Source organism: Ambystoma mexicanum, chromosome 13 (assembly GCF_040938575.1).
Source record: "Ambystoma mexicanum isolate Mex_15411 chromosome 13, UKY_AmexF1_1, whole genome shotgun sequence".
Lineage (NCBI taxonomy): Eukaryota > Metazoa > Chordata > Amphibia > Caudata > Ambystomatidae > Ambystoma > Ambystoma mexicanum.
In genome coordinates this window covers 58,043,542-58,187,720 of record NC_090938.1, presented here as the reverse complement: position 1 = coordinate 58,187,720, position 144,179 = coordinate 58,043,542, and the positions used below count along the sequence as shown (strand labels likewise).

The 144,179-nt window shown below is 48.0% G+C and overlaps 1 protein-coding gene across 1 annotated transcript; it reads right to left on the bottom strand.

The window, feature by feature from the left end:
• Positions 1–74,231: 74,231 nt before the first annotated feature.
• On the bottom strand, positions 74,232–130,671 carry LOC138520080 (C4b-binding protein-like). Its single transcript, XM_069632605.1, has 11 exons — positions 130,552–130,671; positions 126,511–126,610; positions 119,350–119,541; positions 118,044–118,140; positions 115,675–115,754; positions 94,086–94,265; positions 92,400–92,582; positions 89,873–90,079; positions 77,498–77,707; positions 75,984–76,138; positions 74,232–74,730 (listed from the first exon to the last, which is right to left on the bottom strand). Exons 2-11 carry the CDS (start codon positions 126,599–126,601, stop codon positions 74,506–74,508), a joined length of 1,620 nt encoding a protein of 539 aa, XP_069488706.1. The 5' UTR covers positions 126,602–126,610; positions 130,552–130,671; the 3' UTR covers positions 74,232–74,505.
• Between the last annotated feature and the right edge of the window lie 13,508 nt (positions 130,672–144,179).

The following is a 144,179-nucleotide window of genomic DNA, read 5'->3' as shown; positions in this document are numbered from 1 at the left end:
CACAAGTATCCACATCGTTAGAGATGCCATAACGACATAGCCAACTGCCAAGAACACACGTGCCACCATGCACACTGGTAGCTCACACACCAACCTACACGAAGAACATATTCAGTGCTATGATGTAGGTGACTGACACACCCACTGACGTGCATTGTTGTTATTTTTCACATAGGCCTTCTTATAGTAGTGCAGAAACGCAAGACGCTTGAAGAACTAGGATATACGCTTGCTGATGCTTCTCCCACCACTCGCCCTGTAATGATGCCATCATGTATACCTAACACTGCTTGTGACGCCATGTCAAACCGCAACCTCCGTACAATGGATTATGCATCGCCACCCATGAACTAGGCCCGAGTAGGCAGCAAGCAAGAGCCTCATCATGAAAACCCTCTCAGAGCAAGAGTACAAGAGCTGATCATGCAGAACGAGCACCAGCGAGAGATCATAGCCAAGGCCACGATGTTACAACTCACATGCTACCAGCCAGCGCCAAGGTTACACCTGTAAAAAAAGCCAAGCCCACAGAAACGAAATACAAATCTAATGTGCAGAATTCTGCTCCAGTTATGGCCTCTCCACACGTGACCAAGCCGATCTGACAAGGTGCCAAACCCACGAGACAGAAAGTCACCTGGGACCCAGGTCTGGGACACAGGTTGCAACAGCGAAGCGGCAAGATGGACACCTACGGCGATGGGAACGGCCCGCTCACAATTCTATGAGAAGACCTGTACTTTGTCTGCACAAACACATAGTTGCACATTGTTGCTAATGACAGGTACACCGCGAGCTGGGAACGACGATGGTCCCAGGCTTGGGGGCTCGCGAGAGGACCAATCAGAATGCAGGGGGACTCATCACTGACACCACTAACATTAGCCAATCATCAGGGGTCCTCTTCTAACGATTTTCAAGTATTTAATAGTAGGGACAGCCCAAGTATACCACCTGACTCATCCTTAACCACTAATATCCTTCTCTATATGTTTCCTATACTAACCCTACCACTCGGGGAACCAATCTGAAGTGGCAATAGGTTTTTTGCTAACTTTCCCAGATGACGCAAGTAGCGCGTCATACTGCTGTAAAAAGGGCCTGCGAGCCCCACTAAGATTGAGCGTCTGGACGGACGCGTACGATCCAAGACCCATCCCTGCCGTTGTTATAATAAACAGCAGAACCACCTTGCTCCTTGTGTGTGTCTCATACTCATTCAGGGAAGCACGGGAGGAGTTGGGGTCTCCCAGCCCGGAGGTCCGCGGACGGCTCAGCCGACCCCGGGATAATCACCCCGATAAGTTGGAGGCACTGCTGAGATCTGTTTAAGGTCTACCCTTTTGAGTTTTTTTTTTTCATTTTCCAAGGCCTCTCGTTGCGAGGAGGTCCAGTGGCACGGCCCCCTCTGCCGCTGCCCCCTTTTGAGGACTACAGGACCATCGCGGAACTGCGAGAAGACTGGACAGCGCAATCCGGATATTGGCCCTCGGAGCCGGTTGAGAAGTATCCCGCCCGCGGTTGGCGAGTGTCCAGACGTGGGCCAGACGAGGGGAGGTGGACAGCCGCTTGGAGGGGTGCACGCAGTCGAGCGGCCCCACATCAAGAGAACTTGGTGAGTATGACACACCCAACAAGCAATGTGAGATTGTGAGGGAGGGGGGAGGAGTTGTAATAAGGGCGGTGGGAGGTGTTATTACAGTGTGTGGCGAAGATTTGATTAATAAGTGTTGATAGACGAGTGAGCGGTAACGGGACAGGCACGAGGGCCGTCCTCTACCACGTCACGGAAGCAGGGTGGGTGGAGCCAGAAGGCACCACGTGCGGTTGCTCGTAGACACTGATTGGTCTAGATTGTGGGCACCTGTAGAGGGGGTGTATGTGGCTTTCCTACGAATTGGCGTTTTCGATCAATGAGTGGATGAGGATCCCTATTGATCGAGCAGTGAAACTCGATAGATAGATGACGTTTTCCTGAAGGTGGTAGCTAGATTGTTGCCAAGTACGGACGATAATTGGCTTGTTAAGCCCTCCCGGTGAGGGGCGTGTCACACGCGAGGCGACGCAGCGTGCGCAGTCCGATTATAAGAGTGTATTGTTGGTTACCTTTTTCCGGGCGTAACAAGAGGACAGCTGTGGGGTTAACGGGGACAAGAAGTTAAAACTTATTGCGCGCTCTCTTGAAGTGTAAAGATCTTACCGGTAGCAGTTGAAAGAGGTTGGTGATGTCACCCGTAGGGCCTTCATAGGACACCTTGACCACATTGTGTTGTTGAAGGGTGGTAGGGGAGTAAGCAGAGGACAAGGGCAGTAAAACCGAGGTGGGGAGGGTGCGCACGGAGACCGCCGGCCACCCCAAATATGGGAAGGGTGGAAAGGGCGAAGTGACCATGCACGGAGAACGTCGGCCACGCTGACTAAGGTGGAAGAAGGAGGGGAGTGGAAAAGGTGGGGCGGCTTTACAAGTACGTCACACGGCACGCAGCCGCAGGGAGCTTCGTGCGCCAATGGCTGCAGGGGGCCGTACCAACGGTATCAAGGAAGAAAACAAACAGAGGAAAAGGACTGTATACTTGTAATTGTTATACTTGGTTTTTTTACTTTTAGCGGACGGTCGAAAGTCCCCAATCTACAGGGCCAGGTAACGACGGCTGTGCTGAGGGGAGTTAAAAGCACAGTGTAACCATGTCATATGGGTCGGGATCGGGAGGGTGGGGGAACACTCTGACTACCCCCCTCCAACATATTTGTAAAACGCTGTCACCCCATAGGGAAAAACTCATCATATATAGCATAGAATGGACACAAGGAACAGACAACAAAATGACGACACCATGTCCGCCTAACGGCAGTTTTGACCCGTACGTCCAACACTCACTGCTGACACACATACACAACACGTACAAAGGGAAGAAGTTGGCACATCACGTGGAGGTGTTTAAGTTGTGGAGGATGTTCCAGGGATCTCGGCCAGGGCCAACCGGAATGTTCACCTTGGAAGGGACAACAGAAGGGAAGGGGAGCGAAGAAACAAAGGAGGGGAAGGAGATTAAGGAGGAAGAAGGAAACGGGGAAAAGGCGGCCAGTAGCGCACAGTGGCGGGAAGAGACAGAAAGGGGGATGAAAGGCCTGGTACTGTACATGAAGTAGAAGTAAAGAAGGAAGGGACAGAAGACATGCCCCTAGCGAAGGTAGTGAAGAAGGAGGAAGGTGGGTTATATCTGTGACGGAGCTATGAGAAGCAGCAAGGCAACAACTGATGGCAGCTGAGAGGTACTCAAACCCCGCGTACAGCCCTCCACCATATACCGCTACAGGTAGCTACCGGGGGTGGGGGTGACAAGCACGGTAGATCCGACTTGCATGCAGGCGCACAAAAAGGGAGGGAGGAACAGCGAGGAGCACATTTCAAACATAGGACAAGACAAATGGGTAGCTGGGCAGGTGCTCTTAAAGCTGCGAGGGACATTAACACTAGAAGAAAAAGAGGTGGTGAGGAGAATGAATAAGGACGATGCGGGTAGCACTGGAATAGGGGGTGAGGAGAACAACACAAGGGAAGGAGAGCTGTCACAAGAAGAAGAGGAGATGTTGGAGGAACGATTGGCTGAATTAAGAGATGAGGGGAGTGCACTGATTAAGCAGCTCGAGAAAGAGGCACGAGGAAGGAGGAGGGAAAGGAAAGAAAGTAGGGATGAGTTAGAGAGAATGAAGGAGCGTACTGAAGAAAGGAAAAGGGAAGTGGAGAGGATGAAGGCAATAGCGGAAAGGGTATCCCGAGCAGCACAGCGTGACATGAAGAGGGAGGAGGAAGAGAAGGAAAAGGAAATGGAACTATGGAAGAAGAAAATACTGTCTGAGAGCACCAGGAAATACAAAGAAGGTAAAGTAATAGAAAGCATATTAGAAAGGGAGAAACAGAAATGGGAAAGGAGGAGAGAGGAAGAAAGGATATTAGCGAAGGTAAGTAGTGAGGTGATGGAGGAATTGAAAACGAAAAGAGAGGAAATAGGTCGTGAAATAGTGGAAAAGAAGGAAGAGGAGAGAAGAGAGAGGAAAGAGGGGAATGGGGTAAGAACATATGTGCGTCTGGATGCAGAAGTAGCTACAACATCAGCGCAAAGGGGAGTAACTGGTAGAGGAGAACAGGAAGGAACAGATTTAATAGACTTAAAAACGGTGACAATAAGGGGGAAAAGGACAGACTGGGGGTTGTCGCTCCTGGATGAGTTTTGCAGCGAAGAAGAAGAGGGAGCGGGGAGAGAAGGAAAAAGTGGTGGTAGGGAGAGCTTAGATAAATTGTATATCACACGCACTAACGGGGAATCACCATGGGCATGTAAGACGAAGGAAGAAGTGAAAGGAAGTGAGGAGCAGGTAAGAGAAGTGGCAGGAGGACCAACACACGCAGTTACATCCACATCATCACGCCCAACACGCCCACCCACACCCGCGCCTGAACACACACCATACATCGGTAGGCTGAGAGACCTCCCAGGACGCAGGCAGGAAGAACGACCATGCACAACTGCAGTAAACCAAGAGAGCAATAGGAGAGTGTGGAGAAATGAAGGAGAAGATACGACAAGCAGCGGTAATATAGATATGGCAGCAGATTTACTTGACACAGAGGAAGAGGAGGAGTACACGGATTCCACCCCGCGACAACTAGGGGGACAGATGGGGTACAATTTAATGCCACTATTGGAGAGGGGAGGGGTTAGACCACACTATGTCCCTTGGAAGCATGCTGATAAGGAGAATATAATGTGCAGGCTCCCATCACTAAGCGGAGGAGCGGGGAAATGGATATACGAGATGGAAAAACACACCGCAGGACAGAAACTAGCACTGGGAGACGTGAAGGGTCTATTAATATCAATATAAGGGGACGCGGCAGATGACATTTGGAAGAGGGCAAGATTCCCCAGAGTCACAATAACAAACACGTCACATGACGGGGCGCCATTTGCCAACTGCAGGCATGCATTGTGGCAAGCACTGAGGGTGCAGTACCCAGACACATCAGATATAGGAGCAATTACGTCACGCAAGATGCGTGAGAATGAAGATCCTGTTGATTATATCCAGGAGATTCAGCAGAAGTGGCGCTTGGAAACTAGAGAGCAATGGGATAAGACACCAGCATTTTTTTACCACATACTAGTACAAGGGCTTCCGGAGGCAGTACAAAGACAACTGAAGAAGATAGTGGGAATGGAAGCTAAGGCCTGGCCTGAAATACAACTAACAATAATACACCACTGTAGGATGTGGCAAGAAAAGATGAAACAAAAGGAAGAAGATAGGAAAGCAGAAGAGGCAAATTTAGTGCAGAAAAAACTAAGTATACCATGGAAGGAGCACTAATAACTACACCGACAACAATGACACCAAACCCCACGCAAGTAGTGGCTGCACAAGATCCCACACAGCAACAAATAGCACCATTACCACAACCACCACAACTTATAACACAACAGATGCCACCACCCCCACCATACACGGCTCCCACAGGAGGAGGGTACATGCTACCGAGAAATGGATATTATAACAACACAAGGGGAAGGGGCGGAATGATGAGAGGGAGAGGATATGGCCAACCTGCACAACAGCAAGGGGGAGGATTTCGGAGTTACTACCCCAATGGGCAACAAGGGTACCAAGACAATGCGGGGAGTTTCCCATGGCAGGCCAGGGAACCACCTGTATGTTGGGTTTGTGGAATGTTGGGACACATGTCACGCACATGTAGAATGAGACCCTCCACGCCAGCATGGGGGGAACAGGGACCACAAGGGCCTATGAGGGAGCAGCAGGGTTACCAGCAACTGCAAGGAACACAACAGAGCAACACACAACAGCAAGTATCACCACAACAACAGTTGCAGACATACACACCACCGCAGCAGCAGCAGGTGACAATAACACAACAACACCAAGTGCAACCAGTACAACAGCTCACTCAACTACAGGACCATAAATTGACACCCATTGATACACCGCTACAACAAACACAGTTAGGGGGGGGGTGACTATCTTGGGACACAACCCTTACACAGGAAGCGGTCAGTCACTGTACCCACAATAGGACAGCCCACAGATGTCCTTGGTGTGTCCCATCCTATCGATAACACCCAATAGTGCGAAGGAACCACGCATTGAGGTAGCGATAGGTGACAAAAAATTCTCCTTCCTTGTTGACACTGGGGCAACCCGGTCTTGCATAAGGGAGGGTAAATTAAAAATGTCAGGCGATGCCATGCACACGCAAGGATTCTCTGGGGCTAGAGGGTTGGTTCCCTTTACTGATAACATCTCCTTATTTATAGGAGATTATGACATGTCTGTCCCACTCCTGTATTCAAAGGAGTCGCCAGTGAACATACTTGGAAGGGACATAATGAGCAGATTAAATATGACAATATCCTTCACGGAGAACGGCATAATTTGCTCCACACCAGGAATAAACATGCTTACTGCACAACAAATACTGCAAGCCTACTGTGGCCAGACAGTAGCTCGAGCTGAGCCTGTGGATTGCGAGCTGTTCCAATATGGAACAGACATGGCATTTGCATGGATGCCAGGAATAGAAGGCAAGATTTGGAGGAGGCCAGCAGCATATTTGTTCAGGCCTGAGACACCAGCTAGTGAACCAGAGGGGAAGGTGATTTCGGTGAGCATCAAGAGCATTATAGCGACTGCAGATTACATTGCAGTAAATGCCCAAGACAGGGAAGGGAGAGCATGGAGAGCAGTGATAGCCCTGGCTGAGGGATGCACGCTCACGCAGGTGTCTGATGAAGAGCTCTTTTCAGAAAACAAGGGAGAAGGAGAGATGGTATTTATGATGAGTGTCGACATCTGGTTAAGAGTAACATACAAGCAAGTAGCACTGAAAATGGCTATGGACCTCGAGGCACCTGCATCTACCCCAGTACCATTTTACGAGGAAGACATGGCTAAGGTTCCAGCATCACTGTGGACCACCAGTTCCTATGATGTGGGCTGCATAAAGAGCATTGGAGGAGTAAAAATAAAGTTGAAAAAGGGCGCAATACTACCTAGAGTGAAGCAATACCCACTATCAAAAGAGGCAGATGAGGGCATATACGAAACCATAACAGCCCTGATAAATAATGGCATATTGGTACCATCAGAGTCAGCATGTAACACGGATGTGTACCCAGTGCGCAAGGCTAAAGGAGGGTCTTGGCATTTCATCCAGGACCTCAGGCCCTTGAATTACCTTGTAGAGGCAGAATACCCCATAACAGCAAACCCAGCCACGATACTATGTGGAATACCAGCAGACGCATCACGGTTCACCGTGATTGACCTCAAAAATGCCTTTTTCTCAATACCTCTGCACCCAGATTCACAAGATTTGACAAGCTTCACATACAGGAATACAAAATGGAAACACACAAGATTACCACAAGGTTACTGCGAGTCACCCTAAATTTTCAACAGAGTAATACAGATGGATTTGGGAAAAATTTAAATGGAAAGCACAGTGCTGCAATATGTTGATGATATAATAATTTGCAGCATAACTGAAGAGAGGTGCAGGGAAGACTCAGTAAAAATGCTGACAGTGTTGGCTGAAAAGGGGTACAAGGTAGACAAGGAAAAGTTACAGTACTGTCAGGAACAGGTACTACACATTGGTCAACTAATATCCCAGCACGGAAGAAACATTGCACTACAAAGAGCACAAGCCATAACCAACACGCCACAACCACAAACTGTGAGGGAACTGCAGCAGTTCCTGGGCCTGTGCAACTACTGTAGGACATGGGTGTTCGACTACAGCTCATATATAGGACCCCTGCTCGAGGCATTGAGAGAGGCGCAAAAAGGGGACAAGAGGTTGGGGTGACAAGAGAAATGAAGGAGGCGTTTGATGAGTTGAAACACGCCATATCCACAGCTCCCGTACTAGCCACTCCAAATTAGGAACATCAATTTTTAATTTTTTCACATTGCGACTCAGCAGTAATGAAAGCAGTATTGACTCAGAAAACTAGCATGGGACACAAGCCAATAGCAATCTACAGCGGTCACTTGGACCCTATCATGTTAGGACATTTCCCTTGCGAACACGGTCTCGCCACAGCTGCATTTGCGGTGGAGAAATCATCATCGATAACGATGGGGTGCCCCACCACATTATTTGTGGAGCATGCACTGTTTGCAATTTTGAACAAACCTAAGTCCACGCTGACCACAGCCAGCTGAGAGGGCGTCAGGTTAAGAGATCATCTTATCTAGACCCGAATTGACAATTGTCAGATGCAGTACCGTAAACCCAGCCAGATTCATAGCGGAAGTTGTTGAGGAGGGTGATTATGCTCACGATTGCACACAGACTATTGAAATGTACTCCAGCACAAGGAAAGTGGAGGAGGAAGCCCTTAAAGGGGGTGAGATATTGTACATTGATGGTTTGTCAACAATTGAACAAAGAGATAGGATAAGGAGAACTGGGGCAGCAGTAGTAAAAATGACAGAAGATTTGATGTATATCCCAGTAAAATGCGTGCAATTACGGCAGCATTATTCGGCTCAGGCAGCAGAATTGGTTGCGCTGATTTTGGCACTAAAGGAAAGTGTTGACAAAAGAGTTACTATATATTCTGGCAGCGCATATGTCACACCAACGATGCACTCCGGGTTGATAAAATGGCAGAGAAGGGGGTTTAGAAGAGCTGACGGCAACCCAGTGCAACATGTCCTCTTGCTAGCAGAATTAATTGAAGTGATTAACGACCCCCAAGAGATAGCTTTGGTTAAATGCCCAGCACACACTAATGGAGAAGACTATATCTCGAAAGGAAACAGCAGACGCACATGCCAAGCATGCTGCATATTTTGGTGAATTATGGACCCCCCCAGAATCAGAGAGAGGGAGGGGGAGGTCAAAGGTAAGACAGATGATGATGAAGGAAGGGTACACTCATCTCCCTGTAACACAGATAATGGAATTGCAGGCAGCCGCACCAATGGCAGAAAAGGAACTGTGGGTAAAAAGAGGATGTACGATGTCCCCAACAGATGTGCTGTGGCGTCAAAATAATACTGGAAAAGTGGTCATGCCATTGGCACTGTTGAATACCGCCCTGGCCCAGCTTCATCATCCAGCACATGGTTCTGCCCCGAGTTAAATTCTCATGTTACCAATTTCATCAGCAACTGCCTCACATGCAAACAGTTTACGGCCGGTCACACGCTGCAAGTGATAAAAGGTATTATACCCCGGCCCGAAGGACCCTTACTACACCTTCATATTGACTACTTTGATATGATCAATATATGTCAAGGACATAGGTACATGATTGTAGTGGTATGTCCATTCTCCAGGTGGATCGAGGCCGGACCCTGCTCACACGCGGATGCGTTCAGAGCAGCTAAATTTCTAGTGAGAGAGGTCTTCCCCAGGCGGGGTGTTTGGGAAGTGCTGCGGTCAGAAAATGGCCCACACTTTGCTAATTAAATGTTTCAGCACATCACATCTCTGCTGGGTATTAAACATAAATTTGCATGTGCATACCATCCGCAGGCCAACAGCGTCTGTGAACACCTGAATGGCCTATTGAAGGAGGAAATTGCAAAAATTCAGCAGACAACTAAAAAGAGCTGGTTGTACTGCCTTCCGCTGGCTCTATTTGAGCTGAGGAGCAGGCCAGGGTCTGATCACCACCTCACTCCCCACGAGGTGGTGACAGGACGACAAATGCGCCTTCCTTTAACGCCAACATCAAGAGCATTTACTGACCATGAAAACACTGCAACTGTTATTGTCTTGGTGACGAAATGTATCAATATGTGTTTTCCTTGATTACTAGTGTCGCCTTTGTATCTCAAGAGCTCTAGCGCACGCGGGGCGGGTCGAAGAGGTCTCAACAAGAAGACACCAACGAGGAACAAGAAAAGGAAGGATTATACACTATTGCGGAGGGCGATCATGTACTTCTCCGCAACTTCAATAGAAAGTTGAACAGCCCACGCTTTACCGGACCCCACTTGGTGGAGAAAGTGGCTCCCAGAGCAGTGAAACTGCACAATAGGCACGCCTGGAATCACCTACACGACGTAAAGCCCTACAAACATCAGACCCGCCCTAGCGTTGACGATGGGGCCATTGCACGACCAACAACATCAACAACGTCGGCTACAGAGAAGGATACAGCAACCACCGCTGAGGACAATTATGTCACTACACTTGACCACTCCCCAGTCACAACCACTGCCATAGACGTTGGACACTTGCCCATAGCCCACCCCATGGTCACAAGATCACAAAGTAAACAAACCTCTGCCCAACCCAGCCCAGGTCCCCCCTCGAAGGCCACCACCGATTGAAGGACATTGTATAACAAACTTGGATGTTACACACACACATATAAAACACTTGTATGTTTTCTCTATTGTCTCTCGCACATGCAGATACCGCATATAATTGTATTGTTTAGAAAGTGAAGTAACTAACAGTGTGCTCTGCCCAGGAGTAGATGCTGCCCGTGGATGATAACACCCCTGAGGCCCGATCACACCAATTTGTATATCATATAAGAAGGCCGAAGTACCTAAAAAGAAGAAGGGTACGCGTATATTACACCGCATTTGTTTTGGCCATAGAACAATCATTTCCCAATCTTCACGAGCACTTACTGGCTCTAAGAGATAGGTCACTAAGATTAGCGTGGAAACAGCTCTTCGCCTGGGCACTGAACGATTACTTGATAGGGAGAGCTTAACTAACAAATACTAACAATAATAACGAGCACATTAAGGATTTTCAGGCGGGCACCTTTAACGTTGCAAGAATAAGCTGCCGGACTGCAGCGAGGTAAGAAAAAAATGCCAGTGAGACTAGCTCTTGTAATAAAATTGATAGGATTGTTGGTCATCACTGGTCTGTTGGCTGCCTCTGTATGGCAGAAAAGCTATGCTACCAATTTTGTGGCCGCACTCAGAACTAACATACCCCCTCGACAGCTGCAACAGGTATGATATCAGGTGGTACTAGCAACCCTAAAGGTAAGGGAGTTAAACGCAGCACATACACTGACAATAAAGGTATTGATAATTACATAACAGATTCAGCACACGTCTCAAACAACATGTGGTACCAGCATATGACCCAAAATGGTAAGCAGACAACGGAGGATAACTGCTATGTGTGCTCATTGATCCCATACGCCATGAGTGCATCAAGAACATTTGTTGCCACTGAAATACAGGAAAAGACAGCGCAATGTATAATATATCTGGCACTATTCCAAACGAGGGGACGATTCCAAGGAACGGTGGTGAGAATGCAGTGGGAAACAAGGGACACATACCCATATGAAAACAACTTCCTCAAGACATACTTGAGCTACCATAAAAGCAGCTTACATGCTGAGGCATTCAGATACATGACGAATGGCCCCGATAAAGGAGAAACGAAGAAAGTAACACTAGAATACCTACCGTGCGATTGGTACACCACAGAAGTTCCTGGTGTGCAAGGATGCTAGGAGAGGCCTCTGATAACAATAACTGGGAAAATATACATGAACAATGAATGGGAAATAGGAGTGGTTGGGAGAAACATGATAACAAGAGAAAATATTACCACCATACAGGAGCACAACGACAGATGCTGGACGACGTGGGGTAAATATGTACCCATGCTGACATGGATGGAGAAGGATGAAGACCCAATAAGCATACTACCACTGACCGCACCCAAGCTATGCTACCAAAACAAAGGAGATGTGGATGTGGGATACAACACCAACTGCAGAAGCGTATTAGAACTACCAGAGGGGGTGCTGTGTCACGCCCCCATCCACGCTCCCCTCAGACACACCCCCAACACTACCCCCGGCCCTCACCACTGTCACACGGCAGGCACATCAGGCACACCAGGTACCCACACGAGTCAGGTCCCGTTCTCACCTGCAGGCCTGCCGCCGAGGGGTTGGGCAGGGGCAACGTCGGCATCTGCCTTGTTTCCCATTTCTACGTTGGCAATTGCCATGGAGACGCGCCACAGGCATCCTACAACGTCTCTGGTGCTGACGCCAGGGGGGCTCCTCGACCTCAGCATGTTCGGTCCGTCACGCAACAGTAACCTGTTTACCATCTCGGTCACGTGTTCCGGAGACCGTTCACTTGACGGGAATCACGGTCACGTGATTGCTGTTTCAACATTCAAAAGTGACGCGCTGACAGCCATCCAGCGCTTCACAGCTGATCCTGTTTGGCGTACTACGGACTACTATTGAACTCTGCTGCTACGACCTTGGATTGTTTTTGGATTCTGATCTGGTTCCCCCCTTTGGTACCTTTGCTTTGAACTTACTCTCTCCTGGATACGACCTCAGCTTTTCCCTCGGACTGCTTTTGGATTACCCTTTCTGCTACAGTCTTCGACTCTGTTTTTTGGACCTCGTACTGTTCAGGACTCCTCTGCCTTGTTTGGCTCATCGCTTCAAGTGTTCTACATCAGGTGGTGACTACACCTTCTCAAGTGCCTTGCCAGGTTACCAACCCGTCGTCAACCTCTGCCGGCTGCCTCAGACTCCATTCCCCACACCTACATTGGGTTTCCGGCCATCTATTCAGGGTAAGCTTCCTTGTGATACATTGAGTATTCAGGTGTGGGTTTGTATTGATTATCTAACCCACTTGTTTGCCTTGCAGTGGTCAGGGGGGCATCTTCCGACATTCCTGGTTCCGACCGACGACATTCACAAGCTGTGGCCTCAAGGATCGCTCGGGCAGTAACTCATTGTTTGCTCGAGTGGTACTTGGGGACAGAGGTATCATCGTCAACACGACCATCAAGTCTTGACATGCTGGAATGGCAGTAATAATGGACCACTATTGGGCCTGCGGGGATATGGCATACCACACCTTGCCTCCGTTGTGGAATGGAATATGCACCATGGTACACATCAATGTACCATCACTAGTAGTGCCCCAAAAACATGTTAACATGGCCAATTTCCCCAATATGGACGAAGGGAACAAGAGGAGGAAAAGGTCTGTACAATCACAAGAAGGAGAGAACAACAACAATAACATCCTACCGAGAATGAAAAGACAAGGAGAACCCCTGACAGGAAACTACCTGTGGGGAAGATCGGAAACAGCACTCACCTCTATTCCACCAGAACACAGGTTATTTAGCAGGGCTGCAATGTTCTTCTCATCAATAATACACCCAGGACTACAAGCATATGCAAACGCAAAATGGCTTCAGATCACCCGGTGGGAACTGATGATGACGATTCATTCGACAGTAAATGGATTCAACGCCATAAAAGAAGAGCTGCGAGCGGTAAGAATGGTAGCACTACAAAACAGATATGCACTGGATCTTCTCACGGCTATGGAAGGAGGGGTTTGTGCGAAAATTGGACAATCATGCTGCACATTTATCCCTGCTAACGATGCAGATAATGGGACACTTACTGAAGCAGTATCACAACTGGCCAGATGCACTCCAAAATGATGGAAGAAAGCAAAGGGGTGAAGAAGGATAATAGTTGGTTTTCATTTTTATGGTCATGGATGCCATCATGGCTGTCAGATGGACTGAAGATCATAGTTGGATGCATAATATTAGCTGCAGCGGTGTTGATTGTAATAAGGTTCTGGAAAGCCAGGAGAGCCCGCACTACAGACGAAATGATAGAAATGGTTGGCATGCACCCCTTGATGCCAACTGATGATGACCAGCACACCGACGTGATAATAAAGGAAAGAGAGAGACTGCGTAAACAGATCATTACTAACCACTTGGATCCGTCATCTGTACAATTGGAGAACCCAAGAAACCTGAGGAGCTATATTGGAAGATGGGTACACTGCAAACCAGGAGGTAGCTGTGTTTATATGTACTGGTCGTTCGAAGATCATGTCAACCACTAAGGACACTTGGCTGGAATAACTAAAGTATGGAGAGTAAGAGGAGATAAGGAAAAGGATATGCTTGTGGTCGACAAGTCGACCAGGGGGGGACTGAAGTGGGAGAATGGGAGAACAAGCTCCCCCCAATCTCATCACGACCATAGCCTAGAGGATCACGGCCCGGCACCCCCCACGGGACGAGTTTGTCTATCTACCAGATGACAAAATACCCTGATTCAGGAAGATAAGGGTATGCCCACCAGCCTGTCTGACTCAAGCCGACACCTGCGGCATGGATGAACTTGACTAAGACAACGGCCACAAGTATCCACATCGTTAGAGATGCCATAACGACCTAGCCAACTGCCAAGAACACACGTGCCACCATGCACACTGGTCGCTCACACACCAACCTACACGAAGAACATATTCAGTGCTATGATGTAGGTGACTGACACACCCACTGACGTGCAACGTTGTTATTTTTCACATAGGCCTTCTTATAGTAGTGCAGAAACGCAAGACTCTTGAAGAACTCGTATATATGCTTGCTGATGCTTCTCCCACCACTCGCCCTGTGATGACGCCATCATGTATACCTAACACTGCTTGTGACGCCATGTCAAACCTCAACCTCCGTACAATGGATTATGCATCGCCACCCATGAACTAGGCCCGAGTAGGCAGCAAGCAAGAGCCTCATCATGAAAACCCTCTCAGAGCAAGAGTACAAGTGCTGATCATGCAGAACGAGCACCAGCGAGAGCTCATAGCCAAGGCCACGATGTTACAACTCGCATGCTACCAGCCAGCGCCAAGGTTACACCTGTAAAAAAAGCCAAGCCCACAGAAACAAAATACAATTCTAATGTGCAGAATTCTGCTCCAGTTATGGCCTCTCCACACGTGACCAAGCAGATCTGACAAGGTGCCAAACCCACAAGACAGAAAGTCCCCTGGGTCCCACGTCTGGGAGTAGGTTGCAACAGCGAAGCGGCAAGATGGACACCTACGGCGATGGGAACGGCCCGCTCACAAGTCTATGAGCAGACCTGTACGTTGTCTGCACGAACACATACCTGCACATTGTTGCTAATGACAGGTACACCGCGAGCTGGGAACGACGATGGTCCCAGGCTTGGGGGCTCGCGAGTGGACCAATCAGAATGCAGGGGGACTCATCACTGACGCCACTAACATTAGCCAATCAACAGAGGTCCTCTTGTAACGATTTTCAAGTATCTAATAGTAGGGACAGCCCAAGTATACCACCTGACTCATCCTTAACCACTAATATCCTTCTCTATATGTATCCTATACTAACCCTACCACTCAGGGAACCAATCCGAAGTGGCAATAGGTTTTTTGCTAACTTTCCCAGGTGACCCAAGTAGCGCGTCATACTGCTGTAAAAAGGGCCTGCGAGCCCCACTAAGGTTGAGAGTCTGGACGGACACGTACAGTCCAAGACCCATCCCTGCCGTTATTATAATAAACAGCAGAACCACCTTGCTCCTTGTGTGTGTCTCATACTCATTCAGGGAAGCACGGGAGGAGTTGGGGTCTCCCAGCCCGGAGGTCCGCGGACAGCTCAGCCGACCCCGAGATATTCACCACGACAGTTTGCTCTCTCTTTAGCAAATCCCTTCTGCACCTGATACTTGTAGAGCAGATCCCCTTGCCCTACAGTGTGCATCTGCATTTTCTACAAAAGAATAATGTTCTGACAAAAGTATCGACAACCACAGTTCTACTGCTGCTACTGCGACTTAAAGTTTTAGGCAACTTCAACAGGACTTCTCTGACCTCAACAGGTTTGCAAAGCACTCTTTTCTCTTGTATGGCAAGAAAGTGGAGCCTCTGTGCCTTTCTTTTCTCTCTTGCTGATACCACGAAATCTGTCTTTACTTCTGGCAACTTCAAAAAGGCCCTTCGACCTCTACAGGTTGGCAAGGCACAATTCCTTCTTGTATGACAAGAAAGGGCAGCCTATTTCCTTTACTTTTGATCATGCAGCTACAAGACAGTCTGTCTTTAGCTCCCAGACTGCTTCCTCTTAGCTTGAACAGTCTCAGGTCTACAGATTTAGAATGAGTTCCTTTAACAAGTACCCAGCTCCATATACACTTTCTTGCCTCTGATAGTTACCCCTAAAGCTGTATTGCCACTTTTCCAGCCTTGGATATCCTTGTTATCCTTGTATCAGAGTACTCTGGTTGTTCAACAGTTTCTACAACTTGAGAACAGTGATGTGCAGTTTCTAATTGAGCTGGTTTCACTTTAAAAGGGTCTGGTTTACTGGCTTGGGTAATACTCGTTCTTCTTTGGACTCCAGCAACATCTACAACAGCTATATAATTGTTCAGTATGTTATAAGCAATAACTTCTCAGTAGAAACTGAATTAGGCACACACAATTCCATTTGGATAGTAAACTACCACTTTAAAGATGGGAGTTGCCTTTTCCCGTTGAGCGTTATGCATCCAAAGAACTTGGGCAACAAAGTTTCATGTATGCGACCACTCCTTGATGTTATATGAGTTTGTAACATTGCGGGCAAGTTAGCTTCTACTTCATGAGACTTACCGGCACCCTTCTGCTCCTTAATAGGAGACACTCGAGCATTCAGCAACAGTTTATTTCTAATAATGGGGAAAAGAGAAGCTTTCTTCACACGCAGGAACTTCAGCTTTGTTGGTATAAGTGCGGTATACAATTCCCTTGTTAGAATTACTTCCCACTTCCACAAACAACTTTTACCCGCTTTATTATGCTTGTTACATTTACCGGCAAGGTATTTTGGATGATTGGGTTTAGGGAGCTTCACAATCACAATGACTGCGAGCTGCTTCTGCTTCCCGGCTTGATTGCTTCTACTGCTGCTGCTACAGGCGCTCTTGGGACCCACACCCCTGAGCTGCACGGGTGTCTCTGATCTGGCATCATTAATCGAAAATCTTCCCTTCTCTGGCTTCCCTCATCTTGCTTCTGCACACGGGTCTCGGATGAATGCTCGACTTCAGCTCTGCATTCACAGCAACTAGGCAAATCTGGAAAGACTGCCTGTCTCTCTCAGCCTATTCCAATGCTGCCACGGCCAAACAGGGCCTGCGAGCACAGGACCAACTCAGAGCTTGCAGGCATATTCTGCTCTTTGTCAGCTCCGGCGTCCCTTCTGTGGTAACCCTTCCTAGTGAACTGCCAGCCGCGTGCTCTGCTTCTTCTGCTTCTGCTGACCTTCCAGCTACAGCTTCTTTCTACTGAGTCTTCCTGCTGCAGCCTTTTATGCCCCTCGGGTGTGTTAATTGGCCTCAGGCATAGGCCCTAAGGACTAATTGCCTGGCCTTGCCAAAAGCTATTAGGGCTGCCTGCCTGTCCTTGGTTCCTCCATGCCTCCTAAGTCCTCTTCTTCTTCACAGTCCATGATGGATTCTGGGAAATGCAGTCCACTTTAGAAAATTTCAGTTTCTTTGCTTCTTGAAACGGTTTGAGAATTATATTATTAAATGAGGAGTAATAAGGTTTAACCTTTTAAGAAACAGATGGGGCAGGAAAAGTCTCATGTTTATTGTTCCTTTTGGCATACTTCTGGCATTGTGAAGGATAGGGATTTAGGAGTATAAAAGATTTGTTCTTTGGGTTCAACACTAGATTGGACCACGCCTACCTTTCCATCCTTAGTGGGAGACTGGGATATATCAAAATAGCAGTAAGCTAATTCCTCCTGTAAGCCTGTGGTAAGAGTATTCCTCTTCAAGGAGAAATACTGTGTCTCACCCTGTGCAGCCTCCCCACTACCGTGGGCCTTGTCTCCGTCCAGGTGATCCTCCCGCAGTACACCACCTCCAGGATTGGGACCAGGAAGCGTCTGCCCTCTCCGGGCCCCCTCGGAGGAGACTTTAAGAAGGGTTTTCATGGGGGGTCTGCAGGATTCTCCACAGTACCAGTTAATCTGGAGGACAAGGAGAATACAGACTTCTCCATCCCTATTGGACTATTTCAATTCAAGTTGTTACCTTTTGGACTTCACGGGGCACCAGCCATATTTCAGACGCTAATGGACCAAGTCCTTTGGCCTTACTCTTCTTTGTAGCTTATATCTATGATATAATCATTCATAGTAGAACATGGAAAGAACACATGTACATTCAGCCATCAGAGCCTTGAAAAAGGCCGGCCTTACTGCAAACCCCCCAAAAATATCACGTGTCACAATCAGCCGTCAAGTATCTTGGGTCTTTTGTGGGAAAAGGGCTTGTCCAACCCCAAAGTGAAATGGTAAAAGCTGTTCAAGAAACCCTGGTACTCAAAACCAAAAAAGATCTCTGAGCTTTTTAGGGTTAGTGGGGTATTCTAGACAATTCATCCCCAGTTAGTCTTCTATCATCTCTTGCCTCGCTGATAAGCTTAAAATGCAGAACCCCAAAAGATAATATGGAGCCTGGAAGACTTTTTAAACCCCCCCAAAGAAAGATATAACCAAATAAAGTTTCAATTGCCTAATTAATGCTGGTACAGGAAACAGGTTGTGTACCAATTTTTTAGTGGCGATGGATGAATGTCAGTTGCGGGTTCATCAAGGTCAGAATATTTGAGAAATAAAACGGCACTTCCGATTAGCCACTCTGGGTGGAAGTTAGTCACGTACACCAAGAAAGTTGTCAGTGCCAAGAAGAGGTGAAAATGGTGATCGCAACAGTTTACACATCAACCTAACTTAGGATGCCATCTTGAATATGTCAACGTTCCAGAAAGAGCTTCCGGTATGTGACGTTTCAGTAGCCGCGTTCTCATCATGGGTTGTTTGAGCGGAGGCTTGGCAACTCTTGTGGTTAACTTATGAGTAGTATGAAGTTGTACAAGAGGAGGTGCTTTGTTCTCAGGCAATATGTGGCTTCACCCTTTCCCCGCCTGTCTCCCCTGTTGCAAGCCAGGTGCAGTGGAAACTGCATTGCTGCATGGGGCCTTTTCAGAATGCTGACTGCATTAATGCACAAGTTTGTAATACCCAAACGTTTCCATTGGTTTTTTTGTTGTACATTGCCGCCCTTGCAACAAAGGTAGACATGCAGAAACGGTAATGGTAGTGATGGGAACTTTATACTGGTGTAGAGGAGCAGGTGATGTCATCTTTAGTGCCCGCCCCTCACCTCCGGCATACTGGAAGAACGTCAAGAGAGCGCTGTGTGTGTGTCACCAAGTATCATCCCAATATAGCACTGAAGATATGAGAGACGTTATGCACTCAGACAGCCTCATTGAATGTACCCTCGTACACAGTGGTGAAAGGATTTCGACATACACCATGTCAGTGCAAACTGACATGAGTAAAGTGAAGTCATAAATGGAAGACACAAGGACGCACAGAAGATATATGCAGATACTTAAAGAATCAAGGTGCAATTAAAGTTACAAAGTAATCAAGTGTAAAGAAGTGAAGAAATCGTCTGTGTTGGAAAGATGAGTGAGATGAAGCTCAATGAATGTACATATGCAGAAACGCAAGGTAGATATGACATATAGAAGCTTGTTGCAATAGAAACGATAACGTAAACAGAGTGGCCATGATGAAAAGATGGACGTTGGATCGCATTGAAACTACCTCAGAGACAAACCGAGGCTGCAGAACTAGGAGACGCTGCAGAAACAGCTTTGTGCGAAGAACAAAGAATATCTGTTTTACTAAAACTAAGGATGATCCAGCAGGATGTAATTGGAAAGTGCAAAAGGAGTTAACCAGGAGAAGCTATGAACGACAGGCACATTTCTCTTAGATTAAGCAGAAGCGAAAACATCTGAAAGTGCCAAATATTAGACAAGTAAAGATGCAAAAAGCATATATAAGGTGGAACGACCAAGTCGCCAGAGGCCAAGAGGAGTAATAGCACCCAGCACAATTAAATCAAATAGCAGTAAATAAAAGGACAAAATGGACACATTTGTGGTCTACTAACACGTGGTGCAAGAACAGAAGACAAGGTCTATTCATGAGGCCTCAGACGAAGATAGTGGTGTACCCTGATTCCTTTAAAGGTCACAGAGAAGAAAACAGTCAGCAAGATCAACTATAAAGGAGAAGCCTTGGCTTGTGGCCTAACTGATGACAGATGGCAGACTAATTGACCAAAGTGGTCAGTCGACTGGCGTTGTTCTCTGCACCTGGGTTTTGTTATGTTCACGTGCTGCTAGGAGCCGAATATCCAAGTTTGGGATGCTATGCCAACCAATCATGAGCAGCATGCTATATAGTTTTGCTATATAGTGTTGCAAAAGCCACTCCATTGTTAGTATTTTGCTATAAACAGTATTACACATATTTAAGGGTAGTTAGAGGCATGCCTACTAGATAAGGTGCAGCCGATGATGTTATTACCAATTGCACATACTATAAGTGTATATGTTGCCCTAACCAATCCCTCCCCTCGATAGATGTTGCTGTTTGCCGAGCAGGATGACTTCACAGCTGACGTACATTGAAGTATAAAGTATTTGTGTAATCAAACATTACACGAGAGTGAGTGAGCTGCATTTTATATGATCACCAGATGTCCCTACTTTATTTGAGCTGACAATAAAGTAGTACTTGCAATATTCTTTGAGCCTGTCCGGTTATTGGGTCTGAGATCATTTATTATGGTAATTTGATTCTGCGCGTAAGATTCTCTTCAGGTGCTAGTGTACATTGATGCCAACTTTTCACAGTGGACTTGAGGATCACCTATGCATTGCCCACACTATAAAAATGTGCATCATTTGGATAGCTCCACCCACCTCACTAAAAGGGCAAGACATCTGGTGAACCGATGTGAGATGAACTGGGCTCTGACTAATTAATGGAAAGTCTTTTGATGTAAAGTATTACGGAAATTGTGTAAATGTTTTTGCTAGGATGGACTTTGATGGCCTGTTGGCCGAAGAAAGTTGTTTGATGATGATGTATGCATAGCAGCGCTGTTTGGGGGTGGCGTGCCCATGCATTCAGTCCCTCCTCTATAAGTAGGGATTTAAATACAAGGGGGCAAAATGCAGTTGGAGGATGCAAAGCACAATGTGTAAAGCGAAATGTGTGCATCAGATTCTAAGACCGACTAATAGTTTAGAACTAACCCACGGATTGAAACACAACCAAGTCCTCACCTTCCGCTACACTTCTAGCAGCTCAGGCAAGAGCCATTTTTACCTACAAATGCAGCATCCTGCATAGGAAAGTGATGGCCCACAGGGCAATTAACTTGTGCCAAAGTCAAGTACCACTCTTTAATGACCTATGGAATACAGCACTATTGCATATTAGTACCCGTTGAGGGTCAATGAGCTTGTTACAAGTCCGGGCCTTACCTCGCCGACAAGGCTCTGAAGTCTCTGCTTCTCCGCCACTGCATTTTGGAGTGGCCGCCATGGAAAGGGAGAATGGCCTACATGTAGTCCCTTTGCCCTTTTCATGGCGGCCATTTTTTTTGTTTACTTTTTTTTCATTGGTTTTAATGTCCGCCATGGAAAGGGAGAAGGCACTACGTGTAGCCTCTTCACCCCGATCCCTGGTGGCAATTTTATTTTGCTTTTTTTTTCTCGAGTTGAGTAACAGCGCAGCGCCGTTTCTCAACTCGAGAAAAATTGCTATTAGTACCCCGGTACGAAGTGCCGGGGTACTAATGGCAATATGACCATCGGCATAGCCGGTCGGGTAATGCCCCTGGGGCTCTGTTAACTATGGCCCCCGGGGTATTACCCGACTGGTAATGCCCCTCCTCCTTGGGTCATATTGACCGTGTGGCCATAGCCAGAGCTGATACACTAAGGGATTGGGTGAGGGGGGGGAGCCTTGCCCAACAGGCACCGATAGACCATTTCTTTTAGCACAGTGACCGTACCAATACACAACCTGCACATATTGAATAAAGATCACTAGTACACAATCGTCAATGTCATATTGCCTAAATAAATGTCTTGATTCCAAGCATTCTGATGAGACAACCAGTGAAGTCCCATGTTCACGTTTGTTAGTACCCATGGGGGCAATGACCAAGCGTATTACCCTGGACCCTAAGTTAACACTTCTCGAGTTAACACTCCCAAGCAAAGTGATGGCCATTAACAAGGACATTAATCAGTCATTGATATGGCTGCTAAAATGGCTCAGCGAGTTAAACGCTTGTTGCTGTGATCTGCGTTTGATCTGAAAGTCCCCGTTCAAAACCCGGCCAGTACCAATTTAGATTGGGTAATAATAGTAATGTTTGTAAATATATCCAATATAAAGCTCTTTAGATTAAAGCACTATATAAAAATAAATTATAATCCAGACATTGAAATCCATCACCTATCATTTTAATGGTGTGCGTTTTGAACTGGATGTTTAGCTTAATGGCGTTAAAACCAACAATCTGGTTAAGTAAGGGTTTGTATGACGACATCCATCACTTCGTTTTATATTTCATTGTAAATGAACAGGAAAGTGCTGCAAATCTGTGCAGTAACTGCACCACAAAAGGGGAAGGAATATGCTGTGTTTGGGCTGCACTGCTGGCGCTAGCAAGTGTCAGAGTAAGCATGTCCTAGTGCAGGCACTATACAAATAACATGATGGAAAATGGCGAGAGGATGCAGCTGGCGTGGTTCGCAGACGACTCTCACCCGGTGTCGCGTCATCGTACATTACAACATGGCACGTGGGCGTGGGCTAATTGGATGAATGGGATGTGGGGGACATCACGTGATTGCGGGAGCGAGATCTCGCGAGACGGGATCTCGCGAGCCCACGCACCGCGGGAAAACGTTCCCGCTTCAGAGTTGGCGCCCGGCCAGCTGAAGCGGTCACAGAGGCGTGCTGCTCGAGCGGGCCAACCGCTTCATCAAGGGGGCGCTACAACTGGCTCACGCCTCGGGCCTAGACCCATACAAGACGGTCAAAGAAGCCGTAGCGGCCCACCGTCTCACCCCCAACGCCGTCACAGGTGTTTCACCTTTCCATCTGCTGAGGGGGAGAAGGGCAGCATCCTCACTGGTACCACCATGGCTCCAGCAAGTGAGGGCCGACGAAGACGTTGACATGGATGACGTAACGTGCCGCATGCAGCGCAACAAAGAAGCAATGAAAGCACAGGGGGATTTGCGCCGAGCCGCTAGATACACACAAGTCAACAAAGGGGATCTGGTGAAGATACGACTTCCCCACAAGGACACCTCCACTGGTTCCAGATACAGCACTCCCATAGAATTTATGGAGAGAGGGACAAACCACATCTGCACCAGCGATGGCAGGAGATGGAATCTAGAGAGGGTAGCCATGTACCGCAGGAAAGAAGACACCATACACTTGCAAGGAGACACTGGAGGAGATCAAGTCTGCCAAGAGTCATACGAGAACCATCACCTCCCAAGCGGAGACACCATAGAGCCGAACCATCACAACGACTTCGCAAGCTCCATCCCCCCAACAACACCCAGGGAATCACAGCAAAGAGCTGGACAAAGAGAACCTGAATCACCAGCGCGCCCCCAAGGACACTTCATCGATCCTGCTCCATACCCTGATCCTGGCAGGCCCCAGAGAGAGAGAAGGAAACCCAGGAAATATGCGGACTTCATCATGGAGTGAGCACCCATTCTTTTTCCCAGCAAAGGAGGTGTGTGGGGACATCACGTGATCGCAGGAGCGTGTTCTCGCGAGATCTCGCGAGACGGGATCTTGCGAGCCCACGCTCTGCGGGAAAACGTTCCCGCTTCAGAGTTGGCGCCCGGCCAGCTGAAGCGGTCACAGAGGCGCGCTGCTCCTGATTTACATGACGAGGAGAAGTGAGTGACAGAACTCACACCACAGCTTCTAGGGCGTAACACCACAGCCACAGGAGGCTTCATGGGGGCCCTAGGAGTTTACAGCGTGCCACCGGTGAGCACAACCTTTCCACAGTGAATCAACTGGGGAAGCACAGGACTTGATCGCAGTGAACTGTGAGTAAGCACCCCGCGCCACCAGGCCGCCTTAGAGCCTCTCTCCCTGTTGTCAGTCAATAAAGACTGTTAGAAACCCTACAGCGTCCTGTCATCTATTTAGGCCACAAAATAACTGGCAACGAGGATACCAGAAGTCCCACGGACCCACCATGCAAGGCGCCACACCACCCCCTGCGTTTCTCCCCTTGCCAGGGACACCGGCAATTCCTTGGATGCAATGGGAACCCCTTTTTTCCACCTACTTGGAAGCAGTGGGCGGCACGCGATATGCCCCCATCAGGAAGAGGGCGATGCTGCTAAATGGGCTAGGGGTTGAAGGTCAGCGCATCTTTGCCGGCCTTAAAGAAATACCTGCGGCCGACGATGACATCGAAGACGAAGATGTTTACAAAGAAGCGACTCGTCGCATCATGAAGAGGTTCACCAATAAGGAGAACATTGTACTGCACAGGCTGAGATTCTACACTCGCAAACAGGAAGGGAGCGAACCCGTGGATGACTACATCACCAGGATGAGGGAACTCGCTTCTCTTTGCGCCTTTGGAGACAATGCAGAACAGGTCATCTGCGACATGCTCGTTGTCCACACCAACTCTAGGAAAGTACAGGACAAACTCATCCAAGAAAAGGAGGTCACCCTCGATAAAGCCATCCAGATTGCCAGGGCGGAGGAAGAAACCTCCAGCAGACGCAAGGAGGCGGGAAGTCACCTGCCTGTGCCCGAAATGGCGGCGCTACAATGGAGAGGTCGCAGAGACAAGCATTCCCGCGACGGCCCCAAAGACAAAAGTCCCAGGAAAAAGGAGGCACCGAAATGTTACAGATGCGCCATTCCCAAGAACATGGCGAACGACCGCAACTGTCCCGCCAGGAATAAGGAGTGCTCCAAGTGCGGACGCATTGGCCACGTGGCTCCGGCATGCATTTGGCGGGAGAAAACTGTTTCCCGTGTTGACGGTGAATGCACCTCAACTGATGATGATGAACTGCAGGACAGACCCTTGGTTGTCATGGTCAATGCCCCCCATGCCAGAAGAGAAAAGCCCCACTGCACCATTAAAGTGGACGGAATGGAAACGCGCGTCATGGCTGATTCGGGATCCGACCTCACCATTCTGCCCATCAACATGTACAAGGAGATGATGGGACAAGAAAAAGTGGAGATTAGATCAACCAGGCAAAAACCGACCGTGTTTGGAGGGGCAACGGTTGACCTGTTGGGCTACATCAAGGCCCGGATCGATTTTAAAGGGAGGTCTACCACCACCAAAGTGTATTTTTCACCCAAAGGTCCAGCCGTGCTGGGGTGGGATGACCAACACAAACTCAGCATGAAACTAGATCCCAGAACTCCGGAACAGGTGCTCATGATCTCGTCAGGAGCAGCGCAAAACTACAAGGAGATCTTTCCAAACCTGTTCTCCGAGAAACCGGGAAAAGTGAAAAACTTCGTCCACAAAATTCGGCTGAAACCCAACGCTACCCCAGTCAAGCACAAAGTAAGGGCAGTACCTGCCACCGCTAGACCAGCTTTGGACGCCCACCTGAGGAAGATGGTCGAAGAAGGAACCATTGAAACCGTAGAATCCTCAGAGTGGCTGAGTCTGGTAGTAGTAGTAAAGAAAAAGTCCAGCAACGACCTCAGGATCTGCATCGACCTGAGAAGCCTGAACTTGGAGGTGATCACGGATAGCTTCCCACTCCCCAGCATCAATGAGATTGTCCTCATGATGAAGGAGGCGGCCATTTTCTCGAAGCTGGACATGCGTGATGCCTATCACCAGATTCCTCTATACAAGTCCTCCCGCCCCCTGACGGCGTTCATCACTCCTTTTGGCACCTTCCAATACACCCGCATGCCTTTCGGGCTATCGTCCGCAGCATCTGCATTCCAGAGGATGATGAACTCCCTACCGAAAGGCCTCACCAATGTCTCATTCTTCCAAGACGACATTCTGTATACGCCAAGGACAACGAGACCCATGACAAGGCACTCAAGTCGGTCCTGAGCAGACTTCAGGAGGAAGGCATTCACCTACGCCATGAAAAGTGCGTCTTCGGGGTGAACAAGGTAGAATATCTTGGGTACTGCATCTCGAGTGATGGGGTAAGCCCCAAGAAGAACCTCATGGAGGCCATTACAGAAGCGCCGGTGCCGATGTCCAAAGAGGAACTACGCTCATTCTTAGGCCTAGCCGAGTACTATGCCAAATTCGTCCCCAGGTTCTCTGAGACCACGTCTCCCATGAGGGAGCTTCTGAAGAAGGGGGCAGCGTACTCTTGGGGCCCAGAACAAGATGAGGCCTTCGGCGAAATCAAGAAAAGGATTCTACACATGCCGTGTCTTAAACCATACAACCCTGAATGGGACACCTACATCACCACTGACGCCAGCGCATACGGCCTAGGGGCCACCTTGACCCAGAAGAAGGGTGACACTGAGAACATTGTGGCGTTTGCATCCAAGGTATTATCCTCATCCGAGAAGAATTACTCTACGGTAGAGAAAGAGATGTTGGCATGCGCCTGGGCCGTCGACTATTTCAGATCTTACGTACGGGGGACAAGATTCAAGTTGATCACCGATCACAAACCCCTAATTCACATGCTGAGCCCGGGCGGCACCAAGACGGCCACCCCCAGACTGGCCAGGATCGCCGCAAAGCTCCAAGAGTATACCTATGAGATACAACACATTGCGGGCTGGAAAAACACACAAGCGGACTGCATGTCCAGGCTCCTTAACCAAAGCGCCCCCGGAACCACATTCCTGGAAGACGAATGTGTCGTTGCGTCCATTGGCGACTTGAGGAACGTCGAGTACATGGAAATGAGCGAGCGCCACTGGCAGGAAGAGTTCGAGCAGGACTACGCCCTAAGGCACGTAAGCACCTGGGTTCGAAATGGATGGCCCAACGAGAGAGCGATCCCCGAAGGCCTTCGTCCCTACTGGAAGGTGAACGAGGAAATCACCGCCATGAACGGTCTCATTCTCAGAGGTGATCAAATCATCCCACCCAGCGGAATCCGCAAAGTCATACTGTGCAGAGCGCACTCGGGCCATTTAGGGTGCAACATGACCAGACGAAGGATACGCGACGCATACTGGTGGCCAGGTATGGACCAGGACGTTCGGCAGATGGTCGATAGGTGCCACGAATGCTCAAACAGGGACAAGCGCCTAGCCGTGAGGCAAGCCCCCATGCTGCCCACCGAAGTCCCCAAAGGGGTGTGGCGAAAACTGGGGCTGGATTTCATAGGGCCGCTGGACAACATGCCCCCAGAACACAGGTACGGGATAGTCTTGGTCGACTATTTTTCCAAATGGGTGGAAGCGGACTTCACCCCAGACATCACCACAGGAACAGTCGTTGAAACACTCACCGCCATATTCCAGCGGGAGGGCCTGCCCGAAGAACTCGTCACAGACAATGGAGTCCAGCTAGTCTCCAGAGAAATGGAAAAATGTCTCAAGCTCAACAACATCAAACAGCGAAAAGCAAGTCTATATCACCCACAGGCAAATGGCATAGTCGAGCGGGCCAACCGCTTCATCAAGGGGGCGCTACAACTGGCTCACGCCTCGGGCCTAGAGCCATACAAGACGGTCAAAGAAGCCGTAGCGGCCCACCGTCTCACCCCCAACGCCGTCACAGGTGTTTCACCTTTCCATCTGCTGAGGGGGAGAAGGGCAGCATCCTCACTGGTACCACCATGGCCCCAGCAAGTGAGGGCCGACGAAGACGTTGACATGGATGACGTAACGTGCCGCATGCAGCGCAACAAAGAAGCAATGAAAGCACAGGGGGATTTGCGCCGAGCCGCTAGACACACACAAGTCAACAAAGGGGATCTGGTGAAGATACGACTTCCCCACAAGGACACCTCCACTGGTTCCAGATACAGCACTCCCATAGAAGTCATGGAGAGAGGGACAAACCACATTTGCACCAGCGATGGCAGGAGATGGAATCTAGAGAAGGTAGCCATGTACCGCAGGAAAGAAGACACCGTACACTTGCAAGGAGACACTGGAGGAGATCAAGTCTGCCAAGAGTCATACGAGAACCATCACCTCCCAAGCGGAGACACCATAGAGCCGAACCATCACAACGACTTTGCAAGCTCCATCCCCCCAACAACACCCAGGGAATCACAGCAAAGAGCTGGACAAAGAGAACCTGAATCACCAGCACCCTCCCAAGGACACTTCATCAATCCCGCTCCATACCCTGATCCTGGCAGGCCCCAGAGAGAGAGAAGGAAACCCAGGAAATATGCGGACTTCATCATGGAGTGAGCACCCATTCTTTTTCCCAGCAAAGGAGGTGTGTGGGGACATCACGTGATCGCGGGAGCGTGTTCTCGCGAGATCTCGCGAGACGGGATCTTGCGAGCCCACGCTCCGCGGGAAAACGTTCCCGCTTCAGAGTTGGCGCCCGGCCAGCTGAAGCGGTCACAGAGGCGCGCTGCTCCTGATTTACATGACGAGGAGAAGTGAGTGACAGAACTCACACCACAGCTTCTAGGGCGTAACACCACAGCCACAGGAGGCTTCATGGGGGCCCTAGGAGTTTACAGCGTGCCACCGGTGAGCACAACCTTTCCACAGTGAATCAACTGGGGAAGCATAGGACTTGATCGCAGTGAACTGTGAGTAAGCGCCCCGCGCCACCAGGCCGCCTTAGAACCTCTCTCCCTGTTGTCAGTCAATAAAGACTGTTAGAAACCCTACAGCGTCCTGTCATCTATTTAGGCCACAACATGGGACTCCCTGATTTCTTAGAAAGGACTGAAAACATTGGGTTGGCCAACACAAGCCTTCCCCGGTCTGCTGGGTGTGTTACCATGGGCGCATCCGCCCAGTAAGTTGCCGTGCGGCCTACGCACCTCACTTATCCATGGTTTGGCTATTCAGGAAGTGTCAGATACGCTACAACACCACAACACACTTCTTACATTACTTGTATGATTTGGACTCAGATTTTCCAGTGCTCTTTTGCATGTTACGGAGTCATGTTGTTGTACACGTGCGCAACGAATGCCTGAGCGTCGCGCATGCACGGTTAATAAAGGGGACGCCCGTGCTCGGCAGTAGCCTCCGGGAACCCGTAGCAAGCAGACCTGTGTCCGAGTGCTTCTTGAGGTACGGGGGCTGGGCCTTACTACGAAGGGGACCCGGGGCAAATACTACCCTGTAACAGTGCAGTTGATTGGAACATATCTTCTTTTGAAGAGCGCTGGCACAGGTTGTCACTCTCCGCCATGTGCTCACTTCCCTGAGTGAGTTTGTGCAGTCTTGTGGATTCTGGAACCTTCCCCCTCTTGCTTCCTGACGGAACAATGACTCGCTTTGACCAGGCCTATACGTCTTAAAAAAAATAATCATATGTACGTTTGTAGAGGGCTCTCCCTAACTTCCTTAAAGCCTGACAGCCATTTGCTTTAGAAAATCAGCACCGCAGCATTGGGTGCTGCCCTGCAAGCCCGCTACGACAGACACTCCTGCTTCTTACCTTGAAAGTGCAGTCCAGAGCTCTTCACCTTGGGACCATCCTGACTCCTGCTTCCTCGGTGTCAAGGACTCAACGGTGCAGTTGTCCAGGTCAGATCATGTGAAACTCGCAGAGCTATGACTTCAGCAAGAACACAGTTGGATATCCACCAGCAAATGAATCAAGATTGGTTCTGCCTTTCCCTCCATAACCTATACCACCTTCCCTGTAACCCTATCTATGCCTGATTCACATCTCCTTTGCCTGTGGAAGCTCATGGGCAAGGTGCTGACGTCAGAGGTTCGATACCCCGGTTAGGCTGACTCAACCCTTCATCACCTCAACCGATGAACTGCATACATTGTGGAAAATAACGATAATAAAGATTAACATCAGATGTAACATCCTGATCAGCAGCCCCTCCACATTGTTAGGGGGAGGTCCGCCGTTGCGGTCCCAGGGGCAGGAAGTGACGTTGGGCTGGGGAGGGGGACGGACATGAGGGAGGGCAGTTGTTAGCTCGCAGTGAATAAAGTAAGCCGTGTTTCTGGAGCCCCGTGTTCCGTGTATCATTGCACGGTGACCAAAGGTTCTACAATGGCGACGAGATGGTAACCGTCGACCCGCCGTGTCAGGAGGTCTGTCGCCGGACAGCTCGAGCGCGTCGGCACACCTCCCCGAGGCTGCCCCTCCACGCCGCCCAGTTATAAGAGGGCCCTGCGATGCCCAGCAGCCCACCGAACAGCCCGAGGAGGCATGGCAGAGCAGCCACACCGCCGCCTGCAGCAGCGGTGTCCAGAACCGTGCTGAGGAAGATGCCCCGTGGTCCCCGACAGCGGGAGGAACCCAGAGACCACGAGAAAAGCCAGGAGGAAGGCAGTGGCCGCCCGTGAAGGGGGAGGGGCACCCAGCTGAGAGCCGCCCCAGCCGGTAAGGCAGCACAGTAAGCCTGCAGTTTAAAGGCACAGAACGTAAGCCGTGTAGATAAGCGGCTGATGAAAATAGCTTCCCCTGAAGGCATGTGCAACGGGAAGCATTTGCACAGAGACAACAAAGCACAGCCTGGGCCACAAGAGGCAGGGGTGACCCAACAGGATAAAGACACCACAACCAGAGGACATACACGCAGGACCAGGCAGGCGACCTGGAGAAGGCCAAAGCCCACAGTGGTCATACCACCACAAATAATTCAACGATACCTCTAAAAGACCCCTCACGCCATACCAGAAGTAGCCCCTAACCCTGCATCATGTCAGATCCGGTGGCATCGTCGGCCTCATCAGCACCTTCAACATCCTCATCGAGACCATAGGGGGCAGCAGATGCAAATGCCAATCAGGCCCCAGTGGCAGGAGGGACACCCCAAGTATTGCACATGCCCACTCCATTTGACTTGAGAGATGCCACTAACCTGGGCCCCCGCTGGGCCACATGGCTAAGGGACTTCAAATTTTACGTGGGGGCCATAGGCCTCATGGACGGCGCCAGACTAAAAAACACCCTGTCCGTGGCGGTAGGACCAGCGCTCAGAGACATTGCAGGAGAACTACTAAACCTGGACACCACTACCTACGGAGAACTACATGGCAAGCTATCGGACTACTTAGCGCACCATACTAACATCGATTATGAGTGACATATATTCCACACCACCAGACAAGAAAAGGGTGAGTCCCTCGATAACTTGGTGATGCGCCTCCGCATCAAACTTAAATACTGCGAATTCCACCGATACTCTAACGAGGAAGCGTTGCAAAAACAGGTCATAGCGTGATGCATATCGCAACCTTTCAGGAAGCAATTACTGCAAAAACAGTGAACATTTGAGGAAATGCTGGCCCTAGCCAGGATGGAAGCAGCTGTGGAATCACAGTTGGACAGCCTTGACAAAATAGCCATACAACAGCTCGCAACACATCAGGACCAAATCAACATACTGGCCACTTTTGCTAGCCAGGGCAGCAAGCGACTAGATGCCACCTGCTACAGGTGCGGGTACGAATACCCACATACAGGAGAATGCCCAGCGGTAGGCCAACAATGTGTCACCTGTGGAGGGATGGACCGCTTCAGGGCAGTATGCAAAAATGCGCCACGCACCCACGTCAAGCAGGCAGAGAACTCAAGAACGCAGAAGGAGCTTGTGCCAAAGCCCGCCAGACATGAGACCAGACAATGACCCCAGAACAGAATGCAGAGAGAACAGAGAATGGAGAAGCACCTATACGAGAGAGGACAGACGTCCAGGGGACGCATTGAGGTGCAGCCAGCAAAGACGATTCGTCAGATACATCGAGATGCGGTCGTCCTCGACCAGCGACACCCCATCATCTGAGGATGACCAGAGAAAGAAGGGATATGTCTGGGCGCTTAACAACGAAATGTCCAGACAACATAGCCCCATCCTCACGCTGCAAGTAAACGACACACCCCTGGAGTTCCTCATAGACAGAGGAGCCACTGTTAACATCATCAGTGAACAGGCTTACAACTCTCTGACCCGTCCACCAAAAATACGCAAGGCCACAGTGGATATATACCCGCACGGCGCAACAACTCCTCTGCTATGCAAAGGCACCATCACAGCTTGGTGTGCGCACAAGTCACATGCTGCGAAGATACCACTACATATACTCAAGACCGAGGCCAACAGCGGCTGCATCCTGAGCTTCAAAACGGCTGTTGACATGGGCCTGGTGCACATTCTATACCACTTAATGGCCCACAAATACTTCGCGAAACCGGAAGCAATTGAGGAAGCATTCCTGAAGCTGTTCAAAGGTCTAGGAAAGCTCAAAAACAGGAAAGTTCACCTACACATCAACCCTGACATCCCACTAGTGGCGCAGCACTTTAGAGGGATACCTGTAAACATACAGAGGCAGGTGGAAGAGGAGTTAGAAAAACCCATCAAGTCACAAGTCATCAAGCCCGTCACAGGCCCAAATCCATGGGTGTCTCCCATAGTCCCCGTCCCCAAAAAGTCCCCAGACGGGTTGATTTGACTGTGTGTCGACATGAGAAGGGCGAATGTGGCAATTGAAAGAGAGAGACATCAGGCACCACGAATCACAGATATGATTCACCTCCTCCACGGAGCCAAGACATTCTCAAAACTAGACCCAACAAAGGGGTATCATCAAATAGAAATAAGCCCCGAATCACGATACATCACAACATTTATGACCCACATGGGACTCTTCCAATATAAAAGGCTCAGCTTTGGCATTTCGTCAGCCGCAGAAATTTTTCAGGAGGAAATCCACAGGGTAATATGACATGTGCCAAACTGCCTAAACTACTCAGACGACGTACTAGTGTTCAGAAAGACCAAGGAGGAGCACGACGTGGCCCTCCACTGAGTGTGCGCCGCATTGGAAGCAGCAGGCCTCACCCTCAACAAGGACAAGTGCAAGTTCAGCAAGGGGTCCCTACGATTTTCGGACACATCTTTTTGGACAAAGGGATGCGTCCAGAGCCAGACAAAGTGGCTGCTCTCAATATGGCCTCGCCCCCCCCACAAACACGACAGAACTCCGCTCTTTCCTTGGACTTGCTAGCTATTGCGCCGGGTACTTAAAAGACTATGCCACAGTAAGCAACCCTCTGTGCCTACTCACTCGCAAGGATCAACCCTTTGCGTGGTCCAAGGATTGCCAGCAAGCCTTCGAAACCATCCATAACACTCTCACCAAAGCAGAGGACATGGCTTACTTTCATGCACAACGGAACACAGAAGTGATTGTTGACGCCAGTCCTGTAGGTCTGGGCACCATCCTTACCCAAAAAGACCCGGCAAGTCCATTCAACATATTGATTGTGGCGTACGCTAGCAGGAGCCTCACTACCACAGAACAAGCTACTCCCAAGCGGAGAAAGAGAGCCTGGCGGTGGGGTGGGCTTGTGAATATTTCCATCTGTTTTTATATGGAAAGGAATTCACAGGCATAACTGACCACCACGCCCTGCTCGCGATCTACGGAGACCCAAAGGCAAGAATGCCACAGAGAATCGCAAGGTAGGGATTGCACCTCCAAGACTAGAAGTTTGTCATCAAACACCGTCCGGGCAAGGAGGACAATCCAGCAGACTACTTGTCCCGCCACCCCACGAGACCAGCGGGAGACCAACCGTCCATAGCGGACGCGTACATCAACTAGGTAGTCCACCACCTGCAACTACTCCCGTTAGGATGGCCAGAGATGGTCGCTCAATCAGAGCAGGACCCAGCCCTGCATATAGTCCGGCACTGCATACTGCTAGACAAACGGGCTCACATGAAACAGCAAGCCAGACGTGAACCGGAGACAGTAAAAGACGACATCAGGTGGTTGGACCAGGTCAGAGACGAACTCTCCATCGTAGAGGATCATGTCCTAAAGGGATGCAAGGTTATTATACCCGAGTCCCTCCGTGAGAAGATGGTCCAGCTTGCACATGAAGGACACAGGGGGGTGGCAGCAACCAAACGGCTACTCAGACAAAAGGTATGGTTCCCCAAGCTGGACACTTTGAGACTGTGAGGTCTTACCCAGCTATAGGCTTTCAGTAATTAAAAACACAATTTTTGTGAGTTACTATTTAAGTGTAACACATCCCCCCAGCCCTACAATTTATTTTGTAATGTATTGGATAGGGCGTACATCTGGTACAAGGGGATATAGGGCCTCATTACACGGATGGCGGTAGGGATTTACCGGTACCGGTAAAATACTGGTACCGGTAAATCCCTACCGCCTCACTACGAGGTCCCTTTGCGGGTTGGGGGATTTAACGCCTGCTTTTTGCAGGCGTTAAAATCCAACCCGCTAAGGGACCTCGGAGCTAATTACGGCACCGCAAAATTGCGGTGCCGTAATTAGCGCCTTCCCCATTCCCATAGAGCTCTATGGGACAGAAATGGGAATAGGGAAGGGCAATGGCGGAAGGGGGATTTACCGCCCCTCCAACCTTGGAATGGGGCGGTAAATCCCCTTTCTGCCAAGGCGGTGCCGGTATTTTACCGGCATGAGCCATGGCGCTAATAGCGCCATGGCTCACCGCCTACCGGGTAATGAGGCCCATAGTGTGACTACATTTAGACGAGTTTACAAAAACAAGGATGTGATTGCGCCTTGAAACATATTGTGTATAGACGCTTTATAAAAACCCAATAAATAAAACTATTGTGTAGTGAAAAGGTGATTGTGACAGTCCAGGGAAGCAAGCTGCACAGTTTTTAAATCTTCCTGCTTGGAGGCTTACCCCGGCTCCGTGCTTCGTCCCTGTTTCCAGGACTATCCGTGTATTTAGGCCTGCCCCTACCACTGACCCCGCCCCTGCCTCCAGGACTATCCGTGCATCTAGGCCCCCCCTGCCACTGACCCCGCCCCTGCCTACAGGTCTATCCGTGCATCTAGGGCTGCCCCTGCCATTGACCCCGCCCGTGCCTCTAGGACTATTGTGCATTTAGGCCCACCCCTGCCGCTGACCCCGCCCCTGCCTCCAGGACTATCCGCGCATCTAAGCCCGCCCCTGCCACTGACCCTGCCCCTGCCTCCAGGACTATCTGCGTATCTAGGGCCGCCCCTGCTCCCGACCTCGCCCCTGCCCCCAGGACTATCCGTGCATCTAGGCCCGCCCCTGCCACTGACCCCGCCCCTGCCTACAGGTCTCTCCGTGCATCTAGGGCTGCCCCTGCCATTGACCCCGCCCCTGCCTCTAGGACTATTGTGCATTTAGGCCCACCCCTGCCCCCGCCCCTGCCTCCAGGACTATCCGCGCATCTAAGCCCGCCCCTGCCACTGACCCCGCCCCTGCCTCCAGGACTATCTGCGTATCTAGGGCCGCCCCTGCCACTGACCCCGCCCCTGCCTACAGGTCTATCCGTGCATCTAGTGCTGCCCCTGCCATTGACCCCGCCCCTGCCTCTAGGACTATTGTGCATTTAGGCCCACCCCTGCCGCTGACCCCGCCCCTGCCTCCATGACTATCCGCGCATCTAAGCCCGCCCCTGCCACTGACCCTGCCCCTGCCTCCACGACTATCTGCGTATCTGGGACCACCCCTGCCACTGACTCCGCCCCTGTCTCCAGGACTATCCGTGCATTTAGGCCCGCCCCTGCCACTGACCCAGCCCCTGCCTCTAGGACTATCCGCGCATCTAGGCCAACCCCTGCCACTGACGCCACTGACCCCTCCCCTGCCTCCAGGACTATCATGCATCTAGGCCCACCCCTGCCACTGACCCGCCCCTGCCTCCAAGTCTATCTGCGTATCTAGGCCCACCCCTGCAACTGACGCCACTGACCCCTCCCCTGACTCCTGGACTATCTGGTCATCTAGGCCCGCCCCTGCCACTTACCCTGCCCCTGCCTCCAGGACTAACTGCGTATCTAGGGACGCTCCTGCCACTGACCCCGCCCCTGCTTCCAGGACTATCCGCGCATTTAGGCCTGTCCCTGCCAGTTACCCGACAACTGCCTCCAGAACTATCCGCGTATCTATGCCCCCCCCCTGCCACTGACCCCGCCCCTGCCTCCAGGACTATCAGCACATCTAGGTCCGCCCCTGCCACTGACCCCGCCCCTGCTCAAGCTCCACTTCTTTCCCCAAGGCCGACCTCTACTCCGAAGCCCACCTCTACCTGTGGGCCAGTTTTCTCTGGAGGTCCAGCTCTTCCCTGCAGCCCATCCATGCCCCCACAGACAAATTGTACTGGTGATGTGGGACATAGCAAGAAACCATGTCATGTGACTATGAATGGGCCAGTCACAGACAGAGGAGAATTCAAGGTTTATTTTAACCTATGTTGTGTTTACTAAACATTTGCTGTTAATTGTGTTACTGTGACACCCATGCTCCAAAATCACCACTTTTAGGGCCTGATCACGAGTTGGCCGATAGCCCTTAAATGTGGCGTTAATGGCATTCGGCCTGGAATACCGCTCTGCCTGATCACGATCCTGCAAAATTAGCGCCGGACCCAAAAGGGACCGGTGTTAATACAGCCGTTGTTATTACAGCCGGCGCAATTACAGCCGGAGGTACTACCGCCATCCACACAGACCATTATTACAGACCTATCACAACTACATGTCCAGCAGTATTACCACCCGAAAACTAGCGCTAATACAGCTGGAATTACCCCCAGCCTTCAGCTGGAGGTAAATGAACCCAGTTGTCGGGAATCAAGCCACAGGTGCAAGCAATGCACACCAGAGGCCTACATAAGACCCCACCCAGGCCCCAAACATACCCTTCAATACCATGCTGCCATTCTCTGCTGGGAGCTTTGACATGCAGTTCCACATGCTGCGTCTGGAGCTACAGATGCTGGGCAACCAGGGCAGGGCGCAGGGAGCACAGGGCGTGTGGGGGAAGGAGGAGGAGGAGGATGAGACCAGCCCCAGCAACGCATGCACCCATCCCCATGGTCAGGCTATCACCCCGGGCCCTCAGTGACACCCAGTTGGTAACAGAGTACCGGCTGGATCGGGCGACCATCACTGAGCTGCCTGCTACAACAGAAGATGAAATTGGGAGCAGGCTTGCCCTCCGCACAGCCATGCCCCCACTGGTCAAGCTGGTGGCAGTCCTGCAGTTCCTGGGGACAGGCACTTTCCAGTACTCTGTGGCCATGATGCATGGCATGGCCCAGTCAACATTCAGTGCAGTCCGGGGACAAGTGCTGGGTGCCCTGCTACGCCATGTCATCCTCCACATCGCACTTCCCACCGGCCGGGCCCAGGTGAATGATCTCAAGGCACGCTTCTATGCCCCCGCACAAGTGCCCAACATCAAAGCAGCCATCGACTGCACACATGTAGCATTGGTTAGACCCCAGGCCCATGAGGCAGTCTTTAGGAACCGCATACACTATCACTCTATGAATATGCAGATGACTTGTGTGGGTCAGACCTGACCATCAGCCACTGCTGTGCCCGCTACCCTGGATCCACCCACGACTCCATGGTCCTATGCAACAGCACAATGCCAGGATATATGGAGAGGCACAGAGGACAACAGACCTGGATAGTGGGCGAGTACAAACCCTGCCACAAATGCATGTTTAAGCACAAGTCAAAGTGGGGGGGGGGGTAGCCACAGGAAGCATTGCATGGTAGGAGGAGGCACTGGCAGCACCTGTGCAGCACCTGCACCATTTACAGGGCACATCCAAGGGTGCATGCACACAATGACCACATCTGGACCCACACATGGTGATTGACACACACTGCTCCAAACACAGCAACACATCAGACCACAATAACCAGAATGCACCTTGATTGTGCTGCAGTGCAGATCCACACCCCATCACCAAGCAGCGAGTCCACCCAGGGCCCCAGATAGGAATCCGAAGAGAAAGAGGACCCCACTCCTTAAAGTAATGTGTCAAATGAGTCCCAAGGAGTAAACATGTAAATCAATTTCCCAGAGAGAGCATCCCATAAGCGCCTAAAACATGTGTGAACTGTAAAACGAAATTGTTGATGTAATGAACATTAATCATACAGGCACATCAAAAGAAAAACGCCTACTTCCCCTGATCAACCACTCACAACAGTAGCCCCATCCTGTGGTACTCCATGCACCACTGGCCCAAACATATCCATGGAGTGGTGCAGGTGGAACCCGGGGCACAGCGTTCCCGGTGTCCCTTGCCCAAATAATGTAGGGAGTATTACCACACCCTATTACAATTCAATGTGAATTCATGTCTATTCATAATGAGGAAATGTGGGCCATGCACCCCCTTACCTGTAGTGCTGTGTCCACCCGTGCCACAGCAGTCATTCCAGGGAAGTCACCCGTCAGCCGCCACAGGACAGCCACCTCAACAACACAGGGTGCATGTACAGGAGAAATAATGCATGGCATGAAATAGGAAGGATGTACACCCATCACACATACACGTTGCATGGCCCTGTTGCTCACAGGAATGCCCACGGTGCATAATGGCCAAACATTCTGGTTCTGCAGACCCATGCATGGTACAAATTTCTGATGTTGTCCTTCCATTCCATGCAAGAGACTCAGGATACCTGCAGCTCACGAGGCTGATGAACCCTGTGCGTGACCCACGAGCACCACAGGACCACGCTTACAACCATGACCATGGGCGGCTGTATCGAACGTACTTTTGAACTTGTAAAGGCACGATTCAGCTGCCTAGATCGCACTGAGGGGCCCTCATGTATGCCCGGGGAAAGTTGGGAAAATTGTCTTGACGTGCAATGCTGCACAACATTTGCCCCAGGCAGAATGTGCCATTACCCCCCGACGCAGACAGGCAACCACTAGGGGGTGGTGATGACCATGTGGCCGGAGCCAGGGCTGATACACACAGGGATGGGGTGGGGAAGGGGAGGCTGGTCCAACAGGCACTGATAGATAATTTCTATTAGCACAGTGACCGTACCAATACACAACCTGCACATATTGAATAAAGATCACTAGTACACAATAACAAATGTCCTTGGATTTTTCAGTTTTAAACAGACTTCAATGTACATGGTTGAACCCCCCCCCACCAACCACCAACACCCCAGGACACATTCCCCCTTACTCTCCCACCCACCACCAACACCACAGCACACAGTCGTTCCCACCCACCACCAACCCTCAACACACTGTCCCCAAACCCCCACCCACCACCAACACCCCAGCACACAGTCCACCCTCCCCGCACCCAACCATGTGTCCATGTGATGGCCCCTCAGGCCGATAGTGCACAGTCTATTCAATGGGTAGGTGGCCGCTTTCCATGTGCACCGACTTCGGGAGAGTGCTGGAGCAGCAGTCCCTGTGACCTCCACACTGTGGTTCCCTGTTGGGACTCCTCAGTGGGGGTGGTGGAGGTAGATGGGATGGAGGCGGGCAGTTGAATTTGCTGCGGGAAGGAGGTTATTGGTGTCCCTAATGTGTTTGGTGAATGTGTAGAGTCCCTCGCATAGTTCCCTTACCCTCTGCCCGAACCCGGTGAGGGATGCTGTGCACGCCTCCACCACATCCTTGTGCGGTCATTGTCCCTTGCCATGGTCTTTGTTGCACTCCTGATAGCATGGCTGATGGCCTTCACGTGCCTATTGTGTCCTCTGGCAAGGCCCCCAATTTTTAGCTGACGTGCCTCAATCATGTCCAGTCTAGCTATCACGGCGGTCACCTGACCTGTAAGGGGTGTTGGGGTGGGGCTGCGATGCCTGGCGGAGATGTGATGCCTGGTGGGACTGGGACTGGTGGGACTGTCCTGCCTGGTGGGGCCACCTAATGATGAGGCATACAACCGGGTGTCCTTGTCAGTCACTGGGGTGTGGGCGCGATGGTGGCATGCCTGTGCCCTTGACACCCTTGACACCCTTGCCACCCGGTCATGGCTCTGCAGTGGGGTGCATCCGCGATGGGATGGTGGTGCTGCTGGAGGCATCGGTGGGTCCCGCGATGGGATGGCACTGCTTCCTCATCCTCCCTGGAGGCCTCAGGTGATGCCTGCGTGCCTGTAGGGGACATGGGGTATGGCATTAGGTCACATTCACTCACGATTTTTGGCATGCATAGTAGTACTTACAGGGGGGGTTGCACGGGGCAGTTGGACTCATGCACAGGCCTGGCATGCTTGCATTTTGCATTGGGTTGGTATATATGGGGCTTGGTGCAGGAGGGGGGACAAACCTGGGAATGTGGCTTCCCGGTGGTGGCATGGCAGGGGTACATTGTTGGCCTGGGTATTGCTTGTCTGGCATGCATCTGATTCACACGGCCAGCTGGCAATGGTGCACTGCTGTGCCCCCACCATGGCTATGTGTTGCATGGCACTTGGCTGTCTCCCTTGGCTGCCCTCCCCCTAGCTCAGGTTCACAGGGGTGGCCTAGGTGCACTGGCACATTGGTACTGCTGTGGGTGCCTGTGGTGGCTCCCACACACTGCACCGTCACAATGGCCAGCTCATGGATATTCACACTGGGGGATGGTGTGGTGGGCTGTTGACATTACGTTTGGTATTGGGGGTAGAGTGAGGGGGGTGACTTACCTTCGGCCTCCTGGGTGGCAGCACCGGCCTCCGCTCCACCGGCTGCCTCAATTGAGGCCATGTCAATGATGGAGTTGCGACGCTCCTCCCAGGGGGTGAGTTCCAGGTGTTGGTAATCCTCCCCCGATGGCCAGGCTGTCGGTCCTGTGCTGTGCTAGGATGCCCCGGACTCACAGGTCGTAGAACTGCTTGCTGCAGTCTTCCCCATCCCTGGGGACACGGACAGCTGCGGATACCTTCTGGCTGATGTTGGCCCATAGCTTGTTCCGCCGCTGCGAGCTGGTCTTCTGCTGCAGCTCATAGACCTCATCATGGTGGCCTATCACCTCCTCCATAAGGGTAGTAAGCACGGCTCCATAAATGTGGGCTTACACACCTGATCCTGGGAAGACTTGCCCCTTGTACTCTCCTGGGACATTCTGAATTCTCCGATGCTTTGGATGGCTACCAGGGGCTCCAATTTTCAAGGGATGGTGATGTCCAAAATGGCCGCCACAGTATTTCCTGTTCTGGTGGTGGTGCATTTCACGTGACGCTATTAGCACACGTTCTCGGCTCCTGGCGGCGCTAGCGCTATTTGCGCTGGGATTTCGGGCGGGAGTCCGCTTACCGGCGCTATTGGTGTCGAGCGGTATTAGCGTTCACGCCGGGGCTATGTGCGTGTGCCTGCCGACTCGTGATACAGCGGTATTTGCATGACGATCCTCGGCGTTAACGCTAATACTGCTCAATGCAAATTATGCCCAAATACCGCCCAACTCGTGATCAGGCTCTTAGTAGTTTCAGAACATCAATAGTTGAAAATGATCCTGTGTTTTAATCGGTGTTGGGTGACTGAAAGGCTGAGTCTGCCAGAGAAGGTGTCCGGGCCTTTCAACTATTTCTGTTGAAATGGCCCCCGAGACTCAGCAGGAGGTTCGAACAACTGCCCCATGTTGGCAGTCTTATGACACAGCAACACACCCCTTTTATTCAGGACATTACACGTGCACTTTGGCGTCCACACGTTACAGGCTGCCCTTTGCTAGTGCCCTTAGGCACCCCACTGCCTTCTTACTCTGGTTTCCTGTAAATTAGCACCGAAGAGTGATGAATAGCTTTGCAGTGAACATTTGGTGCTTCTGCGCCACCCCTCCCCCAACCTGTCCCGCAATAATGTGCAGCGTTTCACCCCCTTGCTTCATTCTTTTGACTCCACTATAATTTAAGCATCCCACGGACGTTCCAGACTGTTTTTCCCAGCTGTAGATAGGTGGGGAGAGGGTGGCACAAACATTATGTTGAAATGGGCCCCCACCAGCCGTGGCACATCTTCAGCCGGTGCTGGAGGTTGCTATGACTCACCCAACCCAGCAAGCACAGTGCCCTCCGATGGCTAAGCGTGTGCGCTGTGCAGAAATCGCACTAATTGCAGTCATGCCCTTGGCAGGTAAGGCGTGCCCAATGCAATGAGGATGTTTTGGCGTCCTGGTCGGATGCCAAGTCCCAGCTCTGGATTAACCTGGCATCTCTGCTGACTGCTGCATTGCCAGCGTTTCTGTTATTGCAAAAGGCCGAGCTGACGTCAGGCGTCTCTTGCACAGAATTGTGCAAACAACCACACACCTCTTCCCGGGAACTGAAAACAAAAGGTCGTTGCGCGCCAGAGCACTGCGTCACTTCCCCTCTACGTCTGTACACCCTGTGATCTTGGGCAACACACTTCCTTTTCTGGGCGCGAGATGGGCTGTGCGTGGCAATGTTCTGCTTCACTTGCGTTCGAATCTTAGCTGCCTCCTTTGAACGAATGTGTCATCTTGGACTTCACCCCTTCACGTGAATGCTTAGACACAGGCTGCACCCTGGGCGCCAGGGTCAAACTCGTTCCTCAGCCTTCTTGGCCCCTCGGGAACATTATGTGCTGTTCACAGGTACTGCACAGCTGCTAAAGCAGTCTAATAAGCTGCTCTCTGGGGCATGGCCTGCCCTGGGAATTGTGGGGCCCTGGGAGGCAAATGCAGTGCCCACCCTGTTGCCTAGGGATCTAGGCCCAATGAAGGACGCACACACGGAGAGATAGGAGGAACGTCTTTATTCTTAAACAACCAAACCCAATCTGGCGCTTACCGCGCACGTGCCCCATAACTCCCTTGCCCAGTTAGACTCCGCCTTTCCAACGGAGGGGGCTCGTGAGCGTTAACCCGTTGAGCCCCGGGTAACACTACCCCCGAACAATATGTCCAAACATCAACTTGACACTCTGTGTCCAAACAATAACTCAACACTCTTCAACAAGTCTCATTGGCTTCCTTATGAGTCGTCTCGGCTTCTCACCTTGAGTCCCAGGATCTGGCTCCTCTTCAGTCGCTCCCCTCTGGCTCATGTCCCCGGGGTCTCCTTCCGGGGGGAACCATTCATCATCCCTCTGCAACCTTGGTTCTGGTGAGAATGCCCGATGAGGTCCTTCTGTGTTTTCTCTTCTTGCGTACTGCCTGAACTGCTGACAGTTTCTGGTGACGGCCCTGTTCTCGTCTTCAGCCGTTACCATCGTCCCTTTCACTGCAACTATCCTCATGGGGCTTGGAACAAACCGCGGGTCTGTCTTTCTAGCCGTCGGTTGTTGTACCAGGACTTCATCTCCTACCTGGAACTCCGGCGGCACCGCTCCTCTTCGTGCATCGGTGCGGAGCCTCGCATTTTCTTTTGCCACCGCGTCTCTCTGGAGCAGATCATGGTCAACCGGCTCTGCCTGCGCCGCACTTCTCGGGATGCGGGTTCGCACCTCATATCGGAACATGAGCTCGGCGGGCGTCTTATTCGTGACCTCATGAGGAGTGTTCCTATAGTCTCTTAACAGACGGCATAGCGCTTGGTGTGTATCAACTGCGTCAAGCCGTGCCCTCTGTATAGTCTTTTTGATCGACGCCATGAAGCGCTCGGCCATTCCATTCGCCTGGGGGTGGCGAGGTGTGATCTTCATGTGCCTGAACCCCAGGTGCTCTGCCAGTGTCCCAAACTCATGTCCACAGAATGGTGGTCCGTTGTCGGACTTGACCCATTTGGGGATCCCCCACTCACTAAAAACCTCTTCTATCGTCGCCGCCACTTGAGTAAACGCCGTGGAATTGACCACCTTGGCTATCGGGAACCTTGAGTGCTCATCTATGAAGAGTAAGATGTAGTCACCCGCTTCGGTCGGCCCGTAGAAATCCATGGCTACTCGTTCCCAGGGGTGATCAGGTATTTGAGTATGCTGGAGTGGGGGCGGTCGTTCAGCGGGGGCTGTGCACTGACAGGCGTGGCAGTTCCTTACCCACTCATCAACGGCTGCATCCAGGAGAGGGAACCACACGTGGCACCTGAGCTGCTTTTTTGTGTTCTCGGCTCCTCTGTGGCCTTCGTGCGCTATGCTGACCACCTCACTCCTGAGTGTGGCGGGGATGACGATCCTGCACCCTCTGAGCAGAATATTGTTGTCCTTCACCGCAAGTTCACCATGTACTCGGGCTAGCCGCTCAATTTCTTGTTTGTTCACCCCAGGGTGCGCTAGGATGGCTCTGTGGTGATCTTTCCATTTGCTGGCCATCGTGAGGCTGATCGCCAGAGCTGTCGTTGGATCGGCTGCTGATGCGGCGGCTACTCTTTCAAGGGACAGCGCCGGAGGCAGCGAGTGGGCCGCCACATATTGCACATAGGCGACGTCACCCCTCCTCGCGAGCGGGGCCCCTACGGGGTGTCGTGAGAGGTAGTCCGCGGGGTTAAGGTCGATGTACGATGTCATAATCGTATTCCTGGAGGCGGATGCCCCACCTCTCAATCCTCGGCGGCATCTTGGTGTGCGGGTTCCCAAACAGTGATAGAAGTGCCTGGTGGTCGGTGATCAGCGTGAACCTTTTGCCGATGATGAAGTTATGGAAATGTTCACACGCCCAGACTGCTGCCAAGCTCTCCTTCTCGGCCTGGGAGTAGGCCAGCTCAGGTGTCGACAGCGCTCGGCTTGCGTATGCAACCACGTGTCTGGGATTAACATCCGCGCCGCTGGTTTGGGCCAGGATGGCACCGAGGCCTACGGGGCTGGCATCCACTACCACCTCGGTGTGCCACTGTGGGTTGAAGTATGCGAGACGGTGAGCTTCCGCGAGGGCTTGCTTGATGTCCGCGAAGGCCTGTTGGCAGGCCGGTGTCCATTCGAACGTCGACTCCTTCTGCAACAGTTTCCTCAGCGGGTCTGTGATGGAGGCGTAGTGGGGGATGTACCTCGCACAGTATCCTGCCATGCCGAGGAACGAGCGGACGTCCGCCACCTGCCGGGGCTCGCCTAGGTTGGTGATCGTGTCGACCTTCTCGGGGTCGGGCAGCATGCCATCCTTGGAGAAAATATGTCCAAAGAACTTGAGTTTCGTTTTACTGAACCGGCACTTCACGATGTTAAGCGTGAGGCCGGCTCTCTGAAGGGCTTCGCACGTGTCGTGTAGTGCCCTGTCATGGGCTTCCTTGGACGATCCAAAAACGAGTATGTCGTCACTGTAATTTAAAGCCCCTTTTACAGGCCTGATGATCTGGCGTATTGTCTCCTGGAAAATCTCAGCGGCCGATGAGATTCCAAAGTTCAGTCTCCGGTATCTGAAAAGCCCATCGTGAGTCGCAAACGTGGTGATGGGCCGGGAGTCAGGATGGAGCTCCAACTGATGGTACCCCTGATTTAGGTCCAGTTTGGAGAACATCTGGGCACTGTTCAGCAGCACGATCATGTCTTCAATACATGGTCCCGGGTGTCTCTCCCGTTGTATTGCCGTGTTGGCCACCCTCATGTCCACACACAACCGGATCTTACCCCCTTCTTTGGGGACCACCACAAGGGGGGACACCCACGGCGTCGGCCCCGTCGCCGGTTCGATGATGCCGTCGCGTAGCAGTTGCTGGAGTGCCTCCGATACTGTCGCCTGAAGGTGGAAACCAACCCTCCTGGGGTGCTGCGGCACTGGCCGTACGTTGGGGTCGATGTGGAGCTTGCTGGGGGGTCCCCGGAGCTTTCCTAGCCCCTCGCAAAGTTTGGGGAAGGCACTCGCGATATTGTCTTGAGAGACAGGCGATTGAGTCTGATGAGAGGCTACCGACCCTACTACGTTCCCCGGGCTGGGGTTGGCTGCTGCGGCGGTGATTACGTCTCCCACATTTACGTGGATCTCGATCAGCCCCAGGTGCGATGCCGTGTGATAGCTGAGGAGGCATCGACTCCTGGCGAGGGACCGTATCACGTGAATGGTCGCCTCCACTTGCCGCCCATTCAGGAGAAGGCATTGGGTGAATTGGCCCACGGTCCGTAACGGGGTGGCAGCTCCCCACTGGAAAATTCTGGAACGGGACGGATTGAGCTGTGGTGGGCATGGTATGCGGCCATAGTCTTGTTCGCCCATGATGTTCACTGTGGCCCCGGAGTCAATCATAAATTGAAATTGGCAGTTCCCCATCTTGAGCGGGATTTGCGGGGCCTCCCTGGCCTCTTTGTTGTCGAGTATCAGGTTCACAAACTCGTCGTGGTCGTATTGGTCCTGCGGTGCGTAGTAGGCCATCGCCTGGTCCTCCTGGTAGAGGGTCTCGGGCCTATATTCCGCAGGAGGATTGTCATATTCGTCCGTGAGGTGTCTAGGCTGTTCGGCCTGATCGTACGGTGGGGCATATCCTGCCGCTTGGTATTCGTCCATCGCTCTGACGTAGCGCCTCTGCCCAAAGCCCTGTTGGTATGGTCTTGGCTGACTGTACTGCAGGGGCTGCGGCCGGAAGAGCATTCTGGGGCCCGCCTGGGGGCGCATCGGGGGAAACGGTACGCCCTCCCTGCAAACGGAGTGAAAATGTCCTTCTCTCCCGCAGTTGGTACATCGCTGAGACAGGGCTGGGCAAGACCCAGAGTGGGGGAAGGACATCCCGCAGCGGTAGCACTGTCTTTGTGGACGCGGGGCGCACGTCGAAGAGGTTGCCGGCGATCTGTAGGGCTGAGGGCCCCTGTCTCCTTGACGGGGCGGTTGTATGGCGGCTACAAGTTCCCCCATGTCTGATTTGGAGTTGTTGGAGTGTCCCATGGCTGAGGCCTGCGCATCCACTCTCTCATGGATGCGAGCAAGTTCGCTCACCTCAGGCATGGTGAGCGGTTTTTTGAGTAGCTGTTTCTTGAGAGCGGGGGAGAGGCACCCTTCGATCACCCTCAGCCGAATGGCTTCCTCTAGCGAGAACGCATCAAATTGGCAGTTTGCCCCTTTCACTCGTAGGCGTGTGATGAATTCGTCGACAGTCTCTTGTGGGAGTTGGGTGCACTGGTTGAACAAATATCTTTCGTAGTCCCGATTGACCTCGATGATCAGCAGTTTGTCCAAAGCACCAATCAACTTGGGAAACGTGTCTTGGTCTGTGTCCGGAATAGCCTTCACAACCGTTTTAATTTCCCCCCCTACCAGGTTGAGGAAAATGTCTCTCATGTTGGGGGAGTCTCCGTCGCCGGATCCTCTCACGAAATGACGAAAATCATCCATCCAGTCGGTCCACCTGGGGCCTTTGGTGTCTTGAGGAGTCATGGTGAACGGCGGGGGCAGGCGTAGTTGTATCGACTTCGCCACCCGCGGTAGTTGAGGAGAACCCTGGCTGGACCCAGCGTTGGAGGGCGGGGTGCTCATGGCGCCTGGGAGACTAGGCCCGCACGTGTATATGCAGCGCGTGGGGCGAGGTAGTCGGGCCTAGAACGAGCCCACGTGCACCCAGCGTCCGGCAAAGGGGTCCACCGCTTCTGTCGATTCAGGCCCCTTTCCGGCCGGCGTCACCGGGCAAGGTATAGGATGGAGGCGCGGGCGGGATCGCTTCCGCGGAGCTTCGGAGGAGGAGGTCCGGCAAGGCGGATCCGGTGGACTGCCGTGTTGCGCGGAGGAGGAGCAGGAGGAGAAGGATCGCCGGGTTGCCCACCACGTGGGAGTGGAGAACAGCGGACTGCTGCAGAAGGAGGACTCCAGTGTGCGGGAGAAATCCTCGTCGCCAAATGTTGCCTAGGGATCTAGGCCCAATGAAGGACGCACACACGGAGAGATAGGAGGAACGTCTTTATTCTTAAACAACCAAACCCAATCTGGCGCTTACCGCGCACGTGCCCCATAACTCCCTTGCCCAGTTAGACTCCGCCTTTCCAACGGAGGGGGCTCGTGAGCGTTAACCCGTTGAGCCCCGGGTAACACACCCCCCTATAATAACATGAATGGTGACATCTGTGATATTAAAGAAAATTATATAGAATGAGTCTTCAATCATAACGGTATCATGGGGAGTTACATTAAAAATAGTTTGCCATTAGTAAGGTAGGAGAGAAATAAATTGGTGTATAGGACATTGTGAGCTGAGTAGCTTTTAATTTTGGCAGATAAGGCATAGTGAGATAAAAGGATTTGGCTGGCATCACACACTTTCGGTAAGTGGAAAAGCCGGGATTTGAGACCAGTCTGTAATCCAGGAACTTGAACACATTTTTTCCCAGATGCAATTGGTAGAAATATTGTTTGTAAAAAGGTATTTTTGAAACTTTTTTTTTAAAACACCATCTGACTGGAAGGCATTCCAAAAATATGGTCATTGTCTTTTTCCGACTGAAGTTAACTGCTGTTTTCTCAGACGCTCATCAATTGTTTTTGTATTTCTTGTGTATATATATTTGGCCATATGGTCCAGATAAGCAATATGCTTTTATTTCAGAAGCTCCAGATAAAGATTATTTTGGCTGTCAAAAGAAAAACTCCAAGCAGGTTCCAAGCATGTCATGTGAGGGCATAGATTGGCCCCGGGGCAGTCAGGGCAGGTTGTGCTTACTGCAGGGTGGACTTCTAGTGCGATAGAGCCTATTTACCTGGGTGCTCTTGAGGCAGGGAAGTAAGCAGTTTTGCAAGTCTTCAAATGTTAACAGGATTAACAGGTCTCAAGTCCTTTAACAAAAAGTGTGTGTGGGGCGCGGGTGGGCTCAATATTATAGTGATGGGGCATAGGTGCACCCGTTCTTGCCATCTCCTCTAAATCACTGGTTGTGGCAGGGTTGCTGTCTCCTCTCCTGCTGGGTTTAGCCTTGGTGACGCGTTAGCATGCATCTTGCAAAATTAGCAGGTGCTGCTCCCTTAAAAATGGAAGGGAGCCTCATTAATGGATCACTTGACCCATGGAGGCGGTGGGCAGGCCAAATTTGTTTTGTGGGTGTATCACGGGATCCTATAGCAGTCTGCAAAGAAAACTGAGCAGGTTAGGTGATTGTTGCTGTGATGTTATATGCTCAGATCTTCCTGTAAATCATATGCTTTTTTTCCTATTCTGGCCACAAAATGTGTGTGAATTGTGTTGTTTCGACCTGGGTATGGTACAGCTCCCTCATGTTATTCAGTGTGGGAATTTCTGCCCACATATCCAAAATCAAAAGCTAACAGCCACTAATATATGCTCTGTAAATGCACCTATCTTAAAGTGAAATATAAAAATGTTGTTCAATTGCCCTTTCCCCTTAAAATAAAGTGCACAAGACAAATGTGCATTTACCTTTCAAAAAAATTAACTCGGAAAAAAAAATCAGAGAGGAGAATTTCCAATAAATATGCTGGCTAAGTATAAAAGGTAGCCACCTTTTAAACCCAGAAATTTATAATGAACTATTCAAAGGAAAACAAAATCCAAGGAGGAGACGTGTCCTTTAATTACATTTTTATGTGGTCTTGTGGGTGTCTGCACTGGAAACATGACAACCTGGGGTGAAATCTTAGTAGCCGTACACTTGAGCAACAAAACTTTTTTTTGTTTAATGCTGGCCTCAAAAACACCTAATGGGGGTTTCATCCGATACCTCTGTAAAAAGGGTGTTGGACGCTGTCCACCCACATGTATCTTTGACTTTTGCCATGAAATTCAACGCAGGCCCGGAAACAGAGAAAAGAATTCCTCCGGTCTCCAGGACTGTAACCTGCCCCACCACATCCAAGGCAAATATTCATGACTCACTTGCCCCCTCATCCTGTCCCCCCTCACCCCCATGAGTGGCTTTCAATAATACTCTGTTTATTAAAGATAACTGGAAAAGTCCACAAACCATAGTAAAGTATGCACACAAATATATAAATCCTTATAGAAATATGCCAGGAAAAAAGTTTACAATTGTGCCATTAGTGCCACACCTTGAATGGAGGACTACAAATACCAGAATGCAATTCAGCAGAAGGCAAATAGACTCATGCCAAAGGTAATGTTGGAAAAGGTTACCCGTTTGTGTTTCCATGTTTGACAAAGGCCTGCTTCATATATAATGTGAGGCAAATGTCACATTCTCCCTAAAATAAACACTTTTTGGAGTCTTAAATATGAACATGTGAAAATGTCTAACGGTTTTGTACGATAAGTTTAATTGTCCTGGCGGAGGGCAAAGATTTTTCCAAGCTAACTGGTGCAATTCTTAACACGGAAACATTTAGAATGTCTCCTCCAAAACAATGGTGTCTTAAATTGGCCATCATTTGAAAATCAACCCCACTTTACACACTCTGCTTGAAGGAAGGAAGTGATAAACAGTGCTTTTTTCTCTAGAGCATCGGAGCAGGATGTTGAGAGGTGCCAGCCACTTGCCCTCACTGAGACAAACATGGAGGCAGCTGAGCCCCTTTTGAAAACAATGTTCTTTTATATGTCTGGTGCCGGCGGCTGGTCGGTCCGTGCGGGGCCCCTATGACCGCGGGGCCCTGATCAGCCGCACAGACTGGCCGTGCCTCTTGCCAGCCCTGCTCAGAGGCCTCTCATCGATGTTGAAGTATTTGAAAGTTGAGTGCGGCACAAAGCCGCGCGTGTGGCTATTTTCTTAACCTTTTTCCTCGCTTCCCCCCTCTTGTGCTTTTTCTCAGTGCCCCCGCCTATATGTCTGTCAGCGCCCTAATGCCTAGGGGGCCAAGGTCTGCGCTTAATACATGTTTTAAAGTATAAGTAAAGTAATGTGTAGCTGAGCAGGTTGAGTGGTTGTTGCTGAGGTCCATGTGTAACCGGCAGGCAGGAGCTCCTGCTGGAATCCTTGAGGGTTCGACTCGCTCCTTTTTCCAAGAAGTGATGTATGCTGTTTTTTTGCACACCTGCTCTTATCAAGGCGTTTAATGCTCGGCTCGATTCATCACATGAGCTGCTGGTTAGCCCTTGAAAGGTACCTACATAGAAAGCATTGCATGTTGCTTCTAAAATTGACGATGCAACAGGAACATATGCTGTTTAACTTATACAATGTAGAACCAGAAAACCAGCGTCCAAAACTCTGCTTTCCAATTAATGTATTAACCTTTTATAAAGCGCTTAATTAATACCATGGGCTAATTTTAGGAAGGGGGGGTGTTTGTCCCCCCCAACTTTCATGGCACACCATTTTGTCCCCATTCATTTGGCTGGGGCACCTTTTCATCAGATGTCATGGCCCCCCCCAACATTTTCAGCAAGGTTACTCCAACGCTTAATACCAGATACCAGTCTCTAAGCGCGGACAAGGATTCCAACCTGTATTGCTTTGTGCTGTCTTGCTTCCAAGACAAACGCGTTGCCCCTGCGCAGCCCTCCCGGCAATTGCACAAAATGTTCTCCCGAGCCCGTCGTTTTACCTCACTGAGTGTGTGCTCTAGAGAATGTCCCACTCTTATATAATGCGTAAGTCAACACTGTTGTCCCGCATTATAATAGCATACAAGATCCACTTACCTAGTGAACAACACACATGATCTCTCTGTGCACTCATGGCAATAACAATTCTGCAAAACAAAAAGGTGATGGATTTACCCTAAGTTACGAGGGTCATCCAGACGTGGACCCCTTGCTCACTGTTCTTAGAGAGGCACAGCTCCACCTCATGACGAGGCCCAACCAGGACGAAACACGTGTCTGGGGATGCTGTTGGTACTCTTGTTCAGAGGAGAATTGCCTGGCATTTTGGTGCTGGACTGCCCCAGGGCAGGACAAAGACTGATATGTTTGGGATATTTCTTCTCTGTGAAAGATAATGAGCTAAAGACTCTAGGTAAGGCTCTTGTAACCAGGACTCATGTCTGGCAGATAGTCTCCCAGGACCCCCTTGTTATCTGCATATTTCAAGTAACTTTGGGTCTCACCCTAAGTTACTAGGGGAATCCAGATGTGGAACCCTTGCTCACTATTCTTAGAGAGGCACAGCTACACCCTACTGATGAGGTTCAGCCAGACCGAAACAAGTGTTTGGGGTTGCTGTTGGTACTCTTGTTCAGAAGAGAATTGCCTGGCATTTCGGTGCTGGACTGCCCCTGGGCAGGACAAAGACGGATATGTTGTGGACATTTCTCTTCTGTGAAAGGATGGTGAGCTAAAGACTCTGCTTGAGACTCTAACCCGAGATATAGGCCAGTAGTAGAGAAATTCCCAGAACCCTCCTTGTTTTTGAATATCAATTCTGCATCATGGATTTCTAAATGATAACACCCGTACCTGTGTGCTATATGCCCACCCAGCACGTTCATGCTCTCTCTTTCTCTGTCTTTGCCCTTTCGCTTTCTGCAACACTCTGCATTCTTTTTTTAAATTATGTGTGTGTACTTTATTGTGCATTTGGTTTAGGAGGAGCAGATTTAAAAAAAAAAAACCCCGACGGGCTTTTGAAATAGAGGTAGGGCTAAAGTAAATGCACATATAACTTTAGTCCTACTTCTATGTCGCTGGCTCGTTGCGGGAGGCGGGCAGGGAGTGTGCTAACCTGCACACTCCTCTCATTGGAGGAGAGCGCCGGGGAGGGGAAGGGGAGGAAATGGGGGCGTGAAAAGCATTTCAAGCCCCCTTTCGCGCAGGTAGAGGCGCGCTGGGACCCGATTTTGGGATTCCGAAATCGGATCCCATCAAAAAAAGGCACCATGACCAAAACCCCGGATGGGGTTTATAAAATAAAAAAACTATCCGGACCCCGGGACGTCCAGTGATTTCCCCGGACTGTCTGGGAAAAGCCAGACGACTGGTCACCCTAATTTGGTTCTATAAACAAACCTTAAACACATTAAATACATCATCATTCCAGTAATAGGCAGTATATGGGTACATACTTGCGTTCTCTTTCCATCACTCACCCTAAGTCCAGTGGCGCCCCCAAACATTTTTCATAGGGGTGGCCTGATGCGGTCACTTGGGGTGGCACACCAAAACAAAAACATAACCGGCCGGCGGGCCAAGGGGGGGGGCGTTTTTATAAGGGGTCTGTTCCCCCCCCATTGGCCACTGCTTGGTGGCGCCTCTGCCTAAGTCACCTCTCTCTCTGGGTGAGAGGTGTGTTGTCAGGAGTTAATTTGCTAGAGCCACCCCAGCCGTTGCTGACATCATTGCAACCAGAGGAAAAGCACTGATATCTGAAGGGTGGGAGGGGAGGGGTGAGAAGGAGAGTGCATTTTTCATTTTTTATTATTAAACAGAGAATGAGAGGCAGAGGCATACCCGAAAGCGGGGACCGGTCTGGTATTCAGAGAACTATATTGTCACCTCGTGTATCCTGCAGGAATGGTGTCATCTCACGGAGGGCACATTGTCCATACCAGGGAATGTTGGAATGTGAAAGCTACAGATATAGAGTTCCCCCCGCCCACTCAACCCCTCTCCGGTGACACCAGGCGCCCATGGGGTGCTGCCACCTCCACATGTGGTGACTAGTGTCAAATCCAGCTCTGGGGTGGGGTCCTAGAAGGGATGACAAGTTGGAAGAAACAAAGATTCTCTGTTCTGACAGTGGACAGAGCGATCTGTGGGAGACCTACAGATCACAGCTCTGAATCCATCCCAGGGCAGGGAAAGGATTAACGTTGATTTGGGGGATCGGTCAAACCTGCTTTGAAAGATTCACCCTAGAGAGTAAAAGTGTGCGAATTATCAGCCCCCTTGAAAGTAATAATAGCCCCTTTATAAGTATTATCTGGGATGTACTCAGAGTAGCGTAGAAAGCAGCCCCTCTCTTCTAGGAGCGTTTCCAAACAAAACTGGGGTGATGGGGCTAAACAAGTCCGAAGTTCCCCCATGATGCAACTTGAAAAGCTAACTCAGTGTTAATGTTAAACCGGTTTCCAACTCCTGCCCTTTCTGATTTTAGGTCATTTATGGCACATGGTAATGTCACAGTGGCGTAACACAAAATGTGGGGGCCCCCCTGCGAGCCATCCCCCCAACTTGGCAACAAATCACAGTCCGTGCCAAACTCTGGGCCGGCCTAGATTGTCACGCTTCCGCAATATACACGAACGTGCTGCTGAAGGGGTATGTCGCACACTGCACTAGGAGAAAGATACAAATATGTATTTTAACGTGATATACAGCACACTTCTGAGAAAAACTGGCTTTAAAGCCACAGTGTTTGCAATTGTTTTGTAGGGTACCACCAATCCAATATATGTAAGTCAGCAACAGTGCCCAGGAACACTAATGCTTTGCTATTAAAAATACCATGCCACAATGAAAACATGTACAACTGGCTGCACAATGTAGACCAGTGTAGACACTTAATAACATTACAGTAAAACATTCCAGGCCACATTTAGACATACCTAGACTGGTTGCACCAAAATGCCAGTCAAAGCAAAAACACTCATTAAGAAGAGAGCACACATTAAAGCCTGCGTCTCCGCGGCCTCTACCAACACGGCCGAACTCTTTAAAATCGGCAAGGAACTGATCAATTCCTGTTGCGGTCTCTATCTCTCCTGTTCCCTCAAAGGCCCTCTTTACGGCTCTGGCCTATCACTTCTCCTCTAAATCGCGGGACATCCTGTCCTCTATCTCCTCTTCTTCTCCCTCTTCCTCTCTCGGACCCCTTTGGCAATCTCTACCACTCCCCCTCCTTTTCCCTCTTTCTCTCTGACAACCTCTGACGAGGTTTCTAGATAAGTCTGATCTATGAAAGCGTCGTCCAAACAGGTGCTCCCCTGCTCCTCCAGAACCATCAAGGACCATATTGACACCCTCGCTCCAGCCTTGGCCAATTTTCGTCATCAGTCTTTAGCCACTGGAACGTTCCCCTCTCCCCTTAAGTACTCCCCTGTGCACCCACTTCTCAAGAAGCCGTCTACTGATCCTACCTGCCCGGCAAACTTTTGCCCAATCTCCATCACCCCTTTCTTGGGCAAACTCTTGGAAAAGCTGGCCATCTCCCAGCTTACTCTCCACACTGAATATGTTGGTTGTCTCCATGACCACCAGTCTGGCTTCAGAGCTGCCAGAGGCATGGAAACTGCTCTCCTGAACACCTGTGACGATCTACTCTCTAACCTTCATTCCAGCATTCCTTCTGGCCTCAGCCTCCTTCTTTTCTCTGCTTTCGACACAGTCAACAACGCCATCCTGATCAATCGACTCCATGAGAACCTGGGCATCACGGATCAGGCCCTGGAGTGACTGACCTTCCTCTTGGACCCTCCCCCGCACCCCCAGGTCCAGCCTGGTCCCAATCTCTCTGCCACCTCTCTCTACCTGTGGCGTTCCCCAGGGTTCTATACTCTCACCCTGGTTTTTCAACCTCTACTTGGTCCCTTTGGCCCATCTGATCTCTACCTTCTCCTCTAACTTTTTATTGGGATGACTCAGCTTTCTTTCAGGCTCCCCTCAGCCTCCTCTCCTCTCTCGCTCATTGCTGACTGTCTATCAGCGATTCAGGATTGATGCGCCTCCAACGATCTCTGCCTTAATGCCAGTAAGACGGAGATCCTTCTCATTGGGACCCTGGCACCAGCTTTCCCTCTCTCACTCTGGCCATCCGCCTTGGGCCCTCTTCCTTCACCTTCCTTGGAGGCAAAAAACCTTGGTGTCATCTTCTATGCCACTCTCTCTTTCTCTCCTCACATCTCAAATGTCACCAAGAAGTTCCACTACCAGCTGCTCCTCCTCAAAGGGACTCTTCTCACTTTCCACCAGAAGCTCACTGTCTCCAGAGCCCTGGTTCTCTCTAGGCTGGACTACTGCAACAGTCTCTTTCTCATTCTGCCTTCCTCTACTCTCCGTCATCTGCAACTAACCCAGAACAGGACTGCAAGACATATCCTTGGCCTCAAGCCCAGGGATCCTATATCTCCAGCCCTGAAATCTCTCCTCTGGCTCCCGGTGGCTGCAAGGATCAAGTTCAAAACCCTTTGCATTGTCCACGAGGCTTTCTAGGGCCAGGGCGCGATCTACATCCAACGCTTTCTTTCAAAATACCTTCCTTCTGGAGCCATTCGCTCAGCTACCTCCATCTCTCAAAGGGTTATACGCTTCTCCAGGCAGAGAGTAGGGGGTATATCTCTCTCCTCTGCTGGTGCTTCCCTCTGGAATGGCCTCCCTGCCCCATCCAACTTGAGCCGGACCAGCTGAAGTTTCGGAAGCAGATCAAAACGTTCCCTTTCTCCTCTGCTTTCTAAATGTCACCTATTGCAATTAGATTGTGGGTCGCTCGGTTCGCCTGGGTTTGTATTATTCTTGCAAGACGTCTTTTCCGGGTTCAGCCGCTGGTGCTGTAAGCAGCCTAAATAAACAAGGCGGGTACACCCCCTTTTGGCACGGCCGTTTCGCCGCGGGCCGGTTCGGCGCGGGAGCCTTTCTGGCACCGCCGATTTGGCGCGAGGGACGTTTGGGCGTGGTTGACATTGCAGCCACATCTAAACTCCCTCACGCCAAATTTAAAAGCATAATTATTTTCAAATGCAGCCCGTTGACAGGAACTGTGCCTGACAAAGTGTTGCATTTGAAAATAATTTGGGGTCACGTGACTGGCGTGAAGTGTAGTAGTTTTTATTGTGCTTTTCCCAAATGCTTTATTATTATTTTTTTTTTTATTAGACTGTTCAATTATGCGAGTTAAATATGCAACTTTTGCTGCCTCTGGTTCGTGACTGGGATAAAGCTTTTAATTTTATTCTATTTGAAAAAAAAATAATGTGATATTTTGCAAACAGAATAAAATAAAAAGCTTTAGCTCAGCCACGAACCATGGCCTGCAAGATTGTGAGGCTTGGAACTTATGCACAAGACCAAACTGGCCTTCTGCCTGGGGCTGCAAAAGTTACATATTTAACCCCCATGATTGAACAGTCTAATAAAAAAAAGAATAATAAAGCATTTGGGCAATTCACAATGAAAAAGAACCCTCTGCCCACTACCACCCCCCTCCTCCCACCACCTGCCCACTACCACCTCCCACCACCTGCCAGCTACCACCTATAACCCCCTGCCCACTATCACCTACCACCTCCCACCACCTGCCAGCTACCACCTCCCACCACCTGCCAGCTACCACCTATAACCCCCTGTCAGCTACCACCTCTCTCCTCCACCCCCTGCCCACTACCACCTCCCTCCTCCCACCACCTACCCACTACCACCTCACACCACCTGTCAGCTACCACCTCTCCTCCACCCCCTGCCCACTACTGCCTCCCACCACCTGCCAGCTACCACCTCGCTCCTTCACCCCCTGCCCACTGCCACCTCCCAGCTACCACCTCGAAGGTAGTGGCCTTGCGTTATGTTCTCTACCCTAGAGTTTTGCAGGCCAGGGTTTGTGGATAAACAAAACCTTTGGTTAATTCCCCCTTTTAAATAAAAATAATGTGATCTTTTGCAAATAGAATAAAATTAAAAGCTTTGGCCCAGCCACGAACCCTGGCCTGCAAGATTGTGAGGCTTTGAACTGAACCACAAGACCAAACTGACCTTGTGCCTGGGCAGCAAAACAATTAATATTTAAGTCCCATGATCGAACAATTGATACAGAACAAAAAATAAGAAAGTATTCGGGCAATTCACAATAAAAAATACTCTAAAGCATGTGCTTCAAAATAAATACTGTAAAAAAATACTGTAACCCCCCTCCCCGCGCCAAAACATCATTTGTGCAAATCCCATAAAAAAATACTGTAAGCCCCACCCCGCGCCAAAACATCCTCGCGGCCAAACGTCGCAGCGCCGAATCGGTCGCGCCAAAATGGGCGCGCCCAATGGGCTCCCGCGCCGAATCGGTCGCGGCGAATCGGCCTGCGCCTAATCGTCCTGCTCCGAAACAAGGTGTCTGTTCTCAGTACAGCATGCAGCTTGCGCGCCCTCTGGTGGAGTACGGCGGTGTTTTTGTACATTTATTTGATATATCTGTTTTTTCCAGAGCTCCGAAGCTTCCCACGGCCATGTGTGAGAAGCTCCTCCAGCCCTGTGTTTGAATGGAATTCTGGGACCTGTAGTTTTCCTAAATTTCGAGTGGAAAAGGAAACAAACTACAAGTCCCAGGACCCAAAAGGGAGAAAACACAGGAAACATGAGAGCCTTATTTTGGAGTTACGTGTTGCACAACGCCACATCCATGTCATGCTTTGCAAAATGGATGTGCTTGGTAAATAATATTACTAGGACAAGATGAATGTGTAACGCGTTTTCTTTGCCTGCAGGTGGCTGTTGCAGAGTGGAAACGGTGCACACACAATTTCCAGAACGCGGGACTTGCCGCCATGAAGCAGCCATTTACCTCTGAAGCTAGGTGTGCAGGGACGAATGCGCACCTTCCAGAATTCTCCTTTTAGTTTTCAACCACTGTAACAGCCACCGGGAAACAGTGCACCCACTGTATAGTGTATAGAAGGAAGCCTGACAGCATCAGCATCAAAGCTGTGATAATTCATGTGAGTTTTGGATCTCAACCAATGGGAAGCCTTGAACACGAACCTGGTCGTCAGACTCCTTGCCCTCTATGTACAGCAATCGCAGTGACTATTCTGAAGGTGACGAACGGAGACCCGAAGGAAAATGGAGGAGGCTCCCCGATAACCGGGGCAGGGGCCTTCCTCCTTCCGCTCCCTCGCCCCTCCCCCCCGCGGGGGCAGGGGAGAGGGCAGCAAGAGGCAGAAAAAGAGCGCCAAGCGCTGCAAAAGCCCGCGAAGGGCAACAAAAGAAAGGGGAGGAGCTTGGGATTCATATGCGGCGGGCGCCCTCCAAGCAGGAGCACTTGCAGCTCTTCCAGCAGCCGGCGCCCTCCAAGCAGGAGCACTTGCAGCTCTTCCAGCAGCCGGGCGCCCTCCAAGCAGGAGCACTTGCAGCTCTTCCAGCAGCCGGGCGCCCGCCAAGCAGGAGCACTTGCAGCTCTTCCAGCAGCCCAAGCAGGAGCACTTGCAGCTCTTCCAGCAGCCGGGCGCCCTCCAAGCAGGAGCACTTGCAGCTCTTCCAGCAGCCGGGCGCCGCCAAGCAGGAGCACTTGCAGCTCTTCCAGCAGCCGGGCGCCCTCCAAGCAGGAGCACTTGCAGCTCTTCCAGCAGCCGGGCGCCCTCCAAGCAGGAGCACTTGCAGCTCTTCCAGCAGCCGGGCGCCCTCCAAGCAGGAGCACTTGCAGCTCTTCCAGCAGCCGGGCGCCCACCAAGCAGGAGCACTTGCAGCTCTTCCAGCAGCCGGGCGCCCGCACTTGCAGCTCTTCCAGCAGCCGGGCGCCCGCCAAGCAGGAGAGGATTTTCGTTTCAGGAAGGATGTCCTTTTCGGTTCCTGCTCTCCTGGCTCACCCCTGTTCGCCTTGCTGTGTGGCGGCCACTGCAGCTGAAGGCCTTTCCAGCGTTCTTGTGGGAGATCCTAGATGTCATGGTGGTCCAATGGATGATTTTGTGTGCCTGCTGCAGTCATGAGAGGAGCTTGGGTGTCGCGGATAGAGAGGGAGAGAAGGTACACACAGGGGGGGAGAGCCGAATGCTCCGTTTGTCGATAATCATAGTGCGGCTGGCTCCGTAACTCCATAGAAGGGGTTTTCAGTAACTGGTGGTCTGGTCGCCGGAGCAAGTAAGCGGGCTCATTTGAGGTGGGAGTGTTATGGGCCATGTAGAAATTGTACATGATGCAGCAAGCGTAACGGAGAAAGAGGGGGGTTAATGGATGTGCAAAGGCAAATGTGTAAGGAATAAATACGGTCCCGAGTCCCCCTATATGTCTAAACGCGAGCCGGGTTCAGACAGCGAATTTTAGCCAGTCTCTGTGGCACGGGCAGTAAAAGCGCGTGGATCGAACCTGGAAGGTTGGTGGCTCAAACTCCTCCTCAGATGAAACAACGGAGAATATAACCCTGTGTGTTAAGGGCAGGGTGGTAGACAGCCCGGGCTCATATTTTGGTTAAAGCCAAGCGAAGGAATTGAGAGGATATAACAGTATAAAGGTAAAGGTTTGTCAGAAAAGCTCGACCGCAATAACCACTTAAAGTGGGATAGACATTTAACAATATGGTGGCAGGCACCTTAGAAATAGCAATGAGCAGCGAGAGGAAGCTTGCTATGTATGGCTTCAGGCGCTTTTATGAATCACTACATATGGTAGTAGGGACCGGTCCCGGGCGGCTGGGTTTTAGGATCAGACTGCATGGCATGGTGATACTCGGAGCCACCTATAGGCAGTCGCCAGGTGCGGGGAATGCCGGTGCCTATTGCAGAGAACTGCTACGTACTCAAACAGGTCAAAGACCGGCAGGGCGGGGGTAGAGTCGGCTCGGCAGACACTGCAGGGGTTTCTGGAGTTAGTATGGCCGAGTGGGCTAAGGAGCCGCAGCAGGCGGAGGTCGGCCCCTCACAGCCGACATCCTTTGAATAAGGTGTGTTTCTTGCTTTTCTGCGTCGGGGCGGCATGGGGCAGTGTAACTGTGTAACTGATAGCGCAGGGGCAACGTGCTCACCGTGGAAGACGCGGAGCAACACAGGTCCAGGCGCTAGATTCGGGCTTAAAAACAGCTGGGAATTAAGCACGTTATAAGTAACAGTACAGTTACAATAGTATGCAGTGCTATAAGCCTTTGACCTAAACTTACTGCGTTGCTTGCAGGAAAATGATGAATAGCACTTCATTGCGTACAGTGGTACAACACGATAGAAATGTCGGTAGCAAGCTCTTTGATAAAAGGAAGGTGGTACCTGTTCATGCTGTGGCGCCGGAGATCATTATGATTAACGGCTTGTGTAGTAGCCCGTGAGCTAGGGTTTTTCAGACTACAATCAACGTGTGGGGTTTGCATTATTACAGGACATGGGGGTGGGCATCATTGTTGGCGTTCTGTGCGGTGTTGGAATTATTGAAGAGTGCCGCGAGTTGTTTTAATTTGTACAGGGTGTCAATATGTACCGCATTGCCGCCTGCCCAGTCATCAGGCGATATTTACCACTGTGCACTCGGGGCTAATGTTGCATGGATTTACTATGACAGTGGGTGGTACGACATGCAGGACAGGGGTCTTCCACGTTGCCTTGCTTTTCAATGGAGAAGGGTCAGGGATTTACAGTACAAAATAGCGGTAGATATACACATTACAGAGATGACAGTCGTGCTTTCCCAAGCACAACAAAGGGAGGCAGTTTCATACGCCTTGCACGGACCCCATGGCAACACCATTTCAAAAGTGGTCTATATAGGGGATGGGGTTTTAGAAGCAACTCTTTATATTTCCTAGATGCGACGAGCTGAACGTACAGCTGGTACGCGATTTTCCGGCCAATATGTCCTCCAGCATTAAGAAAATTACCGTTTGGAGGGGAAGTGCATTACGTTGCACACGAGAGCGACGGAGGGCATGGTAACAAGTCAGAGGCAAAGCGACATGCGGGAGATACCGTGTTCGTTAGCCATTGCATTTTGGGGGGGAAACCGGTCAAGGCCCGGTTTTCTTTTGGCAGTCTGGGACTTATAGTAGTGGAGGTCCCTGTTGATGACTGGGTAACACCGTCAGAGGTAGGGACGTGTTTACTATAACTAGGCACCACACATGCGTTATGTTGCGCATTGCAGGGAAGGTTGCGAGGTGCCCGCGTGTTCAGTATGGGTGACATTGAGTGTCTTCTCGTGGGGCTTAGGCAGGGCATTGGCGCCCATGAACATCGGAAATGAGGGCGAACTACCGTCAGTTGGGATGGGTGAGCAGTGCAGTGGGCTTGCATGTGTCATCAAGGGAATATTCCATGTTTACTGCCAGGTTTCAACTTGTCTTATGTGTCGCTTTTATTTTGGCCAGGCTGAGCGACCCACTAGCAGCGAGGTGATGGTGTGCGGCCAGGGAAAGTATGGAAGGCTACAGCCGGGGGATTAACATGTGTAATTTCGGCAGCGGCAATACCACTAGATAGTGACTGTTTTTAAACCGCACCACTTTCCCGTGTAACTGCACATGGGAGGGTTAAAGCTTTCGATTGGGCCACAGTTTACCTGGGCGGAGCTTTCTGGAAGGATCATATCTCTTGTGCGGTGCTATCGCAACTGCCACATGGTGCAGGGGTTGGTGGTATAGCTGCTGTTTCTGTAGTGGAGTGGGGTCTAAGGCTTTCACTGTAGGTGACAGCTGTACTCTTGGGAAAGATGGGGCTAGGCACCAGTAGAGCTCCAGTAAAGCAGCTAGTGGTACAGGTTTGGGGCGGTTGGAAGGTCAAGATGCCCCAATGGCGGTCAATGTAAAGTTAGCAAAAGTATCTGGAATTATGGCGGGTGTAAAAGCGCTCGGACACACAATATAGGAAAAGTGGACGAACATGGTTTAAGTCCATGGTGGGGACATGATATCACATTGCGCTGTTATTAGGTACCGCAGTTGCTGCTCGGGTGGCTGGAGGTGAAATACGATTAGGAGTAGTGTAGCTAATTGTAGTTATGGCACAGCAACATTGGATTAGTTATCAGCCACGTGGGTTGACGGCATTTGTTTGTGTTTTGTGGTAGCAGCCACAGAGGTGACACAGGGGCTACAGAGTGTTCAAATGGGTCAGCTGAGTTCACAAGTAACTGGTAGGGGTTTGCAGTGAGGGACTCTATTACAGAACTCACTTGGTGGCCCGTGAAGAGACGTTGCGGTAGACAACTTTTCAGTGCAGCAGGCTTTTAAGGGAATTTCCACCACGCAAAGGTGGTTGGTCGGGATCACGCAGAGTCACACGATTTGACAGGAGTGGCAAGGCATTGCAAATTTGGAGGACATAAGAGTGAATGTACCTAAGTGAATAGGGCTAATCAGGGGAGGTACAAAGCGTAGAGGTGAGGATAGCTCAGGGGGAGCAGGCTGGACTTGGAAGCAAGGTGACACAGAGCAACAAATGTTTGATCCCGTGCTAGCGCTTGGAAACCTCGGGGTATTAAGCGCATTAGAAAAAACCTATCCTCCTACCAACGTTCCAAATGATATAAAGCAGGTTAGGAGAGGATGGGAGAATAGGCCGGGGAGGCAATAAGGGCACGGAGGTAGATGGATACCCTTGTAGGCCACCATATCTGGGCAGATTCTTGTGGGCATGGGATGGGACATATCTGAATTGGCCAGGGGGTGAAGGTTGCTGGGGCACTCAGGTCAGTGGCTGATCCACCGAGGTCAATGCACAGGAGGGCATACCCTACAAAACAGGTTGTCCAGGTTGGGTCATGGTGGGGTACCTTATCACTGCAGGGCCTGGTAGTTGCAAGGGCATTGATGCGGGGGAGAAGGCTCAGGCTATCCATTGGGCTACAGAAGTGACCATGAAAGTTACTAATACACAACGCAATTTATTGGGCTTGCGCACATGGGTCAGTTCGGTGGAATCAATATAACACCAGTAGTATGTGGCAAAAGGTGGGATAGGTTTTGAGCCAAAAGACAAGTCAGTATGTACAGTAGCTTTGTGTATAGACTCCACTACTCGGGAGTCGGACCAGCGCCTCTTGGGAGCCTAACACGGCAGGGGCGTCTGGTGGTGGCAAGGAGGGCTCCGCTTCCTCGAACAAATGGCGTTCTCTCAGCCCGAAACACCTGTAAGGACAGGGAGGTAGCAGGCACGGTGGGTTGAGAGAGTTGTGTCTACGAAGGAGATGGTTGGATAATGCAAGGAACGGAGTCGGACCAGTGCCTCTTGGGAGCCTAAAAACGGCAGGGGCGTCTGGTGTTGGCAACAAGGGATCAGCCTCCTCGAACAAATGGGGCTCTCTCACTCCTAAAACACCTGCAGGGGCAGGGTGTTACCAGGCACGGAGTGTTGAGAGAGTTTTGCCTAGTAAGGAGATGGTTGGAAGAGAAGGAGGCAGTTGGCTTCAAAGCAGTGGTAGAACCAGGAGCCGGTGGTGCGAGAGCAGGTCAAGGAGGATGGAAATGTGGGGGGGTACTGAGGTACCCCAGGATCAGGCACAACTGCAAAGGTGACATCCCTGGTCAAAGAAGGATAGAAGGATTGGCACCGGGCAGCAAGGTGTACACAGAACTTCTAGAGCTACAAACTAGGAAAAGGGGGAGCCATGGTGGGCAGTAACCCACCTTTGGCGTGGCGGTGTTGTGGCGACCAATGAGAACAGAAAGACCCCGAATGAGCCATTGCTAAACCGGAAGGGGCTTTGCCCATTCTGGACAGCGCCTCCTGGGAGCCTAAACGGCGGGGGTGTCTGGCAGTAGCAATTGGGGCTCAGCTTCCCCCCAACAAACGGCGCTCCCCCAGTCTGCAAATACCTGCAGGGGCAGGCGGCTCTCAGACTCGAAGGTCTTGGGGGAGTTGGGCCTGCAATGGACATGGATAAAAAGGGGGAAGCAGGACGAGGATCAGTCGCCGCATCTTTGGAACTATTTTCAATATCTGTTTGCTGTGGTTATATATATGTGTGAAAATAAATCTGCGGCCTTGTTATGCCAAACCAAAGGAAAATGTCTCATTCAGCACCTTACTGGAGGGGAAAGGAAAGGGGCTGGCAAGAATGAGTAATGGGTAATGCATATGGCATGGCTAATGGACAAATGCCCAGGTTATGAAGGTGACAAACGGAGACCCCAAGGGAAATGGAGGAGGCACCCCGAGAACCGGGGCAGGGGCCATCCTCCTTCCGCTCTCTCCCCCTTCCCCCCCGCGGGGGCAGGGGAGAGGGCGGCAAGAGGCAGAAAAAGAGCGCCAAGCGCTGCAAAAGCCCGCGAAGGGCAACAAAAGAAAGGGGAGGAGCTTGGGAATCATAAGCGGCGGGTGCCCGGCACAGGAGCACTTGCAGCTCTTCCAGCAGCCGGGCGCCCGCCAAGCAGGAGAGGATTTTCGTTTCCCACCTTCCCACCCTACAGCTGAGGCAGAGCCTGGACGTCGTTGTCACAGGAGGACCAGGCGGTGTTGTGGCGACCAATGAGAACAGAAAAACTCCGAATGAGCCATTGCTAAACCGGAAGGGGCTTCACCCATTCTGGACAGCACCTCCTGGGAGCCTAAACGGCGGGGGTGTCTGGCGGTAGCATTTGGGGCTCAGCTTACCCCCAACAAACGGCGCTCCCCCAGTCTGCAAACCTGCAGGGGCAGGCGGTTCTCAGACTCGAAGGTCTTGGGGGAGTTGGGCCTGCAATGGACATGGATAAAAAGGGGGAAGCAGGACGAGGAGCAGTCGCCGCATCTTTGGAACTATTTTCAATATCTGTTTGCTGTGGTTATATATATGTGTGAAAATAAATCTGTGGCCTTGTTATGCCAAACCAAAGGAAAATGTCTCATTCAGCACCTTACTGGAGGGGAAAGGAAAGGGGCTGGCAAGAATGAGTAATGGGTGATGCATATGGCATAGCTAATGGACAAATGCCCAGGTTAAGAGCAGAGCAGACATCCATTTCTCAAAGAAAGCATCATGTGACCACTGCTGCTCACTGTTAGCTGGACCTTGCAGAGAGCAGCTGACAGCCGTTTTAGCCACACCGCTAAAGCGTTCCAAATGCGTCTGTTCTTAACCACACTGTCAATTCTGGATTATTTTGCCACATGTCATGGCTCCGAAGAACGTGGTAGTATTGTGCCAGTCACCGTGTTTCGAGGATTGAACTAGCTCGCCCATTTGCTGTGTCTCAACCGTATTTTACGCCCTTACGCACTTCTCTGATCTGCAGACTATTACAGTCTCTGAATTTCAAGGGCTCTGGGCGACTGTCGTTTTCCCCCCTGTTCCCACCCTCCGTGAGTGCTTTGAAACACTTGCCTGTGCATAGGCGCCTATATAAATAAACAATACCAAACCTTTTAGGGAGACGTGCTCCCCTAAACCCTTGGTCCTATTTGACCTTTTATTTTCTTCTGTGAAGTCAAATGTAGTTTACTTTGAAGCACTTCGTATGGAATCTACAATGTGTACATTTTGAGCTGGAGATCGGAATATTTGTGACAGCTAATTATTATCTTGTTTCGACTGGTTGTTTTCTTTTAAATTTACCAATGTGATTACTAATTTATATATTGTAAATATTATATTCAATGTACTATTTGTAGTGAAGATCAGTAAACCTGTAACCATATTCTTAAGCTCAATGTAAAAATTACCATTATAGCGCTTGGATGCCTTTGGGCTAGGTGCGCTGTATAAATGCATAAATAAATAAATAAATAAATCATTTGTTCACGTTTCATTAGTCTCTGAGTGTCAATTTCACGTTTGCAAAAACATTTCATTTCAACCATTTTGAGTCAATATTGACCATCTTTGGAATGTATTTCTTAAATCAAGGCTGGAGCCAGCCCCCCCATTTTAGGGATGCCAGAGGACAGTTGTAAAAAGCGGTTCGTGAGAGTGGCCATGGGTCCAGTGCCCCCCATGTGTCTGTATACTCACCATGGGCGTGGCTTCGCTTTGTGCACTCTGGGCTCCACAAGCCTGAAGGCAAGTCCCTTTTTACGCACACTCCAGAAGAAAGACAGCCGGCTAAGGAAATAGGCCAGGAGATAGCGTTGCCAGGATAACGAGGTTTAATTGTACTGAATACAAATAGCAAAGGGCTGTCTCTCTGCTTTTAACACGCCCTAAATCATTGAGGGAAGAAAGGGAAAGACAGGGGACAGTGTTGATAAATTCCTTCTAGCAAGCAAACAGGCAGCCATCTCGAGGTGATGTGGGGGTGACTACATTCCTCAGCATAGCAAGCAACTCAATAGGAACTGGGTGTGTGGCTGACAGGTTACACATAGATTGCTGCAGTAGGTGCATTGACCCACCTGGCTGGCAACTCCCCCATTAGTCTGACACCAGGAGCAGGAGACCAGAATTTCTATTATGCTTCCTTTACAACCATCTTTCACCCCAATTTTGATTATATTTATTTTTTTGCAAAGAGATGTTAGCTATCGAGAGATGTGAGCCCTTGTCTTCAGAATGAGGGTGTAATGATGTGGGCAAGGCAGGCTTCTGTCCTCTGCCCCTGTCCGTCTGCGGATGCTTATTGACAATTGTGTATCTGCTCTCAAAGGTGAGGGGTTTGACAGGCTCTTGCTGTAGATTCCCTTTCCCATGGGCTCCCGATGCGGGCTGAGCGTCATTGGTGCGTGCTGCCTGCTGCGGCCGTGAGGACTTGAGCCCGCGCCAAGCACTGGCGTAACGGGGGCCACTGCAGTTCCCGCAGCCCCTGCAGTGCGCAGGGCCCCGCCACCACATATCCTGGGAGGGCAGCTTGGACCAAAACATTTCTTTTTAAATTTAGTCACTCTGCCTTCATAACGACAATATTTCTGTTAGACCGTAACAGATATAATTTCTTTATGAAGGCAGAGTGACTACAGAAATAAACGATTACTTTTTGAAGTCCGAGGTCTCCGCCCACCCCATGACATGGAAGCCTCTAGCCTGGAGGCCTCCATGTCATGGGGTGTGGGGGATCTCTATGACTTCAAACAGAAATAGTTTCTTTTTGAAGTCACTCTGCCTTCATAAAGAAATTATTTCCATTATGGTTCGGTCCTTAACATAAATATTTTCTTTATGAAGTCGGAGTGACTTAAAAAAGAAACAATTTTAGTAAGTAATAGGGCTCCCCTCAACCCCATGACGTGTGAGTGTGTGAGTGTATGGTGAAAGGGTGAACACTGAAATGTATGTGGGCTGCCTGGGTGTGCCTTTATGGTGAAAGGGTACACACTTAAATGTATAGGTGGCTGCCTCTGTGAGTGTAGGGTGAAGGGTACACACTTAAATGTATAGGTGGCTGCCTCTGTGAGTGTAGGGTGAAGGGTGCACACTTAAATGTATAGGTGGCTGCCTCTGTGAGTGTAGGGTGAAGGGTACACACTTAAATGTATAGGTGGCTGCCTCTGTGAGTGTAGGGTGAAGGGTACACACTTAAATGTATAGGTGGCTGCCTGTGTGAGTGTATGGTGAAAGAGTGAACACTGAAATGTATGGGGGCTGCCTGGGTGTGCCTTTATGGTGAAAGGGTACACACTTAAATGTATGGGTGGCTGGGGGTGCGAGTGTGTGTGTATGGTGATTGGTGTGTGTGCTTGTGTGCAGGGGCACAACAAAACCTACATTTCGGGGCAGGGTGCTACCCGTTCAATTGTTGGGAGATGTGCTAACTTCACAGGCGGTGGGGTAGTTGAAAATGTGTTTGTGTGGGGGCTTCTAACTTCTTTATGCATTCTAATGAGACTATTCTAGTACAGATTCAATGTTACAAACAGTTGACTCTCTCCTTTAAGTCTGAAAGCACCCACCTATGGACTGCTGTGAGAATAAGCGTTCTCCTGTCTCCTCTATACCCTTCCAATCACTTCCCTGGCATGCAAGTACTAAACCCACATCAAGATGTAATTGCCTAAAGAATTATGCATTTGAATGCAAGTACTAACAGTGAAATGCTTTACTTTAGTAATTGCCGGGCCTTTGTTAACAGCGAAACCCAAGTGCCGTTTAACATCTGTGTCCTGTTGTGTTCCGGCAATGGCTCTGTAGATCAGCAGGTCGAGTCAATATAGCCCAAAATGTCAGGGGCCTGGGGGGTGGGAGAGAGGGCTGAAGCCCAGTCAGCTCAATGGTGTTGCACCACTACTTGTTAATCCATTGGTTACTTATTGGTAATATTCCTTACTCATAGCCCCATTCTTCCTCGGCCCAGTACTTGTGTGTGAGGCACTTTGACTCATGCATAAGTACTGGGATGAGGTAGAGGGACATGGAGGTAATGCCTGGTTTAATTACCTGTAATCTTCATTACTCCTAGTCCAACTCTTCCTCATCCCAGTACATACCTGTGATGCAAGGAGCCTCATACGAAAGCACAGGGACAAGGAAAAGGGACGTGGCCTTAATTCTGGTCCGAGAAGCCGATTTTGAGGCTGGGGGAGGGAGAGGGGATGTGTGGGGGGTGGGAAGGGGATTGTGCAATAAATTGTAATGGTCATCCATGTCCATGCTAAGCAGGCATGATTTGTGGTATTAGTGGCTGCAGAGGCATTTTGGTGCAGCCAGTCTAGTCATTTCTTACTTTGGCTTGACTTTTTTTTAACTGGGCATCTCAGATAAAGCAGTCCTGCTAAGCATAATCACCTGACTATACTGGCATTTGGGTGCTGCCAGCCTAACAGTTTCTTACTGCAGCATTGTATATTTTTTCAGGCATCTGTTAATGTTAAAGATATTTATATCGCGCACCGTCAACAACAAAGTTGGTCCTCAGGTGCTGAAGCGGATCTGTAACAAGAGGGCGGGTGAGTTAGGTTAGTCGGGTGAAGAGGGAGTTGGAGAGTGAGAGAAGTGGTGTGCTGTTGGCGGCTTCCGTTCGGTTTCCACCATGCGCTGAGCTTTGGTGAAATTATCGGATCGGAGCGAGACCTCGTGTGCTGTTGATGCAGTTTATGTGTTGTTTATTGTTGCTGTGGTGTGATGAAATGTGTGCGGGTTGCTGGCCGAGAAATGGTTGTGTGGGTCTTCGGGTGAATTAGGTATGCAGATATTTGAAGTTCGGTTAGTGGGTTGTAGGTCCAGGTTCTAGCCGATCTTGTTCTATTTAAATAGCTCTGTGGGTACGCTTAGTATCTGGTTACATTTCTTGGCCATCTATCTGTTAAGTTAGATGGCACGGCGCGTTCCTGGTTGTGTTGTATGGGTCTTAGGTTGGGGGGCCGGTTATGTCTAGTCCCACCCCCACTGGTGCTGGTGCTGTGGATTGGCTGCACCCTATTCCCTCACTGTCTATAGTTGATGGTGGTCTGCTGGGTTTGGGTTGTGAATCAGGGCCAGGGTGTTATTGATGAATCTATGCATTCGGTCATTAGTGTCCTCTTGTTATGGCTATCTCCCAGTTTGTAGTTTGATACGTCATAGAATGTCTTCCTTAGAATCCGTTTGTAGTTGATAGATTGTTGGGGTCCGGGATCGGTGTCTTCACTCATAATTGTTACCAGGTATGTATGTGTCCCTGTGGGCGTTCTTCTAGTTGTGCAGTGAAAAGCCAGGATTTGAGCAGTTTCTTGAATAGTAGGTGGTTTCTTGTGTTCTTTATATTCTTTGGTAAGGCGTTCCACATTTTTGGTGTGAGGTGAGAGAAAGAGGATCCTCCGAGTTTTCTTCTGTTGTAGGGTTTCGGTTCCAGGCGGATGTCATTGCTTGACCTGAGCGTTCTTGTTGGGTGATGTAGGTGTAATTTGTCTCTCAGGAATTCTGTGGCTTGGTTTTGGATTGCTATGTGCATGATGGCCATTGATTTGAATTTGAATTTGTTGTTTTATTGGTAGCCAATGTAGTGTTTTTAGCGCAGGTGTGATGTGTTCTCTTCTGTGATAAAATAACCATGATACGTGTTACTGCTTCGACTGGCATTTTGGTGCAACCAGTATGTCTAAACGTGGCCTGGCATGCTTTACTGTAATATGTTATTACGTGTCTAGGCTGGCCTACATTGTGCAGCCATTTTGACATGTTTTCATGGTGGTATGGCATTTTTTATAGAAAAGAATTATATCAAAGCATTCATGTTCCTGTGCACTGTTGGTGACTTGCATGTATTGGAATTTTGGATTGGTGTTACATTACAAAACCTCAAATGCTCATTAATTAATGCTAGATCCTTAGTCGCCCATGCTACAGACATAGCAGAGACCATTCTGAAAAATGACCTTGACTTCATCGCCATCACGGAATCCTGGCTGCATGAGGCAGCAGGCCCAGCACTGACGTTAGCAGTCCCAGATAATTACACTATCCTTAGAGCAGACAGACTTGATTCACGAGGTGGAGGATTAGCGATTATAGCAAAAACGAATCTCTCTATGAGAATTACTTCAACACCTAACCTAAAATCTTGTGAATCACTATCCATCAAACTACCCACCGCCAACTCCCAAACGTTAAATATCCATCTTCTTTAAAGACCCCCGGGCCCGATCAGCACCTTTAATGAAGACATTACTTCTATTATCTCGGAGAAGCTAAAAAACTCTTCACAAACCATAGTGCTAGGAGATATTAACCTAGGGTGTGATGATACCAACGATCATCAGGCTACCTCCGTAGCTAATATCCTTACGGAATTGGGCTTCATTCAGAAAGTGAATACCCCCACGCACACGAAAGGGAGAACTCTTGATTGGATTGCCAGCCACAACTGCAACCTATCCATCACCTCCATCTCCCCCCAAATATGGACTGAACACCACCTAATTGCCTTCACTGTCAAGACTAAAAGACCCACTGTACCCATTCCTCCTCCCGCCATACCAACCTTGACGAGAAATAAGAAAAACATCACAGTCGACAATATCCTACCCCACCTCATCCCTAATCTCAACGCCCTACCAGACCATACAGACCCAGGTCTACTTGTGGAAGAATACACCAATGCCATTACTACGGCTCTTGATAGCATTGCCCCACTAAAACTTAGGAATAGCAAACCTAAAAAGCACCTAAACTCCTTGTTCACACCTCACCTAAAAAACTTAAGATTACAGAAAAGAAGACGTGAAACGGCCTGGAACCTACACCCTACTATAAAAATTAAAACTAAGCTAATAAGCATCTCATCGCAATACAAAAAGGATATCCTCACAGCAAAACAAGAAACGTATAACAATAGGATAACACAAGCCAACTCTAGCATGAAGGAGCTCTTCTCAATCCTAAAAGAATTGGAAACTCCAATCATAGTACAAGATGACTCCATTAAAGATAAAACCTAGTGTACTGACATCCAGTTGGCACTCACTAATAAAGTGACCAAGCTCCAAAATAAAATAGCTCTAAAGAAAGCCTCACTACCAGCTCAAATTCTAGCGCCACCCAATTTAACACAGCAATCCAAGCCAACAGAACTTACCCAATTTAACTTCTCTAAGGTCTCAGTTCTTGAGGTAGAGAAAACGATTCTCGCGCTTAAACCATCTAATTGCAAAGGTGACCAATGCCCAGCACAACTGATCAAAACTCATTAACGCCTCATCCAGGACCGGCACCATCCCACGTAATCTAAAGGAATCCTGGGTACTTCCTCTTCTAAAAAAACAAACACTGGACCCGAATATACCCACTAACTATAGGCCCATCACCACGGTGCCATTTCTACTAAAAATCTTAGATAAGGTAGCATACACCCAAATTCAGAACTTGCTTGAGGTGAATCTATTCTTAGGTGCCCGCCAATCTGGCTTCCGACCACAACATTGTACAGAGACAGCCCATATCGATCTAAAGGCCAAATAGACTCACTAAGAGATGAGGGAAAACTAGCACTTCTCCTCCTACTAGACCTTTCAGCTGCCTTTGACTTGGTGGACCATAAAGTCCTGTGCAGCCACTTGGACTCAGCGGCCCACTTCTCAAAGGAAGCTATAGTCTGGATACAGTCTTTCCTTAGTGACAGGACTATGAGGGTCTTCTCACCATCGGCTGCAGCAGACCCGATTCCTATTACTTGCGGGGTCCCCCAGGGATCATGTGTCTCCCCAACACTCTATAACATCTTCACCAAGCCACTCTTTGACGATCTTGAGAATCTGGGTATCACCTATACCAATTACGCAGACGATACCCAGATTCTCCTACCACTTACGGGGGATTGCGATGAAGATCTGGCATTGGTGAATAGAGTCTATAGCATCGTTCAGGTTTCGATGGCCATCCATGGCCTATGTCTGAATGATGACAAAACAGAGCTCATCATCCTGGGCACCGCAGCTCGCATCTCAAAACTCAACCTTAATTACTCAGCATTAATTATTGATGGGAATACCATCAAGGTCGCCAGAGAAGTAAAAACCCGAGGATTTTCCTCGACTCAACCCTATCCTTCACCAAACAGGTAAATTCACCGGCCTCATCTACGGCCTATACCTGTAAACTAATAAGAGCAGGGAAACCATTCCTGTCAACTGACAGCTGCTTAATCCTCTCCAGAGCCCTCTTCCTATCAAAACTTGATTATTGTAATGCCCTCTACATAGGGGCAAACAAACAAATTATCAATAGAATTCAAGTGTTACAAAATAACACACTCAGGGCTGTCCTAAGCATCCCTAGAAGAGCACACATCTCCGAAATAAGAAGGAAACATAAATGGCTCTCCACCCAAGAAAAAATTAACCTCAAATCGGCTTCCCTAATTTACAAATGCCTAAATAACAAAGCCCCTAGCTACCTAACTGAACGATTTTCTAACAAAATCTTCACCAGACCCCCAAGAATAGCCAACCCTAACTGTCTTCAAGTGCCAAGATTCAAACTGTCCACCATTGGAGGATCCAGTTTCCCAGTCAGGGCAGCACAATTGTGGAACTCCCTGCCACACACACTCAGATCTGACCAAACGTTTGCCAAATTCAGAAAGAGCACAATTGAATGGCTCATCGAGAAAGATATGTAACCTACTCTACCGCACCACACTAACTTAGCCCTCCTGCCTACATGCACTGTATTTTTGATTTAGTTATGTTAAATATGTAAATATCTGTACATTTTACGACATATTGTCCACATCTACATGCCACTATATTTGTTCTATGTTAATTACCCTTATCCTGTAACTATGAGATAACCTGTACCACTCCTGTAACTAAGCTGTAAATTCTCTTTGTACCTGCGCCCTGATACTTCTGGGTCTGGCGCGCACAATAAATAAATAAACAAACAAACAAAACAAACAAAAACAAAACAATTGCAAGCGCTCTGGCCTTTTAGCCAATTTTTCTCAGTAAGTGTGCTTTATTATGCATTAGTACACGGCACGCAATGTGCACTGGGAATACAATGTGTGGATTGGCTCTTTTGTGAGTATACCACACGATATTCCCGTGTACATTAGTCTGTTCCCGGCGAGGGGCGTGGCAGCCCCTTAGCCAATGAGGAGGCTCGAAGCGGGGCAATCCCCGCTCCGAGCCTCCCCATGGTAAGACTCAGGTAATTTTTTTTTCCTCCACCCCCCCGCAAACTATCCCCTCCCCACCCTCCCAACCCCACGTACCTTCTTTTTTCTTCTTTTCTTGGGAGCGAACGCGATGGAAACACTTCTGTTCCCAGTGCGTCCGCTCCCGATGGCCGCCATGGAAAGGGAAAATGGACTAGGTTTTCCCTTTCCCGGTGGCCATTTTTTGTCCACATTTTTTTTTCTGTTTCAAAACGCGGCAGCGTTTCGAAACAGAAAAAAATGCCATTAATACCCCGGTATAACGGGCCGGGGTACTAATGGCTATAAGAGCCTTGGCGACGGGCCAATACCGCCCACGGTACGCTACGCTCGGGCCTGTAACTACGGCCCCGGGGGGCATTACCTGGGGCGGTATTGTGCCGCTGCCTCAGGTTTTATTGCCACATTAAAACACATATTTATATCTTTCTCCGAGTGCAGTGTGCAGCGTCATTTGCAGCAGCATGTTTGTGCATATAGCGCAAGCGTGGTAATCTAGGCCGGCCCTGAGTGTGGCGCGACCTGTGATTTGTTGCTGAGTTTGGGGGGGACTCCTCGGCATTGCTCACAAGGGGGCCCCATATTTTGTGTTACGCTCCCGGGGGCAAGCCCGAGGCTCGCTTCACCACTTACCTATTTTGTGGGCTGTATAGCATTACATCAGATCTAATCCCTCTTCAATATTTAGCACGAGGTGCTGCAGTGAAGTCGCTAATGCTATAGAGGTGGTTTAGACATGCAACAGACAGTCAAGAGTGTGGACTGATTTGGGCATAACATTTTATTACGAATTGTGTGAATCTTTTTAGCACTTTTCAACTACTGGATCTGCATGCAACATTTGGTTGGTGACGTGGGTCGATTAAGCTTCTTTATTAGATAATGGCTTCAGCCCAGGATCACACGATTTAGTCATGTTGTGAAGCCAGGATAACCACGCCAGTCTCTTATCTAAAAACAGCAACTTTTCCACTGACACACATTGCTCTGTTTAAGAGACTTTCCATATGTATTGGTGGTCCTATTTTTTGAAAAAATCAGACAGAAAAACCAATATTCCAAAAACGGCCTCCCTTTTTGGGGGCGCACGGGGTGCTTGTAGCATTGAGCTTCTCAATTTGTAGATGAAGGTCTCGAATGTCCAGGCACAGTTTCTGCAGGTCCAGGTGGGTGTACTTGTCCTGCAAGCCCATGGTCTGCCAGTTCTCTGTTAGGCTCTTCTCCAAAGTCTTGCAAAGGGCACCCGCGCTCGCCGGCGTGGCCTAGAATGAAACATGCAAGAACAATGACACATAACATATGAGTCAATGGCATGTCGTCCCTGAGTGGCTTCTGTTCTCAGAGAGGCTGGGGTGCATGTATTGCAACTCTGCAAATCTTCATCATGCGATCTACTGCCAGCTAAAGGAACTGTCATGTCAAAGATAAAGGTAGTGGTAACCCCTCAATGCTCTCTTACCACCAGCAATAAGTGTCACCATTTGACCAAATGTGAAATCCCTGTGCAAAAACACTGCCAACTTATTCTTGGACCTGGGACAGTGGACTATATTCTGCCTGCAGCCCTGGCCTGTGTAAAGGTGAGTGCCTAATGATGTGATATGATATGATATGATATGGCATTTGTAACGCTCCTATACACAAGTGTTTCAAGGCGCGACAGAAGGAGGACAAAACAACAATCTTACTAGGTCTTGTGTCATTCAGATTAGGCAAGTGAGGGGAACAGGGGGAGAAGTGCCAGCAGGCTAAGGGGAGCGTGCAAAGTAACTCGTAAGTGCTGCTGGGAGGTGCCTCATAAATGCAGGGATCAGGGGACTGCAAGGTTACAGATACAATCCCTTAAGTGAATTGGAGGCCCTGAGGCAGAGCAAGGGCAACCGGTTGTGCAGGAGCCTGGTCCTGTAAGTTCAGTGGGTGGCCAGGAACCAGTATGCGGCAGACAGGGACATCAACAAGGGAGAGAGGGAAAGCGGAAGCGAAAAGGAAGGTCTTGAGTTCATTCCGGAACCTTAGGTGGTCCTGCTCAAGTTTGAGAGAGGCAGGGACGCTGTTCCAGGGGGGGCCCCCGCCGAGGACAGAGAGAGATCTACCACCCACTCTTTGCCTGGAGAAGCATCTGACCCTCAGAGAGTTGGGAGGTGGATGAGCGGAGAGCTCGAGAAGGAAGATGCTTAGGAAGAGATTGGACAAATGGATTCATGTCGACATTGTGCAGATATAAAGGGCGCGGGAAGTGTGAAGGTGGAGATGTTTTTGGTAACACGGTTTGTGTCATAGACATTTTTGTAATGCACTATGGTCTAATTCTTATTTAATATGTGTCACATGGATCCGCATAGATATGCTTGGTATAAAAGAGAGATGAAGGACCGCCTAAGCTAAGACGTAAAGCGCTTGATGGCTCCCCAACCAGTCCTTAGTGCGCTACACACTTCATAGGATGCTGTCTGCTGATGATCACAAAGGGGCAGTGTGGATCCTTGGGCCCTAGGAAGGCATTTCTGATACTCACTTCGTGATTGGCCGGGATCGACCCAGCGCTGTCATCTCCTGCACATATGAAATTCTTCCGCCCGGCGGGTAGGAACTTGGCGGGGCAAGTGAGTGTTTCTGCCACGGCCTCGCTTTGTAGCATTACGGAATGTTGGACTTGAATGGGCGCAGAATCTTGGGGAAAAAAGAAATTGCCAGAAGGTGAATTCAGTGGGAAGTGAACAGAACCATCAACAAATTCCTGAATCCAAGGGTTTTTTGGGGAAATGATATGTTGATGAATTCTTGGGTTTGTCTTTTGATAAAAGAGAGGTCTCTGTACACTCTCGAACCTTTTCTTTGCTGCCTTGAATTATATATTTGGACATTCAGAGTTTAACAAAATGTCACGCTAAGTCGGAGTACATTGGAGCCGAGGTGGCCAGCCTGTCCTTGTCCAGATATTTGTGCCTACAAGTCCCATGAGCCTCATTTTTAAACCAAAACTAAATTGAAAAGAAGATTGTTCTCTTTTGACCTGGCCATAATGACTGTCATTGGCACGACCCGGGATTGCAGTGTTTGAACAGGTCCGCCGTGCGTTTGCCTTTCTTTCTACACAACCTTGTATGGTCTTGACCCCTCAAGGCCTTTTACCATCTTTTGGTTTCACAGCCTCAAGCTTCCTATGATCCAAAGATACATTTGTGTTTCCTTAAGGCCCAGTGCTTTCAGCATTCACATTGGAGACCGCTGATGGGAACAGCTGAGTGACTTGGAGTGATGTGGATAGAACATTCCATCAGGATTCCATCCAAACTCTGACTTGCAGCCTAGGACACTCAATTACACCTAACAGTGAAATCAAGGGTCTGGGGGTCACCCATCACTTAAATTGCCCCTAGAAGCTTAGAATGGATTTTACAAGAGACAAACGCATTCAATTGGAGAATTAAACAACAGTGTGGGAGCCCCCTCTACTGAGAACAGGCATGTTTCAGATAACCTGTTCTATGGAATTGCTTCCACCCAGAAGGGTCTACAACCAGAGGCGTTGCTGAGGGTTTGGGGTGGTGCTGAGGAAGCTATAGCCCTGGGTCATTTGGTTGTAGCCCCGGATAGAAGCTGAGGGGTTACAACCAAAAAGGCTAGCTAGCCCCCAGCCCCGACATTCCCATAATTAGTGTAGCCCCAGATCTTTTCCAGACCTAACAACACCCTCTGTCTACAACCAGTTTCAGCTCACTGCTCCCTGAGACATAACCATTTGCATATCAGTCAGATCACACCCACAATATTTAATTGGAGGAAAATGGAGGAAAAGGGGAAGCCACTGGTTCCAAAATTAAATCATAGTCGAAGTTAACCCCTTGTTCTGCGAGACCCCGCAAATCATTGCAGGTGTAGTGCTTCGCTTCTGGAGCAGTGACCCACGTGGTCTTGAAAGAAAGCACGTGCTCTGTCTCCCCTCTACTCGCTTTTATCGACAGAATGTGTTCGTGTGTGGTGAGGGCAAATGCAAACACGAAGGGCGTTTCGTGCGTGAAGGCTTACGTTCCAGCAGCAGGCAAGACGGCAGCGGCGGCTCCCACTCAAAGGCCTCTCCACATTGGGCCTCTCTGCTGCCTTTCAGCGTGTAGCCAGGATCGCAGGCTATGTACGTCATAGACTTTCGACTGTAGTGAGATCTGTTGAACCCCAACTTGCGCCCAGATGTGGTGGTCTCGTATCCATTTGCAATATTCGGTTTACGGCACCCAGACTCTGAAAAGTAAAGAAGTAGGTCTTGCAAATGATTACCAGGCATTGGAGTTCTCAGGTTTTTCCTTAAAAAAATCGTCATAGCACAGAAACATATCTGTTTTAGTTCATACATGTCCAAGTTAGCTCCCAAGGTGATGGTCCCAGTAGTAGCCTTAAAGATCATTTATTTATTTATTTATTCGCTCCAGATCTTAACAGATAATTGATTTCCTGCTTCTCTGTGGTGCCATGGGGTTGAATCTATGATGCTTTAATGCCGCCAATGTTTGTTCAGAACTGGATTTTCTTATTTGCTTGGATAGGAGCACATTCCATAGGTCAGACTAGCAGAAGGTACTCCATTGCTGGGAGCTTTGCAATGGATGTCACACATCAGCCTGTTTTTTTTAATAGAAGGATCTGGAAGACACGGCCACACAGAGGAGTATAGAGGTTCCATCGGTGTTAATTAAGCAATAAGCCTCGAGCAGAGGGGCATTAACACTTATTGTTATTGCAAGTAGTACCCCGGCCCGTAAGACCCGGATACTGAAAGCATTTTTGTTTCTGTTCCGAAACGCACCAGCATTTTGGAACAGAAATAAAAAATGTAAATAGAATAGCCGCTGGGGAAGGGGAATCAAAGTCTGTTTTCTCTTTCCATGGTGGCCATTGAAAAAAGTAAACCAAAAAAATGCCCACAATGGAAACGCGCCCATTAAAAAAACATTTGAAAAAAATGGCCGCAATGGAAAGGAGAGAAGAGACTACACGTAGTCCTTTCTTCCTTTCCATAATGGCCTGTCACAGACCAGGAACGGACGCGCTGGGGACAGAAGTGTTCTCAGCGCATCCGCTCCCGAAATGGACTGAAAAGAAGGTAAGTGGGGGTGGGGGCTGGCAAGGGAATTCTGTGGATGGGGGGGAGGAGGGAGGGAAGAGGGGGAGGACCACACTTACCTCTTTCCCCCAGCAGGGGAAGATGGTCGGCCTCCAGCCAGCCATGAGGTGGCTCGGAGGGGGGGGATTACTGCTGGTAGTGCCCCCATTTCGAGCAATCCTCATTGGCTGAGAGGCTGCATCCCCCCCTCTCTCGCAAGGTACTAATTAAAACAAAAGTTCCCATTTTTATGGTATTTATTTTTCTGCCATTTCCGTCTGTATTTATCCATATTTATTTTTTGGCCTTGTTTTTCTGTATTTATCCACATTTATTTTTTGTCATGTAGAAGGATAATTCGCAGACAGTATTTTTCTGCATTTATTCTAATTAAAAAAAAGGCGTTTATTAAAGCACACATGCAGCCATGTAGGAAGGAGATGCTAGCTAAATTTCTTCCATAACAATGCTGTCAGCAATTTGAAGAACTTTAATGCTATTTTTTATACAACTTGTACACTCTCCATGCTGCCAATCTGCAATGTGATTGACCTGCGATGTATGAGTGACATCATAGAGAACCAGACAGAAAGACCTGTTTTTCTGTGGAAGCCTCAATTAAAATGTGCAGTATTTCATGTATATAAACTATGCGGGCTGGGGTGGATCATGGCGGAATGATGACATCACTGCCCATCACAAAGGGGGTCCTTCCAGTGGCGAGGGGCCTTCTTTAGGACATCTTAGATCACATCACCCCGAGGATGTTTTGATTCATGGAGGGGCGATCGACTGATGAGCCCTGAGGGGCAAGGAGGAAAAACAGGAAGGAGCACAGGGTGGGCGAGCGGCAGGCAGGTTGAGGAGGGCTTTGGGACTAAACAGTGCAAGAGGGGCCAACAGCAGTAGATATCATGTAGCAGGAGGGATGGAGGGGTCTGGTCAGATTTAAAAAACAGAAGAAGAAACTTGAAAAGAGAGAGGTTGGACACTGAAGGCCAACCCAGGAGAAGGCGGTTGCAGGAGGTTCATTGGGATGATGGGAGGTTGAAGAGGGTGCGGGGGTGAAGTTCAATACGTCCTGTGCATGTGGTGAATGTATAGAGGGGGAGTTCCGTGTGGGGAGTGGAGCAGTAGTCCAGTCTGTTGAAGGCTGGAGTGGAAACCAGAGTTTGATGGAGTGAAATGGAAGGTAAGAATGGATTTTGCTGATGTTCAGGAAGATGAACTTGGCAGTGTAGGCTATAGACTGAGGAACGTTTAGGATGCACGTCTTAGAGAGACTCCCAACTGAGAGCAATGGGAAAGAGTGTGGCATAACGGCACAGGAGAGACATCCCTTCCATCGTAGAGACTTTGAGCAGTAGCTAACTGTGATGAATCCTGCAGAGTCCTCACAAAGCCCCAGCCTAAAGCCTCATCCCAGGTGGCCAGGGGACGGCAGCCGCTACCTGATGCTATCCCTGGGGGTGGTATTAGCTGGGTGGATCACATGAGAGGAGAAAGCCACAAGGATACAGAGTGACTGTCAGGTGAGACGCTGTATTCATCTTCAGAGGGGGAGATTTTCCTAATACCGGAATACCTTATGGCTTGTTGTCAGAGTAAGGCTTCCCTCCCCAAAATTACTCGCATAGTTAATGGTGAAAACCCATCTGTTCAGCAGGGGAATGGGATATATGTAAGGATCAGAGAATCAATATCACTACTTATGATAGTTATGAGTCCCCGTTAGGGTTGCACTACAAAGCTAAGAACAACTATTCATTTCTTTAAACCTCCCCCCCCTTAAAGGTATATTCTATAAATCATCTAACAGTAAATTGGATAAAGCCAAACTGACTCAGAACATTGGGGACTTCAAGTCCCATAATGCTCTAAGTACTGGCACGACGAAGAGGAGGGCAGATGTGCAGATCGGCAATGTGCAGTCCAGTGGTTTTGATAACCCACACCGTGCGAGACTTTTAAAATATTTAAAGCCCCTTCAGGTGCAGGGCATAAGAAGAAGCAGATAGCAGCAGTGGGAGCAACAGAAGCAGAAGAAGGAAACGCCAGAGCCGATGCTGTGTTTGAAGCGGGGAGCAGTGCTTTGAGAGTCGTAGAAGTTAAGGCTTTGAACTGCAGAAGATGCGCAGCAGGAAGCTGTGCTGTTGCTGCCTATCCTGTAGAAGAGAGACGCTCTCCTCTCTGGGGTCCTACTCCGGTGGTTGGCATTCACCAGAGTATACGAGGAGCAAGGCAGGCTCCCTGTGTAAAAGATGTGGGCCGTGAGAATGTGACCGAAGCTGTCAAACATCCCAGACACAACGAGAAAAGAAGTAGCGGTAGCAGGTCAGACGGAAGTGCATGGAAAGACCGGTGAGTTGGCCTTCATTAGGTAAGCCTGGGGCGCTCCTAAATTGACTGCTGGCTACCAATAACCCTTTTGAATACCGAACTAATGAATTATAGTTTTTTTGGCGCATCGCTGATATTGAGAGAGACCAAGTGGGGACATATTGTAACCACCATTGCCAAAGTAAAGAGGGTGCACTATTTGAGCAAGATGAATGGAATCTACAAAGAGGAAGATTATTTGAAAGGGAAAATAAAAACCAGCATTGCCTAAGCCAAAGAAAGACAATTACAAACAAAAGAGGATACTGTTTCCCCAGTAGTCTGCACAGAGGGAGATTACTTGAAAGGGAAGAAGACAACCAGTATTGCCCAAGTCAAAGAGGGGCAATTATGCATAAAAGGGGATGCAGTTTTCCTAAAGGGGGGAATCTGATCAAGAGGTATTGCCAGCCGCTAACTGATGTCTTTGAAAAAACTCAAAGGTGGCAGCAGACAAGCCCTCCTTGTAGAAATCATCAAGTGGGAGAGGAACTAACCTTCATTGCATGTAGCAAACCAATCAGTGGAACAAAGTGCTTCAATGTGTATTGAACTCTTATGGAAGAAGTTGTTAACCCCAATGTTGTTGTTGAACGTCAGATATTTTTCTAAAGTTTGAAGCAAGCCTCGACACAGAGAACTTGTAGGAGTTTTGTCCTGGCAGGCGAGTATACCAGGCAAGGGACTATTAGTGATTAGTCCTGGCAGGTTAGTGGACCAGGAAGTAGATAATGAAGTACAGCATTATGGTGGGGTTCTGGTGGAAAGAACATGGCAAGTCCACTAATGTGTTGTGATGAACTGTGGCAAAACCATCCTGACAAGGCATTATTGGTTATGAAGAAGAAATGTGAAAGCTGTTGTTCTTTAAAGAAGAGAAGTCATATTGAATTCAGACTAGAAGTGTGAAGATAACATTTTTTTGTCAAGAGCTTGTGGAAACTTTGGGCAATCATTTTCAAGAGTGATCCATCTTGTTTAACAATACGACAATCCAAGTGCCAGGTGAAATATTCATGAAGTGAAAAGAACTTTGTGTTACATTCGGAACAGAACTTGGCTATTGAAAATAACTTTCTTGATTGGAACTTTTGGTTTGGAAAATCCTGCATTAATCCTTGGGAAGGGGATCCGACCCAGGTTACAAGGATACCTGTTTACAAAGTCCCTGTTTGAATATAACTATTAGTTTGTTGAGTTTGACTTGCCATGTGATACATGTATGATTTTGTTGTATGTATAAGTTTGAGGGAAAGATATCTTTTCATATTAGAGTGTTTTCCTTTAGTCTTACTTTGACAGGCAGGGAAATCCTCGTTAGGTTGGGGGAAGTGAGGCGCTTTTCGCACCCTTATTATTTAATAAAATGGCTACTTGTGAGTAAACTCTATCTACGTGTCCGCCTCACATTTCATACCCCCTCACATAACTTAGGGACATTGTGAAGAATCCTGTGGATCCTTCACTAAAACTCTGCCTAACATTTCCTCGTAGGTGGCCAGGAGAGGGCAGATGCGTTCTGATCCCAGCGCTGGGGGTGGTTTACTGCTGGAGGATCACCTGGGTGGAGACAGGGCCCTGGATAGTGTGGAGATTCTGTGGGGTGAGACACATCTGGTTCCTCTGCAAGGGATACTCTCGCCGCAGTGCCAGAAGAGGTTAGGGCTTATTGTCATTTTAATATCTCTCAACCTCCTGGTAAAGCTGAGATGGTAAATCCTAAACTTATGTGTCCCACAACATATTATACCAGAAAAACAAATCTTGTTTATCCCTAAAAAGAAATGCCATTTTAAATAGCAAATGTATGCCACGAGCAATGGTGGAAATGTTGCCTTCTCTACATCTTCTTTCTCTAATAAGGTTAAAATCTACAGCTCCTCTGTTAAAATAACTAAGGGAATTACATCTACCCTTAACGCTAAATTAGAATGGAATAACCTAGTTTCACTAAAGGGAAGTACATGTTCCAGAATCCCACGGGGACTGCGTGTAAGAAGAGGGCTGAAGAGACATATAGAAGTGAAGGACAGGCAAGTATGCCTAACAGCCTTTGTCAAGGTCAGGCAATTAACATTAAGGGCCTATACCTGAAATCAATTGCCCCACCTAAGAGGCATAAAAGGCTGCATCAGGAGGGGAAGAGAATAGAAGCTGGAGCAGGAGCTGGAAGGCTGCAGTAGTAATTGTAGGATCTACCCCCAAATCTCTGTTTGGAAAAATGGCTCACCCGCAGATAGAGGAGGCCGAGCGGAGGGCTCTAGAAGGACATTATTTGGGAAGAGAGCGTTGTAGATAGTAGGGGCCCCGGCCCCATAAAGCCTTGTGGAATATGCAGACGGACTTGAACTTGATCTTTGCAGCCACGGGGAGCCAGTGGAGGGATTTCAGTGCCATAGAGATGCAGTCCCTGGGCTTGAGGCCTAGGATAAGTCTTGCGGTTCTGTTCTGGATAAGTTGAAGAGGTCGGAGAGAAGAAGAAGGAAGATTTAGAAAGAGACTGTTGCAGTAGTCCAGACTGGAGAGAACCAGGGCTCTGGAGACAGGGAGCCTCTGGGGGAAGGTGAGAAAGGGTAGAGTACCTTTGAGGAGGTGCAGCTGGTAGTGAGATTTTTTGGACATCACCGAGATGTGAGAACAGAAGGAGAAAGTAGAGTTGAAGATGACCCCAGATAGATTTTTTGCCTCACTGGTGTTTGGGTGCGCAGGACTAAGGGAGGCCAGCCAGAGTGAGATTGGGAAAGTGGGAGCGGGTGTCCCAATGAGGGCGATCTTTATCTTGCTCGCATTAAGGCAGAGATCATTAGCAGCACACCAGGACTGAATTGCGGATAGACAGTCTGGCATGAGCGAGGAGGAGGAAGAGCCTGAGGGTAGCCTGAAAAAGCTGCGTGTCATCTGCATAGCACTGAAAGTTGGAAGTGAAGGCAGAGATCTTGTGGGCCAAAGGGGCCATGTCGACATTGAAAAACCAGGGGGACAGGTTAGATCCCTGAGGGACACCACAAGTAGAGAGAGAGTAATAGCGGAGAGAAAGAACCCAAGTTCCATCTCGGGAGGATGGTCAAAGAGAAAGGACAGAAGCCACGCCAGGGCCTGATCTGTGATGCCCAGGGTAACACGGAGACAGGGGATAGTAGTAGAAGGAGAACAGCACGAGGGTGGCAGTTCATGAGGAAAAGTGATCACTTAAGGGATTCCGGGACACGAGGAGAGCAGATTTCACCTTCAAGTTCTGAGAGGATCTGTGTTCACAAACCTTGCCTTTGCGTGGCTGCACTGTGAGAGACGTGATGAGATTGAAGGTCTTCCCAGGTGTGCCTAGTGGCTGTAATTGCAGAGCCGTGTTTGTGCTGCAACCCGAAAGGCACGTGTAAAGAAGCAAGCCGAGGGACAAAGTAGTGAAGGAAACTCTCCATTGGTAAGGCTGGACCGAAGACACCCATGCTGCAGTGAGGTGTGGGTCCCAAGTGTGTCCAAAGAGGTGGTAGAAGAAGAGGAAGTCAGGAAGGTGAAGCAGCCGCAACCGCAGTGTTCTTGGAGCCAGTGAGTGAAGCTCTGTGTTTAGACTCAGTCAGATAATCTTGCCGGTAACTGTTACTAGCTTTAAATGACCTTGCGAAACAGTGGGAGCGAGTAGAAACTGTTAGTCATTGTGAAGAGTCCTGCTGACAGTGGAAATGTTTCACGCGCACTTCTAGTAAAAGTCAGAGTGCTCGCGTATAAAGAAAAGTTTTGCATTTTCCCATTGTAAAATTGTTTAATGTTACCAGATTGGTTGGGTGTCTCCAATTAGAAAGGGAATACTTTTTCAATCACTCGGAAACACAAACGCTGCATTCACAAATTGTTACAAGAACTTATTGCATCAAAGAGAGTTTGTGTGTGAACAATTGTAATTGCCAACAGGACTCTGAGACTATCTCTGCGTTAATAAGTGGAAATGCAATTACTTACGGCTCTTTAAGGTTAAAGAGCTACCTTAAAGAGTGGTAGTGTGTACTTAAGTCTGTTTCTCCTTTGAAGATTGAACCTTGTAACACCAAGAACAAGTATTCTTTAAATGCAGCAGTTGTTGAACTGACGAGAAACAAGTATTACCCAAGCTAAGAGGCAAACCCTTTCTATAGTGAAACCAGCCCTGTTGAAATCCAATCACCGGAATTCTGAGGTTGATAAAGTTGTAAAAGGTCCAGTGTCCTCTGATACAAGTGTGACATTGTTATCCAAAGCTGTAAGAGTGGCAGTACAGCTTCTGGGTAGCTACTGGCACCAAGAAGGTGTGAACGAAGCTGGGGGAGGTAGCTGGGTGCTTGCAAAACATTGTTAATCTGTCTGAGACTATTGAAGTTGAGAGAAAGGAAGTCTGGAAGCAGAGGCAGGTTACACTGGTGGCAGTAAGACAGATAGAAGAGGCAATAGGCTGAGGTTTTCTTACAGCATAGGAAAGAGGAGTGACTTGTCTACCTGCGGAGGTCAAAGAGTCTTGTCTTTAAATACCTAACAATCATAAAGTACAAAGTTGGAGTAAATATATTAGAACTGTGGTTGTGTATAATACTGTCAGAGGATGTTACATTGAAGGTGGATGAGGTAGAGGTATACTGTGGAACAAAGGAGACTGTGCCCACGGTAACAGAAGTAGAAGGGGGTTGTCAAGAGGAAAGCAACACCCTAAGAAGAAACATCCTGATAATTAACGTAAGGACACTGTAGGGATCATAAATACTTGGAGAGTTGTCAAAGAAAAAGTTGTTCATTTATACTTCGAACTGTGGCCAAACAATCATGGAAAGAGGATATCCAGGATTACGTTGGTGCTGTTTCCTTGGCTGGAATGGGAAGGCGACATTTCATCAAAAAAGCTGAAGAACTGTTACCAGTGTTTTTTTGTTTGGTGAACTTTTGTTGCATTTGGAACTTACAAGATCTGGCTCAAGACTTTACTTTTCTTTTTGAACATTTGGAGAAATGGTCTGTGAACAATCCCGGGGAAGGGATTTACCCAGGACAGGCGAAAGGTCGTCCGAATTACTCGTGGTTTGGTATGTACACATTTATGTTGTTTTTAATTCACTTTGAGTGCTTTTGTTGTTTAGTTCGAGGGCCAGTTTGTTTCTGTTAGGAGTGATCCCTTCAGCGCTTAGGCTTGTAAGGAACTCCCTGATAGAGTAGGTTTAGCAAGGATTTATTTGCACTTTTTATTGTCAATAAAATGTTTACGTCTGAGAAAAATACAAGCCTTTGCCTGCTTCACATTGCTGATCCCTCCCAATATCCAGTAAGAAACAGGGGATAAATTGGAGATGAAGTGTGGGGCTGTTTCCGATTAAAGAGGTGAAAGTAAAAAATGCTCTGGGATTCCCTGGAAAAGAATAATGAAAGCGAAAATTAGAAATAAGTTTCCAATGAGAGGCGATGTCGAGTGTGAAGGGGAGGGGATTAAGGACAGATCCTTAAGGAACACCTTCTGGGCGTGGCTTTGCAGAGGAGGAGGCCTATTTTCCTGCAGATGGGGAAGGAACAATTTGTCAAGTAGGAGTTGACCCTTGAAAGGGCAGTGTCACTAATGCCAGAGAGAAATATGATCCACAGTGTTGAAGTCAGTAGAGCGATCCAGCAGGAACAGAATGGCTGAGAGTTGGGAGTGGTGAGCAGTATTGAGGAAGTTGGACACCTCTGGGAATGCTGGGAATAGTGGGTGGGGGATTGATAACTGGGTGGTTTGATTGGTCTAGCAGTTGGCTTCTCCAAGACAAGTCTTATGGTGGCCAATTTGAGGGCACCTTGAAGCAGGCTGATAAGAGCACAGTGGAAATTGAGAGGGTCTGCAGAGGAGAAATGTGGGCTCAAGTTTGGGTGCCAGTTCATTAACTGTTTTCAGTGCAAAGGAATCGGTGGGAGCCCGGGAAAGGGTGCAAACTTTAGGGCGAGTTCTAGTTTATGTGAGGGGGCAGTTGGGGGATATTTTTAATTCATAGTCTACATTTATCTTTGTATTCCCATGGCCAATTCCAGAGGCATCTTTGGACGAATACATTTTGTATGGCACCCTACATTGTTTACCAATCACATTCCACAGACAAGCTGTTCGCTTTACAGGTACTGTAAGTAGGATTTGTGTATCCAATGGGTTAGTAAGGGACACCCCGTTATTTCTGCACCTGGTGGCCCCACCATGTTTTCTGTAGCAGTGGCGTCTCCTACAAAATGTATGGAGACTACCACGTTCGCTATCACGCTACATGGGTCCCGCAAAGGGAGGAGCTTAGAATGGAACTGATGTGATTATCATGCTGTAGGGGACATTGCAAAACAAGGAGACTGGAATGCTTACTGATACATCTATCACACTATAGGGGCATGGCAAAATGAGGAGACCAGAATGCACACTAGTCCACCAATCATGCTACATGGGCTTTTCAAAACAAGGAGACCGGAATGCAAACAGGTCCACCTATCACGCCACGTCGGCTTTTCAAAACAAGGAGACCAAAATTAATACTGGTCTCCCTGTCATGCCACATGGGCTTTGCAAAATAAGGAGACCGGAATTAATACTGGTCTTCCTATCATGCCACATGGGCTTTGCAAAACAAGGAGACCGGAATTAATACTGGTCTCCCTATCACACCACATGGGCTTTTCAATTAATACTGGTCTCCCTATCATGCCACATGGGCTTTGCAAAACAAGGAGACCGGAATTAATACTGGTCTCCCTATCACACCACATGGGCTTTTCAATTAATACTGGTCTCCCTATCATGCCACATGGGCTTTGCAAAACAAGGAGACCGGAATTAATACTGGTCTTCCTATCATGCCACATGGGCTTTGCAAAACAAGGAGACCGGAATTAATACTGGTCTTCCTATCATGCCACATGGGCTTTGCAAAACAAGGAGACCGGAATTAATACCGGTCTCCCTATCACCCCACATGGGCTTTTCAAAACAAGGAGACCGGAATTAATACCGGTCTCCCTATCACGCCACATGGGCTTGGCAAAACAAGGAGACCGGAATTAATACCGGTCTCCCTATCACGCCACATGGGCTTTGCAAAACAAGGAGACTGGAATGCAAACTGATCCACCTATCATGCGACATGGGCTTTTCAAAACAAGGAGACAAGAATTAATACTGGTCTCCCTATCATGCCACATGGGCTTTGCAAAACAAGGAGACCGGAATTAATACTGGTCTCCCTATCACCCCACATGGGCTTTTCAAAACAAGGAGACCAGAATTAATACTGGTCTTCCTATCATGCCACATGGGCTTTGCAACACAAGGAGGCCGAAATTAATACTGGTCTCCCTATCATGCCACATGGGCTTTGCAAAACAAGGAGACCGGAATACAAACTGATCCACCGATCATGCTACATGGGCTTTTCAAAACAAGGAGACGAGAATTAATACCGGTCTCCCTATCACGCCACATGGGCTTTGCAAAACAAGGAGACTGGAATGCAAACTGATCCACCTATCATGCGACATGGGCTTTTCAAAACAAAGAGACAAGAATTAATACTGGTCTCCCTATCATGCCACATGAGCTTTGCAAAACAAGGAGACTGGAATGCAAACTGATCCACCTATCATGCTACATGTGCTTTTCAAAACAAGGAGGCAAGAATTAATACTGGTCTCCCTATCAGGCCACATGGGCTTTGCAAAACAAGGAGACCGGAATTAATACTGGTCTTCCTATCATGCCACATGGGCTTTGCAAAACAAGGAGACCGGAATACAAACTGATCCACCGATCATGCTACATGGGCTTTTCAAAACAAGGAGACAAGAATTAATACTGGTCTCCCTATCATGCCACATGGGCTTTGCAAAACAAGGAGACTGGAATGCAAACTGATCCACCTATCATGCTAAATGGGCTTTTCAAAACAAGGAGGCAAGAATTAATACTGGTCTCCCTATCAGGCCACATGGGCTTTGCAAAACAAGGAGACCGGAATTAATACTGGTCTTCCTATCATGCCACATGGGCTTTGCAAAACAAGGAGACCGGAATTAATACTGGTCTCCCTATCACCCCACATGGGCTTTTCAAAACAAGGAGACCGGAATTAATACTGGTCTCCCTATCATGCCATATGGGCTTTGCAAAACAAGGAGACTGGAATTAATACTGGTCTCCCTATCACGCCACATGGGCTTTTCAAAACAAGGAGACTGGAATTAATACTGGTCTCCCTATCACGCCACATGGGCTTTGCAAAACAAGGAGACCGGAATACAAACTGATCCACCGATCATGCTACATGGGCTTTGTAAAACAAGGAGACCGGAATACAAACTGATCCACCGATCATGCTACATGGGCTTTGTAAAACAAGGAGACCGGAATGCAAACTGATCCACCGATCATGCTACATGGGCTTTGTAAAACAAGGAGACCGGAATGCAAACTGATCCACCGATCATGCTACATGGGCTTTGTAAAACAAGGAGACTGGAATGCAAGCTGGACAACCAATCATGCTACATGGGCTTTGCAAAACAAGGAGACTGGAATTAAAACTGGTCCACCTTTAATGCTACATGGGCTTTGCAAAACAAGGAGACTTGAATGCATACCGATGCACCTATTTTGTATTATAACAACGTGTCTTTGCAGGTTGTGAATGATTTGATTTCTTTGTCGATATCGTTCCACTCAGTCTTATAGAGTGTTGTCGTCGCCCTGGGGCTGTAATGCACTCAAAGGCTAAGAAGCCACAAATGCTACAATTTCTGACCCAGTAAGGGGACAAACAAAGAAAATAATTTGTTTCTGTTTAAGCCTAAGCGTGTGAACGGATATTAGATGTCAGGAAATCGTTTGTAATTCTACGACAGACACTACAATTCAGCCATGCATTTGTAAAGCACGTTCATTATGACTATTGAGCATAAATACTTACTGGGGGCGCAAGATGGTTTGTTCGGGTGCCACTTTTTGTCAAGCTGACATTGTATTGTACTTTTGCCGACCAATTCATATCCAGGGTCACACTCAAATGAGACTTGAGCAAACACTCTGTATCCAGTTTCGAACCCAGATTGAAATGTTTCTTTTGCGCCGAAGGTTATGCGCCCATTTGCAACGTCGGGTTCCGGACAACTGACAGCTAAAAAAAAAACAGCCATGGGAAAATGTAAGTTTTAAGGGGAACTCACATCAAAATACATTTTGATCAGTAGACTTAATTTAATGTTTAAAGTAATATTGGACCCTCCCAGCACACTATTGCACCATAATGGCTTATTATTATCCGGTGAGGCTCCAGGTTCTAGGAACTTGTATGTGCAAAAATTGTATAAAGAGCTTTGTCTTTGGTTTGAGCGCTTCGGCATGATTCACACAGAATATTCATCTACTAAACCCACTGCTAGACTCAAGACTTAGGTTTATGCTACTGACATTGAACAGTCCTTTGTTAACTTCTCTGCTAAATCACTAGCTAGTGATTATATGCACCGGTATCTGAAATCGCACGTCCTGGCACTTATTACATGTACTATCCCAAAAATGGTATCATACACAAATATCTTCCCATTAAATTCAACTTAATTTTAACAATGGAGATGATATGGAGTCTGGGGGGTCTGGCTCAACCTGGAGAAGTATAGGATGCTTTAGGCTCTGTGGGGAAAGTGCTCTACAAACAGCTACACATTTATTACTTGTATGTGTTGCTTTGAACTACTGGAGAAGACTACTGTGGTATTAATTGTTCTCGATTTGATTTGGACATTATCTGGGCAAAATACTTTGAAGGACATAGTGTGAATTTAATTTATCATGTTACTAAAATGTAGGGGAATATTGAATCTTTCTTTGCTCTTCTTCTCTCCCAAATTTTGATATATTGAATCTTTGTTCGCTCTTCTCTCCAGAATTTGTATATATAGAATCTTTGTTCTCTCTTGTTCTTCTCTCCAGAATTCTTATATATTGAATCTTTGTTTGCTCTTCTTCGTCTCTCCCGAATTTTTATACATTGAATCTTTGTTCGCTCTTCTCTCCAGAATTTGTATATATATCGAATCTTTCTTCACTCTTGTTCTGCCCTCCAGACTTCTTATATATTGAATCTTTGTTCTCTCTTGTTCTTCTTTCCAGAATTTGTATATATTGAATCTTTGTACACTCTTCTTCTTGGCTCCAGAATTTGTATATATTGAATCTTTGTTCGCTCTTCTTCTTCTCCTCATAATTTTTATATATTGAATCTTTGTTCGCTCTTCTTGGTCTCTCCCGAATTTTTATACATTGAATCTTTGTTCTCTCTTCTCTCCAGAATTTGTATATATATAGAATCTTTCTTCACTCTTGTTCTTCTCGCCAGACTTTTTATATATTGAATCTTTGTTCTCTCTTGTTCTTCTTTCCAGAATTTGTATATATTGAATCTTTGTTCACTCTTCTTTTTGGCTCCAGAATTTGTATATATTGAATCTTTGTCACTCTTCTTTTTGGCTCCAGAATTTGTATATATTGAATCTTTGTCACTCTTCTTCTTCTCCTCATAATTTTTATATATTGAAGCTTTGTTCGCTCTTCTTCTTCTCTCTGGAATGTTTATATGTCATTTGATTCTTTGCTTAACTCTGTCTTTCTTGTGATACCTCCTTGCCGTTTCATTGTATAACGATTTTGCTGGATTCGTTGTATACCTATGCCTTTTTATTTGTATACTATTTACTGTTTTATTGTATCGATTTTGCAAAAAGCTTTTAAAGTTCTGCATTGTACTAATAAATAAAATTATTTATATTATCCGCGGATTACTTGGAACTCCTGAATTCAACCACAAAATCATAGAGGGATCCACCAAGCTGCCAAACTCATACAATAGAAATAGGAAAAGTATACTTCTAATGCGATCCCCAGCTAGAAGTAGGCTTTGCACTGTTTCTATTGCTAGCTGTCATGTGATAGAAATAGTGAAAAATAAATATTTGTATTGTGGGCATAGTGTCATAAAGAACAAATTCTAGCATAATGTCTCCTTTTGGAAATTTAAAAAAAGATATACTCCAAACAAAGTTGCGTTCTGCGATAGAAATCTAATATATTTATTTTGGGGGCAGTCACTCAACATGTTTTTTGTTGTTTTTAGTCTGATGCCAACAGACAGATAGACACACATAAATATGTGCACGCTTGCTTCACTTACTGCAGTGTCAGGAAATAACCAAGACATTGACAATTGATTCTGTAGACATCTACAACTTAAACATATACTTCCAGAAAAAATGTGAACATTCTTCTATTCAAAATATTTTCTACTTACTGGTTTTGCCTAAGTTCAGGTGGTTATTTAAAATTACATAAGTGGTTGGTGACTTGCTCTGGTGGAGGCCTAAGACTAAGCATTCTGCGGCGGCCAATAATTATTCTCATCATCATTGATCGGACATTTTATGATAAATGTCCTTACTTACTGTGCACACACTTGGTGGTTGCCGGATGCCAATCTCCACCCCTGCCACATTTGAGCACGCCAGTACCTTTCAGGATAAAGCCGTCTTGGCACCGGACCACAACGGAATCTCCATAAGTGAATCGTGAGGCGAACCCAGCTACCAGCACCCCGTGCTTTACTTGGGGCATCGGACAGCTCACATCTGGGGGCAAAAGAGATTAGAAGGAGTGAAGTTACTTTGATATGTATCAAGCAAGTGGCTATATTTTTGGACTAAGGATGCAATAGATGCTTCCTTGTTGTAATAACTTTTCACTACTTGGTAAACTCGCCTTTACCCCTGACTTTACCACTATGTTTGCAGAAAGGTGTAAAAGCATCCTGCAATTAATGGTTATAGAATTTGCCTGATTTTAACAGGTGGTAATTTCAGGTAGATTCCATGGGGATCCGTTGCACAATGGTGGAAATGCAGACGCATTCACCAGGTGGTTGGGCAACAGCAGGCAGACATGTGAAGTCGATGCTACAACACAATTCCACCTGCAATACTGAGGCAAAATAATGGACAGCGGTATAAATGCTGGGGGAAAAAGTGTGTCAACACTTTTACAAACATTAGTATGGATCCGCACAATAAACCTCAATGCATTTTTCACAATTATCATAATTTTGTGTATCACTAGTTTTAATCCCCAATTGTTTTTAAGATATTGTCTTAAATTATTCTTTTTACAAAGAAAATGATTCTTAAAAATATATTTTCTGCCAAGTCAGCTGGCTCCTTACTAGCACCACCATTGATTGTCAAGACTGAAGGCTTCCACTTAATGCATTAGTCTTTCTGTATTCTTACTATATGTAAAGATATTTTATTTCAAGATTCAATGTGTCTTTATTAGTATCAAGATTTTTCTTTACTTAAGTTAGGAAAATCTGCATTTTTGATACTATTTTTCCATTACATGATCCCTTGGCGACGCCTAAATATCCATTGTGTATAATACAATTGCCACTAGATAACTTCAAAGTAGATTTGTGCCCTTGTTGGATCTACACAACAAACTAAACCCAATGTAGGCTTTGTGATACTTCAGCATTTTCATGTTTGGACCACACAATTCGTGCATTCCTCCCTTCCTGCCCCCCTTTGCGATCTGCCTTTGTCCTCCTCCTGCCCACTCAAGTTTCTTAATTATGGTTTCATGAGACCCACCAAATGTACCAGGTATTCTAAGACTAGAGGAGGACTCGACAAAGATATGGGGGTGCACTGATTGTATTAGAGAAAGTCAATATTTAGTGAGCAGGGGGCACATGTGGGAATGGAGCTGAGGACTATGTGCATGCTCTAGAAGACCTGGTTGTGTCTGTGAGATTCTCTCAGGACATATATAAGGAATATGAGCCATATGAGGGGCCGCGTCTTGGGTGAGAGCACTGGTCAGATGGGTAGGAAATGAAACCTTTGATGCCTGACATGATTTAAGTCAATGGTGGGAAAGGGGGTGACAACTTTTAAGATGGCCTTGTGCTGTTTGTTAATATACATATATACTTATTTTTGATATCTTTGCCTGGTTCTAATAGTTATTAACTGTCCAGGTTCAGGGAAGGGGAGAGTTGGATAGGAAAGTGGTTTTCCCGGATTCCCCCAATCTTAACTCTTTGTACAGCATTCCCCTATGGATAGTCGTATGCTTACCTATGCATTCTGGAGCCGGCCCACTCCAGTTTCCATGCTGCGTGCAGTAAATTGCCGCCACTCCTACGAGGGCGCCTTGGATGCATCGGTACGTCACGCTAGTGAGATACGAATACTCGCTCGAGGTCAACCCACTGTGAATTGCATCTTGGGTGTCTGGAGGCGGCCCACAGATAACGGCTGAGTAAAGAGAGTGAAAAGATATCATTTACCCACAGAAAACAAATTTACAATGATCCAGCCAGTGGTTGATTGTTCAATGAGTGATAAGCTTTGGAAGCTAACTCTTCAACCTTTGAGCAACCTCATCTGTATATCTATTCCCAACTCTATGCACTGTAGTCAGTGGCGTAACACAAATTTGGGGGCCCCCCTACGAGCCATGCTGACAGCCCCCATGCAACTCGACAACAAATCACGGGTCGCACCACACTCTGGGCCAGCCTAGATTACCACGCTTGCGCAATATTCACAAACGTGCTGCTGCAGGGGTACACCGCACACTGCGTTAGGAGAAAGATATGTGTTTTAATGCATTATATAGCACACTTTCTGAGAAAAATTGAAAGGCCAGAGCATTTGCAATTGATTTGTAGGGTAACACCCATCCAAAAATCCAATACATGCAAGTCACCAGTAGTGCACAGGAACATTAATGCTTTAATTAATATAATGCTTTGCTATTAAAAATGTGATGCCACAATGAAAACATGTCCAACTGACTGCACAATGTAGACCAGTCTAGACACGTGATAACATATTACAGTAAAGCATGCCAGGCCACATTTAGACATACCTACACTGGTTGCACCAAAATGCCAGTCGGAGCAATAACACTTATCATGGCTATTTTATCACAGATGCCCAGAAAAATATACAATGCTGCAGTAAGAAACGGCTAGACTGGCAGAACCCAAATGCCAGTCTAGCCAGGTAATTACACTTAGCAGGACTGCTTTATCAGAGATGCCCAGTTAAAATAAAGTCAAGACAAACTAAGAAATGGCTAGACTGGCTGACCCAAAATGCCTCTCTAGCCACTAATACCACATATCATGCCTGCTTAGCCTGGACATGGATGACCATTACGATTTATTGCACAATCCCCATACCTCCCCACCCCCCACACATCCCCTCTCCGTCCCAACACTGTACCAAACCCCAAAATCACCTTCTAGGCCTAGAATTACCTCCACATCCCTTTTCCTTGACCCAGTGATTACGTATGAGCCTCCTTGCCTCATAGGTAAGTACTGGGATAAGGAAGAGTGGGACTAGGAGTAATGAAGATTATATGTAACTAAGACAGGCATTACCTCAATGTCCCTCTACCTCAACCTAGTACTTATGTATGAGTCAAAGGGCCTCATACACAAGTACTGCGGCGAGAAGGAATAGGGCTATGAGAAATGAAGATTACCAATAAATAACCAATGGATTAACAAGTAGTGGTGCAACACCATTGAGCGGACTGGTCTTCAACCCTCCCCCACCGCACCTCCCCCTTGAAATTTTGGGCTATGTTTACTCGACCTGGTTGACCTACAGAGCTATTGCCGGACAGAACAGGACACGGATGTTAAACAGCACTTGGGATTCATGTTAACAAAGGCCCAGCAATTACTAACTTAAAGCATTTCACTGTTAGTACCTGCATTCAAATGCATAATTCTTTAGGCAATTGAAATCATGATGTGGGTTTCGTACTTGTGTGCCAGGGAAGTAATTGGAAAGGTAGAGAGGGGACAGGAGACTGCTTATTCCCACAGCAGTCCATAAGTGGGTGCTTTCAGACTTAAAGGGGAGAGTTAACTGCTTGTAACATTTAATCTGCACTAGAATAGTCTCATTAGAGGGCATAAAGAAGTTAGATGCTCCACAAAAATGAGTTTGCCCCTCCAGCACCGCCCGTAAAGTTTGCACCTCTCCCAACATTTGAAGGGTTAGAACCCCCCCAAAATGTAGGTTTCGTTGCGCCATCGGACACAAGCACACACACACCATTCACCACACACACACATGCACACCCAGCCACCCGTACATGTTTTTAAACATTTATTTTTTTGGGCATTTCACGTTAATTACAAATATACACCCTTCCCACCTCCCCCATTCACCTTTTCCTCCCCCTGCCCCCGCTGTGCATACAGCAAGTTTCAAATAGTAGAATAAGCCATAATATGAATTCAAGCAATTCCCAGTATACAGAGTTTCTGCAGACAATACACAACATTATAGTCTTTCTGCAGAACGTTCAACACTACATTCCAACCATTGGAAAAGTTAGAGTGACATCTTTGTATAGAGTACGTTATCCACTCTAAAGCCACAAAGTTCCAGACTTTGGAAAACCATTCGTCAACCTGAGATTTTTTTTCTCCATTCCCATTTTTGGACGATCACCAATAAGGCAGCCAACGGTTTGTTTGGGACTATGTCGAAGGTTCTCTTCCATCACTACCAGCAGACAGGATTTCACAGACCTGGGTTCTTGCAATCCGAGCACTTGGGCCATATATTTGTTTATCTCTTTCCAGTACCGCTCCGACCCAGGGCAGTCCGACCAGACATGTTTCCAGTCTCCCACCTTTCCACAATTTCTCAAACATTTGTCTGAGATAGAGGACTTCATTTTCCGTAAACCAGAAGGTGTGCAATGCCATTGAACCATTAATTTGTACCAGAATTCTCTGATCTGAATCGACGTAGCAAGTTTAGGAATTGCTGTCCAGAATGTATCCCATTCTTGTTCCGCCACTTCCTCCCCCAATGTCGGTTGCCAGCGCTATTGATAACCTATCAGTGTCTTAGGGGTGGTGTCAACCATTCATTTGTGTAAGTTTGAAATAAGAGCTTTAGATCCATCTTTAGACGCCACATATTTTTTGAAAGGTGTAAGCTCTCTTACTGCCGCTTTCCTCACTGGTGGGAAAGGATCTGAAGGATTAAGGGTCATTTCCCTGAAACAAATCTCTCACTCTCATACAACCTGGGGATTATAAAATAAAGGCGTCAAAGGGGAAGGATATTTTGCCAAGTGATATTTCTTAACCGTTGTATCCCAGACTTCCTCAGCAAGATTCGTAATTGAACTAGCATGTGTATTCGGGGGTCGATTGTGTTTAGGGAGCCACAGGTTATCCCCCAAATGAGGGCCACCCAACGCCCTCTCCATCTGTACCCATCCTTTCGCCGTATCTTCCTCGCACCAATCCTTAAGAACCCTAATTTGAGCTGCCTGGTAATATTTGGACAAATCTGGGAGCCCCAGACACCCCTTATCTGTAGGGGTCATTAGGGTACATAAAGCCAATCTTGGAGTTTTGTTATTCCATATGAATACTGAGATTGTTTTATGCAATTCCTGAAAAAATATAGCGGGATCCCGAATTGGTAAGGCTTTAGGCAGTGTAACCATTTTTACTGAGTTAATTCTGCCTATTCAGGAAATAGTTAAGGATCCCATTTTACTAGTTGTGTTTTGATTCCTTTTAACACACGGGGGTAGTTGGCTTTATATGGCCCATCTATTGTACGAGTTATAGCCATCCCTACCAATTTGATCCCTTCTTGTGCCCAACCAAAATGTGTATGCGACCGTAAAGCCTGTATGTCCGTGGTGAGGGAGGGATACGTTTAAGATTTACAATTTAGAATTGTTTATTTTTAAGCCTGCGACCTTCCCGAACTTCACGAATTCTCTTGTCGCTGCTTTTGTTGTTTTCAAAGGATTTAAAGCCAGGAGAAGCATGTCTTCATCATATGCCATAATTTTATGTGGAACTCCCCCAAAGCCAATTCCCTGAATATCATCTGTCTGTCTGACCTTGGCGAGTAACGGTTCCAAGTGTAGTGCATACAATAACGATGATAGGGGGACAACACTGTTTGGTCCCACGTTGTAGTGAAATGGGAAGAGTTAAACAACCATTTATTAATAATCTCACTGATCGCTGTATATAGTTAGCCTTGATTTTATCAATAAACTTAGGACCAAACCCCATCCTTGCCAAGGTGATAAAGAGAAACGACCATTCGACACAGTCAAAGGCTTTTTCTGCATCTATAGATACGAGAACTGCAAGGATCTTTTTCTTTTCTATTTTTTCTAAAATATGGTAGGTTCTTCGGATATTATCATGTGTCTGCCGCTGCTTGATAAAGCTGATCTGACCAGGATGTATTAGTCAAGGGAGTAGATCCTCCATCCTATTGGCTAAGACTTTAGTGTAGATCTTTGCATCAAGGTTTATTTATGCTATAAGGCGATAAGACCCGCAATTACTCAGATCTTTAGCTGGCTTGGAGAATAACCTTATTTTAGCTTCTTCCGTTGTGGAGGAACTTGTCCCCAAAAATGTTAAGGAATTATATAACAGGTTCAGTTTTGGTGCCAATACATTATTGTATGTTTTATAAAACAATGACCGATATCTGTCGGGGCCTGGTGATTTATTTAGCAGAAGATCTCAAATAACCCAGAGACCCTCCTCTAGAGTGATATATAGTTCAAGCTGCTGATCATCCACGAACGTCACTCGAGGGAGAGTGACTTTCTCCAGATATTCCAATTGGGATTGCAGGCCTGGGAATTCCGACCGGTATAAATCTGAATTAAATTAATAGAACTGTGTGAGAATGTGTGAAGTTTCTGTAATTATGTCACCAGAAGGGAGCCGGATCCGCTGTATCGTACGGGATGCTACTCTCTGGCGGAGTTGACTAGCCAACAGTCGGTCTGCTTTGTTGGCTTTAATATAATACTTTTGTTTAAGGATGAGCAAAGATTTTTCTGCTTTCTTAGTTTGATAAAGATTGAGCCTACTCGCCATAGCCCTGTATGCTTTCTGTATAGTTGGGCCAGTATTAGTTTCCCTATTTTTCATCATCCTTAGAGTTCCTTCTCTAATTCTTTTTAATGTCTCAATTTCTTTTTATATCAAATTGCCTCTGGCAATTAGGGCACCCTGCAGAGTTGCCTTAAAGGTATTGCATATTATGTTTAGCATAGTCTCCCCAATTCGGTTTAAATAAAAAAAACTTCCAATTTGGTCTGCAATTTTATCCCTGATAACTTGATCTTTTAACAGTTCAGATGGGAATCTCCATGCCCAGAGTCTCTGATTTTTACACGGTGTACATGCAAGTAAAATCTATACCCTTTGTCAGTCCCCCTGGGAGTTATCCTAACATCCACTAAGGAAAGGTGTTCAAATTTCTGTTTTAGGGTAGCGGAAGGAGGAGCTTGGACATAGCGTGTTCTTCTGCTTCGTTCTCGGGCAGGATCCCAGGCTACATTGAAGTCACCCAAAAGCAACATTTCACCCTACATAACGAACTCCAGTTGCCCCAAGGTACATTTCAGAAAACATTTCAGAAAAAACATTTCAGAAAAACCTCCTGGCCTATACTGGGGGCATATATTGCAACCACAGTCAGTTTAATAGAAGATGTATCTGCCCTCTTTATGAATCTTAGTGCGTAATACCTTAGTTTGAGTTCCGCCTTTAATAGCTATGAGTACCCCGGCAACCTTCCCTTCAGCAGTTCACTGTAAAAGAACAGGGGTACTGACAGAGACAGGGCGTATCTGCCCTCTCAATATGGGTCTCTTGAAGCGCCACAAAATCCGGTTGGTAACGCCTCAAGAGACCTTCTAATTTCTTACACTTTATTAGAGTCTTGAGCCCCTTAACATTCAATGATAAAAGTTTGAATCAAGAAGAACCTGCTCCTATTTCCATGGGGCTGCTATGTATGCACTCATTTCCACCGAAGTATTTTAAAGTTACCAATGTACAGTTGTTACCCCTTCCCTCTTGCCCCTTACCCTCAACAAACATTCCCATCCCCTCCCCCAAACTTCTCCCTCACCCTTCCCCAAAATGTCCCCTGGTGAGAATCACAGTACCTACTGTATCCGAGGGTACTAACCGCCAGCAATGAGTCACCCACTGTTCCAGGGCAAAGTACGGGGCATCCTAACACCCCCATCTGTTACCTGAACAGATGAATTCCAAGATGTCGCGCTCCGTTCCTGTTGTACTTAAGTTTACCTACACCGCATCTCGACTGTGCCCATAGCCATATCCTTGAGACACCTTTATGTAGAAGTTTGCAATTTTGGACCTCTAAGACGGGTGTGCCGATCTTCCTTTTGCGCATCTTTAGATTTCCTTCTACGACGATCTTGTAGGGACCATTCCCATGATGTGGTATGTGTATCCTGTTTAGTACTATGCTCTGACGTGGCCTCAGTCCCAACCATTTGCCCAGTGGCTGCCTCCTATTCTATTTGAAGGAATGCTATCCATGCTCTCTAGAGATTATTCTGTGCTGTTTGCCCTCCAGGGAGAAGAGCAATCCAAATGGAAAGGACCCGATTCCACGTGTTTGAAGAGTCTTCACCACCAGTTGCATGTCTCAGCATTTTTGAAGAGTTATCATTGAAAGGTCCTGATAGAGTTATATTTCTACCCCGTTTTGCGTTATCGACTCCTCTGTTCTGGCCTCTCTTAATATTTGCTCCTTTTGGGGGTACAGTGCACATGCTGCCAATACACCCAGAGGGCGAGCTCCCGGTTGTGTCCTCTTCGGTCCCATCTTCTGGACCCGATCTAACGGAATGTTGGTATTCTCCTCATACACCATAAGGTGCAAAAAGATCTGTGTAATCTCCCCTTTTAGGTCTGGGTCTGCTACTGATCCCGGGAGATTCTTAATTCGGATGTTGGAGCACCTTGATCGATTCTCTAGGTCTTCACATTGAATTTCAAGGTTATATGTCATCCTCGATAATTCTCCTAGGGCGACCTCTGCTTGTTTACTTTCATCGGCAAGTTCCTGGATTGCACGCTCGTTTGTAGCAACACGCTCCCCGAGAGAGGAAACGTCTTTGCCAAAGTCTGCAAGAGAATGCCTAATTTCAGAAGTAAACTCTGTAAATTTTAATTGGAAAGAAGCAGAGAATTTTTCCTGAAAGTCTTGAAAGCTTTTGGTTAAATCTTCTTTAGAGTCCGCCATTTCAGGATCTTCGTTATGCAATTCCAAAGGTCGCTGCAACGCAGGTAGAGCCGTGGACGTGGGTGTGTCCAGATCCCTCGCCCAAAGTTTTTCCAGTGAATTGGACAGTTTTTGATGAGGCTGCAGATGACCGACTTGGGTCCGTTTCTTCCTACCTCTTGGCATGTGCGTAGAGTCGTAGACCTTATGAGGGTTTCTGGATCTAACTGCATTCACCCCAGTTGGGACTCTTATTTGTGGGTCACAGAGGCCGGGTTCTGAATCTGAAATGTATGCACAAGCAAATTAAAACATTGTTCTCTGTAGCCTGTCACTGTAATTTTCTGCTCATGCTGCTGCGTTCCCCTCTGTCAGCAGGCCCTTGTAGAGTCATCCAGTGGGGATATGCTTGCTCTTGGCTTGTTCCACAGTACTATGCAGAGAGGAGATTAGTAACTACTAAGAAAGAGATGCGGGCCTACGATGATCTCGGCCTCTTCCGTGCTTCCATGTGATACCACTGAAGACATTTGCTTACAAGCTGCCAGTAGGGATGTTTACTGCTGTTTCTCCCGCTGTACAGCAACTTCGGATTATTCTCTGCTCACTTTCAGTGGAGTTGCCTGATGCATCACTCCTCCCTCTAGATGCATATTAGCAACTGACGCCACACCCGCTTTTATTTTGCTTTTCTTTTTTAATGCCAAGGAATCGGCATGAGATGAGCACTAAATCTTGCACTTCTCCCTGCTCGCCGCTCTCCTGGTCTTGGGGGACTCACTGCACTGCAACCGGTGTCCTGGGCGTGCCACCCCGTCGGCGCAGCTCCTGGGCAATCCACTCTTCACTGCTGTTGTCAGAATTCCTCCTGACCTTCCGCTAGAGCAAGAGGGCCCCATGTCACACCGGAGGCACCCCAGGGGGCGGCTATCGTCAAGTGTCTGGAGATCCCAGGTCAAAAGCCCTCACTGGTGCACCTCCATGTAGAGCGCCACGCCCAGCACTCGATGTGACCCGAATCCAGAGTAATTGAAATGGATCCCTAGCTCTTACCCCTTGGCCCTTCTCAGTATCATTTAATGTAGGTGTCCGAGCAAGATCAAACTTTGTTAGGCGGCTGATGACTTTCAGACTCAGGGCTTCTTATGCCGTAAGAGACACATCTTTCCAAAGCAAAGCCTTGTAGGTGCAGTTTCCACCCAGAAAGTGGGTGGAGCCTAAATCTCAATACAACATTTTTTTTATTTTAAAACATTTTTTTTATTTTAAATTAGTCATAAAGCAGTAAGCTGTCCATCGCTGCTCATCACTCCGGCCGATTGCGCTGGACAGAAAACAAGTCAGCCCCCTACTCTTTGATCCATTCATTAGGCTCCGGAAATGGAGGAATTCAATTGAGCAAATCTCCCATTAGCTCCTTCCCAGCACCCTCTCCCAGGCCCATTTAGGAACTTTGTACTTCCTGTGTCCCCTCTGGGAAGGCTCTGTAATAAGATTGTCCTGCATTTTTTGTCAACTAATCCTATCTTATTTATGTATTGTCAGGGGTCAGAAAGGCGAGATGGACACATAGGTAGATTTTCTTCACAAGTCTCCATTTTATTAAATGATAAGGGTTGAGATAAACACCTATCTCTCCCTAACCTACCAAGGATTTCAAACCTAACAAACCAAGACTAAAGGAAAATGACCTAATGTTCAAAGGTATCTGTCCCTCACACTAATACATACAACACAATCATACATTAATTATTTGGCAGTTTAAACTTCATAAAACAATATTTAAATTCAAACACAAAGTTCTAAACAGGAATCCTTGTGATCAGGATTGGATCCCCTTCCTCTGGATCAATTCAGGATGTTTCAAACCAAAGTTCAATTTCAGGAAACATTTTTTCACTAGCCAAGTTCTACTCCAGGTAGAATACACATTTCCAATACGTCCTTCCCTTGGCAAAGTGACTAACCCAGTTCCAAAAGGTTTTGTCACTCTTAAGACAACTGTTAAAGCTTTCAAAACCTTCTGTTTGAAAAAACAAAAAGACCTTCTCTTTGTACATCAAGTCGAAAGTCAATTTAAATATTATTTTTCTCTGAAGGCCAATCACATTTTATCATATCACATTTCTTCTTCATGAGCAACACCTTAGTCAGTATGGTTATACAATAGATCATGAAAACACAGTAGTGGAATGCCAGTTCTTTTCCACCACAACCTTCTACCATATTTGCAGTACTTCAAATCATCTTCTTCCTGGTCCACTCGCCTGCCAGGACTAACCACTACTTGTCCCTTTCCCGGTGTACTCGCCTGCCAGGATAAAACTCCTAATACTACTACTTGTACTCTGTGGTGAAGTTTATTCTTGGGTAAGTCTTTTGGCCTGCAACACAATTGGCGTACAACTTCTTTCACAAATAGACTGCACGCAAGGACAATTATTCTCACATTGATCGATTTGCCATAGGCAATGCAGGTTATAGTTCTCTCCCCTTGATCCTTTCTAAAAGGAGGGCTTTTCTCCTGCAGTTTCTTAATTCTTTTTACATAGCCTATTTGCTGCTGGCAATGTAGTTTACAACTTTCTCCCACAGGATATCTTGTTCCGGGACCGTTACATTGAAATTGCTTTGATGTCACTTTCAACTTTCTTTGGCTTTAGCAATGCATGTTCCAATGTCCCTTGGTTGGCTATCTTTAGGAAAGTTGTATCCCCTTTGTTTTATTACTGTCCCTTTCTGGCTTTGGCAATGCTGGTTACATTATTCCCTTATTGAATATGTCGCTTTAGATAAATTGTATTCACTTTGCTTGTTGATTGCCCCCTTTTGGCCTTGGCCATGCTGGTTCCGATATTCTCCTATTCCACATCTCCCTTTTGGAAGGTTGCATTCACTTTTCTTGATCATTACCCCCTTTTGGCTTTGCAATGCAGGTTACAATAGTCTGTTATTCAACATCTCTTAATAAGAGAGTTGTGCCCGGTTTGCTTTAATTCAAAGGTTTGGTATTGAAACGGTGCATTCTTATAGAGCGGTCTACTTTTGAGCGCTGCGGGGCCACCTGTATCAGGTCCACTCATTGGTATACCCTGGCATCTCCTTCTGACTCACTGCTTCTGCTTCGATGTTCGTCTAGGCTGCGCTGGCATTTGACTGCTCCGGTCAGCCTTCTGCTGTTTGCGCTGTTTGTAAATGCAGCTTCCATTGCTCCACACGCGTTCCGGTGAAAACCTCACACTGTGGCGAAAATGCATGGCACAGAGAGCTTATCTCCATCTCCTTAGGTCACCAGGCCTTAATACTGCTTCCACCTGCGCGCCCTCTGTATCCTCCAGGATACCCAACCTCGGCCACGTTCTCTGCAGGGTGTCCCGCTACCAGCACTATGGCTGCTCCCACTTCTGCTACCTCCTGCTGCTGGTTACTGATCCGCACTTGAAAGGCCTTTAAATGTTTAAAGGTCCTGCTTAAGTGTGGGTCATTACAACTAGACCACTCACTGCGGTTTATCAACTCTGGATTCCTCTTCCTCGTCTCAGTACTAAGAGCATTATGGGACTTGAAGTCTGTAATGATCAAATCTGTTTTAACATAATTTATTTCACTCTGGTTATGAGATTTGTAGGATGTACTTTTAAGGCAGGATTTAAAAGAAGTAATGGTTTTCTCTCCAATGAGGAACCATAGCTACTTTCAGTTCCCTGCCCCTTGTGTACATTGTTTTCCTGTTTACACAAATACCTTGGGCAAGTCTGGGAGGCGAGACCCTACTGTGACAACATGACATTAAATATTCAAGCATTCGGGAAAACTCATCCTCAGAAGAGGATGAATACTGCGTCCCTTCTGCCACCACATTCCCTCAACAGCCTTCTCCTCCCATGTGGTCCCCCTTCCTAACACCACCCTGGCGTTAGGATCAGGTAATGGCTGCCTCATGGCTGCCTCATTCATAGTGGATCCATAGAAGAACTCTAAAAAAGAAGGCAAACAAAATTGCACATCTGAATGAAATGTGATAGAAAGAAGTTTTTACCCCTGAAGAATTTCCTTGTTAGTGATATGAAAGTGTGTAAGGAATGAAATATGTCAGGTATGGTTTGAATGCAGTATGAAAGTAAGCATGGGTGATAGTAATACAGAGTAAAGTGGTTTTGGGTCTGGGAGGCACCTCTCTATGACAGAGGGGAGCAAACAACAGATCCTTATGATATTTTTATCTTGAAAACATTGTCAAAAAATGCATTACTACAAATTTTTGGATGTGCACAATGAAATTGAAAAGTATTGACATATATGTTTGTTTGTCAACCAATTGTATTGATTTTTCTCACAATTGAGAAAAATGAAAAAAAGAAGAGTGTTGAAAAATGTTTTACAAGATGTGTTTTAAGAAAAATAAATAAATTGCTATTTTTGATAAAAAGCTGGTGTGATATATGACAATATAATGATCATAAAACATATAAGAGAGGAATAACCAAGAAGGGATAGTGGGGAAGCAAGTGACCCTTTAAACATGATGTATTGTTTGAATCAAAGCCTATTGGAGGGCTGTTTATAAGTGGTCGGTAAAAAAGTACCTCCAGTCTCTCTGAGTTATAGGGCCTCATTAGGACCCAGGCGGTAAGGGGTTTACGGCGGCGTAAACAGCGCCGACCCTTACCGCCTGATTCCGAGGTCCCTTAGCGCCATGGAGGTTTTAACACCTGCTTTTAGCAGGTGTTAAAATCCATGGCGCTAAGGGACCTTGTTGTTAATTACGCCACCGTAATTTACGGTGGCGTAATTAACGCCTTCCCCAGTCCCATTATGCCCTATGGGGCAAAAATGGGAATGGGGAAGGGTAAATGGGTTAATGGGGACTTACCACCCCACTCACCTCGGAATGGGGCGGTAAGTCCGCCAACCACCATGGCGTAAACGTAGTTTACGCCATGGTGGTAAAGGTACGACCCAGGCGGTAACTTACCGCCTGGGTCGTAATGAGGCCCATAGTGTGCTGTGGTACGGGCGCATGCCCGTGAGACAAAACATATTAATTGGGAACATATCCATTGTAGGACACTGTTTCCATTTGTTAACAACATGCTACATAGACAATAGGCATTAATATGGCTGCTGAAAAGTGTAAGAGCTATGACAATGAGTACATCACGGAACTACTCTTTTCGGAGGTGAACTAGGTGATACATCGAATTTGACCAGTTGGGATGAACTAACCCAGATCAAAAAAAGACTAATTAGATCGGAATTGCATGGTAGTCTCATGTTAGAATATTTGAGAAATAGCATACTACCAATGGGACTTGTAGTAAGAAATGAGCCTAGGATCTTCTTAGATAATAAGGAGTTCTTGCTGCAGTGGAGTTACATTGGTAATAAATGTGGTAGGGGCTGGGTCATTCTAATAATTGATACGGCCAAACAGACAACTGAAAAAATAGCCATAGACCTGAAAAAATTAGAAGAAGAAATTAAAAAGATCGTCCCTCTTGAGCAATACAAAAAAAGACTGGATGAACTATTGAGCGAAATGAAGACATTTAAAGATGACCTGACAAAAGAACGCATTAGACGTCTGAAAAAAGACATACAACAGTTCACCCATGAAAAAGCCTTCCCGTTTACTCAAGACAACTACTTCACTAAAGAACAAGAAGAACAAGCGCAGAAACAAGGTAACTCTAAAAGAAGAGTTAGGTTCAGAGGAACCTCGTATAGCTCGAGTGAAGAGAGTACAGGAGAAGGCAGTAATACAGGCAGAAGAGGACGAGCCCCTAATTACAATACAGGGAGAAGAGGCTTTAGAAGAGGAGGTGGCACAAGAAGGAACAGTAATAGAGGCAACACGAGTGGACAACAACATTTTTTAGAACAGGACCAACAGGACTGGGACCCAGACCAACGAGTAATGACCCGCAGCATGAAAACACTGTGGTGAATTTATCTAATTATGTGTTTAGTATGGATGAGACACAGGCCCTTAATAAAGGCCTTTGGTTTGTAAACACAAACACACATAACCGCTTTAAGTTCCGAGAAGAATTCTTGGAATTCATGAGGAAGATCCACCTAAAGCAATTTTCCGATGATAAAATTAACGACAGTGATCCAGACAGTGGACTACACAAAAAATCTGATTTCTGCCCTCCAACAATAACCAAACGGCAGAAGCTAGGGTGTTTGAAAGTAGGGTGCTACAAGAAGTTGCAACATTGGAGGAGAAAACCAAAACAGAGAAAACCTATCACAACCTTAACCAAACAGAAAAAGCTACTCTCAAGAAGCTGCTAGATAATGAATCGATAATCATTCGTAAAGCCGACAAAGGTGGGGCTACGGTGGTATTAAATAGATCAGATTACATAGAGGAATGTATGAACCAACTAGGAGATGAGAACAACTACTTACCCTTGGAAGACAATCCAACAGACAAATTAGAAAGATTAATCCACCTTAAAGTGACCAAAGCAGAGGAAAGAAGATGGATCACAAAGAAAGAAGCAGCCTTCCTAACAGTAGATAAACCAAGGATTCTGCAATTCTACATACTCCCTAAAATACATAAATCCTTGACCAGACCACCAGGAAGACCGATAGTGTCAGGGTGTGATTCGATCTTGGAGCCATTGTCTAAATTTGCAGACCACTTTATGCAATCAATGGTCAGAGAAATGGCATCCTATGTAAAAGATACCACACAAATTATAAGAGAGATAGAGGGCAGATCATTCGATAACACTACGGAGATATTGATTAGTCTGGATGTTGTAGCTCTGTACACGAATATACCCCAGAAGGAATCCCTGGAATTATTGGAAGAAAGATTACTCACTGAGAGAATTAATACCAACACCCCAGCGTCCTTCATAATGTGGTGTGCTGAAATGGCACTAACAGAAAGTTACTTCCACTTTAATGGCACCTTTTCCAAACAAATAAAGGATACAGCCATGGGAGCTACGCTGGCCCCAAGTATCGCCAACCTCTCTATGGAGGCGTTTGAGAAACATTGCATCCATAATGATACCAACCCATTTGAAGCAAATATACTACTATGGAGGAGGTATATAGATGTGCTCATCATCTGGAGAGGAAATGAAAACACAGCCAGTAAGTTTTTTGAGTGGATTAATCGACAAAACCAGCATTTAAAATTCACAGAGAATCTTAGCAAAGTGGAAATCAACTACCTGGACGTGACGATCAAAGTAGACACAGAGAAGGGAAAATTGTATGTGAAACCATATAAAAAGCCCACGGATCGGAATGCTCTCCTACATTATACCAGCTTTCATCCAAGACATACCCGGGACAACTTACCTTTTGGCCAATTTTTACGGCTTAAAAAGAACAGTACGAACAATGCAGACTACAAATAAGGAGCCCTCAAATTGAGAAGTGATCTACATAAGAGAGGTTACCCCACCAGGCTGACAAAAAGAGCTATGAAGAGAGCCGAGAATAACAACAGAGAGGCAATACTGGAACAAAACCCTAGAAGAAGAATTAAAGAGAATATAGTCTTTGTGAATACCTATAGTACCCTCTCCAATAGAATACAGAAGATCATCCACCGCAATTGGAGAATTATGGAAAAAGGAAAGGTACCACTACAGAGACCCTTGATGGCTTTCCAAAGAAGTAGGTTGATAAAAGACCAAATTATGAGAAACGACATCACTAAGCAGACTATGACACAGCCTACCTTAATAGAGACATGGGGACTGTGAGCCCCAGTAGGACACTATCCATGTGGATCCTGCGCGTGTTGTGCACAAACTAAGAAAACTACTGAGATTGATCTGGGTTCGAAAAATCTTTGGAAACGAGTGTTGACAAATTGCAATTCTTGCTTTGTAGTATATGTAATCTGGTGCCCCTGTAAAAAGATCTACATAGGGAAGACAGAAAGAAAAATCAAGGTACGCATCACAGAACATAAAAGCTGCATAAGAAACAGAGTACATTCGGCACCCATAGTGGATCATTTTATTGAAATAATACACAAAGTGGAAGACCTGAGATGGTCAGTAGTTTATATGGTGAGACAAACAAATGACTCGAATCTGGATAGAAGAAAATTAGCCAGAAAAGAGAGAGAATTGATCTTCCTCACAAAAAGTACAGAGGTAGGCCTTAATGAGAGAACAGAGTGAGATTTTTTCAACCCGCCCGAGATAGGGACTACACGGCTAACTACAAGAGGTGATAAAGTTAAATAACAACAAACTCTATAAAGGGTACGATCACCACCGCAGTAGAAGATGGACAAAGTTATGCCCCTCTTAATATCGGGTAGTCCAAAAGAGAAGATAAACATATACTAAAGACTCTGATGCAAATTGAAGGACTATTAATAAACTGACTTTCCAACATGGACAAGTAGCCCGCAGTGAGGCAAAAGACGAATATTTGAAACTCCATAGAAATCTAACTGCATGGAATGAATATAGAGCTACACAAAGCCTCTATAGGTACTCCCAACATGTACCTGTGCTTACCAGACGTGAGCGTGGGACACTGTGGTTCGCGGAGGGCGGTGCCATAGTGAATGGAGAGTGATGCGGCGCTGGGACTCCGCGTGGAAGCGGTGGAATCCGTGGACGCCGCGTGTTCGGGCTTGGAGCGTTGTGCTACCTCCGCAGCTTCCCGACTTGCGATTGCAGAGCCCCCGAGACGGAAGACTAAGGGGCCGAAGGCTAACGCAGGAATGCCAACGAGTCTATAAAGAAGGGGAGTGACATACACAGCATCAACAAATCACGTGACAAGTGGATCACATGGTCGTTCTAAAAGTATTAAAAAAACGGTCATTTTCATTTGAAAAAAACAGAGGAGAACACAAACGGCAGGACATGGGAAGAGATGAGAGCAGCATCTGTGAACGAGGGAGAGCCCCAGACAAACGAAGGTGACACCGAAATCAAGGACCCCGAATGGAGTAAGACAGAGGAGAATAGCTACAGGTAAGATAAATTAACCTTAATCTGTGGAGTCAGTTAGGTATATCAGAGACTGCCTGGAGATACACAGGTTATAAACAACAATACTTAATGCTGTGATATCCCTTTAACCGTAGCCAAATAGAAGCTGAAGCATACGCGACAAAAGAAGGATTGGCTAACACAGTGCTGGTCGAACAGTAGGCAGTAAGAGCCCAGAAGTCTTGAGCCCAACACAGCATTGTGAATCGGATTAATACACCAATAAAGCAGGTCATTATGAGCAGACCTAAACATACAAGAGGCAGAAAACTAATAGATATAATAATAACTAATGGATTTTAAACAAAAGGAAAAAGTTGATAATAATCACGTATGTATTGCTTTAAATAGTGGAAGAACGGGGAGGAATGTCCCAGATGGTATTCGGGAACTAGCTATCAAGGTGGATATAGCAAAGTATCCTGGAGTTGAAGGTGATACACTAAGAAGATAGACAAAGTAACATCTAACAGGATCAAGGTAATTACATGCGAAAGAATACCTAGATAAGGCAGAGACTGGCAATAGGCCAGCCAGTGGGCGTACTGATTTTGAGATCAATTGGAGCCATAGACTAGAAGATACCGGGTCAGGAAACATGTGACTTGTAGCCTGCGTGTATTGAAATGGAGAAATATAGTGTTGCAATCGATGTGCGTAAGGAGCTAGTTAAAAATGTGTACTCCTTAACACTGTTAATAAGGACAGTAGGTTATATGTAATAGAAACGTAAACCTGGAGGTGATTCGAACATTAAAATTTGAATATCCCCTCTCTTGCTTCCTTTAGCTATCCGTTTGATGGTTGGACCTCGGTGAATGGCAAATGGAACCTCATTCATAGTGGATCCATAGAAAGAACTCTAAAAAAAAGACAAACAAAATTGCACATCTGAATGAAATGTGGTAGAAAGAAGTTTTTCCCCCTGAAGAATTTCCTTGTTAGTGATATGAAAGTGTGTAAGGAATGAAACATGTCGGGTATGGTTTGAATGCAGTATGAAAGTAAGCATGGGTGATAGTAATACAGAGTAAAGTGGTTTTGGGACTGGGAGGCACCTCTCTATGACAGAGGGGAGCAAACAACAGATCCTTATGATATTTTTATCTTGAAAAAATTGTCAAAAAATGCATTACTACAAATTTTTGGATGTGCACAATGAAATTGAAAAGTATTGACATATATGTTTGTTTGTCAACCAATTGTATTGATTTTTCTCACAATTGAACAAAAAGAAAAAAAGAAGAGTGTTGAAAAATGTTTTACATGGTGTGTTTTAAGAAAAATAAATAAATTACTATTTTTGATAAAAAGCTGGTGTGATATATGACAATATAATGATCATAAAACATATAAGAGAGGAATAACCAAGAAGGGATAGTGGGGAAGCAAGTGACCCTTTAAACATGATGTATTGTTTGAATCAAAGTCTATTGGAGGGCTGTTTATAAGTGGTCGGTAAAAAAGTACCTCCAGTCTCTCTGAGTTATAGTGTGCCTTTACTTGGCCCCATTGGAGGAGAGTTTAGGCCGGGAATCTGTGATGACTCTGCAGGATTCATGTGATCGTCCCTCATGATGCCACCCCCAGGGTCAGGATCAGGTAGCGGCTGCTTTCCTCTGGCCACGTGGGAGGAGAGTTTAGGCCGGGGATCTGTGATGACTCTGCAGGATTCATGTGATCGTCCCTCATGATGCCACCCCCAGGGTCAGGATCAGGTAGCGGCTGCTTTCCTCTGACCACGTGGGAGGAGAGTTTAGGCCGGGGATCTGTGATGACTCTGCAGGATTCATGTGATCGTCCCTCATGATGCCACCCCCAGGGTCAGGATCAGGTAGCGGCTGCTTTCCTCTGGCCACGTGGGAGGAGAGTTTAGGCCGGTGTTCTGTGATGACTCTGCAGGATTCATGTGATCGTCCCTCATGATGCCACCCCCAGGGTCAGGATCAGGTAGCGGCTGCTTTCCTCTGACCACGTGGGAGGAGAGTTTAGGCCGGGGATCTGTAATGACTCTGCAGGATTCATGTGATCGTCCCTCATGATGCCACCCCCAGGGTCAGGATCAGGTAGCGGCTGCTTTCCTCTGGCCACGTGGGAGGAGAGTTTAGGCCGGTGTTCTGTGATGACTCTGCAGGATTCATGTGATCGTCCCTCATGATGCCACCCCCAGGGTCAGGATCAGGTAGCGGCTGCTTTCCTCTGGCCACGTGGGAGGAGAGTTTAGGGTGGGGATCTGTGATGACTCTGCAGGATTCATGTGATCGTCCCTCATGATGCCACCCCCAGGGTCAGGATCAGGTAGCGGCTGCTTTCCTCTGACCACGTGGGAGGAGGCTTTATGCTGAGGTTCAGTGATGACTCTGCAGGATTCATGTGATCGTCCCTCATGATGCCACCCCCAGGGTCAGGATCAGGTAGCGGCTGCTTTCCTCTGGCCACGTGGGAGGAGAGTTTAGGCCGGGGATCTGTAATGACTCTGCAGGATTCATGTGATCGTCCCTCATGATGCCACCCCCAGGGTCAGGATCAGGTAGCGGCTGCTTTCCTCTGGCCACGTGGGAGGAGAGTTTAGGCCGGTGTTCTGTGATGACTCTGCAGGATTCATGTGATCGTCCCTCATGATGCCACCCCCAGGGTCAGGATCAGGTAGCGGCTGCTTTCCTCTGGCCACGTGGGAGGAGAGTTTAGGCCGGGGATCTGTAATGACTCTGCAGGATTCATGTGATCGTCCCTCATGATGCCACCCCCAGGGTCAGGATCAGGTAGCGGCTGCTTTCCTCTGGCCACGTGGGAGGAGAGTTTAGGCCGGGGATCTGTAATGACTCTGCAGGATTCATGTGATCGTCCCTCATGATGCCACCCCCAGGGTCAGGATCAGGTAGCGGCTGCTTTCCTATGACCACGTGGGAGGAGAGTTTAGGCCGGGGATCTGTAATGACTCTGCAGGATTCATGTGATCGTCCCTCATGATGCCACCCCCAGGGTCAGGATCAGGTAGCGGCTGCTTTCCTCTGACCACGTGGGAGGAGAGTTTAGGCCAGGGATCTGTAATGACTCTGCAGGATTCATGTGATCGTCCCTCATGATGCCACCCCCAGGGTCAGGATCAGGTAGCGGCTGCTTTCCTCTGACCACGTGGGAGGAGAGTTTAGGCCGGGGATCTGTAATGACTCTGCAGGATTCATGTGATCTCTCATGATGCCACCCCCAGGGTCAGGATCAGGTAGCGGCTGTTTTCCTCTGCCACGTGGGAGGAGAGTTTAGGGTGGGGATCTGTAATGACTCTGCAGGATTCATGTGATCGTCCCTCATGATGCCACCCCCAGGGTCAGGATCAGGTAGCGGCTGCTTTCCTCTGGCCACGTGGGAGGAGAGTTTAGGCCGGGGCTCTGTGATGACTGTGCAGGATTCATGTGATCCCTCATGATGCCACCCCCAGGGTCAGGATCAGGTAGCGGCTGCTTTCCTCTGGCCACATGGGAGGAGAGTTTAGGCCGGGGATCTGTGATGACTCTGCAGGATTCATCTCAGTATATACTCATTTATTGATGCGATTTATAAAACTAAAGTGCCACATGAAATGTGGGTTGCTTCAGAGCGCTTAATAGAACAGCGCTCAATCAAAGAGCACAAATGCATAGCGTTAAAGGTTACAATGAGGTTATACAGGACATCTTGCTTCACTAAAGACGTAATTCTACGCTTGCTTTTAAAGTTCAATCCAAGGGAGGCTTGGGACTGCATGGGGTGTTTCACACAGAGGGGCCATATCTAGTGCAGCCTAGGATAAATGTGGGTTATTTTCCTGCACGGTATTTTTGATCTACCTCATGCAGTTCATTTTCCATGCAATCCCAACTTCTTATTAAGTGTTTTTAAGTAATGTTAAAAACACCAGACTCACAAGGAGTTCCGAAAAAGAATCTCCAGCGTGTAGCTCTTTTTGTACTAACAAGACCAAATACACAAAATGTTCATTTTAGATCCCTTGCCAGACTTTTGAAGGGTCACTTCACACTTTTCTCATTTTGCATTTGAGGGAAACTGCTCCTCATTTTAAATTAGGGGAAAACACACGAATAGGAATTACAGAAAGCGGGCCATATCGACACGAATGTTTGATTGTTTGTTTATTCATAATGCGCACCTGGCCCGACGGTATCAGGGCGTAGGGTACAGGAATGTTTTCAGCTTAAGGTTACAAGTTTAGAGCGGTATACAGATATGATACACAGATATAAGACAGGGTACATGGATATTTACAGCTTATGGTCACATATTTGCATTGGTACACAGATATGATACAACGATATGATACAATTCAGTTAATAGCACAGCACGGGGATGTACAGGTATTAAAACAGGTTGGGCGCCAATGGTTGCACCAGTGACACCAGTAGCGGGTGTAAATTGTAATGGTCGTTATCTTTAAGCCAGTTAATATGCGATGAAACATTATTTGTACTCAAAACAAACTCAAGAATTTAAAGGCACATATCGCGCCATTTTTACTTATTTAAACATCAGCAAGTTCAATATTGACATGTATTTGGAATTCTGAAATTTCAAAAATCAGTGCAATAGTTTCGCTTTGCGCAACTGTGGAACAGGCTTTAGTTAGTACCTTATATATTTTTTTCCTCCTGCAAAACCTTTAGTTTTGGTTTTAGGTGGCCATCTAAGCGTTACCAATAAGCCAAAACTATTGGCGGGGCATTGGAGATATGGAGAACTGGAACCCGAGGAGGAACACAGAGCCTCTGCATGTTGTTTGGAATGTGTGCACCCTTTGACCACCTACGGCCATACTTGCCCCTAGGGCCTGTTCCACCACCTACCTGCCCCCCTGCACCCGCAAACACCCCTCACCCCGGGACCTCTTTGGGCTAGTTCAATGAATGCCACCAGGTACTAGGGTCTTGGTAGAAAGAAAGTTGGATACACGTCTTACTTTCGTTTAGATAAATACAATGATAAAGCATTGATTGTACACCTAATTCTTTCATGGCATATTAACTCTCTTTAGATTGACTGCAGGTTTGTGTCGTGGTTCTTCCGTTCCACCTGCTGTGCTGTGTGGACTTAGGAATGCTCTCCTGACGACAGTATAGGACTTGGAAAACCAATACTGGCTGGTGTTTCTAAACAAAATGGCTGCCTCTCGTGTCACAAACATTGGCCTGCTATGGAGATTTCTGGCGCAAGAAATCTATGTTGAAAACCACTCTGGGGATGCCGGCATAATGGCTTTTAATTCCTCTGGAGATGTGAGAGACACCCACAGGGCAGCAGAGACAGCTGGCTTGGGGAACGAGCAGTTAGACAGCTTCCTGTTTACATTCAACTCAATGGAGAAAGATATCGTGACTAGTGCAGTTCTCTCTCAGGTGGCACTAAAATGTTCCAACCGGGACATGATGATGGTGCGTGGTACAAATACCTATAACATAACATAACTTGCTGATAGGACACTGGGAAAGAGCAAACATGCGCAGAACGACCTCCCTCATTTTGGGGAGGAAACTGAGTAGGGATCAAAACTAGAATTGAGTAACACTAAACCAGCGTCTCGCAAGGGAACAACGGGCACTTACGTTCACAAACTGGAACCGCGTTACTCCATGCACCCGTGTCCAAACATCTCCGCAGTGGCCTGGATCCGACCAGCCTGTACCTGAAAGTGGGACACACCACCTCAGTGACGCCACCCTGCCAAGGCACAACGCTCAAGCTTTCTTATGCCGTCGCATGTTTACACATGATCACATTCTGCAACATGTATCAACTACAAGGGCTTAGCGGAAGTTTGTGCATTTAAGGAGGAGGAATAGTGCATGAAGCAGGGGCACAGTGCAAGCCAAGTCCAGAGTTAAGTCACAAGTGTTCCCTCACATGGTCACACATTGTTTCGCTGACTTGTGCCCATCACAAACCTGCAGCAGATACCTCCATTTGTTTTCAATGAAGTGTGTAAGGCCCTGGTTCATGGAATTATTTGCGTGTAAAACAGGGATTTGCATGCCATAAGTGTGAGAAAAGCAGTCATTATTGTAGGATTATGGCCCACCAGAAGGTATTGTCCGAGATGGAGCTGAGGGGTATACATTGAGAAGGGTCTTTATCGTGAGCGATAATGACCACTTCCATGATCCATAAGGCTATGCCATGATCCGTAAGGCTATATCGTAAGCGATAATGACCTTTATCGTAAGCGATAATGACCGCTGCCATGATCCGTAAGGCTATATCGTAAGCGATAATGACCGCTGCCATGATCCATAAGGCTTTATCGTAAGCGATAATGACCTTTATCGTAAGCGATAATGACCGCTGCCATGATCCATAAGGCTATACCGTAAGCGATAATGACCACTACCATGATCCGTAATGCTTTATCGTAAGCGATAATGACCGCTGCCATGATCCGTAAGGCTATTAGCACATGGTCTTGTGCCACTGAAAGAAACATGTTTTTATTGTTGCAGAAAAAATGGGCACACAGAATTAAGTTAACGTGACAGTTTAGCTTGTAATGTTAATTTAGTGGACATGGGCGGAGGAGAGAGAGTGAGAGGGAAGGAACTGTAGGAGTCGCCGACTTAATGCACAGGTTCCAGAGAAACTGACAAAGAGAGGGGTAGAAGACAGAGAAAGTGAGAGAGTGAACGAGAGAGACCAGAAGAGGAAAGCCCGAGACAAAGAGAGAGAACGAAAGAGAGACAGAGGGAGTGTACCTCAGACACTACAAACAAAGGATGCTCTGGAAAAGGGAGAATGTGTGTGAGGGGGAGACAGAGGGAGCGAAGGAAAGAGAGAAGTGAAGGCAGCGAGACCACCTCCTCAACACTACAGTCTCTGCAGGGAGGGGAAGAGACACGTGGAAAAAGAGAAACAACGCAGAGGGGCATTTGCCATGGAGACAAGTAAGGCGTGAATGGCCAACGCCTTGCTTTTGTACTGCACCTGTGCACTACCCTGCTTATAACATGACCCCCAAATATCCGACCAATTTTCGTCCCGATTCCTCATTGTCGCAGTGGCCACTGGACATGATATGATAGGTTATTTATAACGCACTTAATATCCAGGGGTTTCTAAGCGCTCACTAGGAGATGGAAGCTGTGTTGCTCCGTGTCGTCTTGCTTCCAAGGCGAGCACGTTGCCCCTGAGCTATCCTCCCGAGACATGTCGCAGATCATGGCCAGTGGCCACGCCCCTGTAAGGGGGAGGGCAAATCCCATGGTTATTTATTACTAGAGGCGAAGTACAGTAACTAAACCCTTGGCATTCAGGGAGAGAAAATACTTTAGTTGCGGAACAGTTAAAGTGAAACAATTTATCACAAGAAAATCTTGAAATTCAGCAGGTTTAGAAAGTGACAGCAACCTTAACTAGGTGCTGGTCCCTCCCGTTACTCAGCCCAAGATCACACATGTGAGATCAAAGCAGGAATCAAGATTGAGATAAAAAATAGTATCAAGGGTGACATCAAAAGGGCGGGGCAAAGAGATAAGGTCGTTGTCACTTTTGATATCAGCTGAATTTCATGTGTTTTGTTGCAATTAATCATTTTACCTTAATTGTCTCTTAACTGAGGTGTTTGACTAGTTTAGATCTACTTGATTGAAAATGTTAGATCTTTTCCAATTTGACTGAATTTGTTTTGGTCTTTTTTGCTCTAAAATGTGGGGGGAGACATCCTGCAGCCCCACCCCCACTTCCCCCACCTTAACCCATTCCCATACCCCACCCCATATATATATATATATATATATATATATATATATATATATATATATATATATATCTTAAATTTGAACGAAATTCCACTAAAAAAGGATCAATAAATGTCAGATTTAAGAGGTCAATTTACACACACACACACACACAAAATACCCAGATCTCTTTGTAATTGCAACATTTGAAAGAACTGCCTGGGACAGCGATAAAAAAAAACACCCACCCTTCATCACAGCCAAATATCGCTGTTGAGCCAACGATGGTGCCATTGACTTGGACCCAGCCGTGATGTAGCTCTCCTGGATTCCCACACTCCCGTGCTTTGCAAAACCATGAAAGAGGAAGGAAAAACAAGCATAAAACAACAGCTATAGCACACAGGATAAAACTAGATAGTTTGGCAAAAGATGTCTTGCGAAATCCCCCCACATAAAATAACCTGTAAAATAGGAATCTGTGCATGATCCTCAGTACTATTGAAACATGTGAATCTGTGTGTGATCCTCTGTACTATTGAAGCATGTGAATCTGTGCATGATCCTCAGTACTATTGAAGCATGTGAATCTGTGTGTGATCCTCAGTACTATTGAAGCATGTGAATCTGTGCGTGATCCTCAGTACTATTGAAGCATGTGAATCTGTGCGTGATCCTCAGTATTATTGAAGCATGTGAATCTGTGCGTGATCCTCAGTACTATTGAAGCATGTGAATCTGTGTGTGATCCTCAGTACTATTGAAACATGTGAATCTGTGTGTGATCCTCAGTACTATTGAAGCATGTGAATCTGTGCGTGATCCTCAGTACTATTGAAGCATGTGAATCTGTGTGTGATCCTCAGTACTATTGAAGCATGTGAATCTGTGCGTGATCCTCGGTACTATTGAAGCATGTGAATCTGTGCGTGATCCTCAGTACTATTGAAGCATGTGAATCTGTGTGATCCTCAGAACTATTGAAGCATGTGAATCTGTGTGTGATCCTCAGTACTATTGAAGCATGTGAATCTGTGCGTGATCCTCAGTACTATTGAAGCATGTGAATCTGTGCATGATCCTCAGTACTATTGAAGCATGTGAATCTGTGCACGATCCTCAGTACAATTGAAGCATGTGAATCTGTGCACGATCCTCAGTACTATTGAAGCATGTGAATCTGCGTGTGATCCTCAGTACTATTGTTTGTTTTATTTGTATGACTTTCCAAACCCAAAGGTATCCGGCGCAGATGGGAACATGGGAATCTGGGAATTTGTGTGTGATCCTCAGTACAATTGAAAAATGGGAATCTGTGCGTGATCCTCAATACAATTTTAAATCCATTACATTAGTGTAAGGGGGTCAGTAAACAGAAGAGGTCACTGAGGGACGAGTCTGAAGACTCTTCAATGGATCAGTTGGCCTCTGTTGGTGGATAATTGGTCGATGCCGGTTGCATACACCTTCCTATAGAATGCCTGTCCAAAGTCACTAACCCCGGGCACCTCCCACTTCTTGAACTTCTTTGATAGTGGCTCCAGAAATACTTACGTTCACAGAACTCTGAAATGACTGACCACTGGGAATTTGCAAGGCACTTCCTAACAGCCAATTTTCCCGGGGTTTTGACATAACCGGGACGGCACACATAGCTGACAGACGAGTCGATGGGAAATGTTGCGGTGTCAGCGTGCCGCTTGCTCAAGTCTGCAAACTGCAGCGCCATGGGCCGACCACAGTTCCCTGAGGAGATAAATAAGTAAAGTAGTATGGGTTACTGAAAGGAAAGTGCGCTCAATAAAGAAATACCTATATCTGTCCCTCAGGGCCGGCCTTAGGGCAGGTTGGGCCGGGCAGCCGCCCAGGGCGCCGCCCCACCAGGCCAGTTTAGGGGAGTATTTTAAGGGCTCCCCGGAGCTGGTGTAGTGGGAGAAAGCACAGCAAGTGCCCTATTGTTATTAAATGCACGGAAGCATCATCTATTGAGATGATTACCCCCTGTAGTATTGTACCTATCTATCTGCACTGGGTGCACACAGTGCTGCTAGTAGAATACAGCTATGTCATATGGAATGTGATGGGACCTGAGGGTTCCAAGAACTACAGTTGGGAACACAGGATGGGAGAACCTTACTGAAAGGATGTCATCTGTTAATTTTCCTTGGCCATACATGTTTTTAAATTTTGAATGCTTTCATGTTTTGACTGCATTCCAATTTTTTTTGAAAGATCAATTTGCACTTGGACTCAGATCTGATCAGTCTCTGTCGCGGTGTTATTCTCTCCTCGCGCTGTTCTTTCCCAGCTGCATTGTTTTAATGTGATCTTTGTTTTGTGAGTTTCTTTTCTGCATTTTCCCACTTTTCATTGTTTCTTATGGCAGGGTGTGTATGTGAAGTTGATGGCGCAAATGACAGGTGTTTCCGAGAGGAATGGTGGTGATGTTGACTTATGGTTGTGAGGCAAATGTGATAAGGATATATGGTTTGTATGAATGTTGATAGTTCCTGGTGGTTGCGTGAGTACGCGTTTGTGCTGGGTGTGGCAGACCCTTATCTCCATGTGGCAGGTGGAGTGGGAGGAGATACGCTTTGATGGTTGAGAGTGTGGCAAGGAACGTATGTGCTCGCAAGTGGCAGTTGTGAGGCCTGGGAGTGGCAGTCCCGGGCAGGTGGTGAATTGTGTACTTGATTGTTTTGAATGTTAGTTAAGTGAATGTGGATACGCTTTCTTGGTTGTGAATGTTGTATAGATTTTACTGATGTGAAGGATTGTGTAATTTGGAAAGTTTCTCTAAATGTCTGGTCTGTGATATTTTGTTTGTGTGTTCAATTGAAGAGAGGGAGATGTGTAGTATTGTACCTATCTATCTGCACTGGGTGCACACTGTGCTGCTAGTAGAATACAGCTATGTCATATGGAATGTGATGGGACCTGAGGGTTCCAAGAACTACAGTTGGGAACACAGGATGGGAGAACCTTACTGAAAGGATGTCATCTGTTTAGCTCCCTGTCCCTTTCTATATAACTAGCCTTGTAACTCTGTAACTTATAAATAAACTCACTCCTTTTATATATACTGGTCTCCTGTGCCTTACCTGGATCCAGATGTCTTCTGACCATCCCCGTTACTACACCCCCCACCCCCTCCGACGCGGGAGCAGGGCGGTTTTCATTAGAATAGGGCGCTCATGCATTAGCATGAGCGCCCTATTCCAGTGATTAACTCCCTGCGAGGTGCCGGAGCAGGGAGTTAAAAAAGAATTGGCGCCAAATTTTTCTTAAATCGCCCGGGGCACTGCCGCCGATAAGGCTGGCACATCTGTCCCTAAAATTTCATTAAAATGTACACCAAACACCTGGGCACAAAAAAGCAGTTTCTGTGGAACCGGTAGGAAAGTGGCCTGAAATCTTTCGATCTCCAGATGTTTTGGACTACAACTCCCATCATCCCCAGACAACATTAGTCAATGGTGAGCAATCATAAGACTAATAGTCCACGGGTTGCACAACCCTGCTGTAGGAGGACATGTCAGGCACTTGTTGCAAATCTGATATACTGGGCTCGGTTGAGAACATTTCTACTCTGGGGAGTGACCTTTTACATCGACCCAGGAAGAGATAGAGAGAGGAAGCAGTCAAGCTTTGCTGGTAGATCCTGAAAGAAGGACAACATCTCTAGCTTGCCACCACCACCAATCCCATAATGCTTCCAGCAGGACTCGAGAACTGTTTGGCAGCCAGAATTAAGACCAGGATAATGAGTGATACCCAGAATGAGGGCCAGCTTCATTCTGTGACTCTTCAGTCCACTGTGATGGTTTGAGAATAGTCATAGATGCACCAATGAAAGATAGTTTAAAAGGGACAGTGTGAGTAGCTTCAGCACAAGGACAGACAGTGTGAGTGGCTTGCAGCACAATGACAGACAGTGTGAGTAGCTTGAGCACAAGGACAGACAGTGTAAGTAGCTTGAAGCAGAATGACAGTCTGAGTAGCTTGCAGCACAAGGGCAGGCAGTGTGAGTAGCTTGCAGAGCAAGGACAGACAGTGTGAGTAGCTTGCAGCACAAGGACAGACAGTGTGAGTAGCTTGCAGCACAGGGACAGACAAGGTGAGTAGCTTGCAGCACAAGGACAGACAGTGTGATTAGCTTGCAGCACAAGAACAGACAGGGTGAGTAGCTAGCAGCACAGGGCCAGACAGTGTAAGTAGCTTGCAGCACAAGGACAGACATTGTGAGTAGCTTGCAGCACATGGACAGACAGTGTGAGTAGCTTTCAGCACATGGACAGTGTGAGTAGCTTGCAGCACAAGGACAGAAATTGTGAGTAGCTTGCAGCACATGGACAGACAGTCCCAGTAGCTTGCGGTACATGGACAGACAGTCCCAGTAGCTTGCAGCACAAGGACAATGCGAGTAGGTTGCAGCACATAGGCAGACAGTGTGAGTGACTTTCAGCACAAGGACAGACAGTGTGAGTAGCTTGCAGCACATGGGCAGACTGTGTGAGTAGCTTGCAGTACAAGGATGGACAGTGTGAGTAGCTTGCAGCAATAGGACAGACAAGGTGAGTAGCTTGCAGCACAAGGACAGACAGTGTGAGTAGCTTGCAGTACAAGGACAGAGAGTGCGAGTGGCTTGCAGCACAAGGACAGTGTGAGTGGCTTGCAGCACATGGACAGACAGTATGAGTGGCGCAGTGTGAGTGGCGTGCAGTACGTGGACAGTCCAAGTAGCTTGCAAATCATGATTATACAGTGTGAGTAGCTTGCAACACAAGGATAGAGTGTGAGTAGCTTTCAGCACATAGACAGACAGTGAGAGAGGCTTGCAGCACACAGAGAGATAGTTTGAGTAGCTTGCGGGACATGGACGGAGCGTGCAAGTTACTTGCAGCACATGGACAGACATTGTGGCTTTTTTGGGCTGCATGGGCATACGGTGCGAGTAGCTTGCAGGACAAGGACAGGCGGTGGGGGTAGCTTGCAGCACATGGACAGACAGTGTGGGTAGCTTGCAGCACAAGGACAGACAGTAAGAGTAGCTTGCAGCACAAGGACAGACAGGATGGGTAACCAGACAGCGTGAGTAGCTTGCAGCACACGGACAGAGAGTGTGAGGAGCTTGCAGCACAAGGACAGGCAAAGCGAGTAGCTTGCAGCACAAGGACAGGCAGTGTGAGTAGCGTACAGCACAAGGACAGACAGTGTGAGTAGCTTGCAGCACAAGGACAGACGGTGTAATTTACTTGCAGCACAAGGACAGGCAGTGTGAGTAGCGTGCAGCACAAGGACAGCCAGTGTGAGTAGCGTGCAGCACAAGGACAGACAGTGTGATTAGCTTGCAGCACAAGGACAGGCAGTGCGAGTAGCTTGCAGCACATGGATAGACAGTGTGAGTAGCTTGCAAAACATGGACATACGGTGTGAATAGCTTGCAGCACATGGACAGACAGTGTGAGTAGCTTGCAGAACAAAGACATTGCGGTTAGTAGCTTGCAACACAAGGACAGACAGTGTGAGTAGCTTTCAACACATGGATAGACAGTGTGAGTAGCTTGCAGCACATGGACAGTGTGAGTAGCTTGCAAAACATAGACATTGGGAGTAGCTTGCAACACAAGGACAGACAGTGCGAGTAGCTTTCAGCACATGGATAGACAGTGTGAGTAGCTTGCAGCACATGAATAGACAGTGTGAGTAGCGTGCAGCACAAGGACAGTGTGAGTAGCTTGCAGCACATGGATAGACCGTGTGAATAGCTTTCAGCACATGGACAGACAGCGTGAGTAGCTTGCAGCACATGGACAGACAGCGTGAGTAGTGTGCAGCACACGGACAGTGTGAGTAGCTTGCAGCACATGGACATACGGTGTGAATAGCTTGCAGCACATGGACAGACAGTGTGAGTAGCTTGCAACACAAGCACAGCCAATGCGAGTAGCTTGTAGTACAAGGGCAGGCAGTGTGGCTTTCTTGGGCCGCATGCGTATACAGTGTGAATAACATCCAGCACATGGACAGTGTGAGTAGCTTGCAGCACAAGGGCAGGCAGTGTGGCTTTCTTGGGCCGCATGCGTATACAGTGTGATTAGCATCCAGCACATGGACAGTGTGAGTATCTTGCAGCACAAAGGCAGGCAGTGTGGCTTTCTTGGGCCGCATGCGTATACAGTGTGAGTAGCATCCAGCACATGGACAGTGTGAGTAGCTTGCAGCACAAGGGCAGGCAGTGTGGCTTTCTTGGGCCGCATGCGTATACAGTGTGAGTGGCATCCAGCACATGGACAGTGTGAGTAGCTTGCAGCACAAGGGCAGGCAGTGTGGCTTTCTTGGGCCGCATGGGTATACAGTGTGAGTAGCATCCAGCACATGGACAGTGCGAGTAGCTTGCAGCACAAGCGCAGGCAGTGTGGCTTTCTTGGGCCGCATGGGTATACAGTGTGAGTAGCATCCAGCACATGGACAGTGCGAGTAGCTAGCAGCACAAGGGCAGGCAGTGTGGCTTTCTTGGGCCGCATGGGTATACAGTGTGAGTAGCATCCAGCACATGGACAGTGCGAGTAGCTTGCAGCACAAGGGCAGGCAGTGTGGCTTTCTTGGGCCGCATGCGTAACAGTGTGAGTTGCATCCAGCACATGGACAGTGCGAGTAGCTTGCAGCACAAGGGCAGGCAGTGTGGCTTTCTTGGGCCGCATGCGTAACAGTGTGAGTAGCATCCAGCACATGGACAGTGCGAGTAGCTTGTAGCACAAGGGCAGGCAGTGTGGCTTTCTTGGGCCGCATGCGTAACAGTGTGAGTAGCATCCAGCACATGGACAGTGCGAGTAGCTTGCAGCACAAGGGCAGGCAGTGTGGCTTTCTTGGGCCGCATGCGTATACAGTGTGAGTACATCCAGCACATGGACAGTGCGAGTAGCTTGCAGCACAAGCGCAGGCAGTGTGGCTTTCTTGGGCCGCATGCGTATACAGTGTGAGTAGCATCCAGCACATGGACAGTGCGAGTAGCTTGCAGCACAAGGGCAGGCAGTGTGGCTTTCTTCTGCCGCATGCGTATACAGTGTGAGTAGCATCCAGCACATGGACAGTGCGAGTAGCTTGCAGCACAAGGGCAGGCAGTGTGGCTTTCTTGGGCCGCATGGGGATACAGTGTGAATAGCATCCAGCACATGGACAGTGCAAGTATCTTGCAGCACAAAGGCAGGCAGTGTGGCTTTCTTGGGCCGCATGCGTATACAGTGTGAGTAGCATCCAGCACATGGACAGTGCGAGTAGCTTGCAGCACAAGGGCAGGCAGTGTGGCTTTCTTGGGCCGCATGGGGATACAGTGTGAATAGCATCCAGCACATGGACAGTGTAAGTATCTTGCAGCACAAAGGCAGGCAGTGTGGCTTTCTTGGGCCGCATGCGTATACAGTGTGAGTAGCATCCAGCACATGGACAGTGTGAGTAGCTTGCAGCACAAGGGCAGGCAGTGTGCCTTTCTTGGGCCGCATGCGTATACAGTGTGAGTAGCATCCAGCACATGGACAGTGCGAGTAGCTAGCAGCACAAGGGCAGGCAGTGTGGCTTTCTTGGGCCGCATGCGTATACAGTGTGAGTAGCATCCAGCACATGGACAGTGCGAGTAGCTTGCAGCACAAGCGCAGGCAGTGTGGCTTTCTTGGGCCGCATGCGTATACAGTGTGAGTAGCATCCAGCACATGGACAGTGCGAGTAGCTTGCAGCACAAGCGCAGGCAGTGTGGCTTTCTTGGGCCGCATGCGTATACAGTGTGAGTACATCCAGCACATGGACAGTGCGAGTAGCTTGCAGCACAAGGGCAGGCAGTGTGGCTTTCTTGGGCCGCATGCGTATACAGTGTGAGTGGCATCCAGCACATGGACAGTGCGAGTAGCTTGCAGCACAAGGGCAGGCAGTGTGGCTTTCTTGGGCCGCATGCGTATACAGTGTGAGTACATCCAGCACATGGACAGTGCGAGTAGCTTGCAGCACAAGGGCAGGCAGTGTGGCTTTCTTGGGCCGCATGCGTATACAGTGTGAGTGGCATCCAGCACATGGACAGTGCGAGTAGCTTGCAGCACAAGGGCAGGCAGTGTGGCTTTCTTGGGCCGCATGCGTATACAGTGTGAGTAGATCCAGCACATGGACAGTGCGAGTAGCTTGCAGCACAAGGGCAGGCAGTGTGGCTTTCTTGGGCCGCATGCGTATACAGTGTGAGTGGCATCCAGCACATGGACAGTGCGAGTAGCTTGCAGCACAAGCGCAGGCAGTGTGGCTTTCTTGGGCCGCATGGGGATACAGTGTGAGTAGCATCCAGCACATGGACAGTGCGAGTAGCTTGCAGCACAAGCGCAGGCAGTGTGGCTTTCTTGGCCCGCATGGGGATACGTTGTGTGGAGTTTGGGCGTGAGGCAAGGCAGTGTGGTGTGGGAAGCTTGCACTGCCCCACGGAGCACGGTTTACACTGTTTACTTTCTCACTTGCTGTACTTGTACCATTTCATGTTATTTACCAACGCATAATCTACTTCCCAAGTAAAGCACGTGTTCCCCTTGACAAGCGTGTCTGGTGGGTGTCTCTGGCCGTTTTCTAACTCTACGCTTGATGGGTTCAAACTCTGATGCCCTCGGACAAGCTCTGATTAAATGCTCTAACTTTATTCAGTGGCGCCCCAGCGCTTAGATTTTGCAATGTACTTGTACTCACCATTGACAGTAACGACAAGAGCTGTAACCAGCACCGCCCCGAGTGCGAGTCTAGTGTACAAAGCGTCCATCTTGAAACAGTGGGAGGCCATTTTATTTTCCTGTAGGTTTAAAGGGACAGCCCGTGGAAAATCGACCTTCTTACATTCCAAATCATATGCAATCAACACAGAAGCTCATGACATGTCCGCACAGGTGTGGAGACCTCCACTGATAGAGGTGCTCCGTGCTCGTGTGTCCCGCAGGTGAAAGTCTACCTGGGCGGAATCCCCCTGCCCTCCTCCCGCTATTAAACTTGCCCCGACTCTCTCTATTACGCCTCCCCTCCGGTTTAGGTCTACTTGGTTGAAAATATTTTTGAAAAGACCTTTTCACATTTGACCACATTTATTTTGCTCGTTTTTATTTGGTCGAAAATGTGTGGGGAGACCTCCTGCAACTCCCCCGATTCCTTTACCCCACACCATATATATATTTAATTAAATTGGACTGAATTTCGACCAAGAAAACAGTCAAAAAAATTCTGTCAAAAGTAAAAGATCAAATGTTTTTCGAACAAGTAGGCTAATACCCTGCCTTCCTCTTGCCGTTACACTTGCCTCCCTATCTGTATAATGATAATGAGGGTTCATAGTGATAATTTCGACAACAAAAATGTCGACTTTTTTTTCAATGCATTTTTTTTCGAAATGGGGGGGGGTACCCCCCCCCCCAAACCCCCTTTTTAAAATTTTTACATTTTCTTTCCTTTTTTAACTCCCGAACCCCTAAAATAAATATATAATTAAAAAAAACAAAAGTCGACATTTTTTTTTTCGACATTTTTTTGTCGACATTTTTGTCTGTCGACATTTTTTTTCGAAATTATGACTGCCCACCGATAATGAGTGTGGTATCACACCTACCTTCCTCTTGCTATCAAACCCAACTCCTTGTTATCATACCCGGGTCAATCTCGCCATGAGAACAGACTAGCTTATCAAGACGGTGCGTGGTTCCAGCTCGCAAGCACACCAATCTCCTCACCCTATCACCCACACCTCCCTCACGCAACCTTGCATACAGTCAGTGCTGGAATTGGGCCTCTACCCCGATTTCGATTCTGGTAAAGCGAACAGCCCGCCCCTGGCCTAGCTGCCATTCTGAGTGCTTGGGGATACATTTCCAAGCTTGAAGAGCTCTGGTCTGGTTTGTCTTTGTTTTGCAGTGATTAACTTCAAATGCTACAGATGTAGCAGCTAGTGGGAGTTTGGGATCGCTATTGTCCCTTAAGAGCAGCAGATGGGGGTAGTTAGAAATAGAAGTGGGCACATAAAGCTCTGTGTTTTGTGACATTTTAGCTACAGGAAGTGGTAGACGTGCACCATAAAAAGTAGTGGAACTGTGTCACAAGCGAGCGATAGAGTAGGCAGGAATGTAGCAACGTGCAACACATGTTTGAAGGTTTGCTGCCATGCTGCTTGACAGCCAAATGAGTTGAAACAGATTTCAGTTTCGTTGTAAATGCTATCAGGTGGTAAAGTGGAGAAGTGTGCTTTAACTTCACAACGAATAGTTCCGGAATGGTGAAAATGGTTGCAAAAAGTAGTGCAGCTGTGTGTTTGCTCACACCTTCCACCTTGCTAGCCAGTGAGGCTCTAACCGCCTGTACAGGCTGCACTCCAAGCTTCCCCTTGTGATGTCTACATGCTGGGCACTGGTCAAGGAAACATGGACAGGCTGTGTCAGGCGTTGCTGCCCTTTGCCTCCCCTGTACAGACTCTATTAACATTAGAGACCTCGCTGCGGGGCTTCATTGTGTGCTATGTGGCTCCCCCCCCTCATTTGAACCCTCACCTTTGGCTCTGGCCCATTAACGTGTGCAGCGTTCACCTTCCACACATTAACACCCTGGGAGGGGGCACTGTCCAATTAGGATGCATGGAACGCGGGCGGAATTCTATGGTACAAGCCAGCAGCCTTGTTTGCCAGCTCCCCTTCCCTGCTCCCCCTAATCTTAGCACCTGTGAAGTTTCCTATACGGGTGATAATGGTGTCTTTTTTTTTTCTTCAAGAAACATATTTTTCTTGTGCACTTCGGCCTGGCCCGCGCAATGCTGCTATTGCCTCAGTCTGTTTTCATGTTGATGACGTCACAGTCATCAACAACGAAAACAGACTGAGACTTCCAGCAGCACTTCCTTGTCCCGGGCCGGGCTCGGCAGGAAAGCTAGCTTCTTTTTTTTAATGAAAAAACAAACAAAATACTATGGTTCTCCCTAGGCCGGACTATTGCAACAGTCTCTTTCTAAATCTGCCTGCAACCACTCTCTGTCCCCTGCAGCTCATCCAGAACAGGACCACAAGACTTGTCCTTGGCCTTAAGCCACGGGGTCCCATCTCTCCAGTCCTGAAATCTCTTCATTGTCTCCCAGTGGCTGCAAGGATTAAATTCAAGACCCTTTGCATTGTCCACAAAACTTTCCGGGACGTGGGTCCACAATACCTTCAACTGCTTTTCCGTAACTACATTCCCACTCGAGCTCTTCGCTCCTTCACCTCCAACCCCCTTAGGGTCAGTCGCTTCTCCAAGCAACGAGTTGGGGGTAGATCCCTTTCCTCAGCTGGGACCTCCCTCTGGAACAGCCTCCCTGCCTCCCTGAAACTTGAGAATCATCTTCGGATCCGGAAGCACCTCAACACCTTCCTCTTTGCTTCTGCCTTCGCTCTTCTTCTCCCCTGCTAATCTTTCTGCCTTGGCACCGGGCACCAGGTTACCCTCTGATTTCGGGCCCAGATCCCTGCCCTCCATGCACACACCCGCACTGCTTCCTGGAAACCCCTGCACTTGGGTCTGTATCTGCAACCCGACAGACCCTTTCCAGCACTTATCAGACCCCCGTTGTCTACACCTTATTCTCGCACTTACCACCTGCTGGCCGTACTACCTATTGTTGTTCTATCACATGTTCAGCACTTTCCACTCCCCCCCTGCCCCTCGCACTTTCCCCCTTCCCTCTCCCCTGCACTTGCGCGTTCTCAATGTCGAAGGGCCTACTAAGATCGTTGTTTTGTCCTCCCTTGTTTCCCCTCCCTTGCCTCTTCGTGCTCTGAAACACCTGTGTATGGGCGCGCGATACAAATCAAATATCATATCATATCAGCTCCTGTATAGGGTGCTAATGACGATATGCCCACTAGCAGCGTGCCGACCCTGTCAGTAACTGCACTGCCGCCTTTCTTGAGGAACCCTTCGCTTTGCTCGGGCCCTTAACTTGGGCGGGGCTGTTACCGACAGGGTCTGCCTGCCACTTCGAGGGAATATAGCCCAATTAAAGCCCTCTATTTCACGCAATAGTGCTTCATTAGATTTTCTTAGGCTCCTGTGACTTGGCAGGCTGTTAATTGAAGGCTTCTATTCAGAATTGGGAGAATATTGCTAGACTTACACACCTTTTCTCAACTTGCCGATATATATATATATATTGCGTAGTGGGTTTAATATGTGATTTTTTTTGTTGCACCTTTTCGAATGATCTGCAGCTGCAATATTATGTTTGCTCTGCGTTTGTTACGCTTTTTATAAGCCTATCACTTGACTGCTGTGACTCCACCCAAGCCCCTCCCCCTCACCACTCCACCCCACTGCTACGGAATCCCAGAGTACCCCTACCCCATTTCCAGCCCTGCATATATGCCGCTCTTCTTGATCTCCTCTCACACCTGCCTCCCTCCTATAGCACGCACATACCCCCTTCACGCGTGCCAGCCTCACTCGCGCCACCGCCTCCCCACACACGCCACCAGCCCATGAGCACGCCTGTGTCCCGCTAGGACACCTCTCGCTGTCGCTTCTGCCTCAATCTGTCCATCACACCCACCTGCCTTCCCCCGTCCTCCTATAAGCCTTTCCCCTTGCTATCACAGCTGCTATCACGCCACCACACCTCTTTCAATAACTGTTTTGCATTGCTCTGCTACCCCCGCGCCCCCTCTTCGCTCTGTCACACTCGACAGCCTCGTGCAGAGCCTAAGCTTCAGTGCCAGCAAATGCACGCTTTACCTGAAGGCTGGCCTCTCCTGGGTGGTTGCAGGTGGGGACCCCGGACCAGCACGCAGCTTCCCAAATGTGGGATTCACGCTTTATCTCCCCAAGTAGCTGGAAGCGCGGCTGGACGGACAGTCAGTCCATTGTGGACTTATCGGTCAGTCATTAACTCGCGCGCTGTCCCGCAAGTGGCATTGCAAGTTCCGCCCAGAATGAGCCAATGGTCCTTCGTTCACCCCTGACCACCCACCCAGACACACAGGGCACAGCGTTCCCGCAAAAGTGAGCATTATTATTTATTTTTTTTGTAGCCCAGATTTGGATTGGCAATAAGACTTTTACAGATCCTGGAGGCATTGCCAGGGAGGGCGCCTGCACAGTAGCACAGAGGTGAGACCCACGCTTATGAGGGTGTGAGGCACAACACCAAAGAAAGGGAGCACAGGAAGGCGACTTATAAAGGCAACATGAACCACGGGGCAAGGGCTGCAAACCAAACGGGAGTTCAGTGCACATTTACAACATTTCATTAATACGCGGGAATGAGGGGCCCAGGTAGAGAGGAGGGGGTGCCCGCAGCGCCCTCTTTGTCTGACGAGTGGTGTTTAAGCCAAGCGATAAAGAGAACCAGGGTTGGGCTGGCTTTGATCGGGATGGGCAGTCGGTCAGCCATGTTCCACTGCAAGACGTGTGGGGGTGTCACTCGTCAGGAATGCGCGTCAAGTCGTGTTAAGTGTTAGTGTGGGGGGAGAGGGCGTATAGAAAATGTTTTATGTGTTTGGGAGCCTGACGGTGGGGGGTTATAGAGAAAGGTGTGCTTCATTTGTTTTCTTTTAGTTTGTTTTATCTCCCACGTGACCCGGGTCAAGCCATCTCACCTCAAACAAATCCTGCCATTTGCCCATCCAAGAATGATCCGAAGGTCGCAGCATTACTCATTTTTGTTTTATTTGTTTATTTGTCTTTTTTGCATTTTTAAAGCGCTCACACAGCCATGTGGCAGCAAGGCACTGTTACAGGAATATGGGCCTTATTACGGCTTTGGCGGAAGCCATGCCCTTAATATGGGCATGGCTGCCACCAAAACCGGGTTCGGGTTCCCTGAATGGGGAATTACCGGGCCATTCTGACTTTGGAGGGCCCGGTAATTCCCCATACAGGCTACCCAGATCCGGACCTTCCCCGTTCCCATTTGAGCCGCCATAGGGCTCAATGGGAATGGGTGCAGGAAGCTAACAACGTTGTTAGCTCCCTGGTCCCCTTGCGGGACCCGGTAAGGACGCCTGGGAACCTCGTAATCTTGCGGAATGGGTTTAACGGGTCTGCCTCCATTAGCGGCACCCGTTAACCCATTCCGCAAAGATTGTAATGAGGCCCTATGTCTCTTAGTTGCGTATTTATCACACGCTTAATATCCGGAGGTTTCTAAGCTCGGTGCTTCGTGTCGTCTTGTTTCCAAGCTGAGCTAACCCCCGGGACAAGCCTAATAAAGCAGCCGCGGGACAGCTCACTTCATGAGCAGTCTAGACAAATGACGCCCCTCATCTTCTTGCACCATAGAGTAATGCACTGGCCCTCGGATCAGACCAGGAGACACTTTGTTGTATGCATGCCCGAATATGCTCAATACAGGATTGGCTTGCCTACCCCAGCTACAACTTCAGCTCAGCCGGCGCCATCCTCCTTTGCCCCTCAAAAGAATGAAGGAATTGGCAATTCTCTTTACTGGTAGCTCCACCTGTCGCTCCCTTCAGACTGGGCTTCTCCCTCAACCTCAAGAAGTCGCACATACCATCTCAAAGGCTCCAATTCTTTGGAGCAGTCCTGGATGCATCCCTGGGAAAAGCCTTGCCACCAGAGGTGAGGGTTCAAAGCATTCTGCAGATGGTCACCAAATTCCAGAGTGCCCAGCCTCTGACTTCTGAGGTTGCTTGGCCTCATGGCATCCTGCATTTATCTGGTGCCAGAGGGCTCTCAGAACACATTGGTCCCAATTCTCAGGAAGGATGTCAGACCTCCTACAGATTCCAAGAAGAGTCCCACAGGACCTTTGATGGTGGGCCTGCAAGGAGAATATTCCGAAAGGAGAACCTTTTTGGCAACCATGGCCAGCGATGACAGTAGTGACAGACGCCTCACTCACGGGATGGGGGAGCCCACGCCAAAAATCTGACAATCAGTGGTCATTGGTCTCCATCAGAGTCCAAACTACACATCAACCTTTTGGACCTGAGGGCTATCAGACTAGCGCTGAAGGCCATTCTGCCTTCTGTACGGGGAAAGAACATCCTGACAATGACGGACAGCACAGTGGCCATGTACTGCCGCAACAAAAGAGGAGGTGTAGGGTCACCACCACTGTGCAGAGAGGCAATGCAGCTCTGGTTCTTGGCAATCCGAGAAGGGATCTCCCTTTCGGCAGTTGACCTACCTGGGGTGGAGAATACAGCAGCAGATGCTCTGAGCAGGCAGAGCAGTGTCCCACGAGTGGGAACTAGCTCAGGAAGTCCTTGAAGAGATGTTCACCCTTTGGGGAACCCCTTCAAGTGGATTTGTTCATGACCAGTGTCAACCGGAAATGCGACCGGTTCTAGGAGACTTGTTCGTGGTGGAATGGGAATTTCCACTCCTGTACGCGTAATTCCTCACGTGATCAGGAGGTTGAGAAAGTTTGGGGAAATCCATGATCCTAATTGCTCCGGATTGGGCCAGGAGGACGTGGTACCTGGACCGCCTGGACATGTCCAGCTGCCCTCAATACGTCTCCCACAAAGAGAGGATTTTCTCTCGCAAGAGGAAGGTCTGGTTCTCCATCCAGAGGTCAGGGCACTGCGCCTTCACGCATGGTTTCTGAGAGGCTGACATGCAAGGATTGGGACCTCCCAGATGGCGCAATGGAGATTTTGCTTTCAGCCAGAAGGCCAGCAACTAAGTCTTTGTATCACTGCCTTTGGAACAAATGCTGCAACTGGTGTAGAGATAAGAATGTTGATTCATTTACATGTAATACACCTATGGTGTTATCCTTTTTGTTACACCTAGCTAATCTGGGGCTCCAGATAGGTGCTATTAAAGGATATATTGCAGCACTTTCTATATGTAAGCGCACTTTGGAGGAGGTATCTTACTTCACAATTCCTCTAATAATACAATTCCTAAAAGGATTGACAAACGTTTTCTCTCCAATACCTTTTCAAGTCCCGATTTGGGATCTCAACTTGGTGTTGAAATGTATGATGTGTGCTCCTTTTGAGGTTATACACTCCTGTCCTTTGAGTCTGCTAACCTTAAAAACCATCTTCTTAGTAGCTATTACATCTGCCCGAAAGGGTGAGTGAACTTCAGGCTTTATCCTGCAAGCCTTATGATATGATATGATATGGCATTTGTAACGCGCCTATACACAAGTGTTTCAAGGCGCGACGAGGCAGGGGGGGAACAAGGGGAGAACAGACAACAATCCTACTAGGCCAGGTGTCATTCAGATCGCGCAAGTGCAAGGGTAGTGGGACTGGGAAAAGTGCAAGGGGAAGGGTAGAGGGGAAGTGCAGTACATGGTTAGTAGAATACAAGATAAGTAATAGGGCCAGCTGGTGGCAAGTGCAAGAAGAATGTAGTACATGGTTAGTAGAATACAAGATAAATAATAGGGCCAGCTGGTGGCAAGTGCAAGGTAAGTGCCGGGAGAAGGGGCTGTAGGATACAGAGACAGTCCTGTAGTGCAGGTAGGCAGTGCAGGGAAGAGTGGCTGGGCCAAGGACCGAGATCGGTGAGTGGCCAGTTGCAGATTCAGTGCAGGTTCAGTGATTTTAGCAGGGGAGAGAGGGAGAGAAAGCAGAGGCAAAGAGGAAGGTTTTGAGGTGCTTCCGGAACCGGAGATGGTTCTCCTCAAGTTTCAGGGAGGCAGGAAGGCTGTTCCAGAGGGAGGCCCCTGCTGCGGAGAGAGATCTACCCCCAGTTCGTTGCTTGGAGAAGCGGCTGACCCTGAGGTAGTTGGAGGTGGATGAGCGAAGAGCTCGAGAAGGAAGATATTTAGGAAGAGAGAGTTGAAGGTATTTTGGCCCAAGGCCCCAGAAGGCCTTGTGGACAATGCAGAGGGTTTTGAACTTAACCCTTTTGCCTTCATACACTTTCTTTAAGGACAAGGGGGTCCTTAAGGCGAAACCCACCTTTCTACCCAAGATTATATCTGAATTCCATCTGACTCAGAAAATAACATTACCATCATTTTACCCTCCTCCGCACCCTGGGAAGGAAGAGGAGAGGCTACACAGGGTTGATCCTAAACCCGCACTAAGTTTCTATATCACCAGAATGGCAAAACTAGGACAAGATGACAAACTGTTTGTTGGCTACTCAGGCCACAGGTTGGGAATGGCAATCACTAAATGGGCGTTATTCATATGGATAATACTGGCAATATCAGAATGCTACAGACTGGCGGGAAAAGATCCACCAGAAGGACTTCGGGCTCATTCGACCAGGGACCTGGCGACTTACTCTGCATTACAGAGGGGATTACCAGTTAAAGAAATGTGTGCGGCTGCCACATGGTCGTCAGTACATACTTTCACCAAACAATACAGTTTGGATTCTTCTACAAGCTGGCAAGGCTTATTTGGTAAGGCAGTGTTGCATTCTGTGCACACAGACCTATGAGAACTACTAAATTGTCATGAACATTTCTGACTCCCTCCTCCAGAAATACTATCATAAAATGAGGCATATGTGGGAGGACACAATCCGTTCAAAGAACAAGTTCCTTACCCCTGGTAACATTCTTTCAACTGGATGTTCTTTCCACATATTTCTTATCGCCCCTCCAAACCTACACCGCAGTAGAATTTCCTTTGCTATTGCAGTCTGCCCTCTCTCAGGAAGAGTAACTGTCGGGTATACGATAGATCCTACACTCGTAAAAATGGGCCTGAAGCCAACGGACGCTGCGCATGCTATTTCTGCCTTTGGTGACATGAACATCGAGACTGAGGCCTCAGAGGGACATCGAGTTGACAGACATTGAGGCGCAGCGCCCTGTGCTGAAAATAAAATTCCGAAGCAGCTAAGCTGGAAATTGGAAATATCATAAGATAAGGAAATACGTGGGAGGAACATCCAGCCGAAAGAACGTTACCAGGGGTAAGTAACTTGTTCATCTCTCTCACATCACACTGGACATGTCCTGGTAATTGGGGCAGCCACTTTACACTAAGTGCATACACTTGATACGAGTTCACTATCCTCACATGAATAAAAGCCAACACCTAAAGATACACTCTGAGCAAGGCGAAACACGATAGCAAGCACAATTTCCGGGACTAATGCACATCTAGTGGAGCAGAGCAACGGACCAAGCGATGAGAGCGGCGGGCAGAAAACCCCAAGGGTCCCCTATTGGAGGTCTTTGCCTCCAGACTGCGGAAGACTTGTGGAGAAGGCCCGATCACACAAGTGAAGATTGCATTGTTTCAAGGATGCCAGTGACCCTCCAGGGTGAACGTTGGGAGGGGGGGGGCCAGGCCTGTGGTACTAACCTTGACTCCAGAAATGAAAATGGCAAATCAAGAGAAGCGCTCACAGCCGGTGAGTTGGCAAGCAACCTGGAAGACCCTTGTGTGTTAAAATGAATCAAGTAGTAATTATATATCACAAGTGAAGGCTGCACACATTTGGATGAGACGCGGAGAAAGGCAGACCTGTGAATGAACTTTGAAGTAAAAGGCGGCTGCGAGATCAGAGATACTAAGTAACTGAGTGGTCCAGTGAAAGGTACATTGTGGGAAGCTATAAAGCAAAAGTAAATGTGAACTATGAGTCGAAGAGGTCCTGCAGTGGTCTGTAAACCGTGCAAATTCAAAAGGATTGGACATCCGAGCCCGACCGAGGGAGACCCGAAGTACAATAAGCTTTGGAAAGGGAGCCCCCCGCAAATGTCTGTTGAACTGTGAGATCTGAGCCTGACAGAGGGGGGCCTTTATGAACTTTACATTGGAATACAATTTTGGAAAGTCCAGGAAGACTTTAACGTGGAAGGCCAGGTGGGCCTCGATCCACGGAGTGGAACTGCTTGGAGTGTTGGAAACAGAGCCAGAGTGTCATCCTGCCTACAAGGACAGCCTTATTCTGTGAGGCTTAACTTGAGGAGGAAAGCTGATTCAACTACCTTTTTATTCTTTTGAACACTGGTTTTTCCTGTACATACATTTCTCCTTTTTACACTTTTTGTACAAGAGATGGGGCAGGCATTAGGTTTTGTTAGACTAGGTCATTTTGATTTGACGGGTGCCACTAGGACCGTTTTGTTTGTTTGATGGTCGAGACGACTCCCATCTTAGTTGTAGGGGAAAACTAGGAGTTTCTCCGACCCCAACATTTTCAATAAAGGTTTTACAAATGGTATCCATTGTGTCAGTGTCATACTTCTGATACCATGCCTTCTCTTCAATGAACATGGCTGCATGGTGATGAAATATTCTGACCAACGTGTTTTCGATCTTTCTATGAAGCGTTCTATGCAGAGAATGCATTTTCTCTGAGATATGAACTGGAGGAATTTTTTGAGCTTGTTGAAGTTCCTATGTTAACTCCATAGGATGCTCAGGTAGAAGTTGCAAAAGTTCTGATGCCAATTGAACAACTTAATGTTGGGAAATCTCCAGGATTAGATGGTCTACCTCTAGAGTTCTACCAATCATTTGGATCAATTTTGGCTCATGTTTTATGTGAATTGTTTAACAACTTTGTGCACGATTGGGATGTATGTCCAGCACTAGGGTCTTTCAGCCTTTTCAATAGAAATGGGTCCCACGTTTTAGGGGGCCCCCTTGTGACTTAAAAAAAAAGCTTGATATATAACTGTGCTGTTGGGAAATGTAGTTTAGTATCAAGGAGGGTGGGATGAGGAAGTGGGGGCGAAGTGACGTAAGGGCAGGAAGAGGCGGACTATGTAAGGAGGTGGATGAATAAAGACGTGTAGACCTCAGCTCGGTCTGTTCCTCCTTATTTCTTACGCAGCGTAATGCGCGTCCAGTGTGCCTGATCCTGGAGGCCCCCAGCGATGAAGGTCGCAGGCTACATTACATTGGCGATGAGGGACAGCCCGCGTGGGAGATGATGATTAAGTGCGAAATGCCCACACGCATGACAAGAGTGGCTGGCAGCCTCCGACAGTTGGAGGGAGGAGCCCGGAAGGCAGCATTCGGCCTGTGGTGTGGACGGAACCCCAGGGCTGTGGGGGCGAGTGCTAGGACGTCATTGGAGGCTGGGGGATGGGCCCAATTTCAGTAGCACTCGTGCCCTATACAGGCGGCCACCACACAGCGGTGCTGTGTACAAGGGGGACTAAATAAAGGGCCAGTGGCGGCGGTGGTGACCTTAAGAAGGGCAGGAGCCTGGAGAGGGCTCTGCGGCAGTGCTCGTGCCTGTCTCAGGCTGCCGTCACACAGGGGAGGCCTCCCAGGCAGCAAAAGGCCCCATTCAAGTAACCCTGAAAGGGGGAAGACCAGGAAGCACTGCATCGAATCAAGCAGTAAGGACACAGCATGTCAGACCAGGACATGCCAGCCACGTCCCAGTGACTTCACAACTGCAGGGCCAACAAAGGGTATCAGAGTCCCTGGCAGTGCAAATACCAGGCATTTATGATGTGGGAGACACCAGCAACATGGGACACAGATGGGTCTGGGACTTTGATTTACATGCAGGGGCAATTGGCCCGGTGGAAAACGCACGTAGGCAATGTCTACTGAAGCTAGCAACGGGCCCTGCCACAAGGGACATAATTGATGAGTTCCCTGTCGACTCCATTAAGTCTCAAGACGGCTCTAGCCACCTATTTTACACCACATACCAACGTGGATTACGAGAGGCATCTATTCCACGCCACGAAATAAGCTAAAGGAGAAACAATAGGTGCATTTGTAATGAGATTACAAAGCAAAACGAAGCACTGTGATTTCAACAATTATTCCAATTTAGAGGCGCTACAATCTCAAATCATTGCAGGGTGTGAGTCTCAAACATTCAGGAGAAACTGATTACAAAAGGCACGATCACTAGAGGAGATGCTCAGGCTTCCATGGCGGTTGACTCGCAAGTAGAATCCTTCGGCAGCCCAAATGGACACTCCTCACATCTGGAGGGTGTACACAAGCTAGTAGGGGCATCTAGATCAACAGGCGAGCCATTCTGCTAGCGATGCAGATATGAATATCCACATGAAGTCACATGCCCGGTGATTGGACAACGACGCTCAGACTGTGGGGAAGAGAACCATTTCAAGTCAGTATGTCGCCTGGCCAAGGGGTTCGGCTGCAAAATGACGGTGGCATGACCACAAGCCGCGCAGGAGGTCCACCACCACAGCAACGGAAACCTCTCACATGGCGGCACAAGTTCATTGTTGAGGAAGGGAAGGGGAGAGAAGAGATCACGGCTTTGGAGAAGAGAGACAGTGAAGAGAACGGAAGGAAGATAGGTCAGGGAGGGAAGGCAGACACTATCGGATGTCCATGACATGAATAGAACATCGATCCCGGCGCCATATACGATACCTAGTTGAACAATCCCAGACAGACACAGAACCAAGCTCCTCGGAAGGGGAACCAAGACGGATATGCAATGTCTACGCGTTGGGAAACCAACATGCGACCAAACACAGGCCAACTTAATGAAACACAAACTGAGTTTGTCATAGACACGGGTGCCACCGTAAATGTAATTAGTGAACAGGTCTACCAGGCACTACTGCAGGTACCCAAATTGCACCACCCAGCAGAAGTGGACATCTACCCTTATGGCTGGAAAACCCTGCTAAAATGCTTGGGACACTTCTGTTAGGGAGAATTCTCTGTTTAGGCTGAATTTCCTAACCTAGTGAGTCCCCCAGCAGCTTTGCTGGATTTCTGGAGTTTGTTTTTTTCATCCTGCCAAGAGTGAGACTCTTTTTCTCCCACTCTTGGACATGATTTGTGGTATTTCTTTGAATGTTAATGTGTTCTATGGGCTATGGGGTCTTTTACTCCATAGGGTCTCATGTGTTTTGCTATGTGTGTTACACAGCACCCTCCGTGCCGTAACACTAGGGTGTCCTAGGTGACCCCCACCATAGACTCCATACCCTGGGACTGACTACTGTCTCCCAGGGCATGTAAAGTCACCATTGGCTTTACTAGACCTAAATTTACTAACAGAACCAGTACAAACCATCCTATTGTGGACGTACTGATAGGGGTAATTCGATTACCCCTGGGTCTGTTATTCAAGGGGGCACTGTCCCGTCCCCCCTCATCGAGTTTTGGCTGGTGGCAGTGGATACTACTTTTTATATTCGGCAGCGAATATATTTCTATGGGATTTTCCCATTGTTCGAGGCTAATACTTTTTCTATGTAGCCTCGTTCATACTGCCGGTTTATTAAATTAAAATGAATTCACCGGTTGGTATTTTCTGCCAGAACTCGGTTTTTAAAATGGCGTATGTGTTCGCCTCTGTAACTCCAAGCCAAAGGTTGAGCCCTTTGTTCCACTTTTGGCGGGCTTCTGCACAGAAGCCCTCCAGAGTGGTGCCATTCTGTCTGGGTACCACAGGGGGTGTGGGAGGGGGTTTAGGCACCCTGGACTGAGTTGCCTTGCCAACTCAAGTCGCACTCTGGTGTGATTGGCCCAAGTGGTGAGTCGCCCCGCTCAGCACTTAGCAGGTTTGATTGACAGCTAGGCTGAATGAATGGGGGTTTTCTGCATAAAAGCAGGGCTTTGGGGACTGGAACTTCAGAAGTCGCCACAGGACCTAAGAATCCGACGAGGGAGATGCTGAGCCGACCTGCAACGACGACATCACCGGTGGAGCCCTGCTGAACCGACTCACCACTTCCCAACGACAGAGGAGATCTCCCTGCTGGAGAGGCTTCTTCCCTTTGACTGGTGGGAACAACCAGTCCCTTGCTTTTTCTTCGCTTCCAGGACGTCTAGTGGTTGAATTGCCCGTGCTGAGCACCCCGGCAACCGGATAGCCACTAACCACTGTACCGCGACCAAAAGGTGGTGCCTTGTGACTGAGCACTCCGCGGCTGGTCTCTTCCCTGGTGGTGCAACGATCTTCAACTTTCCCCTACGACGAGATCATCTCTTCTTCCGGCAAAGCCCCGACTTGCATCCACCACCGGTAACAACTGTCCCCGCCGGAGCTGTCTCTTCACTTTCAAGGTACTGTGTCCGCCTGGCTTCCCTTGTGACGGTTAGCGTGAGGTGTCTTAAATCCTTACCTTTCCACTGGGTCGCCTCCAGACCTTCTTAACTTTTGTTCTAAAACTGGTCCAACCTTTCTGTGACATTTTGCTACAAAGACTTGAAGTGCATTTCCACTGTGATATTTTTGGGACATACCGCCTTGCCTCTCTCCAAGTGGGCCTGGCCTCTGAACTTTGTGATCTACAGTAGACCCTGCCTTACTTGCCTTGCATTTGCTTTCTAAAAGTGTTGGTACTGAGTTGGTTTCATACCCTGCCTTTTTCTCTCCCTCTCTAACGAATACTAGAGTGCCATCTAGGTCAAGCACTCACCTCTGTCTGCAAATAAGTGGTGTCTTTGAACCTAGACTTGTCGAAATATTGTTAGGGGATTGATATACTTATAGTAACTGTGATCGAAGTTGTTTACCATATTAGTGCCAGTGTGTTTTTCATAGTTGTGTTTTTAAATAAATAATTATATATCTTTACACCCAAGCTCTGATCCGTGTCTGCTTGTTCTACTGTGTAAATTGCCCTATCTTGTATACTCCACATACTGCCTAACTCGTCTTGAGAGAAGTCTGACTGCTCAGCCACAGCTACCAGGTAAATCTGGGTGGTGCAGACTGCTACCAATTGGGTTTACTGCTAACTCCTGTAGTCTTAAACTTTTTGCAGTGGTCCCAGAGGGAACTGCACAGGTTTCTGCCTAACACTGGTGTACAGTGCTGGGATTTGTATCAAGTATACAGTTTAGAGTGCTTTTCAACACTTTAGGATAACTAACCACAAAGCTTAGCACTAAAAAGCAACTTTCAAAAATCATGTCTACTATGGAAGTTTACAGTCAAGAGTCCTTGTCAGGTGAAAATACTGAGAGTTTGAGAGCTCTCTGTAGACAAGAGAATCGGTCTGTAAGAGGCAAGAAAGTAGAACTGATAGCGAGATTGCTGGAAAACCAAAGTCTGGTTACTGGTTCAGAGGAACCAACTTCTCCAGCAAATGTAGATAACAGTAATGGTGTTGATCTAAATCAAAGTTCTGATGATAGTGATGAAGAGCCTGAAGAGGAAGGAGAGGCTAATGAAACTGTCTCCCCTACCCCTCTGTCTGCCTTACCAGCTGTACCTACTGGGCCTATAGCAGGTCCCACACTAAGTCCTGAAGTCCTTGAACTAGAAAAAATGAAAATAGACTTGGAATTCAGAAGGATTACTGCTCAAATTGAACAGAAACACCAAGAAATGCAACAAATTCTTAGGCCCAGAGAAATGGAGCTCAAGCATGAGTTAGAAATGAAAAAGTTGTCTGTTGAAACTGCTTCTGACTCTGGCTCCTCTAGAAGTTCCAGTCCCAAAAGACCCTGGATGCCTAAGGAATTAATTGGTATGTATGAACCAAAGTTGGATGTGTTGGATTGGCTTAGTTTGTTTGAGTATAATCATGGGCTCCAGAACATCACAGGCAATGAGCTACTTACCTGGTTGTTCTCTAGGCTCCCCCCTGTTGCAACTGATGCGGTAATGGAGTTGGGGGAGGAGGATAGGAAAGAGCATGAAAGTGTGAAACTAGCTCTGATAGCTAGATTTGGGAAGACCCCTTCCCAGTATCCTAAGAGGTTTAGATCCCTCAAAAAGCATGATGGTTCCCATTGGGCTACCTGGGTGAGTGAAGGGTTGAAAAACTTAGAGGGAAGGTGAACACTTATGAGGGTATGAAGAATCTTTTCATGTTGGAGTCAATTTATGATGCCTGTTCTCCTGAGCTCAGACAGCACTTGGCTGATTCAAAGGAATTGGATCCAGGACGCTAGCTAAGGCTGCTGACTTGTGGGTTGCCAACAGGGCTACTCATAAGGATTTTTGGGGCAACTCAGAAAAAGGATGAGGGAAAACAGCCTAAAAAAGACTCAAAAGAGAATTCTAATAACTCAAATTCCAAAGAGGGCCCCAAACAAAACCATAAGGGTAAGCCACAAGGAAAGCCACAGCAAAATAGTGTACCTCCTGGTGCCAAACCAGAAGGAGGCCAGAACAAGCCACCATTCCAGAAAGAATTTGGTAAATGCTTTCTTTGTGGCTCTACTGACCATGTGAAAGGAGATCCCAGATGCAAGGGTAAACCTTCAGGGGTCCAGCTTGTCTCCTTAGCCTTCGCTCCAGAGGAGGACGTCCAAATGGCAAGTGGAAACTTTCTATTGCTGGCTGATGAACCCATTGGAGTCTCAGCCAGTGTTTCTTTAGTGTCTCTGGGTTTGTGGGAACAACAGAATTTAGATGTCTATAATTCTATCCCAGATAATACTAAAGAGTATTATAAGGACAGTGTCCAGGTGAATGGTCAGGAGACTCCTGCCATTAGGGACACTGGGGCCAGCATAACTGTGGTGGATAAATCTTTTTTCCAGGCTGAGGATGTTGCTAAGACACCCAAACGCCTCACCAAGTTAGCTGGAGGGCCTGTGCAGATGCTTCCCCAATTACCAGTTCTCATCCAGTGTAATGACATGACTGTCAAGATACCTGTCAGCATACAAAGTGAGGTACCAGGACGAGTTCTGTTGGGTAACGATTTAAAAACTCTTGGAGTTGTGTCTCATACCCCCAAACCTCCTAGTAAACGGTTACAGGAGCTAACCAGACCTGCAAGGCAGAGAACCATGAGAGGTACTCCCGAGGAGATGATGAAGAAGGATATCACTCCTGCTCCACTGGATTTGTCAGCTGCTGTCTCAAAGAAATCAGAAGCGAAAGGGAAACCTAAAACTTCTAAACAGAAACCAGCAGCCAGCACTTCAGTGCAGCCAACAAGGACTTCCCCTCGGTTGTCCAAAGTTACACCAGTAACTCCCCCTCCAACTGAGGCTGAGAGGGTGGTACAACCCTGTGTGGTAGAATTAGACTCTGAGGAAGAGCTAATGGAAGGCCGGGAACTCATTGGAGATGTGGATCCTGTTGACCATCCTGAGCTGCAGTCTTTACTGGCAGAAGGTGGACCCAACAGGGCAGACTTCAGTAAGGGGCAGAGAGAATGTCCAACTCTGGAAGGTCTTCGCCACCAGGCAGAAGCTCAGGCTGAAGGGCAAGAGCCTGGGAAATACGGGTTGCACTGGGAAGATGGCCTCTTCTACAGTGAACCGACAGAGTCTGAACTTGGAGACTACAAACGACTTGTAGTACCCCAAGAGAACAGACAACAGTTCTTGCAGTTAGCCCATGAGATTCCTTTGGCTGGTCACTTGAGTTTCAAGAAAACAAAGGAAAGGCTCTCTCTCTACTTTTATTGGCCAAAGATGGGGGCCAAAGTAGAAAAACACTGCAGGAGCTGCCACACCTGCCAGACCTCTGATAAGGTTGGCTCCAAGAATGTGGCACCTTTAGTGCCTCTCCCCGTTGTGGGAGTCCCATTTGAGAGA

Excerpts from the sequence above, each read along its gene's own strand:
- LOC138520080 (XM_069632605.1), bottom strand. The coding sequence starts at position 126,601 with ATGGCCTCCCACTGTTTCAAGATGGACGCTTTGTACACTAGACTCGCA. Across the intron at positions 115,755-118,043 it reads ATATTTGGCTGTGATGAAGG|GTACAGGCTGGTCGGATCCA; the intron begins GTGGGTGTTTTT and ends TCCCACTTTCAG. Across the intron at positions 94,266-115,674 it reads CGCGGTTCCAGTTTGTGAAC|CCGTTATCTGTGGGCCGCCT; the intron begins GTAAGTGCCCGT and ends CTCTTTACTCAG.